General features: G+C 40.8%; 3 protein-coding genes and 2 pseudogenes across 6 annotated transcripts; 2 read left to right on the top strand and 3 right to left on the bottom strand.

The window, feature by feature from the left end:
• Positions 1-26818: 26818 nt before the first annotated feature.
• Positions 26819-40036, bottom strand: LOC103285418 (NKG2-D type II integral membrane protein). 4 transcript variants are annotated; one of them, XM_054718515.1, is made up of 9 exons: positions 39974-40036; positions 38781-38879; positions 38347-38449; positions 36999-37106; positions 32132-32224; positions 31883-31918; positions 31268-31419; positions 30864-30967; positions 26819-27092 (listed from the first exon to the last, which is right to left on the bottom strand). In XM_054718515.1, the coding sequence occupies exons 3-9, from the start codon at positions 38387-38389 to the stop codon at positions 26975-26977; spliced, it is 654 nt and encodes a 217-aa protein (XP_054574490.1). In that variant the 5' UTR covers positions 38390-38449; positions 38781-38879; positions 39974-40036; the 3' UTR covers positions 26819-26974. The 4 variants fall into 4 exon arrangements, with proteins under 4 accessions (XP_054574490.1, XP_008139062.3, XP_054574491.1 ...); XM_008140840.3 differs by lacking the exon at positions 38781-38879; XM_054718516.1 differs by lacking the exons at positions 38781-38879; positions 39974-40036 and adding an exon at positions 38925-38990.
• A 19496-nt stretch (positions 40037-59532) lies between these two features.
• Positions 59533-102321, bottom strand: LOC103285419 (NKG2-A/NKG2-B type II integral membrane protein-like). The gene is made up of 5 exons (XM_054718623.1): positions 102135-102321; positions 101665-101760; positions 61879-62030; positions 60031-60131; positions 59533-59716 (listed from the first exon to the last, which is right to left on the bottom strand). Exons 1-5 carry the CDS (start codon positions 102319-102321, stop codon positions 59605-59607), a joined length of 648 nt encoding a protein of 215 aa, XP_054574598.1. The 3' UTR covers positions 59533-59604.
• LOC129149892 (syntaxin-7-like) lies at positions 62692-69612 on the top strand (annotated as a pseudogene).
• On the top strand, positions 95795-99098 carry LOC114231123 (syntaxin-7-like; annotated as a pseudogene).
• A 15383-nt stretch (positions 102322-117704) lies between the features above and the next one.
• On the bottom strand, positions 117705-121807 carry LOC103285085 (NKG2-A/NKG2-B type II integral membrane protein-like). Its single transcript, XM_008140411.3, has 6 exons — positions 121621-121807; positions 121153-121248; positions 120601-120654; positions 119902-120053; positions 118134-118234; positions 117705-117816 (listed from the first exon to the last, which is right to left on the bottom strand). The coding sequence occupies exons 1-6, from the start codon at positions 121805-121807 to the stop codon at positions 117705-117707; spliced, it is 702 nt and encodes a 233-aa protein (XP_008138633.2).
• Positions 121808-128492: the final 6685 nt, after the last annotated feature.

Here is a 128492-nt window from a genome sequence, read left to right as displayed (position 1 = left end):
GTTTTGACTTGTATTTCCCTGATGATTAGTGATGTTGAGCCTTTTGCATGAACATTTTTCCATTTGTGTATCTTTGGTAAAATATCTATTTGAGTCATTTCCCCATTTTTAATAGAATTGTTGTTTTTTTATGCTATTGAGTTGTATGAGTTCCTTGTATGTTTTGGATATTAACTCCTTATCATATATGACCAGCAAATATTTTCTCTAATTTGGTAGGTTTCCTTTGCATTTTGTAAATGATTACCTTTGCTGAGCAGAACCTTTATTTTTTACATCTAATTTTTAAATATTTTTATTGAATTTATAGGGGTGGCATTGGCTGATGAAAGTATATAGATTTGAAGTGTACAATTCTATAATACACCATCTATATATTTTATTACAACATGCATGGATCTGGAAAGTATCATGTTAAGTGAAATAAATCAAACAGAAAAATTCAAGAACCATATGATTTCACCCATATGTGGCATATAAAACTGAAAGCAACAAATATACAAACAAGACAAACAAAAAAACAAAAGCTCATAGGCACAGTCAACAGAATGGTGGTTACCAAAACAAAAGGAGGGTGGGGGATAGTGAAGAGTAGCGAGGGCCAGGTGTATGGTGATGAAAGGAGATTTGATTTCAGATGGTGGGTACACAATGCAATATACAGATGAGGTATCATAGAACAGTACACTTGAAACCTATGTAATTTTGCTAATGAATGTTACCCCACTAAATTTAATAAAATTGAAAAAAATCAGTGAAGTCAATGGATACAACATCAACATATAAACCTCAACTGTATTTCTCTTTTAAAAAATATTTTTATCATTGATAAAATTACAGGTATCTCCCATCCCCCACCCCTTATCTTCCTCCTCCTTGTTACCTACCCCCTCCTCAGGCTTTCAGTACCCTATTGTTCATGTCCATGAGCTATGCATATAAGTATGTAAGTTCTTTGGTTTATCTCTTCTCTTCCCTCCCCAACCCCACATCGAGGTATGTCAGTCTGTTCCATGCCTCCATGCCTCGGGTCTTATTTTGTTGGTCAATTCATTTTGTTCATTATATTCCATAAATAAGTAAGATCATGTGATATTTGTATTTCTCAGATTGGTTTATTTCACTTAGCATAATATTTTCCAGGTCCATCCATGCTGTCCCTAAGCTCAAGTTTTTCTGTTTGAAGCCACAAAAATTACTAAACATTTTAAAAATTAAAAATGTCATTTACAAAATTGTGACTATAAAATACCCATATTTCTCTAAGACTTCAATATTGAAAAATTAAAAATATAGTAGAGAAATTAAATGAAACTTAATACATAGAAGGATAAACCATGATATTAGTCAGAAGAGTCAATATTATAAAATGACTAATCTTAATAAATTAAAGTTTAAATGCAGTCCCAAATATAATCCCAAGTGTTTTTTAACTGTTTTATTAAGGTATAATTTACAAAGCATAAAATCCACCCATTCAGAGAGTATATATCAGTGATTTTTTGCATATTCCCAGAGTTTGCAACTGTCACCATGACCAAAATTTAGAAAATGTTCAGCCCCCCAAACAGTGTGCCAACTTGCAGTCATTTCTTATTCCCACTTTTCTTCAACTCTTGGCAACCAATTTGTGCTTCTGTGGGTTTGCCTCACAATGTGATCTTTTAGAAAGGTTGAATGCCACAAATATAATGTTGAACAAAAAAAAGTCAGAAACTAAAAGTAATGATACCTGTACATTTGAATGTGTATATTACCCTCTAATAATTGTTAAGGAATTTTTCATTTATTAGAACAAATAATGCAATTCATTTGAAGAGTTATGCAAAAAAAGCGTTATGCAAATAATACTATTTGCATTTCATGAAAAATAAAGTTACCTGAAAGAATCCAAACTCAGGTGTTTTAACTCTAAAGCTTATACTTGCAACTATGTATTTTTGGAGATCTACAATTTCATGATGTGAGGCCATAGAAGGTTAGCAGAGCACAGTCACCTTTATCAAGTGATAAGTCTGCTATTCTGTAACAAAGAAAAATGCATAACTTTGTTGTTATAGTGTATAGAGACAATCCATGAAACAATAAGTAGCGTTTTTCATGTAACTGTAATAGGAAAACATTTTGAAAATGGGCAATGATACTCTTTACATAATACTAGTGAAAGTTGGTCATTAGGAAAACTGGGTAGTCATTCTTTAGAATTTATATCAACATTTCATTAACTTTGAAATTCATTTGTCGTGTTTATAATTCAACTAAAACAATGTATTAATAATACTTTTTTAAATGTTTCCTTTTTATATTTTTATGCAGTATTTAAAAAACAACTTACTTTAGTTTGAAAGTTGAACCATTTATCAGTATCTATAGATGATCACTGCTATTATGAAAAATTCCAACCCATGATGGAGCTGATATGGAACTCAGAAATTTCTGTCCCAAAATAAAGAATTTTTATTTAAATGATCATCATGAAAGTTTATATTATTTTTTAAATGCAAGTAGTGTACTTTAATTTGATCCTTCATTTTCAGAAAAAAATAACATGTTGGATTTTAATCAATACTATATAATAATCCTATTTAATAAAGAGGTAATATGCAAATTAACCCTCACATCTTCACACAAGTTGGCCACCCCCATGTGGTCAAAGATGGCCACCACAACTGCAGGAAAGGGTAGTTGTGGGTGACCCGGCTGGCAGGGGAGGCAGTTATAACACATCATTTGTATATTGTATTGTATTTCACCATTCTAAGTCATGTCTTTTCCATCACCATTAATTCCCCTTTTACCCTCTCCTGCCTGCCCCCCATTTCCCTCTGATAATCATTGTACTATGTCTGTCAGTGAGTTGGTTTTTGCCTTCCCCTTTCAACTTTTGCACCCAACTTCCATACCACACCCCTCTGACCTAATATAAGTCTGTTTTTATTTTATTAGTTTATTTTATTCATTAGATTCCAAATATGAGTGAGATCATATGGAATTTGTCTTTCTCTGATTGGCTTATTGCACATAGCTTAATACTCTCCAGGTCCATCCAGGCTATCACAAAAGGTAAGATTTTCTTTCCTTTCTTTTATGGCTGAGTTGTATTCCATTGTGTAGCAGCACCACAGCTTTTTTATCCACTCATCTACTGCTGGGCACTTGGGCTATAGAAAAATGAATAAATAGCCAATTATTTTTGAATGAGTACATAGCAGTGATAATATTGAATTTTCAATGCTATCCATCATGCTTTATTTTTTTCTCATAGGTTCTGGCTGCTGTTCTTGCCAAGAAAAGTGGATTGGATACCAATTCAGTTGTTACTTCATTTCTAATGAATAAAAACTTGAGCAGAAAATAAAAAATTCTGTGCTTCTCAAAATTCCAGTCTATTTTAGTTGCAATATGGAGATGAATAGGTATTTAGTTCTAGTTTTCTTTTTTTTTTTTACCTAAGAAAATACACTATTTAGGTAAACTGAATACTTTGAATCAAGTCTTTAATAAGATAGTAACTGGATAGTTATATTTGAACTAATAACTTTCCAATTTCCTATACATTGAAACAATCATTATAAAACCTACTTATAATTTCTCAAGGATTTATATTATAAGAATAAAAATCAAGATAGATTCCAGATATAGTACAAAAGACCTTTTAGAGAGAAATCAAAGTAGAAATAATGAGTCATTATTTTTATTCAATGATCCAACTAAACAACTATATAATTTTTAATTTTTATAATTGAATTTATAATTCCTTTTATAATTAATTAGCTGTTGTCAATACTCTGGGATATTATATGACATGAATATATAGAATATGATCAAACTCAGGAAAGTAATAGAATGCTAAAAGTAAAGTGATGAACAACGATTTCTAAGACAAATAGAAAAAATAAGTATAGGTTTCAATCCGATACTAGGCAAACAAGTGTACCTACAGAGAATTAAACAGAGTGAGGAAAGACACTTGATAATGTTAAAATTGATTACTACCATGAAGATTGAAATGTTAAGAATCTATCCAGTAAATAACAGTGGCTATTTGTACAATAAAAAAATGAAAGGAGATGCATGAAGAAGCAGATAGTAGTAACACATTAATAAATATCCAAAAGAACTGAAGACAGGTACTCAAATACTTATACACAAACTAGAGGCTTGTGCATGAAATTCATGCACTTGCGGGGGGGGGGGCTGTCCCTTAGTCCGGCCTGTGCCCTCTCACAGTCTGGGAGCCCTCAGACATCCTTAGGGCATCCACGGAGGCAGGAGAGGCTCCTGCCACCACTGCTGCTCTTGCCAGCTTTGAGCCCGCTTCTGGCTGAGCAACACTCCCCCTATGGGAGCACACTGACCACGGGGGGGGGGGGGGGGGGGGCAGCTCCTGCATTAAGCGTCTGCCCCCTGGTGGTCAGTTTGCATCATAGAGACTGGTTGTTCATATATTTGCATATTAGCTTTTTATTATATAGGATGTTGTTCACTTATACGCTGAAAAGGAGCACTATTCACAGTTGACAAAAGGTGGAAACATACTGAATGTCTATCAATGGATGGCTAAAGTGTGGCATATCCACACAATGGAATATTATCTATAATAATAAGAGGGTAATATGCAAATTGGTCAGGATGCCCTCACAGTAATGACCGAACAGGTTGCGTGGGGTGACAAAACTGGCAGGGAGGTTAGTGAGGGACGACCAAATGACTGAACAGCAGGCTGCATGGGGTGACCAGGCAGGCATGGGGGGCAGTGAGTGGTGACCAAATGACCAAACAGCAGTCTGCATGGGGCAACCAGGCCAGCAGGGGGGGCAGTGAGAGGTGACCAGGCTACAGGAGGAGGAGTTGGCGATAAACAGGCCAGCACGGGGAGGGAGCAGTGAGGGACTACCAGGACAGCAGAGGGGGGCATTTATGGGTAACCAGGCCAGAGGGAGGCAGTGAGAGGCACCAGGCCAGCAGAGGGGGCAGTTGTGGACGTCCAGGCCAGCAGGGGGAGCAGTTAGGGGTGATCATGCCAGCAGATGAGGGCAGTGAGGGGTGACCAGGCAAGCGGGAGGGCAGTTGGGAGCAACCAGGCCAGCAGGGAGGGCAGTTGGGGGCGACCAGGCTGGCAGGAGGGGAAGTTGGGGGTGACTAGGCCAGCAGGGGGTGCAGTTAGGGGTGACCAGGCCCTCAGGGGCGGGAGGCAGTTAGGGGCGACCAGGTCAGCAGAAAAAGGCAGTTGGGGGCAACCAGGTCAGAGGGGGATAGTAAGGTGTGACCAGGCCAGCAGAGGGGGCAGTTAGGGGCAACCAGGCCAGCACACAGGTGAGCAGTTAGGAGCTTGCAGTCCCGGATTGTGAGAGGGATGTCTGACTGCTTGCTGGTTTAGGCCCGATCCTCGGGATAAGGCCTAAACCGGCAGTTGGACATCCCCTGAGGGGTCCCGGATTGGAGAGGGTGCAGGCTGGGATGAGGAAAACTCCACTCCCTGTGCAACGAATTTTGTGCACTGGGCCTCTAGTTCAGTCATAAAAAGGAATGAAGTACTGATAGATGCTAGTATATGAATGAACCTCAGAAACATTATGTTTCGGTGAAAGATACCAAAAGGTTAAATACAAAGTGGGGTAAAAGTAGGTTTGTAGTTGTTCATATGGAAAATAAATAAAATAATAAAGAAATAATAATACAAGAAAAAACTCTGTTTCACATACTCACAATTGTGGACCTACTTTTGCCCTATGCTCTATAGTATGATTCTGTTTCTATAAGATATTCTGAATAGGTAAATCCACAGTTACAGAAAACAGATTACTAGTTGCAAGGAAGGAAGGGAGAATGAAGAGTACTGGTTATTGGGTTTTATTTGGGATAATAAAAATATTATAAACTAGAAAAAAATGGTGATTTTAATAGGCCACTCTCAATACAAGACAGAAAATTTGGACAAAACTAAGTTACGTTATAAATAATCTTAGTAATATTTTCAGTATGATAGATACTGAGCAGTATATTGACCAGTATTTTATCTAATAAAAGGGTAATGTGAAAATTAACCATCACTCCGTCACAAAGATAGTGGCCAGGGCGCTGGATGCTGGCAATGTTGCCCCGGCAATGAGCCCCAGCATTCCGTGCGCCCCGGTACACAGAGGGAGTGAGGATGGGCAGGCAGGCCTCTGGCCAGAGGCTGGTCAGGGCGTGTGGGACACTGGGGAAGCGTCACCCCGGCCATGAGCCCCAGCATCCCAAACTCCTCAGCCTATGGAGCGAGGGAGGGTGGGCCTCTGGCCAGAGGTTGGCTGGGGCGTGGGACGCTGGCATTGTTTGCAGGACAGGCTGAGGGACTTCCCCTCCCCTGTGCATGAATTTCATGCACCAGGCTCTAGTATACTGATAATAGGAAATATACCTTCTTTTCAAATGCACCTGAAGCATCTACAAACATTATTCAATACATATATTGATATTTATTTATTTATATATTTATATACAATTAATATTAATATGAAGCTCAAAAAAAGCAAAAACATATGGATACTTTAACTGAATATAGTACATATATATGCTGTATGTGGATGTATGTGTGTCTGTGCATTCTAAAGCCAGTGTTGTACTTTGCAGAAAAATCCTTGAGAAATATTGCATTAGAGTCAGAAGATTACATTGATGCCAATTATCTTCACTCCTCATCAACATTGTTCTGGTCATGTTAGCCAACTAGGCTAGAAAAAAACAAACAAATAAAAATATTAAAATGGAATAAAAACTCTATTTTCATAAGACATGATATTCTATGAAAATAATATGAGAGAATCAATGATAAACCCAGCTCAAATTGTAAGTAATTTAGCAAATTAGCAGGTTGTGAAATTAATATACTAAAATAGATAGCATTAGTCTACAGAAATAAAACCAATTAGAAGACAATGGATGAAAACCTTATTTATGTAATAATAAATACAATAAAATATTTAGGAATAAATATAAAAATAACTCCACCAATACAGTAGGGATAATAAAAACTCAAAAAAAGTATTTTAAGATATATTTTTTAAAAAGAATAAGCTCTGTGTTTTGCATACTCATAACTGAGTCAATTTTTGCCCCATCCTGTGTATGGGTGACAGATAAATTTATTTCACATGTGACTGTGTGATGGTTTCACAACTTTATCTGTATGTCAAAACTTTCTCCATATGTTCTTTCTAGGCTTAGGAAATGTGCAAATGCTATTTCCTCTGCTTACCAAGCTTTTTCCACTTACTTCCCCCTCTAGTTAACTCCTATTCACTTTTACAAGCTCAGGTTATAGTTAAGATAGATACTTTTAATTCCATTGAAAATATAAATAACAAATGATGCTATAAACCAAAGGAAATATAAAAGACTGTGATGAATTATGCACATTTATTAAAAAAAATTTGATGTACTATCTAGCCAAACAGTTGATAAGATACAGTGCAGAGAACTTAAAAGGGGGTGTTGGTGGAAGTGAATTATTTTCCTAATAAAAAAAAATAATCTTTATTTTTTAAATCTTAAAATCCAAGAATTGAGAGAACCATGTTGGTCATTACTGAAAATATACCAGGTATTTTAATGCTATTAAAGTTCAGATGGATAAAAGGCCCCAGATCTAGTGATGTTTTTAGATATAAGGGCTTCCTGTGTGGTTGCATTGAGAACACTTATTTTTAGACTCTGTTCTCACTTACTTTTTTGTATGTAGGATAAAGAACACATTATACTATGTATTTATTGTCTTCTCTTTATATTCTGGGTTGGATTTTATACCAAGGATCATCAAGTATTCTTATTTTCAGACTTCTTTCCCAAGAATTATAATCTCCTTCTTCCCAGGAAAATACGTATTCTGCAAAGATCCTCGCGTCTTCCTCTAAAAAGCAGGTACTTGATATTAATGTATTTTACTTACCGTACATTATTCTAAAAATTATTATATAAAATTTGATCAAAATAATTTTAATAGGACATGGAAAGTGATATTTATCAATAAGAAGATACATATTCAGATAGATGAAAGATCTATAGACTGATTGATAAAGAAATAAATGGTAGGTAGGCAGATGAGAACAGACTTGAATATATTTTCTTGATTATGATAACTATTGGAAATAAGATCATTAGAAATCTTGGAAGCAAATTCTTAATTCTATATGGAAAGATATTTAAAGACAATAAAAAAAACCCAAATTTTAAAAATGTTAAGATTCCTTTTGAGGTAAAATGTATTTGATGTATAAAATATTCAGTTTGGCATCAAAGTCAAGTTGTTGTAATTATAAAGAGCATAAATGAACCTAACAAAAATGGTATTAATAACAAAATTTTTAAGACATGACTTCTGCAATCATAGTGTGTCCTAGTAAGGAAATAGCAGCATAAAATAAAACAAAATATGATAATGGGTTTAAAGGAAAGTGTTATAAATGAGAGTTCGTGGGAAGACATGATAAATTCTTACTGAAAGATCGGAAAAGTTTTCTTGACAGAGGTAGAATTTAAGTCATATTTTGAATAATTACCTGATGATAATGGAGGAATACAAGCAAACAAATTTATACTAAAAAGAGATAAGAGTTTAACAAGAAGTATGAAGGTCTATAAGTGAAATTGGGAGGTTTTCTATTGTCTGGCTTTAAAAAGTGTTTTATTTATTATTTAATGACAAGAATTAATTCAACATATGTCATCAATTTGTAAGTTGGTAATTTGTAATTTAAGAAAAGTATTTAAGTTGAATATAATAAAAAAAATGCCATGCCCTTATTTGTTCAAAATCTTTTTTAAACTTTAGTGATCATCTCTTCTTAAAAATATTCTCTAAATTGAAAGAAACTCCAAATTATTTAGTAGGTTTAACTATAATCTAGATAACATCTGTATGAACCATGTATTTTAGATATGGCATTTCTATGGCCAAGGAGGTCATAAGAAAGCTTTCATGTTACCTTCTATATGTTTATGTTTTTCAGAATGGGAGAAGCCATGACTTACTCTGAGGTGCGAGTTCATTCTTCATCCCAGCTGCAGAGGAGGGCACCTAACTACTCTGAAACCAAAGGGATCATGTGTTCTGAACATCGAGGTCTGTAGCTTTCTCACTTTTATTCTATTGTTTTACTTGATACTTAAAAACAATGTCTGATATATGTCTGAAATTGAACATGAGAAATGCAAAAATTTACACACAAATGAAACTATAACCTCTCCAATCTTTGACTGTGGATTATGGCCAATATATGATAGACTGTCCAACATGACCTTAGCTCTAGGTTGAATAAATGCATTTCAAGTGAGCAAAAACATTTTGCACAAGGTTATTTAATTTACCATATCTAATCTTGTCAAGATAAACATTCATAATACTAAATATTTAAGAAATAAAGAAAATTAATCATTGATTCATACCTTCTATGAATTTGTGGTTATTTAATTTTAACCACAGAGAAAGACAAATACCATATGATTTCACTTACTTGTGGACTTAAAGAACAAAATAAATGAACAAACAAAATAGAAATAGACTCATAGATACAAAAAACATACTGATGGTAGATAGAGGGGAAGGAGGCTGGGGGACTGGATGTCAAAGGAGAAGGGATTGAGAAGTACAAATTGGTAGTTAAAAATAGTCACAGGGAAGTGCATCATAGGGAATATAGTCAATAATCCTATATAATAAAAGCCTAATATGTTAAGTGTCCTACCATTCTTTCAGCCAGTCACTATGATGCACACTGACCACCAGGTGGTAGACACTCTGACCAGTAGGTTAGCTTGCTGCTGGGGTCCAGCCAATCGGGTCCTGAAGCCCTATTATGGTCCCTCCCCAGCCCCAATCGTGCACTGGTGTGAGGGATCTCATGGGTGCATGGATTCGTGCACTGGGCCTCCAATTTGTAATAACTATGTATGGTGTCAGGTACTTCAAATATCAGTGGGTCCAGTGACTGTCTAAAGTATGTGACTTTCTAATAACTATGCTGTACAGCTGAAACTAACACAAAATAATACTGAATGTCATTTGTAATTGAAAATAAATAAAAATGACATCTGCCTTTATCAAATACATAAAAATATATTTAAAAATATTTTATTGATTTCACAGAGGAAGGGAAAGATAGAAACATCAATAATGAGAGAGAATCATTGATCAGCTGCTTCCTGAATGCTCCACAATTGAATCAAGCCTGTAACCTGGGCATGTGCTCTGACTGGAAATCAAACCCATGATCTCCTGGTTCATAGGTTGATGCTAAACCATTGAGCCACCCCAGATGAGTATAAAATATATTTTTCACTCAACATTTTACCATTAGTATGTTTCTAATTTATCACTACAATTTTATTTTCATTATTTATTAGCCATGTATGACATGCATTAGGGGCAATACTGTCAATTTTATGTTGTTTGTTTCCCTATTTTAACTTATATAAATAGTACAATGATGCATACTTGATCTTTTTATGCAATCATCCTTTTGGATATCTAATTCTTTAGATTTTCACTGGTGTAAATAAGTAAACATCTGAACAATTTTATGCTTAGTGCAGATAAATTAACTAAAAATGAATTATTTAAGCTTTTAATCTCCATATACTGCTTTCATGTTTTATAAGCCTTAAGTACCACATGTAAAATCTGGAGTGTGGCCCTAGCTGGTTTGACTCATGGATAGAGCATTGCCCTTGTTCAATTCTGGTCAAGGGCAGATGTCCAGGTTGCAGGCCCGATTCCCAGTAGGAGGTGTGCAGGAGGCAGCCAATCACTAATTTGCTCTCATCATTGATATTTCTAACTCTCTCTCCCTCTACTTTCCTCTCTGAAATTAGTAAAAATAGATTTGAAAACAAAACAAAATACCACAGCTGGAGTATGCTTTTTCTCAAGATGTATGAGATTGAAAACATACTAAGGTCTCAAGTACAGTTGGTTGAGGATGACTATGGTCTGACATTCCTGCTTGCTACTTGTTCTGTGATGGAGTTGATGGCTGAAATTAATATGCAGTACAATTTTGTTGTTGTTATTTTTGCTTTTTTATTGAGATATTAGAGGCCCAGTGCACGAAATTCGTGCATTCAGAGGGAGAAGTCCCCCAACCTGTGCCTTCTCACAGTGTGGGATCCCCGGGATCTATCTACCCAAAGAGGTAGGCCCCACCCACCCTTCTGGGGCTCCTCTATGGATTGCCCCAAAGAGGTAGGCTGGAGCTGGGCATCCCACTGCCATGCCGCGCAGAGCCACGGGACCCCGGCCTTGCCATGTAGAGTGGCAGGACCTGCCTCTGCACCATGCACACAGCGTCAAGCCCCCGCCCACCCACGTGCATACACAGCCCTGCCCACCTGCGCGCACCCACTGCGCACACAGCCTACTGGTAATCACTCATTTCGACGTGAGGGCGTTATGGCATGAGGGCGTGAAGACCACATAGGCTTTTATTAGTACAGAAAATGGACATATAATTAGTTTCATGTATACAAAATAGTGATTTGATATTTGTATATATTGCAAAATGACACCAAAACTCTAGTTACCATCCAACACTGTAGTTACAAAAAATTTTGGCTATGTGATGAGAACTTTTAAGATTTACTCCCTCAGCACCTTTCAAATATGCAATAGAGTAATAACTGAAGTCACCATGCTGCACATTACATCCTCATGGCTTATAACTGGAGTTTGTACATGTTCATCCCCTTCATCCATTTTACCTACTTCCTTCATCCCCCACTTTGCAAGCTCATGATTTTTATTTTTATTTTTATGCAACACATAGAAGTGAGAGTGTATGGTATTTGTGTTTCTCTGCCTGATAGCATGGTGCCCTTAAGGTCCATTCATGTTATCACAAATGGCAAGAATGTCTTCTTTGTTATGACTGAATAATATATATATATCACTTTCCTTATTCATTTATCTGTTGATGAACACTTGTTTCCATATCTTAGCTATTGTAAATAAATGCTATAATGAAAATGGAAGTGCAAGTACTTTTTGACCTTGTGTCTTTGTTTTCTTAAGATAAATATGCAGAATTGGAATTGCTGGATCATATAGTAGTTCTATTTGCAATCTTTTGAGGAACCACCTTACTGTTTTACACAGTAGCTGCACCAATTTATATTCCCACTAACAGTGCTCAAGGGTTGCCTTTTCTCTACAGTCTCGCCAATATTTGTTATTTTTTATAGTAGCCATTCAAACCAGTATAAGGTAAATCTCATTGTGGTTTTGATTGGCATTTCCATGATGACTGAATACCTTTTCAGGTACCTCTTGGCAATCTGCATGTTTCCTTTGGGAAAATGTCTATTTAGATCCTCTGCCCAATCTTTTAAATGGTTTATGGGATATATTTTCTATTCCATTCTTATTTTTATTGAATCTGTTGGGGTGACATTGGTTCACAATAGCATACAGGTTTCAAGTGTACAGCTCAACAAAGCATCCTCTGCACACTGCTTCATGAGCCCATTGCCCTAGGCCAGTGGTCGGCAAACTCATTAGTCAACAGAGCCAAATATCAACAGTACAGCGATTGAAATTTCTTTTGAGAGCCAAATGTTTTAAACTTAAACTTCTTCTAACGCCACTTCTTCAAAACAGACTCGCCCAGGTTGTGGTATTTTGTGGAAGCGCCACGCTCAATGGGCCCAAGAGCCGCATGTGGCTCGCAAGCCGCAGTTTGCAGTTTGCAGTTTGCAGACCACAGCCCTAGGCAGTCTGTTTCAGTCCCTGTTTCCCCCACCCCTTTCCCACTTCCAACTACCCCCACCCTCTTTCCCTTTGGCTGTCATCACACTGTGGTCTGTGACTTTGTGTTATACATATATATGTATATGTATTTTGCTTAATCCCTTCACTTTGTTTCATCTAGTCCTTCAACTCCCCTCCCCTCTGATAGCTGTCTGTTCCATATACCCATGTCTCTGTTTCTATTTCATTTGTGTGGGGTTTTTTTTTTGTTTTGTTAATTCTCACCCAATGTTATTTTTCCCCATTGATTTTTAGAGAGAGTGGAAGGGAGAGACAGAGAGAAACATCGATGTGAGAGAGACATCAATTGGTTGCCTCCCACATGTGCCCTAACCAGAGCCAGCGATCAAGCCTGCAACCTAGGTACATGCCCTTGACCAGAATCAAACCTGGGACACTTCAGTCAGCAGGTTGATGCTCAATCCACTGAGCCAAACCCCGTAGGGCTCTGTTTCTATTTTATTCTTCAGTTTATTTTGTTCATTAGATTCCACATACAAGTGAGATCGTATGGTATTTGTCTTTTTCTGACTGGCTTATTTCACTTAGCATAATACTCTCCAGGACCACCCATGTGTCATAAAAGGTAAGATTTGCCTTTTTTTACGGCCAAAGAATATTCCATGTGTTAATGTACCACAGCTTTTACATCCACTCTGCTGATGGGCACTTGGGCTGTTTCCAGATCTTGGCTACTGTAAATAATGTTGCAATAAACATAGGGGTGCATATATTCTTTTGATCTAGTGTTTTGTGTTTCTTGGGATATATTCCCAGAAGTGGAATCACAGGTCATAAGCCAGTTCCATTTTTAATTTTTTGAGGAAATTCCATACTGTTTTCTACAGCGGCTGCACCAATCTGCATTCCCATCAACAATGCACGAGGGTTCCCTTTTCTCTAGATTCTCCCAGCACTTGCTGCTTGTTGATTTATTGATGATACCCATTCTGACAGGTGGGAGGTAATATCTTATTGTGGGTTTAATTTACATCTCTTTGATGATAAGTGACATTGAACATTTTTTCATATGTCTATTTTCAGCCCAATTTTTAATCATATTTGTTTTGCTCTTGAGTTGAATGAATTCTTTATGTGTTTTATCTGATATATAATTTGCAAATATTTCCTCCCACAATAGCTGGTTCCCATTTCAATTTGTTGGTGGTTTCCTTTGCTGTGTAGAAGCTTTTTACTTTATAGAGTCACACTTTACTTATTTAGCCTTTGCTTTCAGTGTCAAATCCAAAACATCATCACCAAGGTGCTTACCACATATGATTTCTTCTGGAGTGTTTAGGTATCAGGTCTTATGTTCAAGACCAATCTATTTGAGTTAATTTTTGTATATGGTATAAGATAGTGCTTCAGTTTCATTCTTTCACATGTGGATGTCCATTTTTCCTAGCACCATTTATTGAAAAGTCTACTCCTCATTGTGTAATTTTGGTTTCTTCATCATATATTAAATGATTATATACTAGTTTAGATGGGTTTATTTTGGTGATCTCTATTCTGTTCTACTGATCTATGTATTTTTTTTTAATGTTAGTGTCATACTCTTTTGATTGCTATAGCTTTGTATTATAGTTTGAAATCAGGAAGCATGATGCCTCCAACTTTTTGTCTTTTTCTCAAGATTGCTTTTCCTAGCCCTGAATGTTGTGGCTCAATTGGTTGAGCTTTGTCCCATGCACTGAAAGGTGGCCAATTTGATTCTCAGTCAGAGCTCAGAGCACATACCCAGGTTGTGGTTTTGATCCCTGGTAGGGTGATTGATGTTTCTCTCTCACATCAATGTATGTTTCTCTCTCTCTCTCTCTCTCTCTCTCTCTCTCTCTCTCTCCCTCCCTCCCTCTCCCTATATTTTAAAAAAAGATTGCTTTGCCTATTTGGGGTCTTTTGTGGCTTCATACAATTCTAGGATTGCTTGTTCTACTTCTGTAAAATATTCCATTGTAATAGGGACTACATTGTACCTATAGAAATTACCTCAATGTCTGAATAGAGAAGAATAGTAAAAACTGATGGTATATACATGAGAGTGAATATTATGCAGTTAACTTAAAAACATCCTACCTTATAATAGAGAAACATGCAAATTGACCGCACCTCCGCTATGCCCATGATTGGGCCTGTGAGAGGCTGGGGGCGGGACTCCGGGTGGCCTATACGGCCGTTGAGAAGACCAAGATGGCGGCGCCCAATCCTCTTAGTTCCGAGGGTGCTCGGGCGATCGCCTCCCTGGGGGGGCGTGGCCAGGCCCAGCCAGCTGCTCCCCGGGGGTCCCGGGGGCGATCACCACTCTGGGGAGGCGTGGCCGGGCCCAGCCAGGCACTCCAGGAACAATCGCCACCCTGGGGGGGCGTGGCCGGGCCCAGCCAGCCACTCCTGGGGGTCCCTGGGGCAATTGCCACCCTGGGGGGGCGTGGCCAGGCCAAGCCAGCTGCTCCCAGGGGTCCCGGGGGCGATCGCCACCATGGGGGGGCGTGGCCGGGCAGAGCCAGGCACTCCCGGGGGTCCCGGGGGCAATCGCCACCCTGGGGGGGCGTGGCCGGGCCAAGCCAGGCGCTCCCAGGGGTCCCAGGGGCAATCGCCACCCTGGGGGGGCATGGCCGGGCCGAGCCAGGCGCTCCCCAGGGGTCCTGGGGGCGATCGCCACCCTGGCCTAAATGGCTGGTGCTGAGAGGGATCAATGGGGCCGGCGGAAGGAGCGGGTGGTAGTTGACCACCGAGGGCATCTGCAGCAGCTGGATGCAGAGCTCGGGTCCGCATTCTCCAGGTTGGCCTCCGTGGGGTCCGCGTCGCACCCATAGTGGCCGAGTGGGGACGCTGGCATCGTAGCCCCAGCACGAGGCCAGCTTCCCAAGCCAGGCTGCGGAGGGAGGGAGGGCCTCTGGGCTGGGAGCACTCCCCCACCCCAGAGGACAGGGCACAGCGAGGGAGCAGCAGAGAGCTACTAGAGGTGGTGGGTGTGGTGGCCTGGCTTCCAAGAGGCTGGCTTCAGCTGCTGTGGCCTGCGCTGATGTGGCTGGTGGTGGGGGCAACTGCGGGGGCGCATCCGAGGCTGGGGCACTGGGAGACTTGGGACTGCAGCCCAGAAAGCGAGGCTCCGGAGGACCTGGTCACCGACCCCCGACATTGAAGCCGCCTCCTACAAGATGTATCCTAGCCTAGGTGTGTGGGAAGCAGGTTCAGGAACCTCTCCCTTTGAGGCGCCAGAGCCCAGGCCTGCCAGCGCCCCAGAGGAGACCCCCGCCAGGATCGGGGGCTTAACCAGTCTCTAAACCAGGGTGGCCATTAGCCCAGGCCTGCCAGCACCCCAGAGAAGACCCCCACCAGGATCGGGGGCGTGACCGGCCTCCAAACCGCCAGTGACCCTAACCCAGGCCTGCCAGCGCCCCAGAGGAGACCCCCACCAGGATCGGGGCGTGACCAGTCTCCAAACCAGGGCGGCCATTAGCCCAGGCCTGCCAGCACCCCAGAGGAGACCCCCACCAGGATCGGGGGCGTGACCGGCCTCCAAACCACCAGTGACCCTAACCCAGGCCTACCAGCGCCCCAGAGGAGATCCCCACCAGGATCGGGGCGTGACCAGTCTCCAAACCAGGGCGGCCATTAGCCCAGGCCTGCCAGCACCCCAGAGGAGACCCCCACCAGGATCGGGGGCTTGACCGGCCTCCAAACCGCCCGCAGCCCTAGCCCAGGCCTGCCAGCACCCCAGAGGAGACCCCTGCCAGGATTGGGGTCATGGCCAGCCTTCAAACTGTGGCGGCCCCTAGCCCAAGGAGGCCACCTAGCCGAGGACGCCTGAGTCTTTTCTTGACCTAGGGCCGGGCTCTCCCCGCAAGGGACTCAGAAGCCGCCAGAGTCTAACTGCCAGTCTCTGGGAGTGCATCCACTATTCACCAAAAAGTAGGGCAATCAAACCATTCAGTCTCAGTGCAGGCACAGGTCCGTGGCTGACAGGGTAGAGGCCAGACCAAAACAAAACAGCAAACACCCTGCCCACCTGGGCGGGTACTGCTGTAGTCCACGTGGCCTGGGCAGTGTAGAAAGCCCTACCTTCTCCCAGGTCCTGTGCTGGCACCGCCGCCTCGCTCACCCTCAAGCCCCCCTGAGTCCTGACAGCAAAGTGTGTGGGGCATTCTGCAGGAGTTGTGCCGTTCTAGGTGCTTTTGCCCAAAGACACACTTTGGGATGAATTCAGAGCCACATCTCATTTCCCATGAGACTGGAAGAACCATGTAAAAGGATTTTGACAAAAGCTTTCCACATCTCTGTTTATTCTTTTGAATCCATAAAACGACCTTAAAAAAAGCATCCGGGCCACCTAAGAAAGAATGCACTTTCTGGCCAGAGCACGCAGGATTCTTTTGCCCAACAGGTTAAAGGAAGCAGAGCTGGCACAGTGGGAATGGCCCTGGTGCCCTATGAGGAGACCGGGGGAATGGGGTTGCTGAAATTCCATAAGCCTCTTGCCACCTTCTCCTTTGCAAACCACACCATCCAGATCCACCAGGACTGGAGGCAACTGGGAATCACAGCCGTGATTTGGGACATGGTAAGCAAATCTTGAGGGGCCTCTGAAAACATCTGCAACTGATTATAAGGCTGGTCTTTATTTAAAAAGAAATAAAAGAACAGCTTTGTTGAGATATAACCCATATACTGTACATGTCACCTAAAGTGTACAATGAACTGGTTTTTTAAAGTAAATTCAGAGTGGTACAACCATCACCATGCTCAATTTTTAAATATCTTCATGACCCATCCCCTCCAAAAAAAACTTCTACCCACTGGAATCACTTTCCTGATCATCTTCCCCAAAATAGATTGCACTTTAAAGGTGGGTAAAGGAAAGTTGAGGGAAGTTAAAACACTGCACAAAGGATATTGTAAGATGACAAAGCCCAAAGTGAAGATCATGTGTTTTCTTTAAAAAATATATATTTTTAAAATTTCAGAAAGGGAGAGGAAGAGAGAGATAGAAACATCAATGATAAGAATCACTGATCAGCCGAAACCGGTTTGGCTCAGTGGATAGAGCGTCGGTCTGCTGACTGGAAGGTCCCAGGTTCGATTCCGGTTAAGGGCATGTACATTGGTTGCGGGCACATACCCCGGTGGGGGGTGTGCAGGAAGCAGCTGGTCAATGTTTCTCTCATCGATGTTTCTAGCTCTCTATCCCTCTCCCTTCCTCTCTGTGAAAAATCAATAAAATATATTTAAAAAAAAAAAAAGAATCACTGATCAGCTGCCGCCCACAGGCCCCCTACTGGGGATTGAGCCCGAAACCCAGGCATGTGTGCCCCTGATCAGAATCAAACCTGGACTCTTCAGTCCACAGGCCGATGCTCTCTCCATTAAGCCAAACTGACCAGGGCCATGTGCTTTCTTCAAGTTCTGCGTGGTTGTAATGGTCCCCAAATCTATACTAATAAAAGGGTAATATGCTAATTAGAGTGGTTGTCTTCTGGACATCTTTCCAGACAAAGCCGCAGTGGCTACAAAGGCCAAGGCTCGGGCAGCCATAACCAGCTGCAGTGGCAGCAGCATTGGGGTTATGGGGGTGGTGCCTCCAGAGGGAGGCCAGACTGGGGGCCAAGGCACAGGCAGTTTGGGGTGATCAGGCTGATAGGGGAGGGCAAGGTAGGGGCAATCAGCCTGGCAGGAGATCAAGGTGGGGCGAGCAGGCAGGCAGGCAGTGGGGTTAGGGACAATCAGGCAGGCAGGCAGGTGAGTGGTTAGGAGCCAGCAGTTCTGGATTGTGAGAGGGATGTCCGACTGCTGGAAGTTGGACATCCCCTGAGGGGTCCCAGATTAAAGAGGGTGCATATTGGGCTGAGGGGCACAACCCCCCACCACCCTCCCCCCAGTGCACGATTTCATACACCGGGCCTCTAGTTTATTAGAAATGTCATGGCCTGTTAAAGCAGTAAAAATGGCTTTAACGAGGTAAAATAGACACAGTCAAGAAAAATGATGGTGGAGTGCTTTTGTGTGAATAATTAGTGGTTGGATTTCTTTTCTTTTCTTTTCTTTTCTTTTTCATCACCAGAGGATTTTTTTCCCATTTATTTTTAGAAAAAGTTGAAGGAAGAGGGAGAGACAGAGAGAAACTCCTATGTGAGAGAGACACATCGATTGGTTGCCTCCCACATGCTCTCAACCAGAGCCAGGAGCCTGCAACCGAGGTATGTGCCCTTAATCAGGATTGAACCCAGGACCCTTCAGTCCACAGGCCGACCCTCTATCCACAGAACCAGACCCACAAGGGAAGTGATTGTCTTTTTATTTATTTTTTAATCTGTTCTCAAATTTTCTAATGGAATAAAAGTATTGCATATAACTTTTAAAATTTTTATTTTAAAAAGAGAATAGATATTTTCATTCTTGCATTTATATTAAAACTAGTGGCCCGGTGCACAAAATTCGTGCACGGGGGCGGGGGTTGTGTCCCTCAGCCCAGCTTGCACCCTCTCCAATATGGGACCCCTCGAGGGATGTCCGACTGCCCGTTTAGGCCCGATCCCAGTGGATGTCTGACTGTCCATTTAGGCCCGATCCCAGTGGATGTCTGACTGCCCGATTAGGCCCAATCCTAAACGGGCAGTCAGACATCCCTCTCACAATCCAGGACTGCTGGTTCCCAACTGCTGGCCTGCCTGCCTTTCTGATTGCCCCTAACTGCTTCTGCCTGCCAGCCTGTTCACCCCCTAACCACTCCCATGCCAGCCTGATTGATGTCTAACTGCTCCCCTGCCAGCCTGTTTGCCCCCAACTTCCCTCCTCTGCTGGGCTGGTCACTCCTAACTGCCCTCCTCTGCAGGGTTGATCGCCTCCAACTGCCCTCCCTTGCAGGCCTGGTCCCTCCCAATTGCCCCCCCCTGCTGGCCATCTTGTGGTGGCCATCTTGTGTCCACATGGGGGCAGGATCTTTGACCACATAGGGGCAGCTATCTTGATCTTGTGTGTTGGAGTGATGGTCAATTTGCATATTACTCTTTTATTACATAGGATAGAGGCCTGGTGCACAGGTGGGGGCCAGTTGGTTTGCCCTGAAGGATGTCCTGGATCAGTGTGGGGTTCCCTTGAGGTGTGGAGAGGCCTCAGCAAGGGGCCTGTGGTGGTTTGCAGACCAGCCATGCCCCTGGCGACCCAAGCAGAGGCCCTGGTATCTGGAATTTATTTGCCTTCTACAATTGAAACTGTAGCCTGGAGTGGAGCCAAGCCTCCTGCTTGCTCCGTGGCTGGCAGCCATTTCTCTTGGGATTGATGTATCTTCTATAATTGAAACTTTGTATCCTTGAGTGGAGGCCTGGGCCCGCCAGAGTGTGTGGAAAGATTGGCTTCCTCTGTTGCCAGGGAAACCCAAGCCTCCCTTCTGGTAGCCATCTTGGTTGGGGTTAATTTGCATACTCGCCCTGATTGACTGATGGGCATGGCTTGGCTGGTGGGCGTGGCTTATGTAGCAGAGTGATGGTTAATTTGCATATTACTCTTTTATTAGAGAGGATTAATATCAAGACCATTAACTGAAGAATAGTTTTACAACATGAATTGGCAGCCAGATAAGGCCTATAGACATGTCTTTGGAGTTTGAATATGAAACACTCAAAAGCAAAACAGAAACAGATTCATAGATACAGAGAAGAGGATGATGGTGGCCAGAGAGGAGAGAGTTAGGGAACTGGGTGAAAAAGGTGAAGGGATTGGTCATTACAAAATAGTTTGGGGGATGTAAAGTACAGCAGAGGAAATATAGTCAATAATATTATAATAACTATATATGGTGCCAGGTGGGTACTGGAATTATTAGGGGGGTCACTTTGTCTTTGTCAAGTATATGATTATCTATGCCGTACACCTGAAATTAATACAAAATAATACTGAAAGTAAAGTATAACTGAAAAACAATTAAAGAACTGTGAATAAGCATATAAAAGCCAATGTTGAACCGATTTACTGATCTCTTTCTACTAGGCAACTCTGCCCTGCAGACTTCATGGAAGATAATTTCTGCGGTTCTGGGGCTCATCTGCTTGGTGCTCCTTGTGTCAGTTAGAATCTTAGCTACAAAGAGTAAGTCTCTATGATAGAAAAGAAGTCAGCTTGCTCACTGCTCATGGAAAGGAATCTCCCTAAGGTCTTTTATTTTCTGAGGTACTATCCTCAGCACCATTTCGTTTTTTGTTGTTCTTGTCTCTGTACTAGAGGTGATTTTAAGAACCACATCAAATTACTATGTCTTTACCTTGAACTTTCCTGTCCTTGTCCTTTCATTCATACGATTCCATCTACATGAAATGGGAACTCCTCTTTCTTTTGCTGCCCGTTAACCTCCTTCTCTTACTTAAACTTACACCAGGACTACTTTTTCTGAAAAATCTCCCACAGGTTGTCCTTATCAGAGTCAATTTCTCTATAATCTGTGATCTTACCGATATTATGTTAATTTTTCCATCAGGCTTGTATTATTGTTATTAGATTTGTCTGTGTATCCCCTCCAATTATATGGTGCCTTTTAGATATCATTGCTAATGTACTTTTACTGTTTGTAGTCACCTAACAAATAAAGTGCTTGTGCAATAGCACATTTATCTTCAGGCACATGGGACAAATCTCACTGATATTTGTGATTTGGTCTTCAGAAACAGAGCCATGTTCAGGAAATCTCACTTCCAGTCAGGAAACAGACCGGAAGAAATTGATTTCAGGAAATTCAGGGATTCCCCCACTACCGACAAAAGTTCAAGGTAATTAGGAACAAGGTCAGCTTTCCTAAGAGTTATGAAATAAAAACATCTCTGTGTTTACTTATATGCATATATAATAATTAAGCAATTAAATATATTACACACATAACATGCAATGTTAGATACCCAGAAACATATTTGCTAAAAATCCACTTAAAACTGAAGTTGTCAATAATGCTTACATAGTAATAATTGTCCTATTAAATTATAGTGGCATAAGTCATGTCTTAGCATTATGCACATTAGTTAACAGAGCAGCAGTTTTAAATGGGTGAATATAATTGATCATATGATTTATGTAATGATTCTCACTTATTTTTCACAGCTTAAACAGGAGGCATTTAGACTGACTGTAATGTTTCTTTAGGTTGTAAATGTCACCCTTGTGAGAAGAACTGGCACCAACATGGGGAAAACTGCTACTCTGTTTTTACACAACCAAGTTCTTGGATAAATTGTGAATTTCATTGCACTACTCAGTCTTCAAGTTTTCTTAAACTAAATACTGAAAAAGAAATGGTAAAAACAAGTGTATGTTTTTTACATTTTAATAATTTTCTCCAGGAGGTATTTCTTGGGCTTTAGGCTTTGTCTGCTCTGATATCCCTGTTTCAGCACAGGGAAATGCACATGATACACAGCAGATTATGCTGTTCCCTTTCCTGAAACTCTTCCTCAGGACCTAGTTCTAAGCCCCTAAGCCAAATATTAGTGCAAGCTTTATTTCCATCTGAACTCTTCCTTATCTCCACAGCCTACTTAGTTACCAATAACTTCTTATCACTTCCACTTCCTCACCCACTTTTTAAACATACTTCAGTTATGTACTTACTAAAGTTTAATTCTAACTTCTCACAATTTTACTGTCCTCTTCTCAATCCTTTGTGACCGCACCCTAATAAGTGCCTATTTACCTTATGATTTATCCTAAAATATCTATAGTATTAAAAAATTTATTTTGATCACCTGGTCCTAAAGGAGTTCCTGTTAAATCCTCTCGTTTTATCCAGTATTTTCCTTTCTGTAGCAATGGCTTACTTAATTGGTTTGCATCTTTCTTAAATGCACAGGTAACAAGTCTACTTACTGCCTTCCAATTCTCAATATGCAGCACAATGTTCACAGTATTACCAGGGCTCCATAATAGTTGTTTGATGAATGAATAAATTATTGGTTATTAGTAAGTTGCCAAAAAATCCCAAGAACATTTTGTATTATAGCATTACAATACCAGATAAAAAATGAAAATGTTTAATAAAGTAAATAAAAGTTTTCATTTCTATATGTATATATAGACAACCAACCAAAGTGTCAGATTTATTTATTTCCTGTTCTCATTCTTTCCAGGATTTTATTAAAATTTTTTCAATGGAGCAATGTCATATTGGGGCAGAAAAGTTTTGGATCAGTTTATATTACAACAGCAGTGAACTGAAATGGGCTTGGCTAGATGGCTCAGCTTTTACCTTGGACAAGTAAGTATCTTCCCATTAGTTTATTTTTAAATATATTTTTACTAGAGGCCTGGTGCATAAAATTTGTGCACTGTTTGGGGTGGGGGGTGCGGAGGATGTCCCTCAGCCCAGTCTGCAACCTCTCCAATCAGGAACTCCTTGGGAGATGTCCAGCTGCTGGTTTAGGCCTGATTCATGTATTAAAAAAATTATTTTGATCACCTGGTCCTAAAGGAATTCCTATTAAATCCTCTAGTTTTATCCGGTACTTTCTTTTTGTAGCAATGACTTACTTAATTGCTACAAAAATTAGCAACCGGCTTAAACCGGCAGTTGGACATCCCTCTCACAATCCCGGACTGCTGGCTCCCAACCACTCTCCTGCCTGCCTGCCTGATTGTCCCTAACCACTTCTGCCTGCCAGGCTGATAACCCCTAACCACTCTCCTGCCAGCCTGATTGATGCCTAACTGCTCCCCTGCCAGCCTGTTTGGCCCTAACTGCCCTCCCCTACAGGCCCAGTCACCCCCAACTTCCCTCCTCTGTCAGCCTGTTTGCCCCTAACTGCTCTTCCCTGCAGGCCTGGGTCCCCCCCCCTGCCCTCCCGGCTGGCCTGATCGCCCACAACTGCCCTCCGTTTCAGACCTGGTCCCTCTCAACTGCCCTTCCCTGCTGGCCATCTTGTGGTGGCCATCTTGTGTCCACATGGGGGCAGCCATCTTTGACTACATGGGGGCAGCCATCTTGTGTGTTGGAGTGATGGTCAATTTGTATATTACTCTTTTATTAGATAGGACTAGCTTTCCCGTTGCAGGAAAAATCCTGCAATAGGATTTCCTGCTGCACTCTACCCCGCCTCCGTTCCTCCCTTGTCCCCCACCTCACCTTCTCCTCCAGCCCGCCCGCGTTTCCGCGTTTCCGTTCGCCCCCGGCCCCGCCTCCACCCCGCCCTTGTCGCCCGCCCCGCCTTCTCCTCCAGCCTGCCTGCGTTTCCCTTCGCCCCCAGCCCTGCCTCTGCTCCGCCCTTGTCGCCCGCCCCGCCTTCTCCTCCAGCCCGCCCGCGTTTCCCTTTGCTCCGCCATTGTCGCCCGCCCCGCCTTCTCCTCCAGCCCGCCTGCGTTTCCGTTCGCCCCCGGCCCCGCCTACGCCCCGCCCTTGTCACCCGCCCCGCCTTCTCCTCCAGCCCGCCTGCGTTTCCGTTCGCCCCCGGCCCCGCCTCCGCCCCGCCCTTGTCACCCGCCCCGCCTTCTCCTCCAGCCCACCTGCGTTTCCGTTCGCCCCCGGCCCTGACTTCGCTCCTCCCTTCTCCTCCCCTCCCCTCCTTTCGACGCTGTCTTGATATGCAAATTAGCCGCCATCTTTGTTGGGGTAATTTGCATATTCGTCCTGATTGGTTGGTGGGCGTGGCTTGGCTGGTGGGCGTGGCTTAGGTGTAGCGAAGGTGCGGTCAATTTGCATATTTGTCTATTATTAGATTAGATTGATTTCAGAGAGGAAGGGAGAGGGAGAGAGATAGAAACATCAATGATGAGAGAGACTCCTTGATTGGCTGCCTCCTTCTCGCCCCACACTGGGGATTGAGCCAGCAATCCTAGTATGTGCCTTGAAAGAGAATTGAACCTTGACCTCAACCACCAAGCCACACCAACTGTGCTCTTCCAACTATTTTGAAACACCAGTCCCAGAATAGCAATATTAATTAATTATCTAGTGTGCATATAATTAGATGTTAAATTCCATGATGTGAAGTTATCTATTAAACCTGATACTGATTACTACAACTCACATAGAACTCTTAAAATATTTGACTTTTAGAAATGAATAACAATGATATTTAGTATGGTGGCTAATGATTTATACTCAAGTAGGAACCAGCTGATTTTCTAGGTATAGACTTAATTTTTATTTCTCTGAACCATAATAATTTACTACATAATGGACAAAGACACTTACGAGAGGACTATGAAGGAAAAACTATGTTCAATATAATATTGAAATGTGATTTTCAGTTTCATTTTTTCATGGGTGAATGGAAGTACTTCTGAAACATTATAACATAATATATCAAAAGAGATTAACCGCTAAAGCAAATATAAAAATTCACTTGTCAATTATGCTAGACAAAGATTTGCAAAATATAAAACAAAAACATGACAATGTTGGCACTATTTTTGGAGGGAATATAATTATTTTTATATTAACACAAAATGTATATGTATTTAGTATTGTTGCATATAAATGAGTGAATCTTTTTACTATAACAGAATTAATTTTTAATATGGCAAATTTGGATAGATTTATCTCAAATAACAAAATGTCTTTGGGTCTCTGGAATAATTTATAATAGTTTAAAGGAGTCCTGACAGAAAATTTGAAAGCTGGTCTTATAGCAACAATTTTCTTATTAAAATGCTAATGTTTAGGAGGTACTCCATTCATTCTATTTTATCAAGCACATGGGCATAATAATCAGGACTGAAAACAATTTTAGCATCTCTCTTTCATTTACTTGTTTTTTAAATTCTCACCGAGGCAGAGAGAGAGAGAGAGAGAGAGAGAGAGAGAGAGAGAGAGAGAGACATTGATCAGCTGCCTCTGGCGCAACCTGTTATAGGCCCTGACCAAGAGTGGATCCTTCAATGTTTTGATGTAAGGGACGACACTCTAACCAACTGAGCAATACTGACCTGGATTAATTTACTTGAATGAAACAAATGCTCTCTTACCAAAAAATAGAGGCTTTTTTCTTCATTAAACAAGCACTTGCTTGTTGTCACTTTTATTAGATTCCAGATCTTTAAAAAATCTGAGTCAGTTATAGTCAGCTTTATGCATTAATGAACCAATGGTCTGGAGTTCCTTACTCTGTCATTTTCCTTCCTTAAGAGTTGAATGAAATAAAGATTATTTATTATTTACATATTAATAAATCTGCCAAAGAAATGTATGTTCCGTTATATTTCAGTTATTGCATAGTAACCTTTAAGAATAGAATTGACCTATGAAATTTAATGCATAGTAACCTTTAAGAATAGAATTGATCTATGAAATAAATTTTAGTAAAAATAGAAATTCTTTTCTCTTCTAGACTCCGGTTAACAAAACCTGACATTGCCTCTGATCATTGCAAATATATGAAAAATGGTCAGTTATTGGATGGTAATTGCAAAGACCTTGGTTATTGTATATGTAAGAAGGACAGCATATGGAGATTGAATCAGTCATATGCGGGATATAAAACTGAAAGCAACAAATGAACAAACCTGAAAAACAAACAAAATCACATAGATGTAGACAACAGTATGGTGGTTACCAGAAGGAAGGGGGTGGAGGGTAGTAACGGGTAAAGGGAGTCAAATGTGTGATGGAAGAAGATTTGACTTCAGGTGGTGGGCACATAATACAATATGTCAATGATGTATCATAGAATTGTATGCTTGAAATCTATATAATTGTATTACTCTATGTCACCCCAATAAATTTAATTAACAAAAAGAGAAAGAAGAGGAAACATTGAAAATTTTCCAGGATTATTTTTAACTTTAAGGACTATTTCAAAAATAACAAATTTAATAAACCCACATATAGCCTTCATCCAGCTTTAAGTATACTTAATTTTCAAATGTATTGTGTTTGAAAGTTCTAAAAGCCTTATTAGTTTAATATTTGTGAATATTTAATAAAATCATGGATTAATATCTAGTTCTACCATAAGTATTATCAGCAGTTTATTAAACTTAAAAATGAATTTGTTCATCACTCAATAATTTCAAAATTAAATGAAACATTGTTATAGAAGATACGTTATTTAATTGTTCGTTTTTATTTGCTGCAAGTATATGGTTTGTGGCATGTCAGATGAAAAAAATAGTTAATAAATATTGGTGGCATTTTCTTCTGGAAGTTTTATTCATGAAGAAAGTCAGAGAATGGTGTTTTTTTATTTTGAAATCCTTTATATTTTATAAATAACAAACTCTTCACACAATCGGCTGCATGCAGACGTATGTGTATGGGGTTAGACAGTTTTCTGTGTAACCTTTAAAACTGGAGCCATAAACTGCACAGGATCCGTTTGCCATGTCAACCATTGTTACTCTAGATTAGAGAGAAAAACAAATTACATGCATGATTACATTAATGCAGAAATATAAAAATTAAATACTATTTACTTAAATATAGGTACTGAAATACTATCATTATAGCAGATTTAAGGACCATGCCTGGCCTTTTTAATTGATAGATGAATGAAATATAGCCCAACTCAGGTAATAAAAGTAAAAATTGTATTCTATTATAAATTAGGTGCTACCACTTTTATCCATTGGAAATTATTTAATGTAGAAAGTCTGGAATCTCTTTATATGTGTACCCATCCTATATAATAGAAGTCTAATATGCTAAGTGTCTGATTGTCAGGTCAGCCATTCAACCAATCAAAGCATAATATGCTATTGATATGCTAAGGCCACTCAACCGCTCACTATGATGTGCACTGACCACAAGAGGGCAGATGCTCTAACTGGTAGGTTAGCTTGCTGCTGGGATCCAGCCAATCGGGACAGAGTGAGACAGGCCAGACACACCCTGGAGCTCTCCCGCAGTCCCTCCCTAGCTGTCCAAACTCCCATGTCCCTCCCCAGCCCTGATCATGCACTGGTGGGGTCCCTCAGCCTGGCCTGTACCCTCTCACAATCCAGGAGCCCTTGGGGGATCTTGGAGAGCCAGATTTAGCCCTATCCTACAGGACAGGACAGGGGTCCCCACTGGTGCACAAATTTGTGCACCGGGCCTATAGTGTAAAATACAAGCTTTAAAATGTTTTTAAAGAAATATTTGGTTAGAAATAATTTCAGGATTCCATATCATGTTTTGTGAAAAATGTACAATATTCTTCATATATATGCAATTTTACTTTTAAAAATTTTTAATTTTTTTAATTTTAAAATTATAACATTTTTAGTATATCAATATATACACACATACATAAGGGTGTGTGTTTGTGCGTGTGTGTGTGTGTGTGTGTGTGTGTAGGGTTAGGCATAATTATACATGTATATCTATTTTACTCAAGGATTTGAGTATTTTGTAGTTATATAATTCATGTAATAAATAGTGATTTGTTTTCTGCCAGGAACAGGTAGGAGAGATAAGGCTGCAGAAAGAATGATGATTCTACTTCCATATGAAATTAACATCAATAAAGGACATGGCCTGATAATATATATACATATTATAAAGGAAGAGATCATTATTTCTGTCTACACAGAAACAACTAGCCACTATAAGAGAGAAAAATTAAGATATATTTGGTAACAGCTCTTAGTTGGTCTCAATCTATGCACATTAGAAGCTCATTCTTTCTAATCTAATTCTTTTCGTGTGTTTCTTTAATTTCTGTGTTTGTTTTCCTATGCCATTGTCATCACATTTGTGCCAGAATACAGATTACATGGGCTTTACTTATTCATTCATAGCTATATTTCTAACTAAAATGTGAAGCTTTTAAAGAAGTTATGGTCTATTCAACTCTGTAGTTATCTCTGCATAGTTTATGGAAATGGAGTAGCACTCAATCAGTATTTGTTACATTCATAAACAGAAGTTTAGTATGGTAGTTGTTTTATTTACAAACTGAACTTTTATACTTGCAGAGTGGATAAAGTGAGATAAGATGATACAAAATCTTATTAGTATCCCAGAGAACAAACTCTTTTTCATCTCACCCATTTAGATAAATTCTAAGTTATACAAGGACACATACAAAATTTTAGAAATAGGACCAGAGGCATGGATAAACAGAGCAGACTGAAAGAGCTCAGAGGACAGGAAAGTTAGGACATTGGGAAGAGATCAACCAAAGAATATATATATACATACTAGAGGCCTGGTGCACAAAATTCATGCACGGGGGTGGGAGGGAGTCCCTCAGCCCGGCCTGCACCCTCTCGCAATCTGTGACTGCTGGCTCCTGATGGCTGGGCTGTCTGCCTGCCTGATCACCCCTCACTGCCTGCCTCTGCCTACCTGATGTCCCTAACTGCTCCTCTGCCTGCCTGATTGCTCATAACCACCTCTGCTTCAGCCCCTGCCATGTCAGCTTAGTCCAGAGGACATCCAGAAGGTCATTCAGCTGTCCAGTCTAATTAGCATATTACACTTTTATTAGTATAGACAGGCATAACCCATGGACATGGAAAATAATGTGATGAAGGCCTACTTGGGTTGGGGGCAGTGTGGAGGGAGGAAAAGGGAAGCAAAATGAGGGACATCTGTAATAGAGTCAACCTTAAAAAAAGATAGATCATAGTCTAATCCATAAACACCAGTATCAGTAAGTGCAAGTAGATTCAAGTCACAAAATATGTTTGTTGATCAAAATGGAATTAGAAATTGATACCAGAAATATCTCTGGGAAATTCTAAATGTTATAAACTAACACCTGAAAATTTCACACATCAAAGAAGAATGTAGAAATTCTTCTTTGATGCATTAAAGGGAAAAAGGGAAATAGTTTAGAAACTATTTTGGAATGAATGAAAATTAAAATAAATACCTCATAAATGTGGAATGCTGCCAAATCATCACAAATATTAATAGCATGAATGCTTTGATTAGAAAAGAGGAAAAGTTTCATATCCATATATTAGTTTTTGTGATAAGAAACTAGAGAATGAAAAGTTAACTCTGAGTGAGAAGATAATAAAGATCAGAGTGGAAATCCTATATAATAAAGAGGTAATAAGCAAATCAACCGTCAAGTGCTCACACAAGATAGCTGCCCCCATGTGGTCACAAGATGGCCACCACAAGATGGATGTCAGGGGAGGGCAGTTGTGGGTGATCAGGGGAGGAAAGTTAGGGGCAACCAAGCCAGCAGGAGAGGGCAGTTAGGGGTGACTGGGCTAGCAGGGAAGGGCAGTTAGGAGTGACTGGGCCAACTGGGGAGGGCAGTTGGGGGCATCCGGGCTAGCAGGGTAGGGCAGTTGGGGGTAACTGGGCCAGCAGGGGAGGGCAGTTGGGGACAAACAGGCTGGCAGGGGAGGGCAGTTGGGGGTAATCGGGCTGGCAGGGAAGCAGTTAGGCACCTATCAGGCTGGCAGGGGAGTGGTTAGGGGGTGATCAGGCTGGCAGGCAGAAGTGGTCAGGGGCAATCAGGCAGGCAGGCAGGCGAGTGGTTGGGAGCCAGCAGTCCCGGATTTTGAGAGGGATGTCCGACTGCCAGTATTGTGACAGGGATCAGGCCTAAACTGGCAATTGGACATCCCCCGAGTGGTCCCAGATTGGAGAGGATGCAGGCTGGGCTGAGCGACACCCCCCCACACACACACACACACTGTGCATGAATTTTGTGCACCGGGCCTCTAGTCAAACAATGAGATACCACTATACACATTAGAATGGATAAAATTTAAGAAACTGATCATAACAAGTATTGAGCAAGATATTGAGCAAATCCTAAGTCTCACACTGCTTAGTGGGATTGCAAAATTCACAAGCCTTTTGGGTAATAGTCTGGCAGTCTCTTAAATAGTTAAATATATATTTATTATAAGATCCATCTATTTCTCTCCTAGGTATTTATGAAAGAAAAAGGAGAGCCTATGTTCATACAAAGTCTTGCACACATATGTTCATAGCAAGTAGCTTGCACAGTATTTAGCACATAGCAAACAATTAATTTTACTCATTTTTATGGGTACTGGCTGCTTCCCAAAGTACTAAATCTAGGCCCTAAGAGTTTTGGACTGACTCTGTTAGCATATGGGGATGTCCTGGCATTGTGTGAAGGAAAATGTGATAGTTCAGTGATCATAGGAATAACTTAGATGCAAATCCACAACTAGAGACCTATAGGTGCAGACTTACTGATCTGGAGAGAGAATGGAGCCATCTTCCCACTGCCAGGTTTCATTTGTTGGATTTTTTTTTAGTCCCATCCAATGATAGGACTTCACCAATTTAAAGAAATCCTGTTTGAAATCACAAATAAAGCTATATCTCAGAATGTTAGTAAATACAAGGTTAATCATTTAATCATTTTCTCCCCAGTTGAGGAAAGTGCATTCTGTCCTCTTTTAGAATTCCAACTTCAACAACACATATATTATATGATACCTACAATTTTTGTGCTTTCTTATTTTGAATACAGAAGAATTTGGGGTTGGTGTATCAGAGCCTAGTGTCTCTATTATATGTCAGGTTCATATTCCAGAGAGTTGCCACATATGGTAGGACTCAATATAGGCAGATGAATTAAAACAATACTTCACCTGGTCCTCTTTGCTGTATATCTTCAGGAGACTGGAATTTTGAGACATGCAGGAAGCTTGGCTCTGAAACCAGTCCCTGCTTTCATTAAAAAAATGGTAGCAGTTGTTTTTATAACATAGCCAGTTTTTAGGACATGGGCCACAGTAACTTTCTAGAAAGGGAGAATATGTTATTAATTCTGCACATGTCTGAACATTATATCAGATTTTTTTTTCGAGGCAGGGTAAATACCTTTTTTATTCTAACTCTAAAATTCCAAATATTAGGCCATTGTGGTCATACTCAATGACATACCTCTACATATTTATAGATAGATATGCCAAAACTATGTTTTCCACTTTTTACAATTACTCCTTCATTGTAAAAATAAAATAAAATTTAAAACGCTATAGTGAATTGTGGACAAGAATTCATTTTCTTTTACACTTTATTTTTATTATAGGTATAGGGATGAGATTGGTTAATAAGATTATGTAGGTTTCAAGTGTAGATTTCAATAATACATGATCTGTCCTATAAACTTTCCTGTTAGCAGCATTGGATACATGCCTAAACCCCAGTATACACAGATACATGCAATTTGTGATTCAAAATATTAGAAAACTTTCTCTTACCATTCAAGGAAATTGGCACTGCTTGGTTGAATAATGCTATTAAAATAATCATAATTATTAGCAAGTTATGTATTGTGACATAGTTCATACAAAAATAAAAATAATTGACAAGTTTCTAGATTAATAGCTAAAATATAAAGGCACATTAAATGTTGCTAGTTTATGTTTCTGTCCTGCTAAATATTAATCAAAGTAATGTATTACAATCGTTTGATCAGCAATGCTATCTATGTCTCTGTTATCACTTACAATTTATGATGACGGCACTCCATATCATTACCATTACAATGAAACGGATTCCCAGAGCTACAGCAATGCACCGGGTAAGGAAAAATGCAGATGCTGATAAGAAAAAAGAGAGAAAGCATAAAGGGTTCTGGTATTCTTTATGTTTAATATAGACGTTAGATTTGTTTTCTCTGTCTGAGTGATATTAGTGTTTTTTCCTCATATATTTTCTCAGGACAGATAAAAGAGTACTTTGTAAATTATTAAAAATAAGACTATAAAATCTACTATTTTCTCCTATTTCTCTTTAAAAGTTCCCCAGAAGAACTCATAGTTAAATTTCCATTTTTTTAAATTTCTGAGACACCAATCCCAAATCCCTCTATATTAAAAAAGAAAGCACAAAAGTTGCAGGTATTATATGTGTGCTGTTTAAGTTGAAATTCTGCCAGAAGACAGAATGCATTTTTCCCAATTGTGGGAAAAATGGACAGGTCCCTAAACCCTCTTTTAAAAACATATATTCAAGAAACTATACAAAATATTTTATGATTATTTTTACTTAAGAAAATGTCCTAGTGATTATTCTAATCATGTCTTATGAAGTTGTCAAATTTTCATAAATAACTGCTTGCTTTGTGTTTTATTGGTACACTAGAGGCCTGGTGCACAAAATTTGTGCACTGGATGGGGGTGTCCCTCAGCCCAGCCTGTACCCTCTCCAATCTGGGACCCCTCGGGCGATGTCTGACTGCCGTTTTAGGCCCGATCCCACAGGACCTCCCTTTCACAATCCGGGACTGCTGGCTCCCAACCACTCACCTGCCTGCCTGCCAGATTACCCCAGACCGCATCTGCCTGCCAGCCTGATCACCCCCTAACCTCTCCCCTGCCAGCCTGATTGATGCCTAACTGCTCCCCTGCTGGCCCGATCACCCCCAACTGCCCTCCCCTGCCAGCCCTATCACTCCAACAGCCCTTCCCTGCCGGCCTGGTCACCCCCCAAAACCCCTCCCCTACTGGCCGCTTCACCCCCAACTGCCCTACGCTGTAGGCCTGGTTGCCCTCTCCTGTCAGCCTGGTCGCCCCTAACTGCCCTCCCCCGCAGGCCTGGTTCCCTCCCAACTGCTCTCCCCTGCTGGTCTGTTTGCCCCCAACAGCCCTCCCCTGCTGGCCTGATCACCCACAACTGCCTTCCCCTGCCAGCCATCTTGTGGTGGCCATCTTGTGATGACATGGGTGTGGCCATCTTATGATCACATACGGGAGACCATCTTGTGACCACATGGGGGCAGCCATCTTGTGCAAGGATGTGATGGTCAATTTGCATATTACCTCTTTATTATATAGGATGGACAAATATCTTATTATTGATTGACTTTGAATTTTTTCCAGTGCATATTTAAATTGTTTCTTAGTTTTCACTAAGAAATAATTATATACATAACATTTCATACACACCTGTGCATCTGTTTTAATACCTCTCTAGGAAAAATTCCATAAGAATTATTACTGAGTCAAAGAGCATTTCCTTTTTAAATTTTTGTAAAGATTGAAAATTTCAGTCCAAAGAGGCTCTATCAAATTATGTAGTACCAAATACAGATTTAAAAGCCTTTTGCTCACTCTTTCTTTTGCATAAAGTATTATTCAGATTTTTAAATATATAAATCTAATCACCAATATTATTTAAAATTTTATAACTTAATTTTTCTTGTTATAAAAAGACAACAAAAGATTAAACATCTTGTATTATAGTCATGAGCTTATTTTATTTCTTTGAGACTTCTCATACTTGTATGAAGTAACTTTTTTCTCACCTTTTAAGTTGAGAATATTAGTTTATTTCTTGCCATATGTTTTGCAATATTCATCTTAAATTTCATTTTTGTTTTAACTTTATGATATTTAGGGGTGTTTAAATGGATAATAGTTGACTTGCTCAAACCATTATTCATTTTTTAAATTTCTTTATTAAGGTATTACATATGTGTTCTTATTCCCCCAATACCCCCCACACCCTCCCAATGCATGCTCTTACCCCCCTGTTGTCTGTGTCCATTGATTAGGCTTATATGCATGCATCTAAGTCCTTTGGTTGATCTCTTCCCCTTACCCCCACTGTCCCCTACCTTCCCTGAGGTTTGACGTTCTGATCGATGTTTCTCTGTCTCTGGATCTGTTTTTGTTCATCAGTTTATGTTGTTCATTATATTCCATAAATGAGTGAGACCATGTGATATTTATCTTTCTCTGCCTGGCTTATTTCACTTAGCACAATGCTCTCTAGCTCCATCCATGTTGTTGCAAATGGTAAGAACTCCTTCTTTTTTTACCGCAGTGCAGTATTCCATTGTGTAGATGTACCACAGTTTTTTAATCCAGTCATCTGCTTATGGGCACTTAGGCTGTTTCTAAATCTTAGCTATGGTGAATTGTGCATTATTCTTTTTTGATATTAATAAAACGCTTTCATTATTTTGAGTTTATAAAATGAAGCTTCCATTGTAAGTTATATAGTTTCCTTTTTTAATTGGATCTATTTGGTGTCTGTGTGTGTGTGTTTATGTGTCTGTAATAAATGAGGTAGAAACTCAAATTTATAAAAAATTTTATTTTCCAAATGGTTACTGAATTTTTCTAACCCTATTTAGTGAATAAATCAATGTATTCTTGATGATATGAAATATTACCTTTAGCATATAATACATTCTTATGTGTTTACATTTTTTGCTATATTCTCTAACCTGTCTTTCCACTCAAACTACATATAAAATATCCCTCTTTAATAATATACTTGAGTACTTATAGTGTCCACAATATTACATTACATTTCTTTTTTAAAAATATATTATCAATCATTACACTTCACTATGCCTTAAAAAGCTTAAAATGAGCTTTCAAGAACCTACTATGTTAAAATAAAGTACATTAGCCCGATTGGTGGCTCAGTGGGTTGAACACTGCTCTGTACATCAAAATGGTTTCGTGTTGATCCCCAGTTGGGTGCCCATGGGAGGCAACTGATGGATGTTTCTCTAGCACATCAATGTTTTTCTCTTCTCTCTCTGTCTCTCTCTGTCTCTCTGTCTCTCTCTCTCTCTGAAACAAATTTTAAATATATATTTCAACAGAATCATATTAAATGTATAAATATAGAGAGATAACTTACATCTTTAAACTGTCTTTTATCCTTGAATAGTGTCTTTTTCCATTATGTATGTCTCATTTTATGTTCATTAGTACAACTTTAAAGTAATAAATTTATTTCCAGTATTTTTCATTATAGTTTATTTCTGATTTTTGGTCTTATAAATATGGCATTTTCCTTTCTATCACATTTTCCTGGCTTTTGTAGTTTAGTAGACAGTTAATTTTTACACATTATTTTTAAACAAGTGCACACATCAGATTTCCTTACTATTTGTAATTTTTTGGCATGAAGCTTTTAAGGTTTCTTAAAATATTTAAAATCATATACTTTTGCTGATAATATTAATTTTGCCTTTTATTCTATTTTCAGGTTATTTGTTTTTTTCTTTTATTGGTTATGTATGTTGGCTATCACCAACAAAGCAATCAATATTAATCAATAATAATAATAATAAAAATCATTGCCTTTTTCTAACTATAATAAAAATGCTATTAACATTTATCAATAAGTATAATGATAGCTTTTGAACATATACCTTAAAGTAGGGCTTATATTTTAGTGGTTTTAAAAGTTAACTTCTTTTGAATTAAGAATTCATATTGAGCCCTGGCTGGTGTGGCTCAGTTGGTTGGGCGTCACCCTGTGCACCAAAAGGTTGCAGGTGTTTTCCTGCTCAGGGCACATGCCTGGGTTTCAGGCTGGATCTCCACTAGGGGGTGGGTAGAAGGCAACCTATCAATGTTTCCCTCTCACATCGATGTTTCTCTCTTCCCCACTCCCTTTTCTCTCTCTCTCTCTCTCTCTCTCTCTCTCTCTCTCTCTCAAAACTAATTTAAAAAATAATTCATATTGATTTTTTTTCCAAAACCTTTTCAACATTATGCACATGATCTATAATCCTTGATTATTACATACAGCACATTTTCATTCCTATAATTAACTCTTGAAAGTGTTGCTATTTGCTAATAATTTATTTTTTAACATTTATTTCAGGGTGGGAAACTTTTTATCTGCCAAGGGCCATTTGGATATTTATAACATCATTCGAGGGCCATACAAAATTATCAACTTAAAAGTTAGCCTGCTGTATTTGGTCAGACATTTAATTAAGTCACCCCTAATGCCTTGGCAGGGCCAGACCAAACGACTTCTCGGGCCTTCTGTAGCCTGTGGGCTGGATGTTCCCCACCCCTGATTTAATTGAAATTTATAAGTGAGATTAGTCTGTTGGTTTCCTTTTTTGTGTAAACGATTTCAGGCTTCATTTTCAATCACACTCCGCCTTGATAACGGGCAGAGGGTATATCTACTTCACCACACAGAAACCTTGGCTGCTGGGAAGGTAATGGAGGGATGAGGACAAATATGTAATACCTTAATCAATAAAGAAATTAAAATGCAAAAAAAAGAGTAAAAACATACCCCTGAAGAATATTTTGTATTTCTTTTCTGTTTTCCATTTCTATTTACTCCTCCTTACAGCTAGATGTTCAGTGATCCCTTAGAAATTGCTGTCCCAATTGGCATTATTATGATAATCTGATCATTTTTAAGGCATGGAAAGATACTAAACTCAATAGTTCCTGCTCCTTTTATTATATATTCCAATGTTATATAAGAAATAATTTCATTTCTGCTTTTCTCATAACGGTAAAATAAACTGAATGTTTACCACTGATAACCACAGAGTTCCCCATTTTTACCTCAAGACAGCGAATGGAACATATTACTTACAGTTTTCTCCATGTGTATTTGTAGTTAATGTGGATCTTTTGTTTTGCCATGGTGTAGAAGCAGCATTACTTACAAGTTTAAATTTATAACTATGGGATTCATGCGTCTCTGGAGAAAAACAGTTTAGGCCAGTATGAGTCGTGGCTTTTCTGTCACTTGGGTTATAAATTTTTAAACCTTAACTTGCCATTTCCTTTTAAAGTATAACATCAGGTTAGTTTTGTTTTATGTTAAATCATTATTATGATTTTTACACTTTGTAGTATAAATAAAATTGTATTTATTCAATAGCAAAATGTCTTTAGGAAGATCCTACGTGCTATTAAAACTAGTTAGTTATTAATGTGTAATAAAATCTAACACTCAAATAAAGACACAGTATAATGAAAAAGACAGTGCCTTACTTAGGGAGTTACACATGATCACTTTACAAAGGTCATTTACTAAGTTAATAACTTCATAAACTGAAAAAGTGAAAGAAAGGAAAGAAGGAACAAAGGATATCAATACAACCTGGTATGGCTATTTTTAAAAGTGAAATAAAATAATGTGCACTTAGTATCAATAATGCCAACCACAATAAAGGCTAGTGTGTCTAATTTTACTCAGAGTGAAGGATATACAAGGAATAAAATAGGACAGTCCAAAGCTTTAGGATAGTGACAAAGAATCTTGCTTCTGAGCAGAAAAGGTAACTCTTGAAGTAGTCAAAATTACTAAGTATGTAAAAGCCTTTTATAAATAAAATGCTAATGTTAATTACCTTTTATAACAAAAATTAAACTAAAACATTGTACAGATAATATGTAAGTTAATTATTAAACATATGAAGAAGGTAGGAATTATTTTATGAATGAATAAATTGAATCTTAGAGGTGACCAATGATGGATTGCTTATTTAATATAATGTTACCAACTGTGAGTAATTTATTAATTTATAATATTTTTAGTTTTAGAAGCACATTTAAATACATGTCATTTTATTTCAATATCATAGAAATATATTAAGATAAATATCATATGTTTTAAATCTCTACTTCCCAGGAAAGAAAACTTAATTACAGAGAAGCTGGGACTTGTCCAAGATCTCAAAACTAAAGACTGCTAAAAGTTGGATTAAATTTCATTTCTTTTAACTCCAAATTCTGGTGCTGTCACTATTTCAGGCTGGGAAAAAATTTTTCAAGCTTTTGAGACTTGATTTAAAATATAATATTAACATAATATAAAATGAACATAAGCCAATAAGAATAGATTGCTTTTCCACACATGACATGCTTATATCAAATTCTGGGTATATTGAAATTATACACAGGCCACACTACATATTTATGTGGAAAGTACATACCCATGCTGTGCGCAGCCCACCGATCTCGGACCAGCCCCATCATCTAATTATGACTGTTTATCTACCACAGAGATGAATCCAAAGACTTCATTTACAAACGTTCCTGAATAAAATGAAATCACACCTTTATTAAATTGCTTTCTGAAATAAGCCAGTCAGAGGAAGATAAATATCACATGATCTCACTGAGTTGTGGAATGTAATGAACAATATAATCTGATGAACAAAAACAGATCCAGAGACAGAGAAGCATCAATTAGAACGTCAAACATCAGAGGGAAGGTAGGGGAGGGTGGGGTAAGGAGGGGAGATCAACCAAAGGACTTGTATGCATGCATATAAGCATAAACAATGGATAAAGACACCAGGGGGGTGAGGGCATGAGTGGGGGTGGGTGGGGAGGCAATGGGGAGATAAGGACACATATGTAACACCTTAATAAAGAAAAAAAATTGCTTTCTGTTTTCTTTCTGTGTGGTGATCATCTATTTTGATTGGAGAAGTGAGAATACAGAAAAATTTCTCCCAGGCATCTATAATAATAAAAACGTAAGAATTAGACCGGACAGCCGAACAACCTCTGGATGTCTTTTCAGACGACCTTCTGGATGAAGCCAGGGCTGCGAGGGCTGAATCAAGCCACCATGGCTGTGAGGGCCGAGCCCCTTGCACAAATTTTGTGCATCGGGCCTCTAGTATGTATAAAAAAAGGGAAGAATGAAAATGAGGATTCATATCAAGCAATGTAAAATTATTTTTAAAAATATTTTTGTTATAAATTAATAAACAATTATTTTTAAAGTGTAAATATATATGAGTTCATTTAAATTCACCTACTTTAAGATACTTAATTAAAAATGTTCCCATCACTGATATTGAAAGATAGTTTTCTATTTACAATTTTATTTTATTTGGTGGTAATTGCTTTCTTTGCAAGGTAAATTTGGGTAAGGTATATAAATGAATTTTTGTTAAATGTTTTTTCTTAGTACATATTAATTCAACTTCTATCCCTATCATCCTCCTCATAACTTATAACAAGTTATTATCAGCATTATCATTAACAAAAGTATCTCACCCTTGTTTAAATAGCAACATTTCCAGTATCTAGAATAACTCTCAGAAAAAAATTGCTATTTAATAAATATGCATAGTGCTTAGATTTAAAAAAAAATAAAACTAGTTTCATATTTAAACATGATAGTTGAAAGCAACAGATATCATTTATATTATTTTGTAAGTAAAGTTGTCTATTACGTAAAATGAGTGCCTTGCATAAGAGCACAAAACTCATAAAGATGAGAATTCAAATTGAAATTCATTTTTTTACTCCCAAATGTAAAGAGTCATTCTTCTGGTTTTGTTTAGAGAAAAGGCTCATCTTAACTTTTGATTCTTTAAAAAATGTATCCTACTTATCTATCATTGAATAAAGTGAGAAAGGGTACACTATGGAAGTAATAGCATTCCTTGCCTTCAGTAATTCTATTTTAATACCAAAGAAACAATTAAAATTAATTCTTTGTGTAATTATTTTTGGAAATATTTTCTTGAGGTTCAAACCACAAGAGTTTCTCATTTTTTGAATAATAGTGTTAGAAACACACACGCAAACACACACACACACCTGGTCAGAGAAGGATCGTCCTGCTTCTTGTGAAAAATTGAAAGTGGTGCAGTGTTCTGAGCTCCCAATTTAGAAATGAAACAAGAAATGTTCAATCAACGTTGATGTTCTAAAAAAAAAAAAAGTGATGTTATTCTAACCTCATTTTCCTGTTGATAAAAAAAAAGCACAAATCTTCACTGCACAGAAGATTTTGCTAATTGGTGAAATAAATATTAGGTCCTAACAGCATTTTATGACTTTGAAATGTTGACTTGAGTGATAAAAAGTGTCCCAAGGTTATGAGAAACAGTTGGTAAGATTACATAATCTCTTTCTGAATCAAAAGTAAGAACTTATAAAAAATGGTTGTAAATAACTGTGTGAAAGAAAACAGAGAAGAAAATTAAACTTTTTAATCATCCTTTGCACGTAAGTTTGAGTGGAATCAAGTGTGCTGTATCATGTAAATTGGAATTATAGATATTTTTCATGTATATAAACATATATGTGCACAATCACAGTATATATATATATATATGTATGTATATATATATATATATACATATATACATATATATACATATATATATATATATGTATGTACACACACACACACACACACACACACACACACACACACACACACACTAAAGGCCCGGTGCATGAAATTCGTGCATGGGGGTGTCCCTCAGCCTGCCCTGCACCCTCTCCAATTTGGGACCCATCCAGATGGGCCTAAACTGGCAGTCGGATATCCCTCTCACAATCTGTGACCACTGGCTCCTAATACTCGCCTGCCTGCCTGCCTGATTGCCCCTAACAACTTCTGCCTGCCAGCCTTATCGCCCCTAACCACTTCTGCCTGCCAGCCTTATCGCCCCTAACTGCTACCCTGTAGGCCTGATGACACCTAACTGCTTCCCTGCCAGCCCGATCACCCCCAACTGCCCTCCCTGTGGGCCTGATTGCCCACAACTGCCCTCCCCTGTTGGCCCAATTTCCCACAACTGCCCTCCCCTGCTGCAACCCACCTCCTCCACTGGGACCTGCCTCTTCCCTGCAAGGCAGCAGACACACCAGGACCGGCCTCTTCTGGGCCACATGGAGCCATGGGATCCCCAGGCCTCACCATGCAGAGTGTTCACCGGGCCTCACCTCCACGGTGCACACAGTCATCTTGTGGCGGCCATCTTTGAGGTGGCCATCTTGTGATGACATTGCACAGGAGGACCACCTAGACTTTTATTAGTATAGATGTCTACATATGTATCCATACATGATCTAACAATGAAAATATAAAATGTATACAAAATAGACATTCTATGATAAATCATCATATGCTTAGCCATATGGTCAATTATGGCCATTATTGTTTCATTTTTTATATAGATGGGTGTCTCAGATCAATCTCTGGTCCCTTTTATTATTTTTTCTTATGAGCATCACTTATTATATTACTCCTCATTATTATTCAGAAGCATACCACCAAATCTTATGCAGAATAAGAACATAATCAATTAATGTCTTAATCTTCTGATTTTTAGCTACTCCTAATTTGTGCTACCTTATAAAATGATAAGGAAACTGTCACAGATAAAGGAGCCTAAAGAGATACAATGACTAAATGTAATGGATGAGATAATGGACAGAAAAATAACATGAGGTAAAAACTAAGAAAATCTGAATAAAGTACATTCTCTAATAATAGTGCATCAATATCATCAGTTCACTGTGACAAATGTACCATACTAATATAACTTAATAAATAAGGGAAACTGAGTATATAGGATATATGAGAACTTTCTGTATTACTTTTACAATTTTTTTTTGTAAATTTAAAACTATTCTGAAATAAATAGCTTATTTACAAAATAATTAGAGCTTCTTTTGAATGTTATAATAATAATACACATACAACACTTAGAAGAAGAAAACTGAGGGAAACAACTAAAAAAGCAGTCACTCACATTAAGTCTCAATAAACATGTGCTCATGAAAACAAAATTTAAATCAGTGCATCCACACTTAATTTAATCAATGAGATAATTTTAGGCAATCAACTTCAGCTAATAGAACAAATAGACCATATTTACTTTTACAATATGTGTGAGATAAAATTTACACAAGTTGATTCTGCAATGTTTGATAAAGCTAGAATAATTGTTATGCAATCAGTAGGTTACATAAAAAGTTTGCTTATGGATAACACAAAAGGCAAATAGTATGCACAGGAGAGAAATAATGGATTTTCAAGAAAGAGATCATTATAACTTACACAAACTCTTCCAATCAGTAGGGGGGAAATGAATAGTTGATATTTCTTCACTAAAATTAGAATTACCTTGATACTCAGGATGAGACATGTTCAGAAAGGAAAAGGAAAGTCAATCTCATTTATAAAAATTATTGCAACATCCCAAATCAATGCCAAACCAAATCAGTATATATAAAACTAATATAGAAGACCAAATTGAGTTTATTTTCTCATTGAAAGAAAAATTATTAAATGTAACTTTCTATAAAGAGAAGATTAAAAATGGAAAGAATTTGCATATATAAAAATGGAAAATACATTTACTATAATTCAACCACTTTTCATGATAAAAATAATCTTTAGCAAATGTGCTAGGATCTATATCAGTGATTTTCAACCTTTTTCCTTCTCACAGCACATACAGACTAATTACTAAAATTTCAAAATACACCTATATAAAAATTGCCAATCTGACAAAAATAGATATAATTTTGATTCATTCACATTGGAAGGCTATTGTGTTGGCTGTTATCATTTTTTTGACAATCTAAAGGAGAGGAGGCCAGTGACCCTGAGTAAATAGATATTGCATGTTTAAAAAATTCTTGCAACATGCCAATGTGGATGCTGAGACACACTGGTTGAAAATCTCTGATCTATATAAACATCATTGTTTTTTGAGGGGAAGTTTTTTTTACTATTTTATTTTAAATTCAATTTATTGAGGTGACATTGGTTAATAAAATTATATAAGTTTCAAGTGGACATTTCTATGATACATGATCTGTGTGTGGCATTGTGTGCCCACCACCCAAGTCAAATAATCTTCTATCACCATAAACTTGGCCCCCTATATCCTTTATTAACCCCCATCCCTGTTGTCTACGTCTATGAATTTCAGTTTTATATCCTACATACGAGTGAAATCATATGGCTATTAGCTTTTTCTGACTGACTTATTTCATTTAGTATAATATTCTCAGTGTCCATCTATGTTATCCCAAAGGGCAATATTTAATCTTGTCTTATGGCTGAGTAGTGTTCTGTTATACATATTTCTTTATCCAATCATCTATAAAAGGACATTTTCATTGTTTTCATGTATTGGCCACAGTGAGCAATGTAGTAAATGGCAACATCATTCTTAACTTCAAGATATTAGCAATCTTTGAAAAAATCCTGAAGCCAAAGTGATTTATTTATTTATTTTTAAATCTTTATTGTTGAAAGTATTACATATATCACTTTTCCCCCCATTCACCCCTTCTAGCCCACCCCCAACCCTGCCACAAGCAGGACATGTATACATTTTTCACAAGAAATAGGTTGTTCCTTCTCTGATCAAGGGTGTGTGTGTGTGTGTGTGTGTGTGTGTGTGTGTGTGTGTAATTGTATATATTGAGAAATGATCACCACAATAAGTCTAGTTGACATCCAGTTTTATGGATTCGAAGAGAAACATCCTATCTAATAAAAAAGTAACATGCAAATTGACTGTAACTCCGCTACACACAAACCATGCCCACCAGCCAATCAGGAGCGAGTATGCAAATTAAACCAACCATGATGGCTGCGGCCATGGAGAGAGCAGGAGGGAGGCTTGAGTTTCCCTGGCAATGGAGGAAGCCAAGCTTTCCGCCTGCCCTGGCCAGCCCAGGCCTCCACTCAAGGCTACAAAGTTTCAATTATAGAAGATAAATAAATCCCAGATACCAGGACCTCCACTTGGGTTGCCAGGGGATGTGGCCAGCCTGCAAACCACCACAGGCCCTTCGCCCAGGCTGCCCCACGACCCCAGGGAACCCCTACCCTGATCCAGGACACCCTTCAGGGCAAACCAGTCAGCCCCCACCCATGCACCAGGACTTTATCCTATCTAATACTATCTAATAAAAGAATAATATGCAAATTGACCATCACTCCAACACACAAGATGGCTGCCCCACTGTGGTCAAAAATGACTGCTCCCATGTGGACACAAGATGGCTGCCACAAGATGGCCAACAGGAGAGGGCAGTTGGGAGGGAACAGGTCTGCAAGGGAGGGCAGTTATGGGCAATGAGGCCAGCAGGGGAGGGCAGTTGGGAGGGACCAGACCTGCAAGGGAGGACAGTTGGGGGTGATCAAGCCTGCAGGGGATGGCAGTTAGGGGTGACAAGGCCAGCAGAGGAGGGAAGTTGGGGGCAACCAGGCCTGCAGGGAAGGGCAGTTGGGGGAGGCAGGCCTGCAGGGGAGGGCATTTAGGGGCAATAAGGCTGGCAGGGGAGCAGTTAGGCATCAATCAGGCTGGCAGGGGAGTGGTTAGGGGGTGATCAGGCTGGCAGGCAGAAGCGATTAGGGGCAATCAGGAAGGCAGGCAGGTGAGCAGTTGGGAGCCAGCAGTCCTGGATTGTGAGAGGGATGTCCAATTGCCCTTGTAGGCCCGATTCTACCTGGGGGTCCCAGATTGGAAAGGGTGCAGACTGGGCTGAGGGACACCCCCCACCCCCTGTGCACGAATTTCATGCACCGGGCCTCTAGTATTGAATTAAAAATGGACCTTACTCATATAAAGAAATACCATGTACAAACAAATTCTAATTTACTTCTCAGTGGTAAGCATATACTCACTCTGTCATGATGGAACATCTATTGAGGATTTGCTGAACATTAGTGATGCTCCGGTGATGCATGAAATTGCAAAAGTACATGACATATAGATTTCAGAAAACATACTTTCTCATAAATGCAATAAAACCAACAAAAATGAATGTACGTAGAAACAATAATTTGACTACAAAAATACATGTATGGGTCTCATATGTGCATATTTATCTGACCTCTTGAAACTACAAGGGAAAGAAAATTGTATTTTCCAAAGGCCTGGTTTCAAATCATTTGAGTTCCCCCCACCTCAATGAACTATTTAGAAATTACTTTTCTTAAGTGAGAATACCACCAAGGCCTAATCAACTGGCCTTCTTGGCAAATATGATACAATCTAACTTACATGGCTGAGAATGTGTTAAGCCCTTCCTGTGTTGCTACCATCAAGGGAGGAGGTAACAAGACCACAGTGTAACTTTGTCATGAGAAACAGTCCTCCGGGGAAGGATGGTCACGTCAAGTTGTGACACTAAAACTTCGTGGTCAGAAGTGTTTACTGGATAGTTGACAAGAAATAAAAGCATAAAATGCATGGTTTTGAAAAATTAAACTATTGTAATTTGACTTTTCTATAAATGTATTTAATCTAATAAGGACATGCCAAAAAGACAAATTCTAAAATTCATATGAGCAATAAAATAAATAAAATGAACTGGAAGAAATAGAGCTGAGTCTGGATATGCATGGGCATACCAAATCAGAAGTGACAAGTTGAGCAATATAACAGCAAATAATCTGCAAACATACTTTAACAAATATGTATTTAGAATCTATTTATTCACAACCTAACATATTTATTCAGAACATTCAGCAAGGTATAAGGTACTGGGTAGAGCATGTACAGTGTCAACTAGAACATTGCAACAGGATGAACACATGACAGAGATCCCATAAATCTTGAATGTATGCTTTGATGGAACAGGAAGTAGAACAGGTCAGCATCTTGGCAACTAATATTGTTTGGCATAATTTCCTGAGCTAGGAGTGGAGAAATTTCTTGGCCCCATCTCAGTTGAAACTTCCCATAATTCTAAAAATAAGTAATTCTATTGAGATGTAATTTCTTTCACAAAGAAATGTTTTTATTACATTAACTTAGCCCATGCTAGACGACTTCATTTTTGTTTGTTTAATATCACTCTATTCTATATAATAAAAGGCTAATATGCAAATCGACCAAACAGCAGAAAAACCAGTTGCTATGATGCACAGTGACCACTAGGGAGCAGATGCTCAATGAAGGAGCTGCCCCCTGGTGGTCAGTGCACTCCCACAGGAAGAATGCCACTCAGCCAGAAGCGGGACAGCACTAAGGATGTTGTGGGAAGCGGGCCTAAGCTGGCAGTAGGACATCTCCCAAGGGCTCCTGGACTATGAGAGGGTGCAGGCTGGGCTGAGTGGGACACCCCCCCCCCCCCCGGCCCAAGTGCATGAATTTCACACACTGGGCCTCTAGTATCATATAATGGAACAGAAGAAAAATTTTCCCCTATGATATTATCTTAGAATTTATAAATAAACAGTCATATAAATAATAAATCTTGAGAGAAACCAAGATGGCGGCATAGGTTAAACACCTAACCTGCAGCCGGGCACAACAATTTCAAAAATACAACTAGAGGTCAGAACGGACATCGTCCAGAACCACAGGAAAGTTGGTGGACTGAAATGCCCACAGCTGGGGGGAAGGAGAAGGCTACGGGGACAGTCGGGGAAGCCGTAAAAGCCTGAGGTATGGAGAAACGGGCGGAGACACGAGCACACGCGCCTGCGGGGAGGATGGAACCGGAGAGGAGGGGGCGGCTGATGACCTGGCCGGAGTTCACTGGCAGGAAGGAGATAAAGGCTCCGGAGTGCGCTCAGCGCTGGCTCCGATTGCACTGAACCCCATTCCGGGCGAAACCCTGGGAAACTCACTCACTTTCGCAACTCCGCCGCCCCCGCAGGCTGCCCGGCCCGGGACGCTGGGGACGCCACCGCAGCGGCGGCGCCCGGAGCCCGGCGGCCTCCTAGCACCCGTCCCCGCCGCGCAGGCCCCGCGCACCTGGTGCCGCGGGCCGCGCGCCCCGCACACCGGACGGAGGCCCGGGCGCCCTCTCCGTGCACCTCCCGGCGGCGCTAGACTTCAGTAGAGTTGACTGAATTCAAGGGATTAAGAAGTATAAATTGGGGGGACGCCGCGGCGGCGACGTCCGGAACACGGCGATGGCGGTGCCTGGAGCTCGGCGGCCGCCCAGCGCCCGTCCCAGCCGCGCGGCCCTCGCGCGCCGGTTTCCGCGGGACGCGCGCACCGAGCACCAGACGGAGGCCCGGGCGCCCTTTCCGTGCACCTCCCGGCGGCGCTAGACTTCAGTAGAGTTGACTGAAATGAAGGGATTAAGAAGTACAAATTGAGAAGTTTGAAAAAGATGGCGGCGGAGGTTAAAGGCTGTTCTGTTGCCTCGCACCCAGCGAAATCGGAGGGGATGAGGTGTGGAGGTGCGTGGGTCTGGCTGGTGGCGGGGGAAAGGGGCTTTTGTTCCAAACCTAAGGGAGATTAGCTCTCCATCACCCTGAAATCCATCTTCTGGCGAACCCCGGGAGACCCAGATGCCTGCGGGGAGAGGCGGGACTCTTGCAGAGGTGCGCCCAGCAATCAGTGTTTGCTGCGCTGGAGTGCGAAACGAGGGGTCTTAGATACATGGAAGGCAGAAGGACCAGACTCACAGCCATCGAGGCTCGCCGCACCATGGCCTGTTGGCGCCCTGAGACCCCGCCCCGCCCTGGGACCCGCCCCGCACGTTTTGAAGACCTGCCCCGCAAGTCTTGCAGGCACACCTGCGCCCCAAGCAACGGCTTATACATGTGGGTGGCCTGCCCTCTGGCAGCGGACCAGATGATCTGCTGTTCTAGTCAGACTGCTCCAGGGCCACTCAGACAGGAGGAAGAAACTACAGTTTTTGCTATAATCCTTGCTGAGTGCCTAAGGCAGTAGCTGATCTACACCCCATTGGAGACCCAGAAACGAGGGCATCTAGTGGTCTGTGGGAGATGACACCAGATTTCAACCACGTGCATAAGGGACACATTCAACGGGAATATTCAGTGAGCGCCAAAGCTTTGCTGCACCAAGACCCGGCCCATAAACGTGTCTCCTGCACAGCAACTCTTCCTTTATAGACAAAGAGAGCCCCCCCAGTGACACCAACAACAATCAAGACTTAACTATACAAAGGAGGACCAAGATGGAGGCATAGGGCGGAAGCCTGATTGTTGCCTACCACAACAACTTTGAGACTACGACAAGAGAGCAGAGCAGACACCATCCAAGACCACCATAGGGCTGGCTGAGTAGATGCTCTACAACTAGAATAAAAGAGGGGTATGTGGGATGATGCTGATGCCGGTGACCCAAAGACCACACTTTAAGAACTACGGCTCAGGCGACACAAAAGAACTATGGCTCAGGCGATACAACAGCGGCCTGGAACGTGCTCGGCGCAGTTCCCCCGGCGGTCTCCGGCTGAGGGGACGGCTCCACTGGCAGCCAAGCACGGACAGACGAGCCCCTATGAGACATGGGGTGGGAGACTCCGCGCTTGCTGACCTCTGAGTCCGTCAAGAATCTCAACGCCCCGGAAGCGGCCAGGTGCGCATGCTCGGTGACCGGCCACCGATGCAGACCCAAGGGCCGACGCAGCGACGCCAGACTGGCCCACCGCCATGCACCGGGTGCACCGGAGCTTCGCCGAGTCGCCGCCCGATGAGTTCTGCAGAAGCCATACTGGAGCTCTGGAAGGATGGCCAGGGGAATTGCTGAGGGGGGATTGACCGGCAGGAATTGGGATCGGGAAGACGGGGCCCCGCTGAGACCCGGGTGCGGGCGGGGTTGCGCGCCTCTGGGCTCGGGTGTGGTCACACGCCTCTGGGTATAAGTGAGGCCTCACGTCCCTGGGTCTAGGTGAGGCCACATGCCCCTGGGTCCAGGTGAGGCCGGACTCCGGGTCCAGGTGAGGCCAAGTGACCCTGGACCCGGATGACGCTGGATCCCGTGCCCGGGCGAGGCCAAGCGCCCCTGGGTCTGGGAGAGCCCACACACCCCTGGGTCCAGGCGAGACCATGTGTCCATGGATCCGGGTGAGGCCGCGTGCACCTAGGCCCGGGTGAGCCCAAGTGGCCCTGGGTCTGGGTGAGACCATGTGTCCCTGGATCCGGGTGAGGCCCGGGTGAGCCCAAGTGGCCCTGGGTCTGGGAGAGGCCAAGCGTCCCTGGGTCCGGGAGAGACCATGTGTCCCTGGATCCAGGTGAGGCCTTGTGCAACTAAGCCCGGGTGAGGCCACGTGCCCCTAGGTCTGGGAGAGGCCAAGCGTCCCTGGGTACGGGTGAAGCCAGATCCTGGATCCGGGTGAGGCCGTGCGCCCCTGGATCCATCCGGGTGAGGCTGGGTCCCAGGCCCGGGTGAGACCACGCGCCCCTTGGGTATGGGTGAGGCCACGTGCCCCTTAGTCCGGGTGACGCCGTGCCCCTGGGTTCGGCCGAGACCAAACCAGAGGGAGTCGGACCTCCATTACCACCATTTGTCCACCATCCAGAGCTGAGGGGTCAGTGCTGACATGTACACATAAGGAACTACTGGACATCGAAACTGGGTCTCAAAAGAACTGTTGGTCCAGGGGGAAGCTCGCTACAGATTGATTCATTTGCCTGTCAGCATAACTATTATTGCTCGTCTCACATTCAGTTCTTATTAGTATATATCTAGTGACATATGATCTCGCTCATCTAGGGGAAATTATGAACAACATAGACTGAGGAACAAGAACAGAACCAGAAGCAAGGAGGCATCGATCGGACTATCGGGCCTCAGAGGGAGGATAGGGGAGGGTAGGGGGAGGGTGGGGGGGAGGGGGAGAGTTCAACCAAAGGACCTGTATGCATGCATATAAGCCTATCCAACGGTTAAGTTCAACAGGGGATTGGGGCCTGCGTGGGGAGAGGGGTGGGAGGGGAATGGGGGGATGAGGACAAATATGTGACACCTTAATCAATAAAGAAATTAAAAAATAAATAAATAAAAAATAAAAAAATAAATAAATAAATAAATAACCAAAAAAAATAAAATAATAAATCTTTTCAAAATTCCTCTTAAGTAAATGTCATTTGTGACGTACAAATCAGATGACTTCAAATTTTTATTAGCATCATGGTGTGTTTTTAATTACTTATTTTCTTGCATTATTTTCATTTATAATTTGGTGGGGGTTTTTTGGAATTTGATTGAAAAATGTATCCTTAACTAAAGATCTTGAGGCATTTTGGTATGTTTTCTATTAAACTTGTGAGGATTTTTTTTCATACTTAGATCTTTGATAGTCATTATATTTCCACAGAGTAATGACTTTTTCCATCACCTTTATTGAATGACCATTCTTTTCTCAGGATCTGTAATGCCATCTCTATTGCCACATATTTATTATTCAATATATCTGTAGACATTGTTTTCTGAAAAAAATTCTATTCAGTTCCTTGAACAAGTATATTATCACTTAGGAAAAATTATTTGTGTTGCCTTTTCTGTTCTTCTGTGTCATTAAATTACAGGTTTAAGGACCCCATATTTTTACCACACATTTTTATACTTCTCAGAATACAACAAGTAATGAGTAATGCATTGTTCACAGGGCAATTATAAGTGGCACTTAAAGAATAAGATAAAAAAATGACAAGAGTTCTTTCTCCTCATGGCTGAATAATAATCCATGGCATACATTTAAATATACCACATCTTCTTTCTCCATTCATTTGTTAACAGACCCTTATGCTGTCTTTATATGTTAGCTATTGTGAATAATACTGTAATGAACATGGGAGTATCTTCATTTTATTTGTATATAAATTCAAAAATGGGATTGCTGTATGAAGTGATAGCTCTATTTTTAAGTTGTTTTTTTAAAAATATATTTTATTGATTTTTCACAGAGTGGAAGGGATAGGGATAGAGAGTTAGAAACATCGATGAGAGAGAAACATCGATCAGCTGCCTTCTGCACACCCCCTACTGGGGATGTGCCCACAACCAAGGTACATGCCCTTGACCGGAATCGAACTGGGAGCTTTCAGTCCACAGGCCGATGCTCTATCTACTGAGCCAAACCGGTTTCAGCTATTTTTATATTTTTGAGGAATCTCCATACTGGTTTCCATAATGGCTGTACTAGTTTACATTCCCACCAACTGTGCACAAGGGTTCCCCTTTTTTCCACATCCTCACAAGCATTTGTTATCTCTTGTATTGTTGTGATGTGATATCTTATTATGGTTTTGATTTGTATTCCCTGATGATTAGTGATATTGAGCCCTTTGCATGAACCTTTTTCCATTTGTATACCTTTGGTAAAATGTCTATTTGGGTCCTTTCCCCATTTTTTTTTTTTTTTTTTTTTTTTTTTTATTTTATTTTTTTTTAAATTTCTTTATTGATTAAGGTGTCACATATTTGTCCTCATCCCCCCATTCCCATCCCACCCCTCTCCCCACGCATGCCCCAATCCCCTGTTGAACTTAACCGTTGGATAGGCTTATATGCATGCATACAGGTCCTTTGGTTGAACTCTCCCCCTCCCCCCACCCTCTCCCTACCCTCCCCTATCCTCCCTCTGAGGCCCGATAGTCCGATCGATGCCTCCTTGATTCTGGTTCTGTTCTTGTTCCTCAGTCTATGTTGTTCATCATTTCCTCTAGATGAATGAGATCAAATGTCACTAGATATATACTAATAAGAACTGAATGTGAGACGAGCAATAATATTTATGCTGACAGGCAAATGAATCAATCTGTAGCGAGCTTCCCCCTGGACCAACAGTTCTTTTGAGACCCAATTTCGATGTCCAGTAGTTCCTTATGTGTACATGTCAGCACTGACCCCTCAGCTCTGGATGGTGGACAAATGGTGGTAATGGAGGTCCGACTCCCTCTGGTTTGGTCTCGGCCGAACCCAGGGGCACGGCGTCACCTGGACTAAGGGGCACGTGGCCTCACCCATACCCAAGGGGCGCGTGGTCTCACCCGGGTCTGGGACCCAGCCTCACCCGGATGGATCCAGGGGCGCACGGCCTCACCCGGACCCAGGATCTGGCTTCACCCGTACCCAGGGACGCTTGGCCTCTCCCAGACCCAGGGGCACGTGGCCTCACCCGGGCTTAGTTGCACAAGGCCTCACCTGGATCCAGGGACACATGGTCTCACCCAGACCCAGGAACGTTTGGCCACTCCCAGACCCAGGGCCACTTGGGCTCACCCGGGCCTAGGTGCACGAGGCCTCATCCGGATCCAGGGACGCATGGTCTCACCCGGACCCAGGGACGCTTGGCCTCTCCCAGACCCAGGGCCACTTGGGCTCACCCGGGCCTAGGTGCACGAGGCCTCACCCGGATCCTGGGACACATGGTCTCACCCGGACCCAGGGATGCTTGGCCTCCCCCAGACCCAGGGCCACTTGGGCTCACCCGGGCCTAGGTGCACGAGGCCTCACCCGGATCCAGGGACATATGGTCTCACCCGGACCCAGGGACGCTTGGCCTCTCCCAGACCCAGGGCCACTTGGGCTCACCCGGGCCTAGGTGCACGAGGCCTCACCCGGATCCAGGGACACATGGTCTCACCCGGACCCAGGGACGCTTGGCCTCTCCCCGACCCAGGGCCACTTGGGCTCACCCGGGCCTAGGTGCACGAGGCCTCACCCGGATCCAGGGACACATGGTCTCACCCGGACCCAGGGACGCTTGGCCTCTCCCCGACCCAGGGCCACTTGGGCTCACCCGGGCCTAGGTGCACGAGGCCTCACCCGGATCCAGGGACACATGGTCTCACCCGGACCCAGGGATGCTTGGCCTCTCCCAGACCCAGGGCCACTTGGGCTCACCCGGGCCTAGGTGCACGAGGCCTCACCCGGATCCTGGGACACATGGTCTCACCCGGACCCAGGGACGCTTGGCCTCTCCCAGACCCAGGGCCACTAGGGCTCACCCGGGCCTAGGTGCACGAGGCCTCACCCGGATCCAGGGACACATGGTCTCACCCGGACCCAGGAACGCTTGGCCTCTCCCAGACCCAGGGCCACTTGGGCTCACCCGGGCCTAGGTGCACGAGGCCTCACCCGGATCCAGGGACACATGGTCTCACCCGGACCCAGGGACGCTTGGCCTCTCCCAGACCCAGGGCCACTTGGGCTCACCCGGGCCTAGGTGCACGAGGCCTCACCCAGATCCAGGGACACATGGTCTCACCCGGACCCAGGGACGCTTGGCCTCTCCCAGACCCAGGGCCACTTGGGCTCACCCGGGCCTAGGTGCACGAGGCCTCACCCGGATCCAGGGACACATGGTCTCACCCGGACCCAGGGACGCTTGGCCTCTCCCAGACCCAGGGCCACTTGGGCTCACCCGGGCCTAGGTGCACGAGGCCTCACCCGGATCCAGGGACACATGGTCTCACCCGGACCCAGGGACGCTTGGCCTCTCCCAGACCCAGGGCCACTTGGGCTCACCCGGGCCTAGGTGCACGAGGCCTCACCCGGATCCAGGGACACATGGTCTCACCCGGACCCAGGGACGCTTGGCCTCTCCCAGACCCAGGGCCACTTGGGCTCACCCGGGCCTAGGTGCACGAGGCCTCACCCGGATCCAGGGACACATGGTCTCACCCGGACCCAGGGACGCTTGGCCTCTCCCAGCCCCAGGGCCACTTGGGCTCACCCGGGCCTAGGTGGACGAGGCCTCACCCGGATCCAGGGACACATGGTCTCACCCGGACCCAGGGACGCTTGGCCTCTCCCCAACCCAGGGCCATTTGGGCTCACCCGGGCCTAGGTGCACGAGGCCTCACCCGGATCCAGGGACACATGGTCTCACCCGGACCCAGGGACGCTTGGCCTCTCCCCGACCCAGGGCCACTTGGGCTCACCCGGGCCTAGGTGCACGAGGCCTCACCCGGATCCTGGGACACATGGTCTCACCCGGACCCAGGGACGCTTGGCCTCTCCCAGACCCAGGGCCACTTGGGCTCACCCGGGCCTAGGTGCACGAGGCCTCACCCGGATCCAGGGACACATGGTCTCACCCGGACCCAGGGACGCTTGGCCTCTCCCAGACCCAGGGCCACTTGGGCTCACCCGGGCCTAGGTGTACGAGGCCTCACCCGGATCCAGGGACACATGGTCTCACCCGGACCCAGGGACGCTTGGCCTCTCCCAGACCCAGGGCCACTTGGGCTCACCCGGGCCTAGGTGCACGCGGCCTCACCCGGATCCAGGGACACATGGTCTCGCCTGGACCCAGGGGTGTGTGGGCTCTCCCTGACCCAGGGGCGCTTGGCCTCGCCCGGGCACGGGATCCAGCGTCATCCGGGTCCAGGGGCACTTGGCCTCACCCGGACCCGGAGTCCGGCCTCACCTGGACCCAGGGGCATGTGGCCTCACCTAGACCCAGGGACGTGAGGCCTCACTTATACCCAGAGGCGTGTGACCACACCCGAGCCCAGAGGCGCGCAACCCCGCCCGCACCCGGGTCTCAGTGGGGCCCCGTCTTCCCGATCCCAATTCCTGCCGGTCAATCCCCCCTCAGCAATTCCCTTGGCCATCCTTCCGGGGCTCCAGTATGGCTGCTGCAGAACTCGTCGGGCGGCGGCTCGGCGAGGCTCCAGTGCACCCGGTGCATGGCGGTGGGCCAGTCTGGCGTCGCTGTGTCGGCCCTTGGGTCTGCATCGGTGGCCGGTCGCCGAGCATGCGCACCTGGCCGCTTCCGGGGCGTTGAGATTCTTGACGGACTCAGAAGTCAGCAAGCGCGGAGTCTCTCACCCCATGTCTCATAGGGGCTCGTCTGTCCGTGCTTGGCTGCCAGTGGAGCCGTCCCCTCAGCCGGAGACCGCCGGGGGAACTGCGCCGAGCACGTTCCAGGCCGCTGTTGTATCGCCTGAGCCATAGTTCTTTTGTGTCGCCTGAGCTGTAGTTCTTAAAGTGTGGTCTTTGGGTCACCGGCATCAGCATCATCCCACATCCCCCTCTTTTATTCTAGTTGTAGAGCATCTACTCAGCCAGCCCTATGGTGGTCTTGGATGGTGTCTGCTCTGCTCTCTTGTCGTAGTCTCAAAGTTGTTGTGGTAGGCAACAATCAGGCTTCCGCCCTATGCCTCCATCTTGGTCCTCCTTTGTATAGTTAAGTCTTGATTGGTGTTGGTGTCACTGGGGGGGCTCTCTTTGTCTATAAAGGAAGAGTTGCTGTGCAGGAGATACGTTTATGGGCCGGGTCTTGGTGCAGCAAAGCTTTGGCGCTCACTGAATATTCCCGTTGAATGTGTCCCTTATGCACGTGGTTGAAATCTGGTGTCATCTCCCACAGACCACTAGATGCCCTCGTTTCTGGGTCTCCAATGGGGTGTAGATCAGCTACTGCCTTAGGCACTCAGCAAGGATTACAGCAAAAACTGTAGTTTCTTCCTCCTGTCTGAGTGGCCCTGGAGCAGTCCGACTAGAACAGCAGATCATCTGGTCCGCTGCCAGAGGGCAGTCCACCCACATGCATAAGCCGTTGCTTGGGGCGCAGGTGTGCCTGCAAGACTTTCGGGGCAGGTCTTCAAGACGTGCGGGGCGGGTCCCAGGGCGGGGCGGGGTCTCAGGGCGCCAACAGGCCATGGTGTGGCGAGCCTCGATGGCTGTGAGTCTGGTCCTTCTGCCTTCCATGTATCTAAGTCCCCTCGTTCCGCACTCCAGCGCAGCAAACACTGATTGCTGGGCGCACCTCTGCAAGAGTCCCGCCTCTCCCCGCAGGCATCTGGGTCTCCCGGGGTTCGCCAGAAGATGGGTTTCAGGGTGATGGAGAGCTAATCTCCCTTAGGTTTGGAACAAAAGCCCCTTTCCCCTGCCACCAGCCAGACCCACGCACCTCCACACCTCATCCCCTCCGATTTCGCTGGGTGCGAGGCAACAGAACAGCCTTTAACCTCCGCCGCCATCTTTTTCAAACTTCTCAATTTGTACTTCTTAATCCCTTCATTTCAGTCAACTTTACTGAAGTCTAGCGCCGCCGGGAGGTGCACGGAAAGGGCGCCCGGGCCTCCGTCCGGTGCGCGGTGCGCGCGTCCCGCGGAACCAGGCGTGTGAGGGCCGCGCGGCTGGGACGGGCGCTGGGCGGCCGCCGAGCTCCAGGCACCGCCATCGCCGTGTTCCGGACGTCGCCGCCGCGGCGTCCCCCCAATTTATACTTCTTAATCCCTTGAATTAAGTCAACTCTACTGAAGTCTAGCGCCGCCGGGAGGTGCACGGAGAGGGCGCCCGGGCCTCCGTCTGGTGTGCGGGGCACGCGGCCCGCGGCACCAGGTGCGCGGGGGCTGCGCGGCGGGGACGGGTGCTGGGAGGCCGCCGGGCTCCGGGCGCCGCCGCTGCGGCGGCGTCCCCAGCGTCCCGGGCCGGGCGGCCTGCGGGGGCGGCGGAGTTGCGAAAGTGAGTGAGTTTCCCAGGGTTTCGCCCGGAATGGGGTTCAGTGCAATCGGAGCCGGTGCTCAGCGCACTCCGGAGCCTTTATCTCCTTCCTGCCAGTGAACTCCGGCCAGGTCTTCAGCCGCCCCCTCCTCTCCGGTTCCATCCTCCCCGCAGGCACGTGTGCTCGTGTCTCCGCCCGTTTCTCCATACCTCAGGCTTTTACGGCTTCCCCGACTGTCCCCGTGGCCTTCTCCTTCCCCCCAGCTGTGGGCATTTCAGTCCGCCAGCTCTCCTGTGGTTCTGGACGATGTCCGTTCTGACCTCTAGTTGTATTTTTGAAATTGTTGTGCCCGGCTGCAGGTTAGGTGTTTAACCTATGCCGCCATCTTGGTTTCTCCCCTTTCCCCATTTTTAATAGGATTATTTGTTTTTATGCTATTAGGTTGTATGAGTTCCTTGTATGTTTTGGATATTAACTCCTTATCATGTATGTGATCTGCAAATATTTTCTCTAATTTGATAGGTTTCCTTTACATTTTGTAGATGACTACCTTTGGTGAACAGAACATTTATTTTTTTACATCTAATTTTTAAAAACATTTTATTGAATTTATAGAGGTGGCATCCTATCTAATAAAAGAGTAATATGCAAATTGACCATCACTCCAACACACACAAGATGGCTGCCCCCATGTGAACACAAGATGGCTACCACAAGATAGCCAGCAGGGGAGGAAAGTTGGGAGGGACCAGGCCTGCAATGGAGGGCAGTTGGGGGCGATCAAGCCTGCCGGGAAGGGCAGTTAGGGGTGACCAGGCCTGCAGGGAGAGCAGTTGGGGGTGACCAGGCCTGCAGGGGAGGGCAGTTAGCGGCAATCAGGCTGGCAGGGGAACAGTTAGGCATCAATCAGGCTGGCAGGCAGAAGCGGTTAGGGGCAATCAGGAAGGCAGGCAGGCAAGCAGTTGGGAGCCAGCAGTCCTGGATTGTCAGAGGGTTGTCCGACTGCCCATTTAGGCCCAATCCCTGGGATCAGGCCTAAATGGGCAGTTGGACATCCCTTGAGGGGTCCCAGATTGGAAAGGGTGCAGGTTGGGCTGAGGGACACCCCCCTTGTGCACGAATTTTGTACACTGGGCCTCTAGTTGAGTAATAAAAGTATATATGTTTCAAGTGTACAATTCTGTAATACATCATCTGTATATTTTATTAAAATAACATGTATGGATCTTGAGAATATCATGTTAAGTGAAATAAATCAGACAGAAAAATTCAAGAACCATATGATTTCACCCATATGTGGAATATAAAACTGAAAGCAACAAATGAACAAACAAGACAAAAAAACAAAAGCTCATAGATACAGACAACAGAATGGTGGTTACCAGAATGAAAGGAGAGTGGAGGGATAGTGAAGAGTAGAGAGGGTCAGGTGTATGGTGATGAAAGGAGATTTGATTTCGGGTGGTGGGCACACAATGCAATATACAGATGAGGTATCATAGAATAGTACTCTTGAAACCTATGTAATTTTACTAATGAATATTACCTCACTAAATTTAATAAAATTGAAAAAAAAAATCAAGGAAGTCAATGGATACAAGATCAACATGTAAACCTCAATTGTATTTCTTTTTTAAAATATATTTTTATTGTTGGTAGTATTACAGGCATCTCCCATTCCACCCCTTATCTTCCTCCTCCTTGCCCCTACCCCCTCCTCAGGCTCTCAATACCCTATTGCTCATGTCCATGGGTTATGCATATCTATCTATATAAAACCCTAATATGCAAATCAATCGAACGGTGGAACGACTGGTGGAATGACTGGTTGCTATGACGCGCACTAACTACCTGGGGGCAGACGCTCAACACAGGAGTGTCCCCAGCCCGCAGACCCCAACCAGTGGTGGCGGTGGGGGTGGGGGGGCAGGGACAGCAAGCAGGCAGCACCAGTCCAACCAAGGTGGGTACGAGCAAGAGCCCCCTGATCATCCCGCTGGTTGCCCCACAGATCGGCCCTGATCACTGGTCAGGCCTAGGGACCCTACCCATGCACAAATTTTGTGCACCGGGCCTCTAGTAAGTATATAAGTTCTTTGGTTTATCTCTTCTCGTCCCTCCCCAATCCCACATCGAGGTATGTCAGTCTGTTCCATGCCTCCAAGCTTTGGGTCTTATTTTGTTGGTCAATTCATTTTGTTCATTGGATTCCACAAATAAGTGAGATCATGTTATATTTGTCTTTCTCAGATTGGCTTATTTCATTTAGCATGATATTTTTCAGGTCCATCCATGCTGTCCCAAAGCTCATGTGTTTTTCTGTTTGAAGCAGCAAAAATTACTAAATGTTTTAAAAAAATAAGTCATTTACAAAATTGTGACTGTAAAATACCTATATTTCTGTAAGACTTTAATATAGGAAAATTAAAAATATAGTAGAGATGTTAAAGGAAACTTAATACATAGAAGGATAAAGCATGGTATTAGTTGGAAGAGTCAATATTGTAAAATGACTAATCTTTATAAATTAAAGTTTAAATGCAGTCCCAAATATAATTGCAAGTGTTTTTTAAATGTTTTTATTAATGTGTGATTTACAAAGCATAAAATTCATCCATTCAGAGAGTATATATCAGTGATTTTTTGCATATTGCCAGAACTTGCAACTGTCACCATGATCAAAATTTAGAAAATGTTCAGCCCCCCAAACAGTATGCCAATTTGCAGTCATTTCTTTTTTAAAAAATATATTTTATTGATTTTTTCACAGAGAGTAAGGGAGAGGGATAGAGAGTTAGAAACATCGATGAGAGAGAAACATTGATCAGCTGCCTCCTGCAAACCTCCTACTGGGGATGTGCCCGCAAACCAAGGTACATGCCTTCGTCCGGAATCAAACCTGGGACCCTTCAGTCCACAGGCCGATGCTCTATCTACTGAGCCAAACCAGTTAGGGCTGCAGTCATTTCTTATTCCCACCTCTCTTCAACTCTTGGCAACCACTGATCCACTTTGTGCCTCTGTGGGTTTGCCTCACAATGTGATCTTTTAGAAAGGTTGAATGCCACAAATATAATGCTGAACAAAAAAAAAGTCAGAAACTAAAAGTAATGATACCTGTACATTTGAATGTGTATATCATTCTCTAATAATTGTTAAGGAATTTTTCAGTATTAGAATAAATAACATAATTCATTTTAAGAGTTATGCAAAAAAAAGAGTTATGTAAATAATACTATTTCCATTTCATGAAAAATAAAGTTACCCGACAGAATCCAAAATCAGATGTTTTAACTCTAAAGCTTATGTTTGCAACTATATATTTTTGAAGCTCCACAACTCCATGATGTGAGGCCATATAGGTTTAGCAGAGCACAGTCACCTTTACCAAGTGATAAGTCTTCTACTCTGTAACAAAGAAAAATGCATAACTTTGTTGTTATCATGTATGGAGACAATCCATGAAACAATAAATAATATTTTTCATGTAATTGTAATAGGAAAACATTTTTAAAATAGGTAATGATACTCTTTACATAATATTAGTAAGAGTTTGTCATTAGGAAAACTGGGTAGTCATTCTTTAGTATTTATGTCAACATTTCATTAACTTTGAACTTCATTCTTCATGTTTATAGTTCAACTAAAACAAATGTATTAATAATACTCTTTTAAATGTTTCCTTTTTGTATTTTTTATGCAGTATTTAAAAAACAACTTACTTTAGTTTGAAAGCTGAACCATTTGTCAACATCCAAGTATGATCACGGCTGATACGAAAAACTCCAATCCATGATGGTGGTAAGATAAAACTCAGAAATTCCTACACCAAAATAAAAAAAAAATTTATTTAAATAATCATCATTAAAAGTTATTTTTTAAAGCCAGTAGTGTATTTTTTCAAAAGATCCTACATTTTGAGAACAACCCATGAAAACACGGAACTCAGAAATTTCTGCCCCAAAATAAAAAATTTTCACTTAAATGATCATCATGAAGTTTGTATTATTTTTTAAATGCAGGTAGTGTACTTTCATATGATCCTTCACTTAAGAAAAAAATAAGATGTTGGATTTTAATCAATATTAAACATAAAATCATAAACCAAGAATTCATATTGCTAAAACTTTTCAGCCATGTTTATACTTTTTCTACTTTGGATTTAAAATTAAGTCTTGAACATTGATACTTAGTAGTGATGTTAGCAAGGAAAATCCTGATATATGTAATCTAGTAGTTACCAAATGTTGACAAAATTAACATAACAAGGCTTTAAATAAATTTTAAAATACTTATTTCAAGTATTTGATACTGTGACTAAATCCATGTAGATCTCTACTACGTTCCTCATAATTTAGGTTTTAGAAAAAAATTAAAGGATTGTCTTTAAGAAAACAAATGACATGGAAGCCAAAAATCTGGTTTGAACCAGATAAGACCTGAATTGATCTATTTCTGTGTTGGTGGAATCCAGTAGTCTAGGTGTCAGAGACTCGTTTTTCTGCTATTCCCCACTAAATGCAACTATAAATTCTAGAACTAGTGAAAGATGTTAAGTAAAGGAGAGCTCTGAAGGTGGAAAGAGAAAGGGAAAATGGTTGGTTCCCCAAGATTAGAGGACAATAGACAGGGTAACTTATATATTCACCCAACAGCAGTAACCTAAGGCCTGCTGTTTCCCAATATCCAACATAGCATTATAGGAGGTAGTTCCAAGGAAACCACCCCTCCCATGCATTAGAGAGAGAATTCTGCCCAGCAACACCACCCATCCTGCAGGGAGATCCCTTAGGACACCTGCTAACAAAGGAAATCAGAGTAAGTTTTCCTAAACCCAACAGAATCCAAGGTAGGAGGGCTGGAGGCAAAACCAGCAAAGGGAACCCTATAACTAAAATCAATGGACCCAGCATGGCTTTTTTATTGCTGAGGGCATGAAACTCACATTCCCAATGAGAGACATCAGATAGAATCGACTTTAAAATGTTACATTCCCATAACAGGCAGTGAAAATTAACAAACTACAGATAAATGTAGCAATATAAATAAATTGTAAAACGTATCAGAAGGAGGTGCAAAATGAAGAAAAACACACTGCATGGTTTCATTTATATGAAAATCCAGAACAAGCACACATCCCATCGTATTAAAAACTAAGACAGTGGCTAAATAAAGAGGGAAAAGGTGTGATGAAAGAATACACAGCAGGGCTGAGGAGGCTGGAAACTTTTATGTGGGATCTGATTTGTAATGACATGGTTCTATTCACTTTGTAAGCAATTTGCACAATTACGGTATCTTTAGAGTCGGGGACATATGGTAAAGGTAAATAGCAGTTTATTCTAGACAGAAAGCATTTATAGGAACATGGTTTTCTATGAAAAGCAAGATTGAAACTTAACAAATGTGCATGAATGTTATCAAATATAAATAAAATGTAAATCAAAAATAGAATATTAACACTTCAAAATGATAACGAAAATATGTACAAGAATATATGTCAACTTTGTTAATATGATATAGACTAAAGTAAGCTTTTAATAAAATTTTTGAAACACTTAAAACCTTACCATTTCTTTTTCATTATCTATATAAAGCAGGTTAGAGTTCTTAGAAGCACAGGCCAGCAAACTGTCATTCCATGTTTTATTTTCACTACTAATATAATAGCAATTTTTGGAATATGTAAACCACTCCAGTGGACAATGACCACAATGATTTGCTAAAGAAAAATTATAAATGTTTAACTGAACACAATTTAAATAAAAAAATAATCTACATATATGCATAGATACATACATATCTGTGCATAATATCTATGCACATTCACAGGCTGATACATACACCCACTCAGGGAGAAGGGTCACCCCTTATTGCCTAATTCTTTGCTCACATAAAGAAATAACACAAAGAAAAATATTCAACCTCTAATATCCTGGAAGTCATTGAATGAAACCACTTTTTTTTTAGAATAGCAATGGGATTTCGTCTCAACATAATAGAGCAATAGGAATTTTGAGATAATTGGCAATAGTGGGTATGGTGACTTTAAGTAAATACTTTTTCATATTGTTGCATAAGAAGAAATACTTTTTTATAATTATCTGTAAATATTTATTGCTCATTTTATAATATACTAGAGGCCCAGTGCATGATTGAATCATGCACGTGTAGGGTCCCCTACACGCTTTCGCTTTCGATCACAGGGGAGCTGGGTGCCTGTCCGCTGGTGCACCAGGCCTTTCAGAAGCCTCCACCCCGCCGGAGGCTTCTGAAAGGCCTGGTGCCTGACTGGACAGGCACCCAGCTCCCCTGCTTTTGATGGTCCGCAGTGGGACATGAGCTCGCTGCCCCAGAGGCCCCTTCTGTGTCGCAGCACAGCCATGGCGCAGACACTGAGCTCGCACCCCTGCTGGCAATGTGAGCTCAGTATCCCGCTGGCCCAATCGGCTACCCCGGCCACCCTGAGTCCTGCCCCCCCCGCGCCCCCTGCCCAATCGCAGGCATAGCAAAGGTATGGTCAATTTGCATATTTATCTATTATTAGGTAGGCTGTTCTCTTCCCTCAAAAGGCTACTGTAATTTTTGCCCAGCTTAGGATAGAGACAAAATATAAATCTCTCCCACTTGTAATTGAATTATAGCAAAAATATCTCCAAATGATTGTGTCAAATTACTAAAGTTCATCCCACATTCTGTCAATAATTAACTCTGACTCACACAGATATTGTATCCTTCTAATTATTATTTTCTTCATTACTAAACACTATTTATTGCATCCATCAAACATGCTTCTAATGCATAGTAATTAAGAGTGTCAAAAGGGGAGACAGAGAATTTAATAAAACAAGGTACCTTCCAAAATATCTAAAATCCAGTAGAGAAAAAAACAGACATGTAAAATATAACAAAGGACAATGATTATTATCCAGTGAAACCACCAGTCTGCACCAGAAAATGAATCTAATGATTGATAATGCTGCACCAAAATAGATTTAGAAGATATATGTGTTGGTCCCATATTCTGAATAAGTGGGACATATTTAAATGGCTTTTCTATAGAAATCTTGGGGTTGTTGCATAATAAATAACCTTGAGTGTCAATTAAGAATGTATTACTCTGGGCTCCCAATCTATCCTTACTGCCCTTTGTGAGTTAATGGTGCTAGGTCTTACAAACCTTTTCTTCCCTGTCAGCTCACCTGATGTTTTCCCAGGAAAAGGCACTAGAGAGACGTGCCAGAGAAAGGGCTCTTCTTTTTCATTTCATGGTGTGTTCTCATTTTTGGCTACAGAGATGTGGTGAAGAGCTGCACGCAAGCAGGAAGTTCCTGAGGTGTTCACCCCCCAGCAAGTGTTTGTGGCTGGTCACAGTTCCCTCTCCTCCAGCCTATGCCAGCTGACATGTGGCAGGGAGGCCTTCCTGCGTGTTAGTCATAAGTTGAGACCATCCTCACCAGTTTGGGCCAGCAGACTTGGAACTGCTCTGTCCTACCACAGTCCAGTGAGCATACCTGCCATAAAGCTTTCTGTAGTGACACTGACTTCAGTGAAGTCTAAAACTTGGCACCCATGTGATTTCCATTTTGGTAATCTTCCTTAGGCTTAGGGTATATTTTTGTAATTTTCTTTTATTCCCCTCTCCTCAGGCTCTCGCCAACAAGTAGTTAATAATTCCTTGAATCCAACTTTCCCTACTTTTTCGCTCCTGACTCAACACACTTATACACCTTGTAACCCTGGGATGTTCAGCCCCCATTTTGAACATTTAAAGGCTAGGTCAAGTAAATTAATTTGAAAATATTTGCTCCATTATTCATGTTATTGCAGACTTATATAGAACAGTTCTTTTTTATTTTTTATTGATTTCAGAGATGAAGGGAGAGGGAGAGAGAGATAGAAGCATCAATGACGAGAGAGAATCATTGATCAGCTGTCTCCTGCACGCCCCCCACTGGGGATCAAGCCCGCAACCTGGGCATGTGCCCTTGACCAGAATCAAACCCGGGATCCTTCAGTCTGCAGGCTGACACTCTATCCACTGAGCCAAACCAGGAAGGGCAGCAATAACAGTTCTTGATATTATAATTCATAATATGTACATGCTTTATTTTAGTGAATATCAGAAGTTTTAAAAGTGTACAATATGTAACTGGATATATACTTTTAAATTAATATATAGATTTAAAAATAAATGTGTAATACCAAGGGTGAAACATCAGATAAACTATAGACTTTGAAATAAAAGTTTATAATGATTTTAGAGAGAGGAATAGAGATAGAAACATCCATGAGAGAGGACATTGGTAGGCTGCCTCCTGCACACCTCCTAATAGGGAATGAGCCTGCAACCCGGGCATATTCCCTGATTAGGAATTGAACCGTTGACTTCTCGGTGCATGGGATGATGCTCAATTACTGATCCACAGCAGCCAGGCCAAACTGTGGACTTGAAGAGCTATGAAGAGTCAAAGTAGAATCATTCTCAGTAACAAATGAACCACGGTGGTGAGTGATGTTGATAAAAGGGGGGCTCTGCTTGGGTGGAGACAGAGGAATAAGGGAAATCTCAATACCTCCCTCTTAATTTTGTTGTGAACCTAAAGCTGGTCTCAAATTAATATCTTAAAAAATAGTTCCACAAAAATAATTGCAGTGCTTTTAAAGAAACTAGAAATGTATTATTTTTAGATGGTGGGAGTACCATTATACTAGATTTAGGTAAGCTAATGTGGCTGGTGCTTACAAACATAGCTATGTTTTGCTAAACAGGATTCAGAAGAGAGCATGTGTTTGACAAGGATTTTGTTAAGATTTGCAAATGCACAATTCTTATGAAATCCTGAAGTTATTGCGGATCTGAAATACAGAAATAAGATATCATTAGTCTGATCATATATAACTTCATATTTTAATGAATAAACTCTTTACAGTAATATTTACATATCTAAATCTGAACACCTCTTATAATTTTTCAACAGAAACATTAGGTTTAAGGGAAACACTCGATTTAATAGACTCTGAATTTAATGGACAAAATTTCAGGTTTGTATATCATGTGTGAAATTAACACCTTGCTAATTTTAAAATGTTTTAATAAAAGGTTTACTTATAATTAAATTAACAGGTTAATTTTTTGTTCTTAATTCATTATTTTTTTAAAATTTTAGTAACTAGGCCATATGTTGGAAAAAACAATGTAGTAATTTCACTGACATAAATAAATATTACATCTCTACTACTAGAGTCTACATATCTAAATCCAAGGGTGAAAGCCCCTAAACAATGCACTGCTAATGGTTAGCCCAGGATCACACCACATCGCCTGTGGTAACTGGTGCTGTTGCCCTGTGGCCTGACTCTCTGCAGTTGTAAAGCCTGAGGGCTGAAGCCACACACCAGCCAGCACATTTGTTTACAGGTCATGACTGGTGAATGCACGCATTTACTAGACCTTTTCAGTATAAATTTTAAATTACAGTAGCACATCCAGAAAGCCTGTTTGTGAAATGAAACTTTTCAAATGTACTTCACTTTAATTACACAAATGTGTCATCGTAAGTACAAACAGGTAAACTAATTTGTCAATTTTTGAACATATATATTTGTAAAACCTACTTTCTAACATAATGGCTTTTGTCTCTAGTGGATATCTCCTTGCCTGAATTAGTATGCTATACCAAAGTTTTACTGTATTTACGTAATCAGTCACGCATTGACTTTCATTTCTAAGATTAATTTCTGACTTAAAGCATGAAGACATAAAATATATAAGTTCTCAAGAAACTTACATTTCAGAAGAGAAAACTAAGCCATTTTGCCACACCCACAAATTATTAGTGTTTCTGTGGTAGAGTTGAATCCATGATAATTTAATGAAAATGTTCAAAAAATTCTATGAGACACAAAATTTTATGAGAAATTAGGTAACTGAATTTACACAAACAACTAAGTTGGTTTACTGCATTTAGTTAAATGCACAGCCCACAACACCTGATGCAATTAGTGAATAAGCAAACCACCCATGTCTCACATTGCAGAAATTGTTGTGACCCCACCCAGCTGGCCCAGGATATGCAATATCCAGAAGATCCCACAATGTTCCGTGGAAATATAGGGTCTTTGAATCAACTTGAAACACCTCAAGATTCATGTGAATTGAGGCAACAGCTGCAACAGAAGCAGCAGCATCCTAACAAACTTGCCAAAGGAACAGAAAAGTATATAAACAAATTGGAAGACAAAAAACATATAATATTTATTGATGCAGAAAAAGCAGCTGATAAAATCCAACACCCAACTTTGATAAAAACTCTTTTAAGGCCATAGATGACAAACCTACAGCCAACATCATACTAAATGGGCAAAAACTAAAACCATTTCCCATAAGAACAGGAACAAGACAAGGATAACCAATTTACCACTCTTATTCAGCATTGTACTGGAAGGCCTAGCTATAGTGATCAGATAAGAAGAAATAAAAGGCATCCAAATTGGAAAAAAATAAGTAAAGCTGTCATTATTTGCAGATGATATGATACTGTACATAGAAACCCTTAAGATTCCACTAAAAGACTATGAGATTTAATAAATGAATTTGGCAGCATAGCGGAATACAAAACTAACACCCAGAAATCTATGTCATTTTTATACACCAAAATGAACTCACAGAAAGAGAAAATTTTAAAAAATCCCATTTACGATTGGAACAAAAAAAATTAAGATATGTAGGAATAAACTTAACTAAGGAGGTAAAGGAACTATACTCAGAAAACTACAGGATATTAAAAAAGGAGATAAAGGACCCTAACCAGTTTGGCTCAGTGGATAGAGCATTGGCCTACAGAAGGAAGGGTCTCAGGTTCAATTCCGGTCAAGGGCATGTACCTTGGTTGCGGGCACATCCCCAGTAGGGGTTGTGCAGGAGGCAGCTGATCGATGTTTCTCTCTCTTCAAAGTTTCTCTCTCATCAATGTTTCTAACTCTCTATCCATCTCCCTTCCTCTCTGTAAAAAAATTAATAAAATATCATTTAAAAATAGAGATAGAGAAAGATATAACAAGTGGAAGAATATACTGTATTCATGGATTGGTAGAATCAACATCATTAAAATGTCCATACTACACAAAGCAATCTATAGATTCAATGCAATCCCTATTAAAACAGTACATTTCACAGATCTAGAACAAATGCTCCAAAATTTATGTGGAAACAAAAAAAGATCCCAAATAGCCACAGCAATCTTGAGAGAGAAGAACAAAGTTGGAGGGATCACAATACTAGATATTAAATTATACTACAAAGCCACTGTAATCAAAACAGCTTGGTACTGGCACAAGAATAGAAATATAGATCAATGGAACATAATGGAGAACCCAGAAACTGACCCAAACCATTATCCTCAATTAATATTTGACAAAGGAGGCAAGAGCACACAATGGAGTAAAGAGCATACAAATGAGTAAAAACAACCACTTCAATAAATGATGTGGAGAAAATTGGACAGGTACATGCAAAAACAAAATGCAACTAGACCACCAGCTTACACCATACACCAGAATAAACTCAAAATAAATAAAAGACTTAAGTGTATGTCGGTAAACCATAAAATCTTAGAAGAATCCATAGGCAGCAAAATCCTGGACATCTCTCATAGCAATATGTTTGTGGATACATCTCCAGGGCAAGAGAAACTAATGATAAATAAACAAATGGGACTGACTACATCAAAATAAAAAGCTTCTGCACAGCAAAAGAAACCATCAACAAAATGAAAAGGGATCCCACTGCATGGGTGAACATATTTGCCACTGATACATCTGATAAAGGGTTAATATACAAATTATATAAGGAACTTATACAACTTAACAAAGGGAAGACAAACAATCCAATTTAAAAATGGACAAAGGACCTAAATAGACACTTCTCCAAAGTTGACATACAGAAGGCCAAGAGACAAATAAAAAACTGTTCAAAGTTACCAATCATCAGAGAGATGCAAATTTAAATGACAATGATGTATCACCTCACACCTGTCAGAATGACTACCATCAACAAACCAACAAAGGACAAGTTCCTGGCCAGGATATGGAGAAAAGGGAACCATAGTACTGCTGGTGGGAATGCAGATTGGTGCAGCCACTATGGAAAATAGTATGGAGTTTCCTCAAAAAGTTAAAAATTGCACTGGCACTTGGACCAGTGATCCCACTTCTAGGAATATATCCCAAGAAACCCGAAACACCTATCAGAAAGAATGTATGCACCCCTCTGTCATAGCAGTGCAACTTACAATAGCTAAGATGTGGAAAGAGCTCAAGTGCCCATCAATAGATGAGTGGATTTGAAAGGCATAGTATATTCACAACATGGAATACTATGCAAGAGTATAAAAGAAGGATTTCTTACTCTTTGAGACAGCATGGAAGACCTGGAAAGTATTATGTTAAGCAAAATAAGCCAGTGAGAAAGATAAGTATCATATGATCTCACTCATATGTGGAATCAAACGAACAAAATTAAATGATGAACAAAACAGACCCAAAATATAAAAGGATAGAATAGACTGATGAATCTCAGAGGGAAGGCTGGGGTAGGTGGGTGGGGAGGGAGAGATTAACTGATAAACTTATATGCATATATGCATAACACATGGGCACAGACAATCGTCTGGTGAAGGCCTGAAAGTGGGAGTAGGGTGGTGGGAGTCAATGGGGGAGAAGACAAGGGAGACATCTGTAATACTTTCAACAATGAAGATAAATTAAAAAGTGAAAAGAGTTTGGATCTCTGCCCACCACCCCCAGTGGACAGTGTCAAAGGAAAATACAGAAGGATCACTTAGTTAATGTTGAGTTCACATCACTGACAAACTTTCTGAAGGACCAGAGGCAAGCTGATGAGAAATAGAGTTTGTTGCTAAAGTGGGAGCCAATTCCGGAGAATTTGGTAGTTTTCCTGAGGAAAGCTCAGAAGAAAAGAATCTTATATCCTGGGAAAGCCAAAGTCAACCTCAGGAGCAGGTGCAGGATGAGGAAATTAGGGAGGATGACCTTTGCCTTACTCATGAGAGTCTTCTGTTAGGTAATTTGAAGCTGATATTATGGATATAAAGGACCTATTTAAAGATTTGTGAATGATAATTCATGAGCAAGGAGATGTGATAGATAGCATAGAAGGCAAAGTTGAAAGTGCAAGAGTGCATGTCCAATAAGCCAACCAACAACTGTCAAGGGCAGCAGAATATCAGAAAAAGGATTCCTTCATGTTGTTGTGCGATGCACAAGCCATTAAAAAAGTATAGACACCTACAAGTGGCTAGCAATGAAGAATGGAACAAAACTCTTAACCTTTATATTTTAAGTGACTATATTATAATTATTTTGCCTCTGGTTTTAATTTGTATGTTGAGATTTTGGATGCAGTTTCCGGTAATAATAAACAATGAGAATTATTTTTGAGCAACTTTAAAAAAGATTTGTCAGTTACAATTGATATCCAATATTGTTTTGGTTTCAGGTGTACAGCATGTTGATTGGGCACATGTATACCTTTTGAGGTGAACACCCCAATGGGTCTGCTACCCATCTGACGCCATGCATGGTTATTAGAATATTGTTGACTATACTAGTATTCTCTATGCTGTACTTTGTTTCACCATGATTTTATTTACAACTGAATTTAAAATACCCCTTTTGGATAAAAGTTTCAAAATGTATAAACTTTTATTTTGTCACATGAAAAACATTTTTTAATTTGTTCCCCACCCCACACCATATATAAAATCCAATTGCAGATACATTAAAAATTAAAATGCAAGAAACACAATTTAGAAAGGTTTAGAAAAAATAAAAATATATTTAGTAAAGTATTTTAATATAAAATCATGAGTCATAAAGAAACATTAATAAATTGGACTGTGTTAAAATTTTAAATATCTATTTTTGAAAGTATCAGGGAAGAAGCAAAAAGGAAATATCACAAACTTGAAAATGATATTTGCAATAAACAGAATCAATAAAAGAACGGAATACACAATGTGTTTTAAAAACACTGACAGTCAATAAGGAAAAGACAAATAACTCAAAAAATAATAAAAAGTCATAAACAGGTATTTCATGGATGGCAATTGCAAATGCTTAATATAAAAATGTATAAACTTTTAAGCTGTTCTTCATTTCCATATAGAGGTAACCATTTTGTACCATTAAAAAAGGAATTACATTTTCCAATTAACTCACTTGCCTTTTTAATCAATGTTGCTTTAATGCATTAATCTGAATACTCTGAAGATAATTATCTTAATTCATGATTTACATTGTATCACATTCTTACATTGCAGTTTGAAACTGAAGGCAATGTTTTATATGGCAAACTATGAGACTTCAAATGGGAACAAATACTGTATAATATTGAGTAATTAAATAAATTGTAATTTGCAACCAAAACAATGATGATTTTAAAAATGGAAAACAAAAACAAATATATTTTATTTTATACTCTTTCAATTTGTAATATATTATTATACAATGGACACATTAGGAAAATGTATTAGTACAGTGGTAGGCAAACTCATTAGTCAACAGAGCCAAATATCAACAGTACAATGATTGAAATTTCTTTTGAGAAACAAATTTTTAAAACTTAAACTTCTTCAAAATAGACTCGCCCAGGCCATGGTATTTTGTGGAAGAGCCGCACTCAATGGGGCCAAAGAGCTGCATGTGGCTTGAGAGCCGCAGTTTGCCGACCACTGTATTAGTACAATTAAGTGAAGAGAACAAATGGACAAAAATAACAATTTCACAGCTCTGAAAGTTGATTGAGATTCAGGTAAAAATAGAGCAAATTTGTGGTCATCTAAGGCTGCTCCCATGTCTCCTCTACCCCCCAACTCAGCTCAGTGAGTAAGAATTGTAATTTTTATAATTTTGGGAAGGCTGCAAATATCAATGGTATTATTGCCATAGGGGAAGACTTGATAAGCAGTAGACAGGGTTGTTAGGTTGCCCACTACTAGCATTTTTGAGCTCGAAGTGCTGAATTTACTAGTTAATAAATGAGGGAAATTATCCTTTTCCTAGACAGAGGCTGTGTTCTCCATTTTGTCAGGCACAGTGCCAGCCATAAACATAACTAAAAGGAAGGTACTAAAAGTAAGAGTGCAACAGAAGAGATCACATTAGCTCTCTGCATATGCTTGACTGATAGGTGGAAAAATTGGCACATGTATAGAAGAAACAAAGATGATATAATAAAAAAGAAAAGCCAAAGAGGACTTGAGAACTGATTTCAAAATCATGAGCACTTCCCTACACACACACACACACACACACACACACACACACACACACACACACATATCAAGTAGCAGAGGGTGAAAGCCATACTGATTTGACATATTTGAATACATTTTTAAAAATCATTGGTTATCCACTAAGCTATGCATTCACAAGGATAATTTATGGTAAGTAAGACTAAATATAAAAATAAATAATAATTTTAAAAACTGAGTAAGCATACTTCAAAAGAGAAGGTTCTACACTAAAAGTTTATTAAAGTTACAAAAATCTAAGGAAGATGAAGCAGAATCCATATTTACTATAATATATTATCAAAAATATGTACTTTCCAAAAAAGTTGGACATTCCCCTAGGGGCCCCAGATTGCAAGAGGGTGCAGGCAGGCTGAGGGACCTACCTCACCCCGTGCACGAATTTCATGCACCGGGCCTCTAGTATATTATAAAAATACTATGTTTAAATAACTATAGGAAAATATGATGGCAGCCCTGGCTAGTGTGTCTCAGTTGGTTGTAGCATCATCCCATGTACCAGAAGGTTGTGGGTTCAGTTCCCAGTCTGAGCACATACCTCGGTTGTGGGTTTGAACCCCAGTTGGTGCACATATATGAGGCAACTAATGGATCTATCTCTCATCTTACCTTATAATAGAGAAACATGCAAATTGACCTCACCTCCGCTATGCCCATGATTGGGCCTGCCAGAGGCTGGGGGCGGGACTCCGGGTGGCCCATCCGGCCGTTGGGAAGACCAAGATGGCTGCGCCCAATCCTGTAAGTTCCGGGGATCCGCATGGCGATCGCCACAGGGGGGGGCGTGTCGGGCCGAGCCCAGCGCTCTGTGGGTGTCCGCATGGCGATCGCCACCTGGGAGGGCGTGTCCGGGCCGAGCCCGGCGCTCCCTGGGTGTCTGCATGGCGATCGCCACCCGGGGGGCGTGTCCGGCTGAGCCCGGCGCTCCCCGGGTGTCCGCATGGCGATCGCCACCCGGGGGGCGTGTCCGGGCTGAGCCCGGCGCTCCGTGGGTGTCCCGGGGGCGATCGCCACCCCGGGGGCGTGTCCCGGCGCTCCCCGGGTGTCAGCATGGCGATCGCCACCCGGGGGGCGTGTCCGGGCAGAGCCCGGCGCTCCGTGAGTGTCAGCATGGCGATCGCCACCCAGGGGGCTGTCCGGGCCGAGCCCGGCGCTCCCCGGGTGTCAGCATGGCGATTGCCACCCGGAGGGCGTGTCCCGGCCGAGCCCGGCGCTCCGTGGGTGTCCGCATGGCGATCGCCACCCGGGGGGCGTGTCCGGGCTGAGCCCGGCGCTCCGTGGGTGTCAGCATGGCGATCGCCACCCCGGGGGCTGTCCGGGCCGAGCCCGGCGCTCCGTGGGTGTCAGCATGGCGATCGCCACCCGGGGGGCTGTCTGGGCCGAGCCCGGCGCTCCGTGGGTGTCCCGGGGGCGATCGCCACCCCGGGGGCGTGTCCCGGCGCTCCCCGGGTGTCAGCATGGCGATCGCCACCCGGGGGGGCGTGTCCGGCCGAGCCCGGCGCTCCCCGGGTGTCCGCATGGCAATCGCCACGGGGGGCGTGTCAGGGCCGAGCCCGCGCTCCCCGGGTGTCCGCATGGCGATCGCCACCCAGGGGGCTGTCCGGGCCGAGCCCCGCGCTCCGTGGGTGTCCCGGGGGCCATCGCCACCCGGGGGGCGTGTCCGGGCCGAGCCCGGCGCTCCCTGGGTGTCCGCATGGCGATCGCCACCCGGGGGGCTGTCCGGGCCGAGCCCGGCGCTCCATGGGTGTCAGCATGGCGATCGCCACCCAGGGGGCTGTCCGGGCCGAGCCCGGCGCTCCCCGGGTGTCAGCATGGCGATCGCCACCCGGGGGGCGTGTCCGGGCCGAGCCCGGTGCTCCCTGGGTGTCTGCCTTGACAAAAGCTTTCCACATCTCTGTTTATTCTTTTGAATCCATAAAACGACCTTTAAAAAAGCATGGGGGCCAGCTAAGAAAGAATGCACTTTCTGGCCAGAGCACGCTGGATTCTTTTGCCCAACAGGTTAAAGGGAGCAGAGCTGGCACAGTGGGAATGGCCCTGGTGCCCTATGAGGAGACCGGGGGAATGGGGTTGCCGAAATTCCCTAAGCCTCTTGCCACCTTCTCCTTTGCAAACCACACCATCCAGATCCACCAGGACTGGAGGCAACTGGGAATCACAGCCGTGATTTGGGACATGGTAAGCAAATCTTGAGGGGCCTCTGAAAACACCTGCAACTGATTATAAGACTGGTCTTTATTTAAAAAGAAATAAAAGAACAGCTTTGTTGAGAAATACCCATATACTGTACATGTCACCTAAAGTGTACAATGAACTGTTTTTTTAAAGTAAATTCAGAGTGGTACAACCATCACCATGCTCAATTTTTAAATATCTTCGTGACCCATCCCCTCCAAAAAAAACTTCTACCCACTGGAATCACTTTCCTGATCATCTTCCCCAAAATAGATTGCACTTTAAAGGTGGGTAAAGGAAAGTTGAGGGAAGTTAAAACACTGCACAAAGGATATTGTAAGATGACAAAGCCCAAAGTGAAGATCATGTGTTTTCTTTAAAATATATATATATATTTAAAATTTCAGAAAGGGAGAGGGAGAGAGAGATAGAAACATCAATGATAAGAATCACTGATCAGCCGAAACTGGTTTGGCTCAGTGGATAAAGCGTCGGTCTGTGGACTGGAAGGTCCCAGGTTCGATTCCGGTTAAGGGCATGTACATTGGTTGAGGGCACATACCCCGGTGGGGGGTGTGCAGGAAGCAGCTGGTAGATGTTTCTCTCTCATCGATGTTTCTAGCTCTCTATCCCTCTCCCTTCCTCTCTGTGAAAAATCAATAAAATATATTTAAAAAAAATAAAAAAGAATCACTGATCAGCTGCCGCCCACAGGCCCCTTACTGGGGATTGAGCCCGAAACCCAGGCATGTGTGCCCCTGATCAGAATCAAACCTGGACTCTTCAGTCCACAGGCCGATGCTCTCTCCATTAAGCCAAACTGACCAGGGCCATGTGTTTTCTTCAAGTTCTGCGTGATTGTAATGGTCCCCAAATCTATACTAATAAAAGGGTAATATGCTAATTAGAGTGGTTGTCTTCTGGACATCTTTCCAGACAAAGCCGCAGTGGCTACAGAGGCCAAGGCTCAGGCAGCCATAACCACCTGCAGTGGCAGCAGCATTGGGGTTATGGGGGTGGTGCCTCCAGAGGGAGGCCAGACGGGGGGCCAAGGCACAGGCAGTTTGGGGTGATCAGGCTGATAGGGGAGGGCAAGGTAGGGGCAATCAAGCTGGCAGGAGATCAAGGTAGGGGCGAGCAGGCAGGCAGGCAGTGGGGTTAGGGACAATCAGGCAGGCAGGCAGGTGAGTGGTTAGGAGCCAGTGGTTCCAGATTGTGAGAGGGATGTCCGACTGCTGGAAATTGGACATCCCCTGAGGGGTTCCAGATTGAAGAGGGTGCAGATTGGGCTGAGGGGCAAACCCCCCCTACCCCCCCCTCCCACCAGTGCACGAATTTCGTGCACCGGGCCCCTAGTATAATATAACAGATTGTGTTCACAAACTTTGACTAACTTCTAAAATAATCACTAACACCCAAAATGAGATATTAGACTAGGTTAACATTAATAAATTCAGGTCATTTAAAGACTCCAATATGAGACTAAAAATGTAAGTAACAGTCAAAAAAAATTCTTTTGCATTTATAAATTTAAAAAAGAGCTCATATAGAAAATATAACCACTTCTAGGAAGGAAAATAACAGGCAGCACACAGGACATATGGTAGAGAGACATGAACAGGAACTTCTCATTCTCTCGATACATAATTCCATAAGAAGTAGTGCCCAGAAAGAAGTGTTCTATCCATTAGTAATCAGAAAAATGCCTATTTATGTCAAAATGATACTTTTATATAATGATCAGAATGTATAGCATTGAATGTTCTGGCAGTACTTAATCTTGGGTCATGGAATTTTTTAATAAAATGTGTATTTGCATAATAAACTAGAAAATGTTGGGATAATCTAATAAATTTGGCATATACATATATTTATGACCCTGTAATTTCATTCTGATTCATAGAGGACAATAAATTTTAACTATCTACATATGCAATTATAATCATACAAGAGGCCCGAAGCACAAAATTCATGTATGGAGGGGGGGGTGCAGTCTCTCCAATCTGGGACCCCTCAAGGGATGTCCGACTGCCCTTTTGGGCCCAATCCCACAGGGATCAGGCCTAAACCAGCAGTCAGACATCCCTCTCACAATCCAGGACTGCTGGCTCCCAACTGCTTGCTTGCCTGCCTTCCTGACTGCCCCTAACCACTTCTGCCTGCCAGCCTGATCACCCCCTAACCACTCCCCTGCCAGCCTGATTGATGCCTAACTGCTCCCCTTCCAGCCTGTTTGCCCCTAACTGCCATCCCCTGCAGGCCTGGTGACCGCTAACTGCCCTTCCCTTCAGGCCTGGTCCCCCCCAACTACCCTCCCTTACAGGCCTGGTCCCTCCCAACTGCTCTCCACTGAAGGCCTGGGTCCCCCCCATCTGCCCTTCCCTGCATGCCCAGTCACCCCCAACTTCCCTCCTCTGCTGGCCTGGTCCCTCCCAACTGCCTTCCCCTGTTGGATATCTTGTGGTGGCCATCTTGTGTCCACATGGGGGCAGGATCTTTGACCACATGGGGGCAGCCATCTTGTATGTGGGAGTGATGGTCAATCTGCATATTACTCTTTTATTAGCTAGGATAGAGGCCTGGTGCACAAATGGGGGCCGGCTGGTTTGCCCTGAAGAGTGTCCTGGATCAGGGTGGGGGTTCCCTTGGGGCGTGGGGCGGCCTGAGCAAGGGGCCTGTGGTGGTTTGCAAGCTGGCCACACCACCTGGCAACCCAAGGGGAGGCCCTGGTATCTGGAGTTTATTTAGCTTCTACCATTGAAACTTTGTAGCCTGGAGTGGAGCCAAGCCTTCTGCTTGCTCCGTGGCAGCAGCCATTTCTGTTGGGATTTATCTTCTATAATTGAAACTTTGTAGCCTTATACGGAGGCCTGGGTGGGCCTGGGTGTGCAGAAAGCTTGGCTTCCTCTATTGCCAGGGCAACCCTAGCCTCCCACTCTTTCCAGCTCTGTGGCTGCCGCCATTTCTGTCTGGATTTGTTTACCTTCTATACTTGAAACTTTGTAGCCTTGAGTGGAGGCCTAGGCTGGCAAGGGCAGGCAGAAAGCTTGGCTTCCTCCATTGGCTGGGAAACCCAAGCTGCCTTCCTGTTCTCTATGGCTGTAGCCATCTTGGTTGGGTTTATTTGCATATTCACTCCTGATTTGCTGGTGGGCATGGCTTATGGGTATAGCAGAATGATGGTTAATTTGCATATTACTCTTTTATTAGGTAGGATAATTATACTAGAGCCCCGATGCACAAAATTTGTCCAAGGGGCTCAACTCTCGCAGCCCCGACTTTGTCCAGAAGGTCATCCAGCCGAAACCAGTTTGGCTCAGTGGATAGAGCGTTGGCCTGCGGACTGAAAGGTACCAGGGTCGATTCCGGTCAAGGGCATGTACCTTGGTTGCAGGCACATCCCCAGTAGGGGGTGTGCAGGAGGCAGCTGATCGATGTTTCTCTCTCATTGATGTTTCTAACTCTCTATTTCTCTCTCTTCCTCTCTGTAAAAAAATCAATAAAATATATTTTAAAAAAAAAAAAGGTTGCCTGGAAGGTCATTCAGCTGTCTGCTCTAATTAGCATATTATGCTTTTATTATTATAGATTTGCTACTGGCCCAGTGCATGAAATTTGTGCACGGAGAAGGGGTGTCCTTCAGCCCAGCCTGCACTCTCTCCAATCTAGGACCCCACAGGGATCAGTCCTAAACTTGCAGTCAGACATCCCTCTCACAATCTGGGACTGCTGGCCCCTAACCACTCACCTGCCTGCTTGCCTGATTGCCCCTAACCACTCTGCCTGTCAGCCTTCTTGCCCCCAACTGTCCCCCTGCCAGCCTGATCACTGCCAACTGCCCCCCATGCTGGCCTGCTTGCCCCCAACAGCCCCCCACTGCTGGCCTGCTCATCCCCAACTGCCCTCCCCTCCTGGCTGATTGTGCCTAACTGCCTTTGCCTCGGTCCTGCCTCCATGGCTTTGTCCAAAAGGACGTCTGGAAGGTCTCCCTGAAGGTCTCCTGGTCTAATTAGCATATTACCCTTTTATTAGTATAGATACATTATTATATTATTATAAATATAATATTTATAGTATATGAATATAGTGTATTATATTTAATATTTATATATAATATAAATTGTTTTAAATACAATATAATATTTTTAAAAAGGCAGAAGGTTTTTCATAAAATAATTATTCATAATACCCACATATTAAAAAACAACTATATTCTGGGTAGAACAGAATAAAAATGTCATGTGCCTATAATACAGCAGTGAAAATTAACAAATTACAGATAAATGCGATAATATGGAGTGATTGCAAAAATATCATATGAGTGTTAAAGGAGACACACAGGAGAGGGGCTACTGTGGACTAGCAACTCCTATTTCATGATTTATAATTATATGAGTCATTTAAGTTTTTAATTAATGTGCACAATCATGATACCTTCAGTTTCCTTGATGTATAGTAAAATCAAGTAGCAAAGTTCACTTTAGAAAAAAGCACTTATAGAAGCATGCTTGTCTATAAAATAAAATGGAAACATTTAAATCTTACCGTTTCTTCTTCATTATCTATATAAAGCAGGTTAGAGTTCTTAGAAGCACAGGCCAGCAAACTCTCATTCCATGGCTTTTTTTCAGTACTAATGTAATAGCAATTGTTGGAATACGTAAACCACTCCAGTGGACAATGACCACAATGATTTTCTAAAGAAAAATTATAAATGTTTAACCGAACACAAATTGAATTAAAAATTAATATACATAAATGCACAAATACATACATATCTGTGCATAATATGGATGCACAGTCACAGGCTGATACATATACCCACTCAGGGAGAAGGGTCACCCCTTATTGCCTAATTCATGCGCTCACATAAAGAAATAACACAAAGAAAAATATTCAATCTCTAATATCCTTGAAATCATTGAATGAAACCACTTTTTTTTAGAATAGCAATGGGATTTTGTCTCAACATAATAGGAATTTTGAGATAATTGGCAATAGTGGGTATGGTGATATTTAAGTAAATACTTTTTCATATTGTTGCATAAGAAGAAATACTTTTTTATAATTATTTTTGAATACTTATTGCTCATTTTATAATATATATTCTCACCCTTGAAAGAAGTCTATTGTCATTTTTGCCCAGCTTAGGATAGCGACAAAATATAAACTTTGCCAGTATCAGAACTTTGAAAATTATTATGTACCTTTCAGGATCTTTGTTTTGGGGGATGAATTGTTCTTCTCCAGTTTCCCAGTACCTTAAAAAATAAAGGTAATTGTTTAAAAAGTAATTAATCTAAATAAAACATGAAAACTTTTGTTTTTAGCTTGAAGTCTTTTTAAATATGGTCTATCATTAGAATTATCTGTAACAAAATTGATTTTACTAAGAAAAATGAATAAAGTAATACAGACTTAGGGGGAAATATTTTAAAAGACTATGAGAACAAACTTTACCATCTCTTATAATATTGACTTACCCAATATCAAGAATTAATTTGTATTTCTCAATAAAGTCTTTTGGATTCCTATAAAGTAGGTATTCAAGTTATGAAATCAGAATATATAAATATGTGTAAAATATTTTCTACAAATCATTCTATCTCTATGCATTTGACAAATTCAACAGCACATTTATCTAAATGTAGACATTAAAATTAGAATTCTATTCTGTAATACTCTATTATGAAATTCATAGAGGCATTCAGATTCTTTAAAATTATTTTTCTTAAAATCTTCCAAAAACTTACAAGGCATAAAATGTATCACTCTTACTACACTGTACATCAAGATAAGGCAGATAACTCCCAGGATCCCAGCAAAGAGCTTCTCTGGAGGTGATGGTGAATCTACAGGAAGAGAAAGGAGAGATGGAGACATTATTTAGACAATTTATATATAAGAGAACCCACATGCACAGCGAATCATATATAAAGTTGAACCCCAAAACCATATCTACCAGTGGAATCTTTCTCTCAGATGTACCATTCCATTTTCACGATTCTCCATGAGTTGTTGGTCAAAGACGACACCTTACAACAATGCCTGAATGGAATTAGCCCTCAGATTTCATATTAGAATACTGTGTTCCAACTTCAAGCTCTGACCCTTACAAATGAAAAAACATGTGAGCTAATTCCCTACTCTTTTGCACACCTCTATATCCCAGCTGCACCTCCTAGAACCTTTATACTGTGTGCCTATTAAATGTGTCACCTTTGCTTTAGTCATCCTTGTAATTCCACTGAAGATCTTAAAAAGCACTTGAAAGTTTATTCCCACATAGAATACTTATTGTTCAGTTGGTACAAAGGAGCTTTTCATGCCCTTACCTTTCACTTGGTGTCTCCTTAAGTCCTTAGCCAGATTCATTTCTGAGCCATTTTCTTGTTGGACATCCATCTCTGAGGCTGAGTAATGAAGGGGTGGTGCCTATGGTAACAGTACTTAAGTAATTAACAAATGATGTGAACAATGACAAGACCCCCAGGGTAGTCTTTGGGGGTGGAGTGTGAGATAAGTAACAGTACTCACTTTGCATTTGACCAGTGTGAAGTCTTGTTCTTTTTTACGTAGAGATTTAAATGTGTTTCATGATAGAATAATAGTTCTTAAAATGATATTCTATGTTTGACATAATATTATTGGTTGAAGCAATGAAAAATAAGAAGTTACCGAAGAATAAAGAAATTCAGAATAATTATAACATTATTAAAGTGAGAGTACACTGAAACATTTTAATACAGTTAGAATAACTGTGAAAATTTAAATGCTATATAAAAAAAAGCAATGCCCTAATTTTTATGACAATTTTTAAATTAAGTAATAATCATATTGAGCTTTAAAGTTGGGGGAAGAGTAGTATTAGAATATATAGTACTTTTCTGTAATAAATTAATTTTATTTAGTCACTTATATTTATTTATTAAAAGGGCAGATGATATTTTAAAATCAATTGTTACTTTAAATAATTGTGGAGTTCTGAGAAATCATTGTAATTTAAGAAAATATTTTCTATGCTGAAAAATGCTATATCACACACTAAAAGTGTCCAAAACTTACAAATAATAAAAGCAATAGAACGTTAAAGAATTTTTAAAAATACTAACTTTACACAAGTAACTTACAATTTATTTAATGGTTAAGATACGAAACCATAAAATGATTAATAAATGTGTATATCATTTATGGATGAACAAAGTTGATGCAAAATTCCATAAAGGACCTACGGCTATCAAAGTCAGTGTGTAGGCAAATGTAATAAATCAGATTATCAATAATTCAGTCAATGTGCTCTGCAGTCAGTGAGATCTATAATAAATTCTGGCTTTGAAATTGATAGTGTATTACCTTTAAAAGTTATTTAGTGCTTAACAACCTAGCTTAATAATCTAAGGTGGGAATAAAAATATGTTAAGATACAATGCATGTAAAGATAACAATCTGACATTTATAAACTCTCAATATGTCACTTGTTTTAATTATTTTAACACAATTGCATTGTTACTATTTCTGATTCTTATCAGACAATGAAAACATAATTCATTAGACAGGAGTCTCTTATCAGTGTGGCATCTTTTTGCATGTGTTGTTCAATTTCTAAAAAGTATTTTGATTGTTTATAATTAAGTTTAAATATTCAACCACAAAGATTTTTAAAAGTTTACATAAGCATTTTACTGAGACTACTAAATCCTGATTTTCATTGCAAGTCACACTGATTTTATTTAATTGAAGTGTATGTATGAGGAATTATGTTTTACCTTCATGACTTGATGAATTCTTGTTAAGAATTTATTTTTTAAATCTCGGATAAAAATGAAATAATATACATTTATTATTATATCTATTAATTACAACATCCAATGAGATTTTATTGAAGTTATACTGATTTTCAAGCCCAAATATACATGTATGTATGCTCTTAAGTCGTTTTGTACAGGCAAAACTTGAATATTTTAAGATATCTACCAACATATTTTATATTTTACTCTTTTTGCCCTCAATTGTACAAATAAGGATACCAATGTTTTCTTTTATTTGATTGTATGTGAATTGTACTTCAGTAGTACCACATCTAGCATTTGTAATTTCCCATTAAATGAACTGGGCCAGTAGAGAGACAGGAGAGTAGACACACATACCTCTGGGAGCCAAAAAGTTATGAATCCTTAGTGGGAGGCCAGGTCACTCCTGAAAACAAACAATGTCTGTGATCTCCACAGACTGTCCTGTGAAGACTGGGAGTGAATCAAAAGAAGAAAAAAGTAGATTTCTCATCACTGTGTCACTTAGAGTTTGAACAGGAAATTCTTACACTTGGGCAATTTTGAAGATGATTTATCTCATCACACATCTTCCTAATATAGGAGACTTTGAGCTTGTAATGCGTCACTTAGTTTGTCCATTGGTAAGTGCCTCTGAGAAATTATTTTCATATTCTAAAAGATTTCTGGGACAAAAGACTTGACCACTCATGCTGTTAACTTATTTCATCTTAAATCACAAAATCTTAGGCCTTGAGAAGAGTATCTCAGATGTTTAAGTTCTACTCTTAGACAAGGTTGCCAGGGGGTGTGGCCCTCATTTTATTCATACACTCATTATGTTATTTTAATTATAAAAGAATAAATCTAAAACCATAATTCCATTAACAATAGCTACTTAATGATGTTTGTCACTAATATTCTGAAGATTTATTACATTTTCTACATATAGTAACTGTCACAAATATTTATTCTCAAATATATCTTCTCACACTCTCTTGTTTTTAAAATTGCTGTATTTAATTTTATTATTTATATATTAAAAATATAAATTTTCCTGATATTAATAAATGTCTGTGAAGGATAAGACATTAGGCAACACTGAACTATACCATAGTGTATAAAATTGAAATATTAAATAAATACTCATATTATTTATTAATTCATATTCAAATTATAATTAGTAGTTTGTATTTTAATAGAAATATTTGTTGTAAATGACAAACACCCAAGTCTAACTATGTAGGAGGAAAACAAATATAATTTTTAAGAATTTCACTTGACCATAACTGGGGAGGCAGAAATAGTAGACTTTGAAAACACATGTTAAATGACACATGAACATTAGAAGAAAGAAAATATTACATTTAAATTATCTATTGTGTATCAGATAGAATTTTTTCATCTTTCTCATACTACATCAAGAAAAGAAGAAATGTTTATCTTCATTAGTAAGTAAATTAAAATCGGGAGTATGAATCCAGCAATCTCATTTCTGAATGAGAATCCAAAGAAACAACACAATTATTTTATAACGAGAGGCTCGGTGCATGAAATTTGTGCACAGGGCACTGTCCCTCAGCCCAGCCTACACCCTCTCCAATCTGGGAACCCTCGAGGGATGTCCGACTGCACATTTAGGCCCAATCCAGGTACGATCAGGCCTAATGTACAGTCGGACATCCCTCTCACAATCCAGGACTGCTGGCTCCCAACTGCTCGCCTGACTGCCTTCCTGATTGCCCCTAACCGCTTCTGCCTGCCAGCCTGATCACCCCCTAACCACTCCCCTGCCAGCCTGATTGATGCCTAACTGCTTCCCTGCCATCCTGTTTGCCCCTAACTGCCCTCCCCTGCTGGCCTGGTCACCCCTAACTGTCCTCTCCTGCAGGCCTGGTCCCCTCCAACTGCCATTTCCTGCAGGCTTGGTCGCCCTCAACTTCCCTCCTCTGCTGGCTTGGTCACCCTTAACTGCACTCCCCTGCAGGTCTGATCATCCACAACTGCCCTCCCTTGCAGGCCTGGTCCCTCCCAACTGCCCTCCCCTGCTGGCCATCTTGTGGTGGCCATCTTCTGTCCACATGGGGGCAGGAACTTTGTCCACATGGGGGCAGCCATCTAGTGTGTTGGAGTGATGGTCAATCTGCATATTATTATTTTATTAGATAAGATAGAGACCTGGCGCACGGGTGAGGGCCAGCTGGTTTGCCCTGAAGGGTGTCCCTGATCAGAGTAGGGGTTCCCTTGGGGCTTGGGGCGGCCTGGGCAAGGTGCCTATGGTGGTTTACAGGCCAGCCACACCCCCTGGCAACCCAAGCGGAGGCCCTGGTATCTGGGATTTATTTATCTTCTATAATTGAAACTTTGTTGCCTGGACTGGAGCCAAGCCTTCTGCTTGCTCCGTGGTGGCAGCCATTTCTATTTGGGTTTATGTATCTTCTATAATTGAAACTTTGTAGCCTTACACAGAGGCCTGGGTCTGCCAGGGTGTGGGGAAAGCTTAACTTCCTCTATCGCCAGGGGTAACCTTAGCCTCCCGCTCTTTCCAGCTCCGTGGCTGCTGCCATTTCTGTTTGGATTTATGTATCTTCTATCATTGAAACTTTGTAGCCTTGAGTGGAGGCCTAGGCTGGCAAGGGCAGGCAAAAAGCTTGGCTTCCTCCGTTGTCCAGGAAACCCAAGCCTCCCTCCTGCTCTCTGTGGCCGTAGCCATCATGGTTGGGTTTATTTGCATATTTGCTCCTGATTGGCTGGTGGGCGTGGCTGGTGGGCGTGGCTTGTGGGTGTAGCAGAGTGATGATTAATTTGCATGTTACTCTTTTATTAGATAGGATTTTTAATTTATTGATTGATTTTCAAAATAGAGACAGGAAAGAGATTAGATAGATAATACAAAGAAATCAACTTGTTTGATTCTTTTTAATATATTTTAATTAATTGATTAATTAATTAATTTAATTTTTTTTACCGTTTAAATTTTTTTAATAAATTGACAGAATTGTGCATCTATTACAAAAAATACAACACCTAAAAAACAAAAAACAGAAAAGCATTGTTTGATTCTTTTTTTTCTTTATTGATTAAGGTATTACATATGTATCCTTATTCCCCCATTGCCCCCTACTCTCCCACTCATGCCCTCACTCTCCCTGTTGTCTGTGTCCATTGGTTATGCTTATATGCATACATACAAGTCCTTTGGTTGATCTCTCACCCCCACCCACCCTCCCCTAACTTCCCTCTGAGGTTTGACAGTCTCTTCGATGCTTCTCTGTCTCTGGATCTGTTTTTGTTCATCAGTTCATGTTGTTCATTATACTGCACAAATGAGTGAAATCATATATGTGCCCTGACCAGGGATCAACCAGTAACCTTGGTGTATGGGTACAATGCTCTAACCAACTGAGCTATCCAGTCAGGGCAACACAATTATTTGCAAAGAGATATCTGTACTCACATGTTCACTGAAGCATTATTCACCATAATTAATGTTAGAAAGCAACCTAGGTATCTTCAATGGATGAATGGATAAAGAAAATGTTACACACAGAGGATTGTTATTCATCCATGAGAAAAAGAAATTTCTGTGATTTGTCATAAGGATGAACCTGAAGGCAGTTTGCTTAGTGAAATAAGCTAAACAGAGACAGTAAAAATACTGTATGGTATCATTTATATGTAGAATTAAAAACTATGAAATTCATTAAAAAGTGGTTGCCAGAAGTTGGGGGAAGGTGGAGAAAATAAGTGAGGTTGGTAAAAAGGTACAAACTTCCAGTTATAAGATGAATAAGGCCTAAGGATCTAATCTATTACAGGGTGACTAAAGTCAATAACAGTGTACTTTATATTTAAAATTTACTAAGAGATAGAACTTAAATATTCTCACCAAAGGGCAAAAAAAGTAACAAAATAAACCACAGATTATAAAAATTTCAATTGAGAGGCACACTTACTGAATTTGAAAAATCCTAAAAGAAAATTCTATAAATTGGTTGTTACAACATTGTCATGGGAATGTAAAACTTAGGGAATATAGTCCATAATATTGAAATAACTATATATGTTGCCAGATGGATAATAGACTTATTTGGGGATTACTTCATAAATTACATAAATGTCTAATCACTATGCTCAATACCTTAAACTAATATGAAATAATATTGAATGTAAACTGTAATAAAAAATTAAAAATTAAATAAAATTGCACTTGTAAAAGATAAAAAAGAAATTCTATAGTATGGTTTTATCCCATCCTCTAAGTAAATAATTTGAAAACCCTGTGAACAATGTCATTACTTATTACCTGATATATTCTGAGAAGTTAATTGAGGTCAGAAAATTATGGGATGAAAATATAGTCTTTAAAACATGCACTTTGTTCACACAAAAGAACAGAAAAACCAACCCAACAACCTTCTCTAAAGAATATGGTATGCTTTCTAATTTGGGGATAAGAGGGAGGCAGGGTTGGTTAGCAGTAGTTATCCTGTTTTGAGAGAAAATGGCTAATTTGTTTTAAGCTTAATTTTTATCTCATCCATTTTTAGTTTTCTTTACCAATAGAATGGAGAAATGCGTTATGGCATCAAGGAGATTATTTCCAATACATCATTGGAGAGATGATCAATAATCCAACTAATGTTTTTGCTTTGTAACAAACTGGCATAGCTTTGCAAATTAGTCTAAAATGAGTTATCTGGGAAATGTTCACGCAAAAGAAAACTATCTGGTTTCAGGTACAATTTATATTTCCATTCTTTTTTGTAGGTAGTTTTTCTGTCTGCCTTTTCCCTCTATCCCCAAACTGTTAGAATCAGTAAATGTTATAGGATAACATGAACATATGATCTTTTGAACTCTGAAGCATGAATAGGCAAAGAATCACCACTCAGACTGGTCTCTCCACGTTTCATGGGTTTAATGCAAAAGTATCTTTTAAGCAAATCTTATCCTATTTAATAAAGAGGTAATATGCAAACTGACTGTCACTCTGCAACAAAGATGATGGCTGGACCAGGACTCTTGCGTTGTCACCATGGTGATGATGCAGGCATTCTGCCCCACCCCACCCACAGAGGGCCTCTGGGCCTACTTTGTTGCCACTGCTGCAGGGGCCGGAGGAGCAGAGACACAAGCCTGCAGGGGGCCCAGCACCCAGCAGCCCCAAGACCCATGGTCATGGCAGTGCTGGGGTCAGAGGAGCAGAGACACAAGCCCACAGGGGAGCCCAGCACCCAGCAGCCCCAAGATCCACGGCCACAGTGGCACTGGGGCCGCAGCAGAGACACAAACCCACAGGAAACCTGTGGAAAAGGAGATAAACTATCATAACTTTATCTCCCTTTCCACAAGATGAGAAAACTGACCCTGATTTATTTAGTGATTCTACAAGCACAGGGTATGTTCTGATCACTCCCAGGAAGGTCTGGTCAGAATACTGTCTCCAAGGAATAACACTACTGTGGCAAATGATCTAAGAGAGAAAATAAGCTTTTGTTGGGTTTATTTTGAAGGTCAGGGAACATGCCACCCTAACATATGCCGTGTTGTTATATTGATGATCTTGAGCTGCAGATGCTTGAAAAATAGCAAATGCAAGGAGAGGCTTTCACTGAAGTCTCCTGATCTGCCTAAAATTGGATCCCCATAAAGGAGCTTAAATGTCATAGGTCCCCTGGACGGGAGAAGTGTCATCAGGCAGAGAAGGTTGACTCCTGTCACCGGACAGGAGAGTAGAAGTTGACATCACACCCAAACTTTGTTACAAACTACTTCCCCCCACCCCCATTCATCTTTCCTAAAAATCATTTACTCTCCTCTAAGAGGCCTACATCTCCCGTCCCCTTTCCCTAGGAAGAAGGTATTTAAATCTGCATTCTAAGCCACCTTGGGGAGTTACTCATTTTTCCCTGGGATCTCCCACATACATATACACGAGGCACACATGTTAATGAACTTCTGTTTTTCTCTTGGCAATCTGTCTTTCATTACAAGGGCCTCCTCTAAGAAATCAGAAGGGTAGAGGAAAACTATTTTTCCTCCTCCATAATTCTATCTTGGGAAATCAAGTCCCGGGCTGAACAGGGAAGTTGGCTCAAGTGCCAAGTAGTCCCAGCTGAGGGGAGGAAAGCTTCTAGGGGGAAATCAATGATATTGGCATCAAAGTGAGATGGAGGGCACACGCATGGTGGCTGGTGGGAGTTTAAAGTGGTTCAAATATTTGGAGGATGATTTGGCAAAATTGAAAGAAATGTTTAAGGTACATTCAGGAGTCTTCTTCTAGGAATCGCATCTGCTGAGATAAAGCACAAGCCCATAAGCCCTGGTCAGAACCCAGGATGCTACTGCAGGCTCCCCTTCCATGATAAGAAAACCTGGAAACAACCTGCATTTTTAGGACAAGGTGGCATCTATACTAATAAAAGGATAATATGCTAATTAGACTGAACATCTTCTGGACAGCCTTCTGGATATCCTTCCGGCCAAAGCCATGGTGGCAGGGCTGAGGTAGATGCAGTTAGAGGCAATCAGGCAGACAAGGGAGAGCAGTTAGGGGGATCAGGCTGGCAGGCAGGTGAACGGTTAGGAGCCAGCAGTCCCACGGGGTTCTGGATTGGAGAGGGTGCAGGCCAGGCTGAGGGACCGCCTCTCTCCCATGCACAAATTTCGCACACTGGGCCTCTAGTCATTTATAAGTGATGAGTGTTTTGAAGACTATGAAAGAGTAGTTGGTCATGCTAAACAGGTAATAAAACAAATGCATTGTAAATTCTATAAATTGTTAATCTATGTCTTTAAAAATTAGGTATAATAAAGATGAGATTTGCCTATAAAACAAATTAAAATTTTGACAATTTCTAATCTGTGATTGACCCAGGTGAAGGAAATCAGTCTGCTTAAGGAAATGTATACCATAGCAATTGCATTAACTATAGCTAGCTCAATGATCTATATGCAGATGAGATGCTGTCATTTTACATAATCAGAAATCGTGTGGATTTTTGCATATCTTATAGATTTTTCCACCCCTTTATAGTAAAAACTAGAGGCCCGGTGCACGAAATTTGTGCACGAGGGTGCAGGGGGGGAGGGTCCCTCAGCCCAGTCTTGGTCTGCAAAGACTCCAGCATCCCTCACCCCGGCCTCTAGCTAGAGGTTCCTCCCCTCCTTCTGCACAGCCTCTGGGAAGATGCTTGTCCTGGGGCCTCCTCAAGGCCCTGGCCCACGACGCCCTGCAGTTCGGGTACTCAGGGGCTTGGGCTTTCAGGTCTGGCTTCCTCACCTGGCATGGTGAACATCAGCTGCCGTGGGAGCCTTGTCTTAAGAGTCACCCCCTTGGACCATACTACTTGCGAGTGTGTGTGGGGGGATGGCCTCAGTGGCAGTGATTTGATGTCTGTAGCATGCCCGCTGACACCCACCACCGCGGTGCCACACTGGTCCCATCTGGACTGCTGGCAGGGGGCTTCCAGTCTGCGACTGGGGCTGATGGGCTGCGACTGGGGGCTGCAGGTGGAGGACACTGGCACCCATAGGGCTGTCAGTATCAGGAACTGGAAAGATCCATTTTTCTGGTTCCTCCCCTGCCGCGCGGATGCTGAGCTCCAGGCCCCATAGGCCCGTTCACTCCCGCCGCAAGGACATGGGCTCGCTGCCCCAGAGGCCCCTTCTGTGCCCCAGCACAGCCATGGTGCAGACGTTGAGCTCGCGCTGGTGGCGCAAGTTCAGTGTCCTGCCGGCCCCATTCAGCCACCGCTCAGGGCGGGGGGGGGGGGGGGGGGGACATTTCGTCCCCACAGCTGGCCCGTTGCCTCCGCTGCTCAGTGGCACGGGGGCCCGGTCGCGGCCCAATTGGCCACCCCGGCCACCCCGAGTCCCGCCCCCCGCGCCTCCTGCCGGCCCAATTGTGGGCATAGCGGAGTGATGGTAATTTACATATTACCCTTTTATTATGTAGGATTTTAGTTAACTGACTTCAAATACCATTTATCTTTTTGAAATACAGGCCAGTTTTATAGTCTGTCTTATTGACTCCTAAAAGAATGGAAGAGTTTAATATGTAGAAAGAATAAAATATACAATATTGGTCAAATTAAGGAATTTAAGTGTCATGCAAATGTGATATATGTGTACCTGTGTAGGAGATAATTATTTCAAACTAATTGTCATCAGTCTCTACAAAACCAGTTTACTTTGGGTTTGGGTTGTTATATTTTAAAGTGTTAAGAATGAACGATTTGAAATGACAAAGAGAGATGAATTCTATGTGAACGGTTTCTTCTGATTTTATGCCAGGACATTTCTCCCACTCTCTTCTACCAACCTTTCATATATATGGTTGAAATTGAGTTTTCACAAATACCAAACCAAATTCTGTTTCTAGTTACAATGTTACCTAGACAAAAGATTTGGATATTACCTGTTATTTTTAGTCACTTTCTAGTATCACATGCCCACACCCCTTCAAGCCCCAAAGTAATATCTACCTGAGCCAGTGAATGTGACCTTACTTGGGAATAGGGCCTTTGAAAATGTAATCAAGTTAAGATGAGGCCATATGGTGTAGGATGGGCCTTAATTAATACATATGAAATGTATAAGAAGAGGGACATTGGACACAGAGACAAGAGACACACAGGGATAACAATGAGATGAATGAGGCCAGGATTGGAATAATATCTCCTTAGGCCAAGGAATGCCAAGGACTCAGGGCCACACCCAAAATGAAGAGAAATGCAGGGCACAAAGTCTCCCTAGAGTCTTCAAAGTGAAGATAGCCCTGTTGACACCTTGATTTCAGACTTCAAGCTTCCAGAACTGTGATAGAATAAATATTTGTGGTTTAAGTCAGAAGAAAAGTAAAATATACAATGTGAGATGATAATAAATGCTGTATGAAAACATTTTGAACAAAGTAAGAGGAATTAAAAGTATCATCTGTGAGAGAAAACTGAAATCCCTTCTGTGTCTATTGGGAATGTAATATTTGGACAAAGATATGATTTGGTGTGGAAACCAGCATGTCGATAAATTTGCCCCTGTTCATCACAAAATATCAGTCTTCTTATGGTCTCAAGGAGATTCTCCATCTCCAATACCTTGTTTCTTATTTCTCTTTTTGTTATTTATGCTGGATATCTGTGAAGGGTAGAGACATTTAGACAAACTCTTCAATCACTATGATGCTGCATGTTGTAGTAATTTTATATCAGAGAAGTAGCAATTGAGATGAATGAGATTTAACTACATACACAAAAGTCACCATTTTCCCAAGACTATCCCAGGAAGTCTGATTACTTTTATTTGGATCTGATCAACTAATTTCTTATTCAGACTTAATCTTCAGATCATTTAATTTGGTGACTTGTTCTCAAAGTTTGATAATTTATATTGGTAATTCGTACTTTAAATTTGAGAAAAATTTTTACATCAAGAAATAATATTAATTTGTTAACTTAGTTAAAATATTAAGAAACTTTAATCTGGCAATATTGAGATCATGTGAGGAACAATGTGACTACAAAGTATGTGGGTATTATATATTCTGGATTCTGCAATTTCCATAACTCCTACACGTGGTCCTAACTGCTGGTGTACTACTCTCTTTTTCCCATCTTCCTATGGCTATTATTGTAGACTAGAGGCCCAGTGCACGAATTTGTGCATGGGTGGGGTCCAGCCAGCCTGGCCCTAATTGGGGAGGTTCGGGGCCAGGCCTGATGGGAGGAGGAGATGGTGGGAGGTTGGCAAGCCAGCCCACCCTTATTGGGGCCCAATCAGGGCCAGGCTGGCTGGAGGGGAGGTGCTGCAGTCAACTGGCTGGTGGGCCTCGCTCCTGAATGGGTTGTGGGGGGCCAATCAAGGGCCAGCGGCCAGGGGGGAGGGGCTGTAGGTGATTGGCTGGCCAGCCCTGGCCCTCATTTGGGGGGGGGGAGCAATTGGGGGCAGAGCTGGCTGGGGGTGTGGCCGTGGGCCTATTGCAGTGGTGGGGACTAATGGGGGTGGGGCCGGCCTGGGGGAAGGGCTGCAGGAGGTTGGCCACCGGCCCAAGCCATGATCAGCTGGTTCTCTGGCCGAAGTGGGCATCATAGCTACTAGTTGTTCTGGTCATTACAGCGTTCTGGTCGCTGGCTTTTTATATAGATAGATAGATTAGATTAGTTTGGGGGGAATCTACACTTTTCCTTCTGACCACTATGAGAAGAGTATACTTTGTAGATAATTAAAAAGGTTGACCATGATAATATAATGTGATCTGGGAAGTAACAGTTTATGAATTCTGAGTTCAGGCATCAAGAAGCACACTTCTGCTAGACATGCTGAGAGTTGCTAATCACTGCTATGAAGTTATGTACCAGGTAGCCCACTGATCAGAGAATAAAATATTAAAAAAATATATGAGCTTTATCTTGAGCTGAGCCAATACATACCCAGTCTATATCAACTGAAAGCCAACCAAACCACAAAAGGGGAAATGAGAAATAAATGAATAAAATAAGTGCTGGTTTTTAAATGTCAAAGCAACTTCAGCAATTAGATACAAATTAATTTTGAATATTGACACATTTTCTCTATGTGAATCTAATGAATAAATGTACAGAATATAAAGGCAACATCTATATCCAAAGAGATAAATTCATATAAACTATTAATTCATTTTGCAATTATTAAGCGAGTGCAGGATCTCTCCCACTTGTAATTGAATTATAGTAAAAATATCTCCAAATGATTGTGTCAAATTACTAAAGTTCATCCCACATTCTGTCAATAATTAACTCTTTCATTCACACAGATATTGTATCCTTTTAATTTTTATTTTCTTCATTACTTAACACTTTATAACACTTTATTGTGTCCATCAAACATGATTCTAAAACATAGTAATTAAGAGTATCAAAAGGGGGAGACAGACAATTTAATAAAACAAGGTACCCTCCAAAATATCTAAAATCCAGTAGAGAGAGAAAAAAAAAAAACAGACATGTAAAATATAGCAAAGGACACTGATTATTATCCAGTAAAACCACCAGTTTGCACCAGAAAATGAATCTAATGATTGATAATGCTGCACCAAAATAGATTTAGAAGATATATGTGTTGGTCCCATATTCTGAATAAGTGGGATATATTTAAATGGCTTTTCTATAGAAATCATGGGGTTGTTGCATAATAAATAACCTTGAGTGTCAATTAAGAATGTATTACTCTGGGCTCCCAATCTATCCTTACTGCCCTTTGTGAGTTAATGGTGCTAGGTCTTATAAACCTTTTCTTCCCTGTCAGCTCACCTGATGTTTTCCCAGTAAAAGGCACTAGAGAGACGTGCCAGAGAAAGGGCTCTTCTTCCTGGTTTCATGGTGTGTTCTCAGTTTTGGCTACAGAGATGTGGTGAAGAGCTGCACGCAAGCAGGAAGTTCCTGAGGTGTTCACCCCCCAGCAAGTGTTTGTGGCTGGTCACAGTTCCCTCTCCTCCAGCTTCTGCCTGCTGACATGTGGCAGGGACGCCTTCCTGCTTGTTAGTCATAAGTTGAGACCATCCTCACCAGTTTGGGCCAGCAGACTTGGAACTGCTCTGTCCTACCACAGTCCAGTGAGCATACCTGCCATAAAGCTTTCTGTAGTGACACTGTCTTCAGTGAAGTCTAAAACCTGGCACCAATGTGATTTTCATTTTGGTAATCTTCCTTAGGCCTAGAGTACATTTTTGTAATTTTCTTTTATTCCCCTCTCCTCAGGCTCTCGCCAACAAGTAGTTAATAATTCCTTGAATCAAACTTTCCCTACTTTTTCGCTCCTGACTCAACACACTTATACACCTTGTAACCCTGGGATGGTCAGCCCCCATTTTGAACATTTAAAGGCTAGGTCAAGTAAATTAATTTGGAAATATTTGCTCAATTATTCATGTTATTGCAGACTTAGAAAGAACAGTTCTTTTTTATTTTTTATTGATTTCAGAGATGAAGGGAGAGGGAGAGAGAGATAGAAACATCAATGATGAGAGAGAATCATTGATTGGCTGTCTCCTGCACGCCCCCCACTGTGGATCAAGCCCGCAACCTGGGCATGTGCCCTTGACCAGAATCAAACCCGGGATCCTTCAGTCTGCAGGCTGACACTCTATCCACTGAGCCAAACCAGGAAGGGCAGCAATAACAGTTCTTGATATTATAATTCATAATATGTACATGCTTTATTTTAGTGAATATCAGAAGTTTTAAAAGTGTACAATATGTAACTGGATATATACTTTTAAATTAATATATAGATTTAAAAATAAATTTTTAATACCAAGGGTAAAACATCAAATAAACTATAGACTTTGAAATAAAAGTTTATAATGATTTTAGAGAGAGGAATAGAGATAGAAACATCCATGAGAGAGGACATTGGTAGGCTGCCTCCTGCACACCTCCTAATAGGGAATGAGCCTGCAACCCGGGCATATTCCCTGATTAGGAATTGAACCACTGACTTCTCGGTGCATGGGATGATGCTCAATTACTGATCCACAGCAGCCAGGCCAAACTGTGGACTTGAAGAGCTATGAAGAGTCAAAGTAGAATCATTCTCAGTAACAAATGAACCACGGTGGTGAGTGATGTTGATAAAAGGGGGGCTCTGCTTGGGTGGGGACAGAGGAATAAGGGAAATCTCAATACCTTCCTCTTAATTTTGTTGTGAACCTAAAGCTGGTCTCAAAATAATATCTTAAAAAATAGTTCTACAAAAATAATTGCAGTGCTTTTAAAGAAACTAGAAATGTATTATTTTTAGATGGTGGGAGTACCATTATACTAGATTTAGGTAAGCTAATGTGGCTGGTGCTTACAAACATAGCTATGATTTTCTAAACAGGATTCAGAAGAGAGCTTGTATTTGCCAAGTTTTTCGTTAAACTTTGCAAATGCACAATCCTTATGAAATCCTGAAGTTATTGCGGATCTGAAATACAGAAATAATATGTCATTAGTCTGATCATATATAACTTCATATTTTAATGAATAAACTCTTTACAGTAATATTTACATATCTAAATCTGAACACCTCTTATAATTTTTCAACAGAAACATTAGGTTTAAGGGAAACACTCGATTTAATAGACTCTGAATTTAATGGACAAAATTTCAGGTTTGTATATCATATGTGAAATTAATACCTTGCTAATTTTAAAATGTTTTAATAAAAGGTTTACTTATAATTAAATTAACAGGTTAATTTTTTGTTCTTAATTCATTATTTTTTTAAAATTTTAGTAACTAGGCCATATGTTGGAAAAAACAATGTAGTAATTTCACTGACATAAATAAATATTACATCTCTACTACTAGAGTCTACATATCTAAATCCAAGGGTGAAAGCCCCTAAACAATGCACTGCTAATGGTTAGCCCAGGATCACACCACATCGCCTGTGGTAACTGGTGCTGTTGCCCTGTGGCCTGACTCTCTGCAGTTGTAAAGCCTGAGGGCTGAAGCCACACACCAGCCAGCACATTTGTTTACAGGTCATGACTGGTGAATGCACGCATTTACTAGACCTTTTCAGTATAAATTTTAAATTACAGTAACACATACGGAAAGCCTTTCTGTGAAACGAAACTTTTCATACGTACTTCACTTTAATTACACAAATGTGTCATCGTAAGTACAAACAGGTAAACTAATTTGTCAATTTTTGAACATATATATTTGTAAAACCTACTTTCTAACATAATGGCTTTTGTCTCTAGTGGATATCTCCTTGCCTGAATTAGTATGCTATACCAAAGTTTTACTGTATTTATGTAATCGTTCATGCATTGATTTTCATTTCTAAGATTAACCTTTTGCACTCGGATGTCGAGTGACTCGACACGGTTAGCATTAGAATAAAGGAATCGAGAAAAAAGCAAGCGAGTGCAAAGGGTTAATTTCTGACTTAAAGCATGAAGACATAAAATATATAAGTTCTCAAGAAACTTACAGTTTGGAAGAGAAACTTAAGCCATTTTTCCACACCGACCAATTATTGTTTCTGTGGTAGGGTTGAATCCATGGAAACGTAACAAATTTGCTCAAAATATTCTATGAGAGAAAAATTTTTATGATAAGTTAGGTAATTGATTTCATACAAACAACTAAGTTGGTCCCTGGCTGGAGGAGGAGGAGGAAAATGAGGAGGCTGGGTGACTGCTTAGTTAAATGCACAGCCCACAACACCTGATGCAATTAGTGAATAAGCAAACCACCCATGTCTCACATTGCAGAAATTCTTGTGACCCCACCCAGCTGGCCCAGGATATGCAATATCCAGAAGATCCCACAATGTTCCGTGGAAATATAGGGTCTTTCAATCAACTTGAAACACCTCAAGATTCACGTGAATTGAGGCAACAGCTGCAACAGAAGCAGCAGCATCCTAACAAACTTGCCAAAGGAACAGAAAAGTATATAAACAAATTGGAAGACAAAAAACATATAATATTTATTGATGCAGAAAAAGCATCTGATAAAATCCAACACCCAACTTTGATAAAAACTCTTTTAAGGCCATAGATGACAAACCTACAGCCAACATCATACTAAATGGGCAAAAACTAAAACCATTTCCCATAAGAACAGGAACAAGACAAGGATAACCAAGTTACCACTCTTATTCAGCATTGTACTGGAAGGCCTAGCTATAGTGATCAGATAAGAAGAAATAAAAGGCATCCAAATTGGAAAAAAATAAGTAAAGCTGTCATTATTTGCAGATGATATGATACTGTACATAGAAACCCTTAAGATTCCACTAAAAGACTACTAGATTCAATAAATGAATTTGGCAGCATAGCAGAATACAAAACTAACACCCAGAAATCTATGTCATTTTTATACACCAAAATGAACTCACAGAAAGAGAAACTTTTAAAAAAAATCCCAATTACGATTGGAACAAAAAAAAAATTAAGATATGTAGGAATAAACTTAACTAAGGAGGTAAAAGAACTATACTCAGAAAACTACAGGATATTAAAAAAGGAGATAAAGGACCCTAACCAGTTTGGCTCAGTGGATAGAGCATTGGCCTAGAGAAGGATGGGTCTCCGGTTCAATTCCGGTCAAGGGCATGTACCTTGGTTGCGGGCACATCCCCAGTAGGGGTTGTGCAGGAGGCAGCTGATCGATGTTTCTCTCTCTTCGAAGTTTCTCTCTCATCAATGTTTCTAACTCTCTATCCATCTCCCTTCCTCTCTGTAAAAAATTAATAAAATATCTTTTAAAAAAAAGAGATAGAGGAAGATATAACAAGTGGAAGACTATACCATGTTCATGGATTGGTAGAATCAACATCATTAAAATGTCCATACTACACAAAGCAATCTATAGATTCAATGCAATCCCTATTAAAACAGTACATTTCACAGATCTAGAACAAATGCTCCAAAATTTATGTGGAAACAAAAAAAGATCCCAAATAGCCACAGCAATCTTGAGAGAGAAGAACAAAGTTGGAGGGATCACAATACTAGATATTAAATTATACTACAAAGCCACTGTAATCAAAACAGCTTGGTACTGGCACAAGAATAGAAATATAGATCAATGGAACATAATGGAGAACCCAGAAACTGACCCAAACCATTATCCTCAATTAATATTTGACAAAGGAGGCAAGAGCACACAATGGAGTAAAGAGCATACAAATGAGTAAAAACAACCTCTTCAATAAATGATGTGGAGAAAATTGGACAGGTACATGCAAAAACAAAATGCAACTAGACCACCAGCTTACACCATACACCAGAATAAACTCAAAATAAATAAAAGACTTAAGTGTATGATGGTAAACCATAAAATCTTAGAAGAATCCATAGGCAGCAAAATCCTGGACATCTCTCATAGCAATATGTTTGTGGATACATCTCCAGGGCAAGAGAAACTAATGATAAATAAACAAATGGGACTGACTACATCAAAATAAAAAGCTTCTGCACAGCAAAAGAAACCATCAACAAAATGAAAAGGGATCCCACTGCATGGGTGAACATATTTGCCACTGATACATCTGATAAAGGGTTAATATACAAATTATATAAGGAACTTGTACAACTTAACAAAGGGAAGACAAACAATCCAATTTAAAAATGGACAAAGGACCTAAATAGACACTTCTCCAAAGTTGACATACAGAAGGCCAAGAGACAAATAAAAAACTGTTCAAAGTTACCAATCATCAGAGAGATGCAAATTTAAATGACAATGATGTATCACCTCACACCTGTCAGAATGACTACCATCAACAAACCAACAAATGACAAGTTGCTGGCGAGGATATGGAGAAAGGGAACCATAGTACTGCTGGTGGGAATGCAGATTGGTGCAGCCACTATGGAAAATAGTATGGAGTTTCCTCAAAAAGTTAAAAATTGCACTGGCATCTGGCCCAGTGATCCCACTTCTAGGAATATATCCCAAGAAACCCGAAACACCTATCAGAAAGAATGTATGCACCCCTATGTCATAGCAGTGCAACTTACAATAGCTAAGATGTGGAAACAGCTCAAGTGCCCATCAATAGATGAGTGGATTTAAATGGCATGTTATATTCACAACATGGAATACTAAGCAAGAGTATAAAAGAAGGATTTCTTACTCTTTGAGACAGCATGGAAGACCTGGAAAGTATTATGTTAAGCAAAATAAGCCAGTGAGAAAGATAAGTATCATATGATCTCACTTATATGTGGAATCAAATGAACAAAATTAAATAATGAACAAAACAGACCCAAAATATAAAAGGATAGAATAGACTGATGAATCTCAGAGGGAAGGCTGGGGTAGGTGGGTGGGGAGGGAGAGATTAACTGAGAAACTTATATGCATAACACATGGGCACAGACAATCGTCTGGTGAAGGCCTGGAAGTGGGGGTAGGTGGTGGGAGTCAATGGGGGAGAAGATAAGGGGAGACATCTGTAATACTTTCAACAATGAAGATAAATTAAAAAGTGAAAAGAGTTTGGATCTCTGCCCACCACCCCCAGTGAACAGTGTCAAAGGAAAATACAGAAGGATCACTTAGTTAATGTTGAGTCCACATCACTGACAAACTTTCTGAAGGACCAGAGGCAAGCTGATGAGAAATAGAGTTTGTTGCTCCAGTGGGAGCCAGTTTCAGAGAATTTGGTAGTTTTCCTGAGGAAAGCTCAGAAGAAAAGAATCTTATATCCTGGGAAAGCCAAAGTCAACCTCAGGAGCAGGTGCAGGATGAGGAAATTAGGGAGGATGACCTTTGCCTTACTCATGAGAGTCTTCTGTTAGGTAATTTGAAGCTGATATTATGGATATAAAGGACCTATTTAAAGATTTGTGAATGATAATTCATGAGCAAGGAGATGTGATAGATAGCATAGAAGGCAAAGTTGAAAGTGCAAGAGTGCATGTCCAAGAAGCCAACCAGCAACTGTCAAGGGCAGCAGAATATCAGAAAAAAGGATTCCTGCATGTTGCTGTACAATGCACAAGCCATTAAAAAAGTATAGACACCTACAAGTGGCTAGCAATGAAGAATGGAACAAAACTCTTAACCTTTATATTTTAAGTGACTATATTATAATTATTTTGCCTCTGGTTTTAATTTGTATGTTGAGATTTTGGATGCAGTTTCCGGTAATAATAAACAATGAATATAATTTTTGAGCAACTTTAAAAAAGATTTGTCAGTTACAATTGATACCCAATATTGTTTTGGTTTCAGGTGTACAGCATGTTGATTGGGCACATGTATACCTTTTGAGGTGAACACCCCAATGGGTCTGCTACCCATCTGACACCATGCATGGTTATTAGAATACTAGAGGCCCGGTGCACAAAATTCGTGCACAGAGGGGGTTCCTCAGCCCGGCCTGCACCCTCTCCAATCTGGGACTCCTCAGGGGATGTCCTACTGCTGGTTTAGGCCCGAAACTGGCAGTCAGATATCTCTCTCACAATCTGGGACGACTGGCTCCTACCCACTCACCTGCCTGCCAGCCTGATTGCCCCAACCTTGTCCCCCTGCCAGCCAGATTGCCCCTAACATCTCTGCCTGCCTGCCTGATTGCCCTCCCCTGCAGGCCTGGTCACTCCCAACTGCCCTCCCCTGCAGGCCTGGTCACCCCGAATTGCTCTCCTCTGCAGGCCTGTTCCCCTCCAACTGTCTTCACCTACAGACCTGGTCACTCCTAACTACCCTCTACTGTAGGCCTGGTTGCCCCTAAATGCCCTCCCCTGCCAGCCTGGTTGCCCCCAACTGCCCACCCCTACAGGCCTGGTCCCCCACAACTGTCCTCCCCTATAGGCCTGGTTACCAATTGACCTCCTCTGCTAGCCTGGTAACCCCTAAATGCCCTCCCCTGCAGGCCTGATTGCCCCCAACTGCCTTCCCTTGAAGGCCTGGTCCCTCCCAACTGCACTCCCCTGCTGGCCTGATCACCCACAACTGCCCTCCCTTGCTGGCTATCTTGTGGTGGCCATCTTGTGTCCACATGGGGGCAGCCATCTTTGACCACATGGGAACAGCCATCTTGTGTTGGAGTGATGGTCAATTTGCATATTACCCTTTTATTAGGATGGGTCATTTAAGTTTTTAATTAATGTGCACAATCATGATACCTTCAGTTTCCTTGATGTATAGTAAAATCAAGTAGCAAAGTTTACTTTAGAAAAAAGGCATTTATAGAAGCATGGTTGTCTATAAAATAAAATGGAAATATTTAAATCTTACCATTTCTTCTTCATTATCTATGTAAAGCAGGTTAGAGTTCATAGAAGCACAGGCCTTTAAACTTTCATTCCATGCTTTTTTTTCAGTACTAATGTAATAGCAATTGTTGGAATATGTAAACCACTCCTTTGGACAATGTCCACAATGATATGCTGAAGAAAGATTATAAAATTTTATCAAAAACAATTTAAATTTTTAAAAATGAAAGTTAATTTACATATTTGCATAGGTATAGACACATTTGTGCAATGTATATATAAAAGAAAACACACTCACAGAGAAGGGTTAGTCTCTTGTTTCCTGGTTTATGTCCCATATTAAGCAAACACACAAACAAAAGAATCCACTCTCTACATGTCCTGAATGTCAATGAAGAAAACCATGTTTTTAGAATCCTAAAATTATCTTTGAGCCCATCTGCAACAATGGGTATGATGATCTTAAATGAATATTTCTTCATATTGTTGCATAAGAAAACACTTTTCTATAATCATTATTTATGAACATTTATTGCCTGGTATTATAATTTATGTCCCCCTTCCAAAAAAGCTATTATTTTCGACTACCCTATGTTAGAGATAAAGTATAAACTATACTAATATCAGAACTGAGAAAATAATTATGTACCTTCCTGGATCCTGGTTTTCAAGGAAGAATTATTCTGCTCCAGTATTACATTAGCTGGGGGAAAAAAAGTAATTCTTATAAAAATTAATCTTAATCTAACTACATCCTAATACTTTTGTTTCTTACATTTAATTTGTTGTATTATCTAGGATTAGAATTATCTGGAATAAAGTTTAATTACCAATGAAAATTAATGTAGTAATGATAATTTTGAGGAAAAATATTTTGAAAGTCTAGAGAACTACATCTCTCACAGTATTTGGATTAAACAATCTCAAAAATTAATTTGTATTTCTCAATAAGGTGTCCTAAAGCATGCCTTACATTACAAAATCAGTGTATAACATATATAGATAGATAGATAGATAGATAGATATAGATATAGATATAGATATAGATATAGATATAGATATAGATATATAGATATAGATATAGATATAGATATAGATATAGATATAGATATAGATATAGACATAGATATAGATGTAGATACATATGGATATATGTGGTCATATATATGTTCATATATTTATAAACTACTCTCTAAAATCTTTCTGATATTTATACCTTGGACAAATTCAGGATTACTATTTTTCACTTAGTCTAAATGCATACTTTAAGATCAGAGTTCTATTCTATAACACCATGAAGTGTTCAGAGGCACTGATGGACATAAAAGTGAAACGTTCTGTATAACCTTACAAAAATGTACTTACAGGGAATAACAGTTATCGTTACCACAGCGGACATCAGGACAAGGCAGATGACCCCTAGGGTCCCGGCAATGAGCTTCTCTGGAGGCGATGGTGAAACTGCCGGAAGAGAAAAGGAAACACTGAGAAAGGAGAGAGCCACAGTTGTTTAGACAGTTTACGTACAGAGAATCAAATACATAAACTTGGACACCAAGCCCATGCCTACCACTGTAATCTTCCTCTCAGAATATACCATGGCATGTTTAGGAAATATAATGCTCCATGAGTTACTGGTCTAAGACTACACCTTACAACAATACCTGAATAGAATTACCCTCAGCTTTCATCTTAGAATACCATATTCCAACTTTAAGCGCTGATTCTCACAAATGAAAAAAATATGTGAGCTAATGCCCTACTTTCCCCCACATCTCTGCACCCCAGCTGCACCTACTAGAACAGTTACACTGTGTGTCTATGGAATGTGTTACCTTTGGAGTGGTCCTCATTGTCCCTCCCTTGAAGATCCCGGGAAGCATTTTCAAGAGTTAATTCTGCATAGGCTATTTCCTGCTCAGTTACTGGAATGCAGCTTTGAGTGCCCTTAGGTTTCCTTTGCTGTCTCTTGGCGGACTTGGCCAAATTCAGTTCTGCATAGGTTACTCTTTGGTTATTCATCTCCGCAGGTGCGTGGCGTTTGAGTCTGTGCTCTAAGTTAAGTGTACTTACGAATAAATGACATATGCAATAATGCGATCTCTAGTACAGTAAAACTGGGTGGGGTAAAGGGTAGTAGGGCTCATTTCCAAGTTGAAAAAACTAGTGTTCTGGTTTTAAATTTGTTAGATCTTTAAAAAGGTGCTTCATAGTAGATGTAAATTTTACGATATTCTATATTTGACAATATATTATTTGTTTGAGTCATAAAAAGCAATAAATCAATGAGGAATAAAGAATAGCATAAATAATGACATTGTCATTAATTTAAAGACAGATTCCATGAAAATATTTTAACATTATTAGAATGCTTGTATTAAAATTAAAATGTTATATTAGAAAAAAAGTCTCCAATATTTATGATAAATTTGAAATCAAATAATGATTAAAGACTGAATGCTCCAAAGATGGGGCATCAGTTGTGTTGGCATATATAGTAACTATGAAGTAAATTAATTTTATTTAATAGCATACATTTATTTATAATGCTGTAACATAGTTCATTAAACAAGAGTTTCTTTGTCAGTGTGGTGCCATTTCTTGCAATGTTTGTTCAATTTTTAAAAATATCTTTTGATTTTTTATAATTAAGCTTAAATTTGCATTTTATGGGAGCTACTTCATCCTGATTTTTATTAAAAGCTAACTATTTTTATTTAATCTAAATGACTGCATATTTGGATTACCACTATAATTCAGATAATTTATTTTAAGAATCTCTTTTTAAAGGCTGGGCTAAATATGAAATGTACCTATATTGATTATAAAATAAAAATAACTCTTCCTTGTCATGATTCTTGCTGGATTCTACTTTAAATTGTTTGCTTAACACATCAGTTGTGCATGTGTGTATGCACTTGAGTCATTCTCTACAGGCAAGAATTTGAATAATTTGATATCCTCCAACATATTTTATATTTTATTCTTCTCATTTTTTTAGCCCCAAATTATTTAAATAAAGATACCAAAGTTTTCTTTTATTTGGTTGTATCTTAATTGTACCTCACTTGCATCACATCTAGCATTTGTAATCTCCCACTACATGAGAAGGACTAATAGAGAGACAGGAGAATAGAGACACGTACCTTCTTTATCCTTTAGTGGGAGACCAGGTTTCTCTAGTAAACAATGACTGTGGTCTTCACAGACTGCCCCGTAAAAGTTCAGAGTGAATCATGAGTGGAAAAAGTAGATTTCTCATAAATATGTCACTTAAAGTTTGAACAGGAAATTCTTACACTTGGGCTATTTTGAAGATGGTTTACATCATCAAACACCTCCAGAATATAGGATACTTTGGGCTGGTAAGTGTGTGCTGTAGTTTATCCACATTGGCAGTGCCTCTGAGAAGTTGTTTTCTTATTCAAAAAGATATCAGAGGACAAAAGAAAGAAAGACTTCAGCACTCATGCTGTTAACTTACTTACATCTTAATCACAAACTCTGAACACTTAGGCCTTGTTAGGAGTATCTCAGATGTTTAAATTCTATTCTTAGACAGGTTTCTAAATCCTGGCATTACATACTTCTTTTCCCTATACTCTCATTATGGAATTTCTATCATAATGGGAAAATTTCTAAAATCATAATCCCATTAACTATAGTTATTTAATGATATTTGTCTTCAATGATCTGAAGAATTACTACATTTTCACCTTTATGATAACTGTCACAACTATCATTAATTCTCATACTTACCTTCTCAATTTCTGTCCTAGTTCTTAAAAAATCCCTCATTCATTTTATTATTCTTAAATGTTAGTTAGACTTCCCTTGGCAAAAATAATATCTCTGTGAAGGATATAACATTAGATAATGTTGAACTATAGCACCATGACAGAGATTAAATTATTATATAACTAATGATTGTATTTCTGTTGGTTCATTTTCTAATCAAAACCATCTCTACTTTAATTAGGATGAGTTGTGGTAAATGACAAAGCCCAAGTCTAACTATGTAGGGGGAAAACAAAGCAATTTTAAAAAATGTCCCTTATTTTAAAAACTAGAGGCCTGGTGCATGAAATTCATGCACTGGGGGGGGGAGTGTCCCTCAGCCCACCCTTCCCCCTCTCACAGTCTGGGAGCCCTCAGAGGATGTCCTACTGATGGCTTAGGCCCACTCCATGGGCCTAAGCCATCAGTAGGCGTCCCTCTGCAGGAGGCAACCTGGCTGATCAGGGGAAGGCGCCAGCCCCATCACCCCACTGCTGCTGCCACTGCTGGCTGCTGTAGCAGCAAGATGTTTTCATCAACACAGACTCCAGTCCCTTCACCATGAAAAAATGACAACTTCCTTTAGGCATTTTTAAGATGTCTCTTTCATAGGATATGACATTTCTTTCTTTCTTTATTTGTCCTCACCTAAAGATATTTTTCCATTGATTTTTAGAGAGCGTCGAAGAGAGGGGGAAAGACAGAGAGAAACATCAATGTGAGAGGGACACTGCGATTGGCTGCCTCCTGCATGAGCCCTAGCCTGCAACCTAGGTACATGCCCTTGATCAGGATCAAACCCAGACCCTGCCATCGACAGGCCAAGGCTCTATCCACTTGAGCCAAACTGGCTAGGGAAGGATATGACATTTCTTAGCCCGTCCAGCAGCAGAGTGTGGTGGAAAAACCCTAGATCACCTTCTTAGATTCTTATTAGGCAAGTTACCAAGAACACTGCGAGTAGCATACGGGGAGCTTAGTCAACAAGCGGTCAGAAAAGGTGTCTCCTCTGCAGGTGCAGAGGCAGGACTGTTGGCTAGGGCCTGCCCTCGGGTGGGAGTGAGCCCTCTCCCTCTCCATCTACCTCTTCCTCTTCCTCTCCCTCTCCCTCTCGCTCTTGTCCACTCTCTCTAAAAAGCAGTGAAAAAATATCCTCTGGTGAGTATTAAAAAACAAAACAAAACAAAACACAGAATAACAGGCCTCCTCCTTGAAGATGCTGAATATGTAAGCCTGAAAGAGAGAATTCTTGGCTCTGAAAAGATCCCAACATGAGTTTTATTAACAACTAGGGGCCCGGTGCACGAAATTTGTGCACTGGGGGTGGGGAGTCCCTCAGCCCAACCTGCCCCCTCTCACATACTGGGAGCCCTCAGGGGATGTCCTACTGATGGTTTAGGCCTGATCCCCACGGGAAGCTGGCCTAAGCCGCAGTCTGGCCTCCCTTTGTGGGAGGCAACCAGGCTGGTCAGGGGAAGGCACCAGCCCCATCACCCTACTGCTGCAGCCACTGCCAGTCACCACAGCCACCAAGGTGTTTTCATCAACATGACTCCAGTCCCTTCACCAAGAAAAACTAATAACTTTCTTTAGGCATTTTCAAGAAGTGTCTTTCATAGGATATGCATTTCTTTCTTTTTTTTATCCTCGTCTAAGGATATATTTCTATTGACTTTTAGAGAATGTGGAAGAGAAAGGGAAAGACAGAGAGAAACATCAAAGTGAGAGGAACACTTTGATTGGTTGCCTCCTGCATGAGCCCTGATCTGGGCCCCGGCCAGGGAGGAGCCTGCAACCTAGGTGCATGCCCTTGATTAGAATCAACCCAGACCCTGCTGTCGGCAGGCCGAGGCATTATCCACTGAGTCAAACCGGCTAGGGCAGGATATGACATTTCTTAGCCCTCAAGCGGCGGACCTTCGTTTTTTTCTCCAGAAGTGTGGTGGAAAAACCCTAGATCACCTTTTTGGATTCTTATTACCCAAGTTACTAAGAATATTACCAGTGGCATATAGGAAGCTTAGCCAATGTGCAGTCAGAAAAGGTGTTTCCTCTATAGTTCACATCAATCACCGGCTGTGCCCTGCCCAGGCCTAAAGCCTCTGGCCAAAGCTTTAGGCCTGGGAAGGGGACCTCCAGCTGCCTGTGATCGCAGACACCGCCCATTGGGCAGGGGACCCCAGATCCCTGCAATCCACCACAGGATCAGACGCCCTCACAGGAGCAGACCCCCAGTTGCCTGCGGTCCATCGCAGGCTCCCCGCTGGTGCCCAAGGCCGGGAAAGCCTCCGGCCGGATGGTTTCCTGGTGGGCGTGGCTTGTGGATGTAGCGAAGGTATGGTCAATTTGCATATTACTCTTTTATTAGGTCGGATATTTGAAAAATTAGCCTAAGCCACACCAATGATTCAAGTTTGTGCTTTTCTGAGTTCCAGGGAAGAATCAAATGACCTTTTGTTTTATTGTGTCAAAACAAAATTTTGCATGTGTTAAATACATAATTCTTATTCAAATATATAATAGCAGATGCAAAAGTTCTGTTTAACTCAGTGAAGGGACTGGCAGGATGATAATGCTGTTCAAAGGAGATCGCCAAAGTTGAAAGCCTGAAGTAAAACTGCTAAATTAGATACAATCTGGCTAAAGTCCTATAGGACAATAAAACCATCACTTTTTGAATTGGTTTCTCTTCTAGACAGAAATTAGTTACATCTTTAAAAGCCTAAAAATTCTTTTCACCTTCTCACTTTGCTGATCATTATGTGTAACTTTCCAGGGCTGTAAAATGTCAAAATAAATAGGACTTATTTAATTGTAAATAGTGTGTCAGAGTTATGTGTTTCATGGAAAAGGAAATGATCATTCTGTGGGCCTCTAATGCCCCAATTATACTGAAAGGGCTTGCTGTCAATGTTTTACTCTGGGCCTGTGCTCGGCTATGGAAACTGCGGGCAGGCCCACCCTTTCCTCTCTGGGCCTGTGATCGGCCTGTGAGGCTGCGGGTAGGCTCGCCCTCTCCTCTCCTAGCCTGCGCTCAGCCGCAGAGGCTGGGGAACGGCCCCCCATCCCTGTCCTTGTCAGCTCCAGCAGGCCTGCCTGAGGCATACCATGGCAGCTCAGGCCAGCCCCTTTGTCCCTGTCCGTGTCTGCTCCGGCTCCAGGGTCCGGCCTGAGCCACTGCATAGCAGCTTGGCTGGCCCTCCTATCTCTGTCTCCATCTCCACTCAAGGCCTCACCTGCGTGCGCAACCTCCTCCTGTCCAGTCGAGAGACACACACACACACACACACACACACACACACACACACACACACAAACACACATATAGATGGGAAGGGCAGAAAAAGAAGATTTTTAAAAAACAAGTTAAATGACACATAAGCATCAAAAGAAACAAAAATTTACAGCATGATGGTTTGATATACACATATTGCAAAATGATTGCCACAATAGGTTCAACTAACATCCATCTTCTCATAAAGATGAAATAAGAAAATAAAGAGGATATAGTGTATTTACACTGTACACTCTACCCACCTACTAATCACATAATAGCCGTCTAAGCTACCAGACAGATTGCTGTGGTATTGCAGTGCTTGTGTTCAAGCAAGCCTTATTTTACAAAACTTATGCATAAGATCATCCCATCGAATGCAGCATTAAAGTTACCCATATGATCACCAAAGGATTACAACTTTGCAGCAACACATTGATGAGTTGGAAAAAAAAACACAAAAAAAACAAACAAACACAGCAACTTCCAGTAACAGTGTTATTCCAAAACTATTCTGCAGTGATAGTTCCTGTGCCAGTGCTTGGTGACAACACCCTGCTGGGGCAGGAATCCGGGAAGTTAGACCCATGCTTATTGCTTTGGGCCCTGTGGGCCCTCATCTGGCCACAGTGCAATGGCAATGTTTCACCACTGATGAGGTGGATAGGATGAGGAACTGGAGACCTATTTCTACTTTGCCCTTGTGGTGATAACTTCTGCATCACCAAGAAAAATGTGGAAAATGGGGAAGACATAGCAACCTGTCTTAGCTGCTCTCAGTATAGAAGTGACTTATAGGCCTGGACGAGTGGCTCAGTTGGTTGGAGCATGTCCTATACACCAAAAGGTTGCAGGTTCCACAATCCCTGGTGGGGCACATTTGGAAGGACTGATGGGTGGTCTCTCTTTCTCTCTCTCTCTCTCTCTCTCTCTCTCTCCCCCTCCCTCTCTAAAAAAATCAATAAAAACATGAGTGGCCTTTTTGCTGTTGTTGCTGTTATTGTTGCCTGCCAACAGCAAGGTTATGTGTGGCCATTAGCTGAGACACAAAATAAATTACCAAAAATGTGTGCTGGAAGTGCTTGGTATATTATATGAAGCACTAGGGGCACAGTGCATGAATTTGTGCACCTTGAAAGGAACTGTGGGCCACAAGGCTGCAGTGGGCACAGGGGTATGTCTCGGCCCATCCTCTGGCCCCCACCTGGCCCATCCTTCTGCGGCCCCTGGTCACATCTCTACCGGCAGCTCCACTCCCGCCACCACTGTTCCCATGTGATGACAGCGCTGAGCAATTGGGGCTGGCACCAGCAGCGGGTGTGAGCGGGGCCAGCACTGCCAGTGGGTGCGAGCTGCAGCTGCTGCCCTTATTGCCCCTCAGGAGCAGGGGGAGGTGGAGTAGCCCTCAGGGGTGATCAGGACCAGTGTCGGGTGCCAGCAGCAGGTGCGAGTGGGGACATAACTGGCAGCAGGTGCTAGAGGCAGCTGCCGCCCCAATTGCCCCTCAGGAGCACGGGGAGGTGGAGAATTCCTGAGGGGCGATCATGGCCAACAGCCACCACTCACACCCGCTTGCCCCGACCTGTGGGTAAAGTCAACGCGGATACTAGAGGGGGAGTGGGAATGAAAGGACAAGAGGCACAAGAGACGGAGACAAGACAGGCTTTCTGATCAAGTCTCGTTTATTGCAAGGTATACGGGGATAGATATAGTCAGGGAGGGTGAGGGAATTCCTCTAATGATGTCAGCGGGAGGGTAGTTAGGCCGTAAATATCAAGAATAGGTTATCTCAACATAGAGGTCTTGTTGTGCCCCAGCCGCCAGGATGTCTGCCGCCAGGGTGCCTAAGTAATAACTGTCAAGAGCCCCCTGTTGTGCAAACAATGTTATCTTTGGTCATCCAGATGCAGTTCTGGGAGCACACCCACTGATGGTGCCAAATGATTGGGGCCAGTGCCCGGTGCCAGCAGTGGGTGCGAACATGGAGGGCACCAGCAGTAGGTGCGAGTGCCTGGCGGGACAGCGAACCATGGGAGCAAAGAATTTTCAGTAACCACCAGAGGCTTGTCCCAATGACAGTGACTGGAACCCCACCTTGGTCTGGTGCCCCGCTCACCTGCTCCACCATCCTTCCGTGGCCCATGCCTGCCATGTTTTCTGCACATGCCCCCTGGTGGTCAGCGCACATCATGGTGGCCGCTTGTTCAGTTGTTCTGTCATTCAGTCTATTTGCATGTTAGGGTTTTATAGAGAGAGATTTTATATAGAGAGAGATTATGCGGCATAGTCTGATGGGATGAGACATCACATTGCTATTTGAGACATCTCATTACTGATGCCCCAGAAGTAATCCACACTTGCTTTGAAATCAGTGATGGCTCAGATGACCAGAGCAAGTGCTGTCTGTTAGAAATGAGCTACAGAGAGAAACAAACTGCCCCATATGCAATGTTGGTGGCTCTGTAAACATTGATTATTTTAGCTCCCTTGGTTAACAATGAATTTCAAACAAGAGCAGAGACTTTGATACAGGTCTGTGAGCACAGAAGAGCAGGAAGAAAAGTGGCCAGACTCCAGATGTTTCAGGAGAAAAGAAGCATGAAAGGCAGTGATCAACTGTCAGCCTGCAATCATGGGAGCAATTTTGTTTCCAAAGCAACCAAGTCACTAAATTTGTTAACTATAAAAGAATACAGCAGAACTTGATTTAAACTTCTGTTAAGCAGGAAGTAAAACCAGAGGCTTTCAGACATGACTAGAGTTCTGTGTGATATGTGTGCCTTATTTAACACAACAGTCATTTCTGGAGCCCCTCTGAGTACTGATCTGTCTTTTACTAGCTTTGTAATCTTTTGCAAGGATAGTGGATTCTTTAGCTCTACACTTAGGATACTGGAGCAGGTGATTTTTAAACTGTCAGTTCAAGCTTCATAACCTGCAGGAGCTGAAATGCTCATTGAAACCTATATAAACTCAAAACTATCTAAATCATGAAAGAGACTCCATTCTTCAGTAACTTTGTTACCACACTTCTGAGTTTGAAGATTATAAAGTCAACTGTGTACAAGATTCTGCATATCCTTTACATGTTCAGGATCATTTTCTTAGAAAGAACTAAATGTTTCTGTAACTATATATGTCTGTGTGTGTGTGAGTGTGTGTATTAATTTATTACCAGCATAATTGTATTCGCATGTTCAATAAAGTACTAGTAAGATAATTCAAACACACACACACACACACACACACACACACACACACACACACACACACACAAACCAAAAAAAAGTATTCAGTAAAATACCCTTCAACTGTCCATCCCTAACCATTGGTATGGTCTGTTCCTGACATCCAACCATTGACATTGTCATGAGTTGATGATCTAGCATCATCCTAAACGGATGATCCTCCATCTGATGTATTGACAGAAGGTCAACAGTAGCTTAATGTTATATCACACTATCTACATCATTCACCTCATTTTATGTTAGCATGTGGGCATTTTATCACCTCACATCATCACCAGAAAAAGGAAGGTGACTGCAATCCTATATAATAAAGAGCTAATATGCTAATTAGACCAAACAGCAGAACGACCGTCCAGATGAAGCCGGGGCTGCGAGGGCCAAGGCAGCCCAGGCTGCGAGGGCCGAGCCCCTTGCACGAATTTTGTGCATTGGGCCTCTAGAATGGTAAGATATTTAGAGAGAGAAAGAAACATTTTCACAAAACTTGTATTACAATGTACTGTTATCATTGTTGTCTTTTATTATTAGTTATTATTGTTAATTTCTCACTGTGCCTAATTTACACATTAAACTTTATCGTAGGTATCCTATGTAATAAAGAGGTAATATGCAAATTGACCATCACTCCAACACACAAGATGGCCACCCCCATGTGGACACAAGATGGCAAGGAAGGGCAATTGTGGGCGATCAGGCCATCAGGGGCGGGCAGTTGGGAGGGACCAGGCCTGCAGGGGAGGTCATTTGGGGGTGACCAGGCTGGCAGGGAGGGCAGTTTGGGGTGACCAGGCTGGCAAGGGAGGTCAGTTAAGGGTGATCAGGCCAGCAGGGGAGGGCAGTTGGGGCAACCAGGCCTGTAGGGGAGGACAGTTAGGGGCAATCGGGCTGGCAAGAAAGGGCAGTTAGCGGTGACCAGGCTGGCAAGGGAGGGAAGTTAGGGGTTACCAGGCCAGCAGGGGAAGGAAGTTAGGGGCAATTGGGTTGGCAGGGGATCAGTTAAGCATCTATCAGGCTAGCAGAGAGTGGTTAGTGGGTGATCAGGCTGGCAGGCTGAAGCGGTTAGGGGCAATCAATCAGGCGAGCAGTTGGGAGCCAACAGTCCTGCATTGTGAGAGGGCTGGCTGACTGCCACAGGGATCGGGCCTAAATGGGTAGTCGTACATCCCTTGAGGGGTCCCAGATTGGAGAGGGTGCAGGCTGGGCTGAGGGACAACATCCTCCCTCCACCCCCTCCCCGTGCATGAATTTCATGCACTGGGCCTCTTGTATACATATAAGAAAAAATATAGTATATTTTGTGTTCGGTACTATTCGTGGTTACAGACATCCACTGAGAGTCTTGAATGTAACCCCAGCAGACACAGAAATTACTGCATCACTTACAGCAGTGTTAGCTATAGTCATGTTGTACATTACATCTCTCTTACTTATTTGCCTAATATCTGAACTTTGTGCCTTTTGAGAATCTTCCTTTAATACCTCTCTCCTTCAACCTCCCACCTTTGGCAACCACAAATTTGACCTCTTTTTCTATAAGTATTTTGTTGTTTTTATATTCTACTTATGAGATCAGACAGTATTTGATAACTATGGCTTTATAGTAAGCTTGAAATCAGGAAGTGTGATATCTTCTGCTTTGTTCTTTTTTCTCAGATTTCTTTTACTACTCAAGGTCTTTTGTGGTTGTATATAAGTAGGAGTGTTTATTTTTCTACCATTGGAATCTTGATAGAGACTGCTTTGAATCTATAGATGGTTTTTGGTAGTATTGACAATTTAGCAATATTAATTCTTCCAATACATAAATATGGAATATCTTTCCATTTATTTGTGTCTTCAATTCCTTTTAATATCTTGTAGCTTTCTGCATAGAGTACTTTCACCTCCTTAGTTAAACATACTCCTAAGTATATATATTTTTTATTTATTACTAGAGGCCCAGTGCATGAAATTCATGCACAAGGGGTGTGTCCCTCAGGCCAGCCTGCACCCTCTCCAATCTGGGATCCCTCTCATAATCCAGGACTGCTGGCTCCCAACTGCTCACCTGCCTGCCTTCCTGATTGCCCCTAACCACTTCTGCCTGCCAGCCTGATCACCCCCTAACTGCTCCCCTGACAGCCTGATTGATGCCTAACTGCTCCCCTGCCAGCCTGATTGCCCCTAACTGCCCTCCCCTGCAGGCCTGGTCCCTCCCAACTGCCCTCCCCTGCTGGCCATCTTGTGGTGGCCATCTTTGACCACATGAGGGCAGCCATCTTGTGTGTTGGAGTGATGGTCAATTTGCATGTTACTTTTTTATTAGATAGTATTGACAGTATTACAGTTGTCCCTCATTTTCTCTCTGATTTTCCCCCTTTCACCCAGCCTCCTCCCCATCCCAGGCCTTCCTTACACTATTGTCTGTGTCCATGGGCTATGCATATATACATATATGTTTTTTGGTTAATCTCTTCTGGTCCCCTTTTCTCCTCCCCTCTGGGACCTGTCATTCTATTCTATGCATCCATGCCTTGGGACCTATTTTTTTTTGCCAGTTTATTTTGTTCATTAGATTCCTCCACACATAAGTGAGATCATGTGACATTTGTCTTTCTCTAACTAGCTTATTTCACCTAGCATAATAATCCCCAGGTCCAACTATGCTGTCGCAAAGAGTGAATGCTCCTTCTTTTTTACAGCCACGTAGTATTCCATTGTGTAAATTTCCCACTGTTTTTTTATCCATTCATATATTCTATTGTTCTTGATGGTATTGTAAATGGCATCAATTCTTTATTTCTTTGTCAGAAGTTTTGTTGTTACTATATAGAGATGCTACTGATTTTGTTGACATATATTTCTTCTATCATTTTTTGAATTTTAGCATGCTAAATATTGAATTTTGTCAAATGCTTTTTCTGCATTTATTGTGACAATCATATAGTTTTTCTTTCATTTTATTAATATCATATATCACATTGATTGATTTGGATGTGTTAAACATCCTTGTATCCCGGATCTAAATCCCATTTGATCACGGTGAATAATTATTTTAATGCACTGGTAAATTGGGATTGTATTTTATTGAGAATTTTTGCTTCTATATTTTTCAGGGATATTGACCTATAGTTTTCTTTTCCAGTAATGCCTTTTTATGGTTTTGGTTTCAGAATAATGCTGGCATCATGAAATAAGTTTGGGAGTGTTCACTCCTCTTTCATTTTTTGAAAGAGTTTGAGGAGAATTGTTAATTCTTTTAAAATATATTTTTATTGATTTCAGAGAGGAAGGCAGAGGGAGAGATAGATAGAAACATCAATGATGACAGAGAATCATTGATCAGATGCCTCCTGACTGGGAATCGAACCGTGACCTCCTGGTTCATGGGTTGATGCTCAACCACTGAACCATGCTGGCCGAGCTACTATAAAAAGTTTTAAACAATTAACTACACACATAGACACCCCCCACACACACAAAAAAAAAAATATAGTGTTATAGAATACTCATATATTTAAGTTTACATGAAAATATTTAAAAATGTATACTTACATTTCCAAGAATGTTAATATAAAATATATAGAACTGTGGTTTAACTGCAGTAGCCACTCATCAAGTTTGACAAGTGGGCCATAAAATGTGGGTATTCAGATTTAAATTTTAATTGAAAATAAATAAAATTTTAAGATAGGTTTCTCTGTCACACTAGCCACACTTCAATAGAGATTAGGGACATTTACAGCTTTGCAGAAAATTTTCTAACAGGTTACCAAAAATAAAAGTCAATAACCCCAAACTTAAAAATTATTATATGGTTTTAAATTCAGTAATACATTTCTAAATAACATATGGGCCAAAGAAGTGATCACAATGAATGATCACAATTTTTACATGAATTACAAAGAATATATGACAAAAATAGTTTGTCTTGTGAAATATTGATTGCCTTAAATATATATCTTATGAAAGAGAAGAAAAAGTGGTACATTTACAAAATGGAATACTACATGACCATAAAGAAGATGTAACTCTTACCTTTTACTATAGCATGATTGACCTGGAGAATATTATGCTAATTGAAATAAGCCAGTCAGTGAAAGACATACACTATGTACTCTCACTTATATGTGAAATCTAATAAATAAAATAAACTGATGAACAAAATAGAAGCCAGGAGGCATGAATACATGGAACAGATGGACAGCTGTCAGAAGAAAGGGCACCTGGAAGGGCTGGATGAAAGAAGGTGAAGTGATTAGCCAAAGAACATACAGACACAACTCACACACACAGGCAGCGGTGTGGTGATAGCCAGAGGGAAGGGGAGAGAGGGCAAGGCCTAGGTGGAGGTGGGCAAAGGTGGGGAAAATGGAACATCTGTACTAGTGTCAACAATAAAAAATAAAAGGTGTTTTTTTTTTAAGAAATCAAAGCATGCATCTCAAGAAAATAAAAATGGAAAAACTATAATTAAATCCAAATGAAGATAGCAAAACACACAAAAAATTCAAAATCAAGACAAAGAAGAAACAAGAGTAGAGAGAATCAACAAGGTCAAAGTTATTCTCATTGAAAATGATAAAATTGATAAGATCTGGAAAAAACTAACAAAACCCAAGTATTGCATTATCTAGAGTAAACAGGGAAATAGCCTTATCCTATTTATAGATACTAAGTAGATAATAAAGCCTCATTATGAGTACATTTTAATGTCTACATTAAATTTAAAAAATAGGAAAATGCAGTGCAACAAATGGAAACCTCAGTATATCTAGCATGTAGTATAAGAATTGAGTTCATTTTATGAATGTTCCTACAAAAACATTATTCAAGCCCTAACTGGTTTGGCTCAGTGGATAGAGCATCGGCCTGTGAACTGAAAGGTCCCAGGTTCGATTCCGGTCAAGGGCATGTACGTGGGTTGCGGGCACATCCCCAGTAGGGGGTGTGCAGGAGGCAGCTGGTCGATGATTCTCTCTCATCGATGTTTCTAGCTCTCTATCCCTCTCCCTTACTCTGTGTAAAAAAATCAATAAAATATATATATTTTTTTTTAAAAAGCATCTTCAAGTTCCACTGGCATTGAGACAGAAAAATGTTAGGTAGATGGGGCAGGACCATGGGAAAAGGAAGTGAAACCAGGAACCAGCTAGGCGGAGTTACTAAGACACCCAAACTGGGGTGGGAAGGAAGGGTGCGAGCCAGAGGCATGAACTTTAAAATGGATGGATATTACAAAGACAGACAGCGTGCAGATACCCAATCACAAGGCAGTGAGGCAAGCATATATACAAAACAAACAAACAAACAAACAAACAAACAAACGCAGGCTCCCTTCCCTTCACCCCAGCTTAGCGCACAATGGATACCTGACGCTCCTGTTGCTGGGGAGCACATCCCCTCCGACCACGTGGGTTACGGACATATGGGCCTCCACACATGGACTAACAGCGTTTAATTAGCTTGAATACTAAACTACTCCCGACTGTAACATGGAGAGGAAGCTCTGGATATGGGCCTACCCCTGGAACCCTGGCTGCACCTTTTCCAGGACTGGCTTCTCCCAATAAACTTTGGTTCCATTAATCCTTTTTGTCTGCAACTTCATTCTTCGATTTTCATGAGACAAGAAATGGGACTCAAAACACCCACATTTTTGGTTTCAGCATAAGTAATGAAAAATAACATTAAAAATATAACAGTACTCTTATACAAAGGTTTCCAGGAAAAAGAAAAAAAAAGAATGTTTTTAATATAGCCTTGATATAAAAACCTGTCAGGTACATAACAAATAAAAACTCATTCTCAACTCTTTGTGAACCTGGATGAAAGAAAAACAACTTAATCTAAGTGTAATATATGCACCGAATTTTGAAGGACAATACGAAATAACCACTGTGGTTTTATTTCAGAAATGCAAGGTTGGTTTAACATTTAAAAGAAATAAAGGTAGTTTACTTCATAAACACTATACAGAGAAAACATTTATCATTTCAACTGATGCAAAAATAATAAAAATGTAACATCATTATATTAGAATAATAGCAATATTATGGAATTGCTTTTATATGAGAAAGGTCTGATGAAAAAAACTTTAAAACAAACCTCATACTTAAGGATGAAATATTTAAATATGGTCCCCAAAAATAGAGGATACATATAGCACTTTTACTATCCTTACTATTCAACATTGGAAATAAAACTCTAGCCTATGAAAATAAGTCAAGAAAAGAAAATAATTACACCAGGGAAGAAGAAATAAAATAACTCTTCATATATACTATGCAGAAGAATGTATATTTGAAATGATAGGACTAATACAAAAATCAATAGCAAACCTCCACTGCATTTATGTTTAAAGCAGCAAAAATTACTAAAGAAATTTTTAAATAAGTATACCATTTACAAAATCATAACTATAGAAGAACCATATTGCTTTGACTTCAATATAGAAAATTTTTAAACATAGTAGAGAAATTAAAGAAAGCCTAATACATGGAGGGATAAAGCATGATGGTGATTGGAAGAATCAATATTGTAAAATAACATCTTTATAAATTATTTAAAGTTTAAATGCAGTCCCTAACATAACCTCAAGTGTTTTTAACAGGTGTATTGAGGTTTAATTTACAAAGCAAAAAAAAAAAAAAATCATCCATGTAGAGTATATATGTTAGTGATTTTTAGTATATTCAACAGAGTTTGCAACCATCAGTACTAACAAAATTTAGAAAGTACCCAGCCCCCAAAAGTAACAGTGCACCAATTAGCATTGTTTGTTATTCCTACCTCCCTTAAACCTTTGGCAACCACTAACCTACTTTCTGCCTCTGTGGGTTGGCCTCTACTTGGTAACACATATAACGTGACTCACACAACATAAGATCTTTTAGAAATGTTGAATACCGCAAATATAATGTTGAGCCAAAACACGTCAGACACTAAAAGCAATGAATATCTGCACTTTTGGATGTTTATGTTATTGTCCAAAAATTGTTATAGAAAATTATTTCATTATTAGAACAAGTGATATAATTCACTTGAAGACATATGCAATCATAATATTATTTCCATTTCATGAAAATAAAGTTACCCGACAGAATCCAAACTCAGGTGTTTTAACTCTAAAGCTTATGCTTACAGCTATATATTTTTGAAGCTCCACAACTCCATGATGTGAGGCCATATAGGTTTAGCAGAGCACAGTTACCTTTACCAAATGATAAGTCTTCTATTCTGTAATGGAGAAAAATGCATTATTTTGTTGTTATTGTGTGGAGCCAATCTATGAAACAATAAATAGCATTTTCCATGTAACTGCAATCAGAGAATATTTTGAAAATGAGTAATGACATTTTTCATAGAATATTAGTAAGAGTTGGTTATTAGGAAAATTAGATAGTCATTCTTTAATATTTATATCAACATTTCATCAACGTTGACAATCATTCTTCATGTTTATAATTCAACTTAAACAAAAACATCAATAATACTCTTCAGAATTTTTCTTTTTTTGAATTTTCCTTTTATATAGCATTTAAAAAACAACTTACTTTAGTTTGAAATGTGATTCATTTATCAACATCCAAGGATGATCACTGCTGGCACGAAAAACTCCAATCCATGATGGAGGTAATATGGAACGCAGAAATTCCTACACCAAAATAAAGAATTTTTATTTAAATAATAATCATGAATGATTATTTTTTTAAAGCAAATAGTGTATTCTCTCAAAAGATCCTTCATTTTGAGAACAAAATAAGATTGTTGGATCCTAATATGACACTAAAGATATATGAAGACTTTTTATTAAAGATATATTAAAATCATTTCATATTTTTAAAAACTTTCAGCAATGTTTGTATAGTTGATTTAAAATTAACCCAAATATTTATGTTTAAAGGTCTCATTCTTCTTAATTTAATAAGAAAAATTCGGATTCATGTAATTTAGTAGTTACCCACGTTGACAAAACTAACATAACAAAGCTTTAAATAATACTAAAGTATTTGATACCTGACTAAATCAATGTTATTTTCTACTATTCCTCAGCTACCACGTTTTTTTAAGAAGGGATTGTAATTAAGAAAATAAATGACATGAAAGCGAAAGAAAGGAAGGAAGGAAGGAAGGAAGGAAGGAAGGAAGGAAGGAAGGAAGGAAGGAAGGAAGGAAGGAAGGAAAAATGATTCTCTGTGTCTCTCAACATTCTTTAACCAGATAAAGCCCAAATTGACCTGTTTCTGTGTTGGTGGAATCCACTGGTCCAAGTGTCAGAGACTCATTTCCCTGCTAATTAGAACTATAAATTCTGGAACTAATTAATGAGAGACACGAGTAAAGGAGAGCTCTGAAAGGTGGAATGAGAAAGGGTAAAAGGTTTGGTACTCCAGGATTAGGAAACAGAGTGACAGGGTATCTTATATCCCACCCAACAGAAGGAAGTGACTTAGGCCTGATTCTTTCCAACACCCAACCTAGAAATGGACATGCCTCAAGGAAGCCATTCCTCCTCTGTGTTGCAGAGGGAATCTTGCCCAGAAACAGCAGGCAAGCCCAGGAGAGTGATCCATCAGGACACCTGCTGAAAAGCAACCAGAGAAACCAGGTAGGCAAGTCAGAGGTGGGACCAGCGAAAAGGAGCCGATGTCTAAAAGTAACGGACCCAGCAAGGCTCTTTATTCTGGAGGCCCTGAGACTCACGTCCCCAGTGAACGACAACAGAGAGAATGGATTTTAAAATGTCACATCCACATAACTCAGCAGTGAAAATTAACAAACTGCAGATAAATGCAAGATAGATGAAATGCAACAATATCATATGGGAGTCAAAAGAAACAGGAAGAAAATATGTTACTGTACGATTTCATTTCTACGAGTTTCAAAAACAAGCAAAGAGACTCTGTAATATTAAAAGTCAGCACAGTGGGTAAGTGATACGGGAGGAGAAATGATGAGAGAATACACAGGAGCAGAGCTGCTAAGGAGCGCAAACTCTATTTTGTGATCTGATTTGCAATTATATGGTTCCATTGCCCTTGCAATCCATCTGTCCAATTGTTTGTTTAGTATCCTTGATAGAAGGTAAAATTAAGTGGCAAAGTTTATTTTAGAAACCAAGCACTTATAGAAGCACAGTTTTCTATAAAAAGCAAGATTGGAGATTAGTAGTATAAAAATATAAAATATTATAAAGTCGAACAGTGGAATTTTGTACAGACTTTAAATAACCACAACTATGTACAAAAATGTGAATTCTACAAATATACTATTGACTGAAATAAGCCTTTAATAAAGTATATGAAATGTTTAACATCTTACCATTTCTTCTTCATTATCTATGTAAAGCAGATTAGAGTTCTTAGAAGCACAGGCCAGCAAACTCTCATTCCATGTTTTATTTTCAGTGCTAATATAATAGCAATTGTTGGAATACGTAAACCACTCCAGTGGACAATGTTCACAATGATATGCTAAAGAAAGATTATGAATTATTATCCAATAGCAATTTGAACTTTTAAAAATAAAAATTAACTTACACACTTACATAAGTATAAATACATAGGTACATAATAAACCTATGCATCCGCACTGGCTGGCACATATAAAACAAAACACACTCATACACACACTCACAGAAAAAGGTCAGCCAGATATCCCCTAATTTATGTGCCCATATAATGCAAACACACAAACAAAAATATCCACTCTATACATGTCCTAAAAGTCGATGAATGAAACTTCTTTTTAAGAATGGAAAAATTACTTGTCTCTTATTACATTATAGCAGTAGGAAATTTAAGCCAAACAGCAACAATGGATGTGGCAATTTAAAATTAATGTTTCTTCATAATGTTGCAAAAGAAGGAACACTCTCTTATAATAATTATTGATGAACACTTATTGCTCATTTTATAATTTATGTTCTCCCAAAAGAGCCTATTATCATTGTTGCCTAGCCTAAGATAGAGACAAAATATAAACTTTGCTAATATCAGAACTTTGAAAATCATTATGTACCTTTCTGGATCCTTGTTATTTGAGAATAATTGTTCTTCTCCGGTATTACAGTAGCTAAAAAAATTAAAGTAATTCTTAAAATATCAATTAATCTAAATAAATCATAACAATTTTTGTTTCTTAGTTTGAAGTTTGTTGTTGTATTGTCTAGGAGGAGAATTATCTGTAATAAAATTGATTTTACCAAGAATAATTAATACAGTAATAAAAAGTTAGAGGAAAATATTTTAAAAGCCTAAAGAACCAAACTTCACCATCTCTTACAGGATGGGTTTAACCAATCTCAATAAGAATTTGTATTTCTTTACAAAGTCTTTAATTCTCCTAAAGCATGTCTTTGTGATGAAATCAAAATACATGACTATATGTAAAATACTCTTTACAAACATTATGTTATTTATGCATTTGTTAAATTCAGAATAACCATTCCACATTTATTCTAAATGCATGCTTTAAAATGAAAATTCTATTCCATAATATTATGAACTGTTTAGAGGCACTGGTAATCATTAGAGTGAAAAATGCTGTATAATCTTACAAATATTTACTTACAGGGAATAACAGTTATCGTTACCACAGCGGACATCAGGACAAGGCAGATGACCCCTAGGGTCCCGGCAATGAGCTTCTCTGGAGACGATGGTGAAACTGCCGGAAGAGAAAAGGAAACACTGAGAAAGGAGAGAGCCACAGTTGTTTAGACAGTTTACGTACAGAGAATCAAATACATAAACTTGGACACCAAGCCCATGCCTACCACTGTAATCCTCCTCTCAGAATATACCATGGCATGTTTAGGAAATATAATGCTCCATGAGTTACTGGTCTAAGACTACACCTTACAACAATACCTGAATAGAATTACCCTCAGCTTTCATCTTAGAATACTGCATTCCAACTTTAAGCGCTGATTCTCACAAATGAAAAATATGTGAGCTAATGCCTTACTTTCCCCCACATCTCCGCACCCCAGCTGCACATACTAGAACAGTTACACTGTGTGTCTATGGAATGTGTTACCTTTGGAGTGGTCCTTCTTGTCCCTCCCTTGAAGATCCCGGGAAGCATTTTCAAGAGTTAATTCTGCATAGGTTATTTCCTGCTCAGTTACTGGAATGCAGCTTTGAGTGCCCTTAGGTTTCCTTTGCTGTCTCTTGGCGGACTTGGCCAAATTCAGTTCTGCATAGGTTACTCTTTGGTTGTTCATCTCTGCAGGTGGGTGGTGTTCGAGACTGTGCTCTCAGTTAAGTGTATGTATGAATAACAGGTACGTGTAATGCAGGGCTTCCTCACAGGAAAACTGGGCGGGGTAGAGGTTGAGTATTGGGCTTACTTCCAGAATCTAAAGTTCTGGTTCTAAATTCCCTAGAGGTTTAAACAAGTGTCTCATGGTAAAGTACATTTTAAAATACATTCTCTACCTTTGTCAACATCTTATTTGTTGGAGCAATAAAAAACATAATTAGTGAGGAGTACAGACATACATGAATAATAACAACCTCATTAATTTAAAGTCACAGAAGTATTTTGACACCATTAGAATGCCTGTCATAGAAATTAAATGTTTTATTAGAAAAAAGAGGGACAATATTTATGAAACATTTGAAATCCCATATTAAAGACCAAGTGCTCTAAGGGTGGAGCATAGATATTAATTTCCTGCACTGAGTTACATTTATTTAGTGACTTGCATTTATTTATTGAAGTGGTTACCAACATGTCTTTAATTTGAATGGTTGATGAGTTCTGAGAAATAAGTGAAAATTTAAAGAAATATGTTATATGTTGAAAAATGTTACATTGACACACTAAACTTACCTGTAACCTAAAAAAATAATAAAAATTAACAAGTAAAATATTTTTAAATAATTATCTTTTAAAAATAATTGATTTAATGGGCATGATATAAACCCAGAAGATGGAATAACATTGTTGGTTCAGACTTTCAGAAAGACCCTTTGGTTGTTAATGTCACTGAAAGCCACTTCAGTTGTGTAAACAATGGCAGTAATCTAGATAATGTAATTTAATAATCCAGTCCATGGGCTCTACAGTCAGAGAGAGAGGAATTAATTTCTGTCTTTGTAACTTACAATGTGTGACCTTTAAAAATTTACCTATTGACAAGTAACCTACTTTACTAATCAAAAGTAGAATAATATGTAAGATATAGTGCATGTGAAATTTAGCACTCCACGTGACACATAAACTCTCAATAAATGTGAATTATCTTAAGTATTATTTTAGTCACATTTTCCAAGGTATTATTTATGCTTCATATTAGTTATACACTGTAAAATAATTCAGTAAGCAGGATTCTCTTTAATCAGTAAGGCCGATCTTTTTTGCACTGTTTGTTCAAATTTTTAAAAAGTATTTTGACCGTTTATAATTAAGTTTAGTTTAGCATTTTTACAGAAGCTACTTCATCCTGATTTTTAGTAAAAATCAAGCTGCTTTTAATCAATCTCAGTAAGTGTATAAGGAATTGTGTCTGGCCTGCATTCGTGCAATTAATTTTTTAAAGTATCTATTTAGAAAGCTTGGGCAAAATATAAATTAATATATTATTATACCCCAAAATATCCCCTTGTACTGATTACAAAATCCAAAACTAATTATTCCTTCTCATGTTTTTAGGTTTCACTTTAAATTATTTTGATTTATAAACCCAATTATGCATGTTTGTATGCACTTTATTAATTCCCTACAGGCACTAATTTGAACACTTTAAGAAATATTTCAACATATTTCATATTTTATGGTTGCTTCTTACCCTGAATTATTCAAATAAAAACTCTAATATTCCACTTTGATTTTGTTGTATATTAGTTGCCCCTCACAACTAGCCTTTGTTTTCTCCCACTGTGTGAGATGGGCTGGTAGAGAGACAGGAGAGTAGGGACACATACCTTCTGTAGGCCAGAAAGTCGTGCGTCCTTTAGTGGGGAGGCCAGGTGACTCACAAAAGAGCCCGGTCATAGCTGGGTAATAAAAGGAGAATTTAAAAACATAAATTCAGGACCAAAATAAACAACGTCTGGGATCTTCACAGATTGCCCTTTAAAGGCTCAGAGTGAAGCAATAGTGGAAAAAGTAAACATCTCATCAAGTACGTCACTTAAGGTTTGAAAAGGTAATTCTCACACTTTAGCTATTTTGAAATCAGTTTATCACATCACACATCTCCAGAATATAAGAGACTTTGGGCTCTAGCTGAAAGTACAATCACACCTCTAAGTATGTCATTTAGAGTGTTCATTTTCAAATTCCTCTGAGAAATTGTCTTCATATTCTACAAATATGGGGGCACTGAGGTTTAACCACCATGCAGTTCATTTGTTTCCATTTCAGTCACAAACACTGAAAATGTACGTCTGTTAAGTACCTTAAATTTAACCTTTGAACAAGCTTGCTAAATCTTGGCATTAAATACTTCTTTTTTTTATATCCTTATTCTTTCATTTGTATTGTCATAGAAAATTTTCTAAATATTCCAATCAATTATCAACAAGTATTTAATGGTATTCATCACTAATTATTCTGAGAAATTATCAAATTTTTAACCATATTGTACCTGTCACCATCATTTCCCAAATAGCATATCTATTTCTCTGACTCAGTTCTGTTTTTAATTTTATTTTTCAATTACAGTTTACACTGAATATTGTTTTTGTATTAGTTTTAGGTGTACAACATAGTGGTTAGACAATCATAGACTGAACTAAGTATTTTCCTCAATATTAAAAGTATGGTTAAGGCATATTGAATTAATAACCTTGAATGGGGGAATGTGGAAAAATAAAAAATATATATATTTACTCTTTTTTTTAAATATATTTTATTGATTTTTTACAGAGAGGAAGAGAGAGGGATAGAGAGTTAGAAACATCAATGAGAGAGAAACGTCAATCAGCTGCCTCTTACACACCTCCCACTGGGGATGTGCCCACAACCAAGGTACATGCCCTTGACCGGAATCGAACCTGGGACCCTTGAATCCGCAAGCCGATGCTCTATCCACTGAGCCAAACCGGTTTCGGCTATATATTTACTCCTAAAGAAGGTTTAAAAATAATGTATATTTGAAGTTACAAATAGAAAAAAAAAATGTAATGTGATAGATTTTGACCCAAACAAATAATGTTAAATATCCTATCTAATAAAAGAGAAACATGCACATTGACCATACCTCCACTACGCCCACAAGCCACGCTCACCAGCCAATCAGGAGTGAGTATGCAAATTAACTCAACAAATATGGCAGTAGCCACAGAGCTGGAGCAAGCAGGAGGCTTGGGTTGTCCCCCAGCGATGGAGGAAGCCAAGCTTCCCACACGCCTTCACCAGCCCTTGCCTCTGCTCAAGGCTACAAAGTTTCTATTATAGAAGATAAATAAATCCCAACAAAAATGACGGCAGCCATGGAGCTGGAGCCAGCCGCAGGCTTGGGTTGCCCCTGGTGATAGAGGAAGCCAAGCTTCCCTCCCAAACTGGCTGGCCTTGGCCTCCACTCAAGGCTACAAAGTTTCAATTACAGAAGATAAATAAATCTCAGATACCAGGGCCTCTGCTTGGGTCACTGGGGGGCATAGTTGGCCTGAAAACCACCAAAGGCCCCTCATCCAGGCCACCCCACACCCCAAGGGATCCCCCACCCTGATCTGGGACACCCTTCAGGGCAAACCAGCCAGCCCCCACCAGTGCACCAGGCCTCTATCCTCCTATCTAATAAAAGAGCAATATGCAAATTGACCATCACTCCAACACAAGATGGCTGCCCCCATGTGGACACAAGATGAGCAGCAGGGGAGGGCAGTTGGGAGAGACCAGGCCTGCAAGGGAGGGCAGTTGGGGGCGATCAAGCCTGCAGTGGAGGGCAGTTAAGGTTGACCAGGCCGGCAGAGGAGGAAAGTTGGGGGAGACTGGGCCTGCAGGAAAGGGAAGTTGGGGGGGACCCAGGCCTGCAGGGGATAGCAGTTGGGGGGACCAGGCCTGTAAGGGAGGGCAGTTGGGGGGACCAGCCCTGTAGGGGAGGGCAGTTAGGGGTGACCAGGCCTACAGGGGAGGGCAGTTAGGGACAATCAGCCTGGCAGGGTAGCAGTTAGGCATCAATCAGGCTGACAGGGGAGTTATTAGGGGGTGATGAGGCTGACAAGCAGAACTGGTTAGGGGCAATCAGGAAGGCAAGCAGGCAAGTAGTTGGGAGCCAACAGTCCTGGATTGTGAAAGGGATGTCCCACATTGGAGAGGGTGCAGGCTGGGCTGAGGGACACACACCCCTGTGCATGAATTTCATGCACCAGGCCTCTAGTCTATATATATATAAAAGCCTAAGTGACTGGATGACTGGACAACCAGCCAGTAGCTATGATGTGCACCAGAGGGCAAATGCTCAATGCAGGAGCTTCCCCCTGATGATCAGTGTGTTCCCACAGCAGGAGCGCTGCTCAGCTGACACATGGGCACCAGACACTGGGCTGATGGCTGGCAAGCACAGCTGTGGTGGCACAAGCCTCTCCAGCGGACACTCCCCCTGTGTGCCCGAGCAGCCAGCAGCAGTGGCAGTGGCAGGCGCAGTGGGGCCAGGAGGAGTGGAAGTTGTGCAGCACCCAGCCCAGGCTCAGACTCCTCCCTGGCCACCTGCTGCTTTGAGCACTACTTCGTGCTATGTGTGATCAACTGGACAGCAGGCTGGAGCCAGAGGAGCTGGCGGGTAAGGCCGGGCTGTATCGGTGCAGAGGTCCACTGATCCACACAGGCCAGGCTGAGGGACCCCACCAGGGCAAGAATCCATGCACCAAGTATCTAGTAAATAGAATAATTTTCTATTCAAATATGAAACATGCCTTCCATATATATCTATGTTATCACAAATGGCAGTATTTTCTTTGTTTTTTAATTTACATTTTTTAAATTCAATTTGTTGGGGGTGACCTTGGTTAATAAAATTACATATTTCAGGGGTACAATTCTATGATACATCACCTGTATATTATATTGTCTGTTCACCACCCTAAGCCAAGATTCCTTCCATCACCATTTACCTCCCCTTTAACCTATCCTATCTCCCCCGACTACACTTTCTTTCTGGTAATCACCATACTGTTGCCTATGTGGGGGTTTTTCTTAATTCCTTCACTTTTTTTCACCCAGAGAGGGTCCCACACCCTCTGGCAGCTGTCAGTGTATTCTCTGTATCTATGAGTTTGCTTCTATTTTGTTTTTTAGTTTATTTTATTTATTAGATTCCACATATAAGTGAAGTCATATGGTATTTGTCTTTCTATGAATGGCTTATTTAACTTAACATGATATTCTCCAGTTTCTGAAGAAATCTGAAACACTAATTCGAAAGAATATATGCACCCCTGTGTTCACTGCAGTATTAGTTACAACTAGAGGCCCAGTTCACAAAATTTGTGCATTGGGGGGTGTCCCTCAACCCAGCCTGTGCCCTCAGGGGATGTCTGACTGCTGGTTTAGGCCTGATCCCCAAACCAGGATGCTGCATGCACCAGTGACCATACTTTTCGTACAGTGAAAGGCATCTTGCTGTTGTATGGGCAGCTACATATTTTTGCCCTGATTATAAAAAGCAGTACATAACATGATCCTTCTGAGGCAGTAATACCATTTTCCCCATCTTATGGGTGGAAAAACTGAAGTAGAGAGAAGTTAAGTAATTGGCTTTGTCACACAGTTATAAGTGTCAGAATCAGGGCTGACCACAAAATGTGCAAGCCAGAGTCCATGCATGTCATCGTTGCTTCATCCTGTTTTTTCAGTGTTAGAGTAGCCTTTTCAGGTTTTAATTTTTAAATCTAAGAGACTGTTCTCAATATATAGAGTAGGGTCTCTAGGCCTGGCCAGTGATCAGGGCTGATGTATGGGGCAACTGGCAGGCAGAGCAGTTGGGGGACCCCTGCTGGCACCCGCCTTGGCTGGCAGCCTGGTGCTGCCCATTGGCCAGCCCTGCTCCCCCATCACCACTCGCCTCCCTCTTGGGGGGAAGACGCTCAACATAGGAGCTGCCCCCGACCAGATTCTATGTTCCTTATTGTTTATTGTTCTATGACTTGACATATTGTAGACAAGCAGTAATACTACTTAAGAGTGCTACCAGACAATAAATTATAAAACATTCAATAACTTGAGTTCGAACAACTCGAGATACTTTTTGGAGGAAAAAACAAATTTATCTCCCTATGCTTAAAAATTTACAAATGAATGAAATGGTAAATATAAATATATATAATAAAAGAAAGCCAAAAATTTATTTGTAATATTTGTTTGAGAAAATCCAAGAAAAATACAAAATAAAGACCAACTTCAAAAATAATATATAACAAAAAGAGAAAATAATAATATATTTGGCCAGACAAAAGAAAAACAAGATATTTATAACTTATATAACAGGTGATGGATAATCACATATATTAAGAGCACATACAGACCAATAAGTAAAAAACAGCCAATCTTGGCAAATGGGCAAAAAAAGTGTGAACAGGCACACACACACACACACACACACACACAAAAAGTGTGAACAGACACACACACACACACACACACAATCCCAAAATTGAGTAAAATGTGAAAAAATGCTAAATTCTCACTGGTAATAAGTGAATGCAATTTAAGTAACCTGATCACTAATTTTGGCCATGATACTGACAACATTAATGAACTAATATATTAGAAAAAAAAAGAAATATTAGGGTTGGCAAATGTGTCTTTTAATGGTTATGTAGAAAGGTTTGAGTATACAAACCTGCATATTTTCTTTGTACATAAATTTCTCATACTAAATAATGAAGTAATGGCTCTGGGGAGTTGAATAAAGAAGTCCATAATAAGATTTTCAGATATCAGTGACTGATATCTTTTTA

Source organism: Eptesicus fuscus, chromosome 7 (genome assembly GCF_027574615.1).
Source record: "Eptesicus fuscus isolate TK198812 chromosome 7, DD_ASM_mEF_20220401, whole genome shotgun sequence".
Lineage (NCBI taxonomy): Eukaryota > Metazoa > Chordata > Mammalia > Chiroptera > Vespertilionidae > Eptesicus > Eptesicus fuscus.
The sequence above is the reverse complement of the archived record's forward strand: the minus strand, read 5'-3'. Positions and strand labels throughout refer to the sequence as shown.

Coding starts and splice junctions, on each gene's coding strand:
- LOC103285418 (XM_054718515.1), bottom strand. CDS start 38,389: ATGATGGGGCTGGTCCGAGATCGGTGGGCTGCGCACAGCATGG. Junction 31,919..32,131: donor GAGTGCCGTCATCATAAATT/GTAAGTGATAAC, acceptor TTATTTTAATAG/CATTATTCAACCAAGCAGTG. Junction 27,093..30,863: donor TCCATTCTCTCTCCAGATCA/GTAAGTCTGCAC, acceptor TCTCTAATCTAG/AGTAACAATGGTTGACATGG.
- LOC103285419 (XM_054718623.1), bottom strand. CDS start 102,321: ATGAATAACCAAAGAGTAACCTATGCAGAACTGAATTTGGCCAAGTCC. Junction 101,761..102,134: donor CAATGAGGACCACTCCAAAG/GTAACACATTCC, acceptor CTCTTCCGGCAG/TTTCACCATCGCCTCCAGAG. Junction 59,717..60,030: donor GGTTCAGCTTTCAAACTAAA/GTAAGTTGTTTT, acceptor TCTTTGTTACAG/AGTAGAAGACTTATCACTTG.
- LOC103285085 (XM_008140411.3), bottom strand. CDS start 121,807: ATGAACAACCAAAGAGTAACCTATGCAGAACTGAATTTGGCCAAGTCC. Junction 118,235..119,901: donor TAGATAATGAAGAAGAAATG/GTAAGATGTTAA, acceptor ATTTTGGTGTAG/GAATTTCTGCGTTCCATATT. Junction 117,817..118,133: donor GAATCACATTTCAAACTAAA/GTAAGTTGTTTT, acceptor TCTCCATTACAG/AATAGAAGACTTATCATTTG.